The following is a 144,179-nucleotide window of genomic DNA, read 5'->3' on the forward strand; positions in this document are numbered from 1 at the left end:
AACGTTATGCCTTTGCCAGTTTTCCAGCCTCTGTGATTCAACAGCTCAGGCTTCAGTTCAGAATCCAAACTCGTATCAGTGAGTGACGGATTTTCACTACACCATCAGGCTCATCTTCTGGCTCATCTTCTGTTAGCGATCATACTATTTTATGATGTCTTCCAGCTTTTTTCACTGATCTGTTTAAAACTAAAGTGGGAATTACTAACTGACTGGATTAAGGATATTTAAAAACCTGGAAAAGGATTGAAGTCAAAAGAACATAACAGCATAGCTCCTGCATTTGCCACAGCACTTTTATTTTCATCTAAGTTGCACATATGTAGAAGTCATCATTTGTCATACATACTGAATGTATGACAGTGAAAGACAAATTCTTTATGGTCTGTTCAAACGTTACGTGAAAAGTAATCTATGCTATAGTTGCAGATGGAGTTGTGAGCTTTGTTTGGGATTCTTGTTATCTCTGCCTGGATAATACAGTAAGAAACTTACTATACATGAACTTTTATAGATTTCTCATAAATTTGTAAAGCTAATTTTAAAAAAGATAAAGTTGTGGACTCAACACGATCACTTCTTATATAAAAGAACTAAACTGCTTAGCAGGTATGACACATTGAAAGAATATTTTCAGCAGCTTTATTCTGGATAACAAAACAAACTTTAATATTTGCAAGAAATGTATTTAATGGTTTAACTAGAACATTTTCTATGACTTTTAATTATTAAAAACAGGACACATATGACAGCTTTTATCTTCCTGGGAAGTATTTACCCTATTTTAAATATGAGGAATGGAGGCATAGAAAGATTAAGTGATTTGCTAAAGGTTACAGAGGAAATTCTTAAAATAGACGAGAGAACTCTCCTCTCTCAAATTCTTGTTTAGGATGCTCAGTTTGTGTTTTAACTACAAGACTATATTTCATCTTCAAAACACTACATAATACAGAGCTACCTCTAAAAATACAGCATTTGGCAGTTTTTAAAATCTGTAAAATTGGGTATGGACAGATTGTACCAATCTGGAAGTCGTTTTAATGTTCAACTCTTATTCTGGGACTTTTTTTCTTTTTGTTGTGTTCATAGTTTTGAAAATGTTGTAAGTAGGCAGCAATAGAGAGACTGAATTATTGTTTGAACAAGCAGTTATGTGAATAACAGAATATGGTCCGTTTTCCTCATTGTTTGTCTGGAGAGTCTCACGTCTCCCGTGTGCCCTCTGTACCTTCCCAACTGGAGAACCTGGTCTCCTTGTCACAGCCTCTGCCCGTGTTTTTGATGATGGCAGGACAACGTTCTGTGGCCTGTGTGGACCCACCTGCATCTTCAGGCAGGCAGATTACTCCTGCCGACTGCCCAGGCTGGCTGCTCCCGGAGCCTCAGCCGATGCTTCGCCTGTTACCTGCTGGGTTGGCCAAAGGGCTTTGGGGACCGCATGCAGATCTTGAGCAGGTATTGCATGGACCAGACTGGTAGCAGCAGAATTTCTTGAAGACTGCTGCTGCTTTTGGTCAGATGTTAAAACTGACTTCCAAAAAACACGAAGACACAGACAGATACACACACGCACACAAAAGCACAGTGAGCATGATTGCTTTAAAAATGAGATTAAGATGAGATTAAAAATGAACTGGATCTCTCCTAAGACTAGATTGTACTCTTCTAGGTAGTATCAATTATTTAAATATTAATTCTTCAGCTCTAGAGACCAGTTCAAACCTGTTGACATCCATAGAGATTTGGCTTCCAAATCTCTAAAACTCCTTTTTTATTTATGCTGTTATAATTAAGGGTCAGACTTTGATAATAGAATAATAAATAAATGGATACTTAGCATTGATTTAAACAGGCTCACATTCGGTGTTCACAGAGTTTACATTCACTCTGGAGGCTCTGTTTAGCCAAAATTTGTCTTACTCTGTTTCTCCCTGCTTGAAATTGATATAAATAGACATTTCAGTTCAAGAAACAATTGTTTCTGTATTTCTAGATAAAGATCAATTTTTGCTGCTTACTTTAATATTCTGGCTAAGATTTGTCAAGGGTGTCTTGTACTGTCAAATAGACGGTTTGAGAAATGCAAAAGCAAATAGGCTCTTCTAAAAATGTACCCAAGTTATCTTATTTCAGTGCTTCCAAAAATATATTGAAACTTAAATCTTGATGGCTGGGTAATGGAACAATTGAATAATTAGAACAGTTTCTTCTTTTTACTGTATTTTTTTGGTCATAGTAACAAATTTTATTTTGAGAAATGGAGAGAGCATGGAAACTGGAAAACAGATATGTCAACGACGGGAAAAGACTGGAAAGAGACATCATTTTAAGACAAATTTCTACATATTACTAGAAACCAATCAAAAAAATATGTCTGTGCCTCTTTTTTACTGTTATCTAATAAAAAGAAACCCAATGAATTTTATAAAATTCTTCAAACAAAACTGAAGTGATTTCACCACATGGAAATGCAGTATAAAGATCTAATAGGGGAAAGCAAATTTGTGAGCTGCATATTGACACTAAATAAGGGTTGGTTTAAAAGACACGGAAACGTATTGCAGAATTTTGGCACTCTGTTCTCCGTGAGGAAGGGGAAGAGCCTTTCTACGTTTCTCAATGAATGTCTAACATATTTCTCAGCTATTTTGTGAGGTATTTCATGTTCGGAAATGGGGGAGGGAGAGAGAGGATGCGAAAGGAGTGGCTGGGGCAGCCGGGCTCTTCCTTTTCCCTCCTTTCTGAAAGGCTTTTCCTGTTCATGTCTGGCTGCTGGCGGCTGGTGCTGCACTGCCTGCTCTCACCCCAGGAGCAGACTCAGGAAAGGCAATCAGCTGCGGCGGGTGCAGCACCCGGGGGCTACTGCGAGGCGGCAGCGGGGCCCCAGCTGCCCTGACCGTGCCCCGGGGTGCAGCGAATACCCCAGAGATAATCCCCCCCCCCCCGCCAGTGTGTTAAAGATAGCGAGCTTATATGCAGTAGTAAAAGGGGCTGCTGTGGTGTTTGTTGCAGCTTTAGGATCCGGAATGAAAGGAGAGAGAGGGAAAGAAAAAAAAAAAAAATCCCGGTCACTGCTTGCCGACGCTTTCAGCACAAGGGCATACTTGTTACGGATTTCTGCGAATAATTTTGGAAGAGCTGTTTGTTGCAGTAAATAACCACAGTGGAATTAGAAATCTCCAGAATATGCGCTGAGCTCCTAATTGAGTGAAAAGATTTTTTTTTCCTGCGCATTTCATACTTAACTTTTTCAATACCTGAATAAAAAAGTTAATCCAAGGAAGATGATTTTGATCAAGCAGTAGAACTCTTGTTCTGTACTTTAAATCACTGTTAAAATGCCTCATCATGGTTTTCTTTAATCAGTCAGTATGACTACCAAATGACTACCATATAAACCAATAATGCTTTTGAGAAGCATTTTGGGACACTTGTATGTTCCAAGGACAACATAATAGTGCAACTAAATTCAGCAGACATTAACACAGCCAGGAGGAATCTGTGCTTGGAAGATGATGTGTGTCTTAGCTTCAGCACATTTTGTAGTACTACAGTCCCCGAACCAGTGATAAACACTGACTGGGGACCAGTCTTAAAATAATTACAGGGAAGACAGCAGTTTTCTTAGCAAACCAATTTTCTTCTGAGCCTGCATTTAGGCTCCAGAAGGGTCACAAGATTCTGTATATTGTCAGAAGTTAGCAACAGAAGGGTGCAGGAGGAGGACTTCAGGGGGCTATAAAGTAGGTTGTAACTGGGCCTGTATTTGCCTGTATTTCAAAATCAGTGTATCATTTTAGATGTTAAACTATTGGCATGTGGTAACAATTATTTCTACAGAATTGGCTTTATGGAGGACCATGATGCTTTGCCAAATGACATGGCTTTTGGCTGATGCCAGTTTGAACAAATTGTTTCTTTTGGGATCAGGACCAAAATAAACAGAATATTTAACAAAGGAGTTAAACCCCACAATTTGTACAAGACAAAGCATGCAACTAATTTCTGTGCTTTAATTGTTTTAAACAAATTTTAAAAAGCTGTATTATATTAAGAGACAAATTGGAATTTGACAGTCAGACAAAATATTGTTATAACCACATAATGATTTAGTAGGTATTTGATTGTTCATTTTATTCAACAGTTGCTTGTTCCATGAATGGTACATTCTGTAATTTTTGTCTGAATGCTCAGTTTAGGATAAACTTATGTTCTTCATGAGTCTGGTTATAAACAGTAAATCAGTACAAATATACTTTGAAAAAAAGCAACACTGTTTAATTTGCTATCTGTTCAGAATTATTTATTATCTAAACTTTTTTGATTGTATCTCTAGTGTCACAAGATTTTCTCTTTCCTACTTTTTTCTTTTTCTTTTTCTTTCTTTCTTTTTTTTTTTTTTTTTTAAGTGCTTCTGGGTTACAAAAACATAAGCTTTGCTTTGAAGCCTGATTCTGGTTCATTAATGTTGACATGAAGTTCTGATGGTGGAAAACTGGCATTGTTACAGCTTGTGAAGAAAGTTCCGGTTGCTTTCAATATTCACTTTCGTGGTAAAAAAGTTTGCTTCATAGTTTCCAACATAAAGACATATTTAGATGTTTAATTTTAGTTTCTGATACATTTAAGATATTCTGACCATCACCTCTTACCATAACAAGTTTTTAAAAACATACAATTAACTGATATAGATGGTAAAATCTATTGTTGGTTTTAATACCCCTCACCTATAACATACAGGCAGAAGAGCCCGTCTCCCACATTTGCTTCACTACCACAAATCACATGCTATGCACCATGTGGAAAGTGATTCTCCAAAGGAAGAGCTTGTGGAAAAAAGTGCTCTAACCTTGTGGAATATGATCTCCACAAACAGAAAGGGACTGTTGGCTATTTGGATATTTAAATGAAGTACATTTTCTTCTACTAACATTAGATTGTGTTTTTATTCAGCAGCTAAATCATGTAAGTCAATGAAAGGATGAAAGTGTTTCTGCATTTTTTGTTATTTTATAATTTGAAAGCTGGCGCAAGTTTTATTGAATCAAATAAAAGAAATGTCATTTTGATATATTTGTATAAATTTTGAAATTCAAACTTTTACCGTTAGATGTTTTTCTGCTAGTGATTATCTTGTTCCCTCTGCTTTTTCACAATATTCGTCATTCTTATATAGTTTTGTTCAATATGTTTTTTCCTGTTTTTGTTAATTACAGCCTATGGCTTAAAGCAAATGTAAATCCTTCTGATTAGGACTTCAATCTTTCCCTGAGAAAGCTGTTGTTTCTAATCTGTAATAAGGAAATCCTGGAAAAACTTTAAAGATTCAGTATCAGTCCATCCATATATTAGATGATGATATGGATAAAGGGTGATTAGAGGTATTAAAGCCGGTATTATTATTTAGGCGAGTATTTGGTATTTAGATCTGAAAATACAATTAATGGATGGAAATAGTAGATGTTTGCACTTTGCAACAATCTAGGTTAATAAAGATTTAAATAGAGGTTGGAAATCTTAGAAAGTTAAAGCCATCAAAGAGCTTACTGTCAGTGCGGTCTTCCTGAAAGAAGCAGGGACTAATGCCCAAGATGTCTTCTTGATAATCCTGTCACAGTTTTAAATGCAAACACTGGAGAAATGCTGCTTATAAAACTCATCCATACTTTGGGTTTTTGTTGAGCGAGGGGTTGAGATGCTAGCTTATACAGATAAACATCTTTCTTTTGTTTTACAAATAGTAGATATTTATGGAAGATTCTAGAGCATAAGGATAAGACAAAATGAAAGTACTGTTTTCAGAGAACAAAGACAGAATGATGAAATCTGTGCAGAGAAAAAAACAAACATCATCTTACATGATATGTATGATATAAATTTGTATGTTAGAAGCTTTACATTGTTTTCTAGTTTGTCAGATCTTTTCTAGTCTCTGCAGATAATTAAATTCTCCTTCAAAGGCTGTTCTTTCTTTTTTAAGTAAACTTGTTTTTATAAGAAGTAAGTATATCTCTGAGATTTATGGTCCATCTTTGCCTATTCAGATGCATTTTTTTCATTGAATAAAAGAGTTTATATAAATATTTATTTGTATTTTCCTAGGCCATGAGTAGATACAGTAATTGTCACAGTTATTCTAGTTGTGTTTTCAACTCAAGGCTAGTATTCTTATAGCTGTGCTATTCCAAACATTTTTTAAAATCTCAGTTCAGTTTTGTATTTTTACAAAGGAAAAGATAACTTTTTTTAGCAGCAGAAAGATGTATACAATGGAAAAAGTTATTGAATAAACAACTCTTCAGTGATCTAGATGTTTTGTTCACAAGCTCCAAACAGTTCAGTGAAGAGCATTCTCAGTTACATAAGCCTTAATTTTTTGTTCTGTTTTGGTAGAGTATACTGTAGATCTCTCAGAAAACTAGCTACAACCCAACGGAAATGAGTATATTCTCACTGCAAATTTAAGTCTCCTTGTCATTTTTATCCAGGCTGAAATTTTGCCCCTTTTTAGAAAATGCCAGGGCAAGATTATTAAATAAAAAATGTCTAGTAAATTTCTCTTTCCTCATTTCAGTCCAGACATCTAAAGAAAGAGATGGTTGCTGACATTGCTCAGGAAAACGTTCCAGTGAAAACAGGTCAGGGCTGTACATCCTGCTTGTGGTGGGACTGGGACATTCAAAGGCAGAGTTATTATGGGACAGAGACATTCTTTAAAGACTCAGTGCTGTATTAAGATTTTAGTAAGGATTAATGTTAGACACTTTAGCTTTTTATTTCCTTCATAATATTTCTTTAAAATATTTACTAGTTTCCTTAGTTCAGCATGAATTTACAGGTCATCTGTTCGGTCTAAAAGGAGGAGTTGTTAGAATTTAAGAAGTATGATCTCATGGTCATGCTCTAATATCCTGCTTAAGACTCTCAGGGACAAGGTAACTGCCCTGCTTTAAGGAACAACACCCACTGTCATAACGCATGGTTTGCTGCAGTCTCTCTCTGCAGACTCTGCAGAGTTACTCTGCAGTAACTCTTATCAAATGCCACAAAACCCTCAAGCCTTCTTAATTCAGGAGGCATTAGCAACCCAGTTTTGGTTTTGTAGCTAGTGGTTTCTTGAGCTTGTTTTCCCTTCTCAGACTATAAATATAAACAGCAAGACCATGTAGAAGGTACCAGTCCTGGAGTGATTTCCAAAACTTTCAGTTTTCAGTGATCACAGATCCTAGTTACAGAGGAAGTGGAACACATCTGGAGTTAAAGCATCTAGTTCCAGTGGGAGTGTATCTGATGCCAAATACTTTTTTTGAGTCTCTTTAGTCTTTCAAAATTGATTTTGAAGTTATCCTCTGTGAAAACATTGCCTGGAGCAACTAATACATACACAGATTATATGTGTCATTTTTCTGCTATGTATTGTGCTAGGGAGCATGATGCATATAACATTGTAAAGTTTGTAATTGCTTGGTTAAATCAACTGGCTTTATTAAGATGCTCTTGAGGGTTAGAGTAACATTGCAAATGCTTGACAAGCAAGTAATCCCTTCTCCCTCCCTTCTCAAATTCAATAGAATTTATGTAAACTGCCTAGGTTGACAAGGTATAAAGCACACACAGATAATGGATTCTAATATATTCTTAAGCAAAATAATACATGTAATCTCTCAGATCAGTGGACACAGCTCTGAAATGATGTTCAGAAATCTCTAGATAATGGAAATTGCTTCCTCATTTTCTCAATAGATACAATAGGTGCTAAATAGTAACTGAACTGATGGTTACAGTGGTTTTAACTTTATAGCTATTACACAGCTCAATGGAAGAGATCTCCAAGTCAGAGTCCACTGAACAATTTAAAAATAGCTGTTAAAACTAACTAAATTGAAGTGGGTAAGTCCTTCTTGAATACAGGCTGCATCAGAGGAGGCTGACAAACTTTTTCATTGAAGGAATAATTTTGCTGACCCTCACATAACCAACACTCTTCCAGTTTCACCAAGAAGGTAGATAAAGAGATAAAAAAGTATAAACCCAAGGAATCTCATAAAGCTCATTCAACTCAAATGCTCAAGCAAGCTTAGCACACTGCACACCCTTCCAAAGCCCCTCATCTGGTGGGCAGGTATTACCACCTGCAATGTGAGCATGAACAAATATGAATTGTACATACTGTTTTTGAAGATGTAAGTAACGGAGATTTTGCTCTTTTTTTCTGATAAAAACTTCTGTCTGCAGCAATTTGTAATGCTAAAATGACCAAGGTTGTACTTGAAAGTAGGAAGACTGTTTGTTTCCAGTGTCCTGCTACTGACAAATTGGTCTCCTTTTCTTCCTTTTTCACGTAATCCAAAATATAAAAAAAAGGAAAAAGAAAAAATGAATGTTACTTGGTTTTCTCAGCATGGGTAAGAAAGCAATAGTTTCTATATCTCTTTTGACCTTCTGGATAATATGAGAGTAGCTATCTCTGCAGAATTATTTTTCACGTGATCACTCATTCATCGTACCTGGCAGCCTGTGTCAGAGCTCTCACAGATCTAGAGGCAGATCCTGTTTACAGGATGTGCAACATGTCTTCAGAAATTCCAGGAAACAATCTGCTTGCTGCGACCTCAAAGCAGCCGTTTCAATTTACCACAGACTAACTGAACAGAATTGTATTTAAACATGATATAGACATTCACTAGGCTTTTTATTACTAGCCACTAGTCACAGATCATGAGACTATAATCTCCTACTCATTCAAGCTCTGCCCTCTGAATGAATGATTGCTTGTTCCACTTTTCAATCAATCAACAGCATTTGTTACAGCTACTAAAACTACCAGAACCATATTTGAAGTAAAAGCTCTGGTCTCTTCCTTCTTGCTTTCTCATGAGGAAAAACTGATTCTTTGTTCTCATCCCAAATATTTATTTAAAGAGGGAAATGGTTTCCGTCTTACATAATTAATCTGCCAGTATTTTTCTCAGACACCATGCTCATTCATGTAAAGAACAACACTATATGCAAATTAACAGGGCTGTAGCTCCTTACCTAGACAGAAACAAAATATTCTGAAAGTTACTACTCATTTTGTTTTTCAGTGTAAGTTATTTCACACACACTGAGTAGATTACAACTGATTCCTCAGAACACTCCTATCAAGACGAATAGGCATCCTCTCCTGAATAATTCCTGTTATGAGTAGCAACTTTTTTCTCCCAGTGAAAGCCTACCCAAACATGTACCAGGAAGAAGTCTTCATTGGCTGCTGCTAACATCTTTGTAGTGCCAAATTAATATGGCCAAATGATTTTGTATCTGTAATTTTTATTCTATTTTTTTGGTATAAAATGACAGCTAGTCACCTACAGTTTAGTGCATCTTGTCATTTATCCTGACTGTACTTTTTTCCTAGTAGGAAAGCAGAGGAATGAGCAGTCGCAAAGCCCTGGCCGGCTCTGCTCTAGGAAGGGTAGATTAAGAGATTTACTGAAATTCAGAAGTTAAAGGAGACATTATGTACATGCTGGCTTTTTTTTCCCCTATGACTATGAAAATTATCTGTACTCTCTTCCTCTGAGATGTCCTTTTTCAATGAGTCATCTCCATAGCTACCACTTCCATGTTGAAATGGGTTGAATTTTTACGTTACTTGAAAAGAGAAAATGAAAAATGGCAACAAATTACTTTCAGTGTATTGATTGGTTATGTAAGGCTGCTGTTTACTGAACATTAAGTATGGCTACAGTGATCCAATTTTTTAAATAAAAAATCTAAACTACAAGCAAACTGATTATGACTGCTGAGGATGCAAAATTGTTACAACCAAAGCTTAAGATTTAATAAAATGTCTGGACAGCTTTTGGGCTGTCTTTGGGCAACTTTTACAGTCTAGCAATGAATTTTGGCAAAACGTTACTGTGAGGTATGTTCTGAGAAGACCAGATGAGGAGAGGGACTCAGTATCTCTCACCATCTTTGACTGCTAAATGGCAGTTTTTAACATACTTTTAATCATCCTATTCTGTAATATATTAATTTATATATAATAAAATTGCTTTTTGTTACTCTTGAAAGTCCTTCCAAGAGTCAGAATATATAACAACCCATCACTCTTGCAATCTAACTGACATGCCAAATAGTAGTCCTACTCCTCCAACACTTGTCCTGGCAAGCTATTTGGCTCCTGTTACAGATTCCAGAAATCAAAGTGCTGCCTCATATATTTTAGCCGTTCATTCTGCCATTGTTTTCCTTTGGATTTCGTATCTCTGGATGTGCCTCTGGATACCGTGTGAACAAATTGAGTCTTTGTTTGCTTTTTAAATAAACAAAATTCAACTTCAACTTCAATCTGCCTAGCCAACATCTTCTAGCTGGAATGGAATCTTTCTCCCTATATGGAATTTAACAAATTGGAAAAAAAAAAAGCTTCCATAATAGTAAGAGAAATAGTTGCAATGAACAGCTGCAATGTTTGCTGAATATGCTGTGCTTTCAGACTTCTTAAAAATATTTGTGTTTTACTTTTTGTGTGTTATAGAAAAAAAATCTCTAAAATACTGGTTAATATTGTGACTAAAAACCCTAAAAAGTATTAAAAATCTAAAAGCAGGAGAGAGAAAAAAGTTCTCATAGGACTACAGCCCTCGTTTATAGTTAATGACTGCTCCTTCTTAATGAGTGAAAGAGATTTTGTCATTTTAGCAGTATTTTAGCCTATTATCAGGCTATTTTGCTGGTTTGAGAGATACCTGGGCTCTGGGTCATTGATAATAAGACTAAAAGGAGTAATAGTCTTGTTAGATGAGGAAAAGGCTTAGTTCACTTCTTTTCTCTCAGTCCCATTTCCATAACTGGATGTAGATAAGACCTATGGCCAATAATTTGTTACTTCATTGAGAACTGGGAATACAAGACCACTTTAAACACTTATTATAGTTTTTTCCTCCTCAAAACATAAACTTCCGTAACTTCAGAAACTGAGAGAGCTGAGCTTCTTCAGCCTGGAAAGAAAAGATTAAGGAGGAATTAAATTGATGTCTTCAACCACATTATGGGTGGTCAAAAGGAAGATAAAGCTAGACTTAGAGATGCACAGTAAAGGGACAAGAGGCAATGGTCTCAGCATGCAGTAAGAGAAATTCTAACTGGATCAAAGAAAAAATGCAGTGAGGACGGTTAAGCACTGGAAAAGGCTAGGGCTGTCCCGAGAGGCTGTGGAATCACCATCGAGATTTTCAAGTCAGCTGGGAAAGGTCCTGAACAACCCAACCTAATGTTGAACTTGGCCTTGACTTGAGTAGGGGAGCTAGACATGATGATCTCTGGAGGTCCTAAATTATTCTATGATTCCACGATCAAGTACTGCAGGACATTCAGCAGTAGTCGGGTCCTCCCATTGAAACTACTTTTTTTTTTTTTTTTTTTTTTTTTTTTAAGTTCCTGTGGATTCGTATGTCTTGCAGTCCAGGTTAGATACCTTCTCCGATTTGGAGCTTATGCAGCTGGATCTGCAAGATGTGATGTGGCAGTGCATGAGGAGGTCCTCATAAACATGACTGATAAGGGAACTCCAGTCTTTATCTTCTTCCCTGATAAATCTGTATTTGTACCCACACAGCGTTTTTGCTTATTACCTCATCAGTAGAGTATTTTCATTTAATGTGCTTCTATTGTGAGATCTTTTGCTAAGATGCCCTAACAAGTAGTGACCTCACTCTGCTCCAGGATATGCATATTACCTGAGAACAATCTTTTCCAGGACTCTTGATCTGAGGACTTTCTGGCTGAAATCAATAGGTGAAAATGAACAGACTTATCATGATTTTTAGCAAAACTCATTTTCTACTTTAGGCCCATAACCTAAAGTGCTTTCTTCAACTGTTCCCAACTCACAGCTATTCTTTGAGGTATGGCACTTCTCTGTGCATGAGAACTCATGCAACCCATATCCTTTGATTCCAGTGGCTCTCTCAATTAAAACAGTTCCCATTCATTCAGGAAATTTGCCTCTTTTGTGTACTCTTTACAAATACTTATCTCTTTGTATTTTAAAATTAACAAATTAAATTAACAGCTGGTTTCTTTGTTTCCATCTAGGGAATTTACTTTGCTCTAGCTCCCCTCCCTAAAGTTAAACACACTGAACAAGCTTTCAGTGGATGCATTTCATTGTTCTCTTTGAACAAGATCTACTCAGATACTGTTGGTCTTTAAAGAATGTTGCATTCAGCAACAGAAATGCTATGGCTATGAATAGAGTTCAAAATTCAGAAAGAATTCACTAAGTTTACACAGAGATTTCCCAAATCACTGTATAACAATTTTAAAGTTTTGTTTATTGCATGAAAATATACTTCAATTACAATGCAAGCTAGGTATGTCTCAAAAGAAATTACTTCCTGCTGCATTTAATAGTGCTACACTAATTTCATAAATGCCAATGTTTTTAGCACCATTAAATCAGGGTTTGATTTTGTTAGAGGTCACTTCATTTTTAATTTAAATTGTACGGGACTTTTTTTTTTAATCACTATTTTTACTGTAGAGTAGGTTAAATGTGCCTATCAGAATTTTCTTTCATGAAGTCTTTCTTTTAGAAATATCTCTGCAGGTGATAGCATTTGTTGCAGTGTTGATGTCAACAAGGCAAATTTAACCAACTCCAAGATCTCAGACTGTAAATAAAACAGGAGTAGCCCTAAGATGATGTGCCTTTCCTGAATTCAGCTCACTGATCTTCGCTTTAAAATACCCAGGACAACGACTTATCGTCCAACATGGGCTCACATTGGCGGCATATGTCAACTCTCTTGTGATTGCTACCAAGTAGAAATATCACCCTTGCCCCGAGCGGGGCAGCTCACACACCGCCGCAGGCCCCAGGCGGGCTCCGGAGGCGCCACCGCAGCACCGGCCCCGCCGCCGCCACGGCTACAAAGCCCGGCCGGAGCCCCAGTCACGAGCTCATCACACGGCAGAACTACCGGTCCTAACTCTTTTTCCACGGCGTCAGCCACACCTCACGGCGCTTCCTTCGCGCCGCGCCAGGACCCCCCCTCCCCCCCGCCGCTGCTGCTGCCCGTTACCCCCGCGCGCGCGCGGCACCTGCGGGAAACCCCGCGCCACCCGCCGCGCTGCAGGGGCCGCGCGCCGCTGCCCGCCCCGCCCTCGCTGACGTGGCCGCACCGCGCTCCGCCCCTGCCTCGCGGACGGCGCTTCCCGCCGCCGCTCTGCCCCGCCCCGCCGGCCCCGCCCCGCCACCGCCTTCCCCGCCCTCCGGGCCTCCTGGCGGCCCGCGGCGCCGCCCCCCGGTGACGTCGCGCGCGGTGACGTGTCGCCCTGGCGGCCCCCGGAAGCGGCGGGCGGCAGCGTGGGGCTGGCGCCGCGGCGGGGGGCGGGGGCGAGCGGACGGGCAGCGCCGCGGCGGAGCGCGGGCCCTTGCCCTTCCCCTGCGCCTCGCTGCCGCAGCGGCACCCATGAGCGGGCTCCGAGCGCCCGGCGGCGCCGCGGGCGGGCGGGCGGCGCCGGCCTGCCTGCTGGTGCTGGCGCTGCTCCTGGCCGCCGCCGCCGCCGCCGGCGGGAGATGCGGGCTGGAGGCGGGGGACGTGGCCGGCGGCAGGAGGGGAGCAAGAGGAGGCGCCGCCGCCGCGGCGGAGAGCGCGGCCGTTGTGGCAGGTAACGGCGCCGCGCGTGCCGCCGCCGCGCGGGTGGGGGGCGCCCGTGCCGCCCCGGCGGCGGCGGTGCTGGTGGCGGGGGCGGCCGGCGCGGAGCCGCCGCCGGCTGCGGTGCCGCCGCGCCGCCTGCCTTCCTCCTCCTCCTCCTCCTCCTCCCGCCGCTCCGCGGGGCGGCTCTGCGGCGGGGCGGCCGGCGGCGGCGGCAGCAGCAATGCGGTACTGAGCGCGGCGCGGCGCGGCCCGCCCCGCCCGGGAAGGGCCCGCGGCAGGATGCGCGCGGCGCCGGGGGGTGCGCTCCCGGCCGCGGCTTCCGCGGCGCCGGCCGCTCCCCAGCGGGGCGCGGGCAGCGGCGGCCCCGCGGTGGAGCGCGGCGGGCGGCGGGCGGGGCGAGCGCCGCCGCGCAGGTAGCGCCGCAGGGCAGCGCCGCCGGCTGCGGGGCTGCGCGGGAGCCTGATGCTGCGGGGAGAAGCGCGTCCCCCTCCTGCTGCCCTGCTCAGCTCGGCGCGGAAGGCTTTTGCTTTCAGTTAATATTAAAAAAAAATCTTTAAAAAAGAAAAAGGCAGTGAATACGTTCACGCTACTGTACTGTTGGTGGATGCTAATGCCGCGGTTGAAAACAGTATGTGCCCAGCAACATGTGAAATAATCTCAGCAGCAGGCTTTGACTGCCCCGAAGAAGTGCCTACGCACATTCTGAACCTAACTTACAATAAATAGTAGGAAATTTTACATCTTTCAGACGCTGCTCCGTTAGAGAGAGAGGATTTGTGTGTTAGGAAGTACTCAAAAGCGTTTAGGACTGTGTCATGTTATAATGTACATTTTCAAGAAGCATGTTATAGGTGAGGAGAAAAAATGCGTAACTGGAGGAAGAAGGCAGAAGAAAGAAGGGGGAAAAAAACACTTCCAAATCCGAGTAGCATGCACTTCTCATCAGAGTAAAATCTTCTGATGCTATTTGAAATAGCATGTACATCCTGAGCTAAAATTACTAGACTTCAGTGATAAGTGTGCACATACAAATATATATATATATTCACACACACACGTAGATATAGATATCTCACTTAAAATATATTTTTTAATTATAATAATTGAAACTTCAACTTTATTCCTGAAGTAAACTGGAGATGCAGGTGCAAGGCAACATTATCTTGTGATCTTGTTTGATGAGTGGGCATGTTTCTGAAATATAAATTGTCCAGTTTGTTGGCTTGCCGTATAAGCTGAGGAAGTTGGAACATCTGCAGTCTGTGAAGCAGGAGTCACATGTCAAACGGGGTTGTGAAAATGCTGTTTTGGAACAGCTTTTTCCATCAGATGTAATTAATCTGGTTGTAGGTGGTATTATATGGCTCTTGCCATGTATAGTGCTGATGCTGTCTATATTTCACACACAGTCAGTTTTGAAGTGTCAGTTTGTATGAAAAAGTCAAGATCTTTTTTCATATTTTATGGACTGTAAAATCACTGCGGTGGGAGGCTTGTCAATCCCCTATGTCCCAAAAGGGTGAATCTAGTGGAAAAAAATATTTAATTAAATGTAATGTCTTATGGATAGATTTTTATGTAGGTATGTAATTTCCACACAGAACTGTTGTTTATGTTTAAGAGACATCTTGGAATCAGTCTTTAGGAAATTTTGAACCATATACATCCGCTTGATAAAATACAGTTTTTCAGTTGATATCTTCAGTTGCATGTCTGGTTGGTAATTAACGCAGATAATTTGAGTGACTCTTTGCCAGGAGGACTCTTGAAGCTTGGGAGAAAATTTAGGACTGTTCAGGGATTGATTTGAGTCATATTGTCTAACATTCTTTCCTTAAAAGATAAAGCTTGTAGATGTGACATCAAGTTAGGATGGATTTCAAACACTTAGCTGGAGAAGAACAGTTGTTTTCCTCATTTGCACTTTTGTGTCTAGTCTTGAGTGCTAAACAAACCAAAAAGGACAGAGGGAGAGTGGCAGCAGGGACTGAAAGGCTCAGACAAAAAAAAAAAGTTGCTTTAGTTTGGAGGTGATGGTGGTGGAAAAAGGCTGTGGTAGGCTTGTGTTGCTAAATATGTGCAAATAGTTCACAGAAGGACATTGATTAAAAAAAAAATACCACCTTTTTTGTGGTTAAGAGGAAATAGCTTATATTGCAGTGGAGGAGATCTAGGTTAAATATTAGTTGTACAGTTTTTAACCTATAAGATTCAAGTTGTGTAGTTGATTTAACAGATTCCCATGACTGGAAGTTTTTGCTGGGTTAGAGGAGTTGGCAAAGGTAATCTAGAGATACATCGATAGGTAGTATGGGGCTGTGTGACTCATTTAGGACTAGGAAACAGCCCATGATTTTGCCCTTGCCATATTTCGTCAGATGTTCAGGACTCACTCAATTGTTTGTTTATTAGATTATCATTACTGCTGTCTTTTTGTGTATACCTTTTTAAATGACACTTGAAATGACAGCTGTATATGTAACATCTGACACAACTGAAGGCATTTATTCATGGTTATGAAAATCAGATCAACAAAACTGTTTCCACTGAGTGAAATATAGAAAAGCTGTTTTCTTTTTTATTTATCCTGAGTCTGTGCTTGCTCACTGTTGGATTTGGTAGGAAGTTTTAAGGAATCTTCTATTTCAAGCCCCGACACTGTGTTTTTTTGCATTCAGTTTAGCAATTGACTTTAAGTTGGTTTGTATTTCTGGAGAAATAGTTTCCTCCCCCCCCCCCATTTAAAAGTCTAATTTTAATTGCTCATCAGGAAATTAGTTTGTCTTTCAGGTGAGGCAGAGAATCAGGAACTATATTTGGCTAACAAAGTTCTTTCAGAATGGTTGATAGTATTTAGCTAGACCGTTCTGAAGGGTAGCACCACTGAAGAAACAACATAATGCAACCTTTTTCTGTAAGTCATTGGATGACCTGTGCTTTTTTCAGTTAATTTCCATTCTGGAATTTCTCCATCACTCACACGCAGAATTCTTCAAGTTAATGTGACTTGGAAGTATGGTTCTTGAGAAGCAGGAATTTCTAGCAAACTGTTTTTTAGCTGCAACTTCACAATTGTTTTAAGCCTCTCTAAAGTGGCTGGCTGCTCAAGGGTGGTTTTCCTCTTTGGGAGCTGACCCTCGCCTTGACCAGCAATGTGAGCAATAGTGTTAGGAGAAGAGAGGACCCGGCAGCAGGCGTGCTCATCCCAGCACTCACTGCTGTCAAGGAGGGAGGGCGTTTCCTCCCCCCCCCCCCTTGTATTTCATTTTCTGTACCTAGTGTCTGCTGCTTTAACTTACAGGAATGTGACAGGAAGTGGACAACAGAAAAACCAACAGAATTCTTATCAGACTCTTTCATGAGATGCTTTAACTAGCACCAGCTCAAGGAAGAGGGTGGGACTGTGTGGTTGAGACAGAAATGGGAGAACCGATGTCTGCCCCTGTGATGGCAGTGAGTTGTTAGCTGCTTCTGCATCCCTGAAGTGACTATGAAACTGCAGTATCGGGGATAGTGACCGTTTCTTAGCTGGAGTAACCCGTTTCAAAGTTGGTGCTTGTGTGTGAGGCTTTGTGTATGCTGGAGTAATACAAAGAGTGCAGTGATTCTGATCTTTGGAAATGATCTTTGTAAATGATGATGTAAAATGATCTTTGCATGAGTATTTTCACCAGCACAGATCTTAAAAAGGTTGTGAGCTATGAGATTTGTCACTTCTCTAGAAAACTGCTTTTTAAGGTTAGTAATTTGCTTAGTGGCAAAAGCTAAGCATCCTGAGCTTGTTTTGTTCTGTTACTTACAGAACAGTAGGGCTGCGGTTCATGATCTAGTCTTACCATTTCTTCTGGACTGACAGAAATTAGAGTCCTTCTATCATTCAGTTCATAAGAATGTCTCAGTGCATCAGTCCCTGAAATTTGGTTATTCATTTTTCCTCACTTCTCATTTTCCTCAGCTTTTATTTCTTAGTATATTCCTTACTCTTGATGATAAAAAATAGGAAAAATTCAACAAAGAAACCTTGTGCAACTAGGTTTTAGGCTTTTGATTGCTCAATCAGCAGTTGGTGTATTGGCATAACTGCCAGGTATAGACAAAGACAGCTGCAGGTGCCTGGATTTGTAGAAGTTTTTTAAACAGATAAAATCAATAACCAGCAAAAGGCTTATTTTTATGTTTATGTTTATGTTAATGTTGATTTCTGACCATTGACACAGGAATCCCACTTAGAGATACGATCTCAGGCACTCATCCTTTGCCTACAGCTGAGTATTTCTGCCTTGCAGGCTTTAGGGTGTTTTCACTGTAATTTTTCAGTGTTTCTGGAAGTATTATGCACGTTTGGTTTCCTGTGAACCTTTTTGTTTTCTTGACCATCAGCTTCATCTCTCCTGAGACATCTCTGGTCTTACTGTTAGGACTTTACCAGGTTATTTTGCTGCTGTTTTCTTTTTATTTGCTCACTGCAGTCTGAAGTAGACCCTCTTTTAAAACCCTTTGGTGTCACCTACCCAAGCATTCCTTGGCATAGTATCATCTCTCCATCAGCAGGTTCCTGTGTTGTTCTTTCAGCCATCAGCTATCTGAAGAAATTTTGGCTTTGCTGGAGACCTCCTACCAGGCCCTGGCTAGCTGTTCCTTACAGAACTTGGGCATGAATTATTCTTTTCTAACTAACCTCAGTGATAGTGATCTATCATAACTAGATTGTGCCGGCAGGTGTCTGTCACGGGAGGGCTGGATCCATGACAGAGGCGGCTGATCTTGTAATCTTGAAGATGTTATCACTGTGAAAAACACTCGAAATGTAGTTTTCTGGTTTTTTTTCAAATTTGTATAAAGTAAGCAATTTGTTGTCCTTTTAATTGATCATAGCTTTTGTGTTGTGTTGTTTTATGTGCTCTTTTGTATTTAGTATTTATTTTCTCAAACAGTACTAGGTAAGAAGAGCATACTGAAAAAAGCTGTTATGCTGTTGGGGGCAGGAAAAATTACTATGGTTTTCAGGTTTTTGTTCTTTATAATGCATTGTCTAAAACTCCGTCAAAAGAAGTGTATCTCCCATAAGAGTTGACTTTCTTATTTACTGCAGGAACAATGAGATATGAGAAGAGTCCTTTGGCATTAGACTATTTGTTACATTGTATCTGTGAAAGTAGCTTTTTAAAAGACAAGAATTTGAGATGTTTATCTTGACCATGTATGGCATGCGTTAAGAGTAAATGATCACTATGTATATTGTCCTAAAATAAGCATATATACATTTTACAGAGGTGAATTTCAAGTTATTACATAAGCTGCTGTTATTTTTCCTTTTGGATATATTACTAAGTCTCTCATGTTACTATGGAAACTGCCTTTGCATAGCTGAAAGGGGGGGTGGGTGAATAAAATGAAGCTGCATAGTTATAATATAGAAGTGGTGTAAACAACATGATTGTATGCTTATTATAAAATTTGAGTTTGTTTACTTCTGTGAAAACTTCAAACTTAACTGAGAAGAATCACTTACTTCTTTCTACATATTCTCTGTTTTTTCCTTCTGGACCTTGCTCCTTTTCTTTCAAATCCCAGAAGTACGGCATTTTTCAGAGGCCTATTCAAGGAATCCTTAAATCTGTTTAATGAAAAGTACTCTGGAGTTTTAACTGAAATCTTTATTTGAAATTGAAGATAATGTTCTTGGCAGAACAGTTAAGAATTCGAGTTAACAGAACCCATTAACAGAACTGTTGACTCATTTGAGTCAACAGAATTTGAGTTAACAGTTAAGAACCACTTTTCTTTGTAATCTCATTCTTGTGGTCTTTAGCAAGGAATTTTAAGTATATCAGGAGAATATTTCCTCTGTATGCAGATGGTATATCACTGCAAGGAATCTTTCTTGCTTCTCTTGTGATCCCTGGATGCAGAAGTGGAAGGGAATCTGCCACTGCCCATTGTGGCTGACATTGCAAACCACTAGTAGCACCCCAGAAACTTGTGTAAATTGGAGTGGTTGAGGCTGCTTGGGTTGCATGAAGCTTTTTCAACTTCTGTAGTAGCTCAGAATTTATAGACATGCAAAAACAGCTTTGATCCTTTCCCTCTAGGCCATGCTTTCTGTTTCCTGCCTTTCCTTTGCCACTTGACGCAGTAAAAAATGGGCAACAGCCAAACCCTCTGTACGGTTTCCAGTTACAATTTTAATTCTGAATTTTGTGTACAATTTGTTTCTGCAGTTATTGATTTGTAAGATGTTTTGTTGTTCACTTGCCCTCCAAAGATGGGGTGAACATTCAACAGTAGTATATCTGAAAATATTTAAAGCTGTACTTAAAAAATCATGTAAAATATTAATCTAAACAAGTTTTTGTCAAATGAAAAATTAGGGAAAATGTTTTGGAGTTCTAAACTCTGTGCAGCTTTTCCTTAAAACTGGAAACTTGCCATACATGAACGTGTGGTGCAGTAGCTTTCTGGCTTTGAGGCTTAGAATAAGGGAAGGAGCTAGCTGTATGTGAATTCCTCAGCACGCTTTCTACATGTAGTAGAACAGATAAAGGAATACATCTTTTTCGAATCCATGAGGTAACTACGTGAACTGAATTAATAAAAATTGATTCCTCTGCAAGTTAGATGTGTCATCTAGAAAGGAAACTTTCACACAAGCATTATTTTCTACTTATATTTAATAATTCTACTAAGCTGCCATTTAGATTTGTCTTCAATAACTTTGGAACATTTTTTTCTGTAGATATAGTAGTAGTTGATAGCTAAGTGGATGGCTATGTGATTTTTTAACTTTTACTTTACAGTCTCTGTTTATGTACAGAAATAGGTTCAGTAAGATTTGCTAGGAAATTATCAGTGTAACTTTTGTTCACATGCTGAAATTCTGTAGTCCCAGCTACAGGATTTTGCTCGAAACGACGTTTTAGTGAGTTTCTCCTCTTCTGCCTCCATTATTAAGCAGATGATTTTTTACATTTATATGTCTAAGCTTAAAACAATTAACAAGAAGGAACACACTTTGCTTTTTTTCTCTCTAAATATAGTGAATTGGTCTTAAAGTGACATACTTGATTAGCTTTTATTGAATTTGAAATGCCACTCAGTATTTTCGTTTGAAGAACATTTACTGCTAACGAATAAACAAAATCACGTAAATCACATGATGCAAAATTTGAAACAAATCTAAGCTTAATAATTCTGAGCAGGAGACTTCCTTCTACAGAAGGCTTGTTTTCAAGTTCTTGATTGCTACATATAGAAAGTTGCAAGATACTTTCTTACTGTAACATTTCATACCTATATGAAAGACTGGCTTAAGCTATTTTTCATTGCCTAAAGAGTTAAAAATTGTTCATTTTTATTTTTTTCCTAGTGCTTAGTATGGTTTGCTGTTTCATAATGTTGTGTAGCTCAGTACTTATACCATGATGTAGCAAGGTGAAAAAGTCTTTATCCTTTTCTATTTGCAGCTTTTAGTTGCAAATGGCTTTCTTCAGGACATCTGTCCTGTGTATATTAACCTTTTCTTTTTCTTTGAAAATCTTAATTTTACTGGTACTGTTTAGGAACATGGCAGTCTGGATCTCTTCTCTCCTACTCCGTTTGTATTCTCTGAATTCATCTACTCAAATACAGTTGGCATAGCCATAAAGGGTATTGTAGTTGCTCTTGGAACAGCTCAATAGTAGTAAAGTACAGATAAGAGACAGTGAAATGAATTCCATTGACTCTTAAACATATCTACTTGTGCTATGTGCTCTGGGACTTCATTCTAACACTTCAAGTAAATGAATATTTTGATTTTGGTCATATGCAACTGCAATGCCTGTAACTAGTCTTATTTGAGTTGTGTTGCAGGCAGAGTGGGTATGAGACCTGTAGTCTTTTAAGGATGCAGCTTTTCTATTGTAATAATCTAACTTCAGTGTAGCTGTTCCTGCAAAAAGGGATGCTCCTCCTTTGTGCTTGCTGCTTCCTCTTCCTCCCTGCTTGTTCTTCCTGTGTGTCGACTACTTCCTTAATGTTATTTTGGCTTAAGGTAAGCTGTTTTGGGGAACTGACTGAGCTGAAAGTTAATCTTCGTATTTTTCAGCAGGATTTGGTCCCCACTTCAGTTCACAGCACAGGTGCACAAGGGCTATCTGCAGGAAGATAACAGTTTTGGAGAAAGGTAGTGTTATCCTTTTTGGTAGAAGCCCATACATATCAAGTAAATAGTGAGTGATTGAGAAAGGTGGGTAAGTGAGATGTGGCTACCTGTGAGAGAGCAGTGTTTTACTTAAATTTATCATCTATGAAATTAAAAAATGGCATACAAAATTGATGAAGGAAATACTCAATTCCAGAATTTGCACAGGGATACTTTCAGATTATTAGTAGAGGCATAATTTTAGCAGGGATTTTTAAAGGGATTGGACATTATGGATGCTGCTACCCTAATTTAAAGAAAAATGTTTGTTTTTATAATGAAATCTTTGTTTCAGGAGATAAATCGGTGTTTACTAGTGCAAAGACATTTGTCTTTGATTTATTGTAAGATAGTATTAAAATTAAAATCACTTATCTGGCTAATTATTTTGTCGCATAAAGCAAAGCTGATGAAATATGGTTTTATTAATGCAGGATATAATAAAGACAGGTCCCATTCTGATTCCAATGTAGATACGTACCAGCTCAAAAGAGAGTCTATCTGAAATTCAAGTATATCTAACTTTTAAATAGCTTTATTTTAAAGGAATCCAAGTAAAACTGGTTTATTTACTTTATTAAGTCAACATCTTTCCTAAGAAGTTATGTGTCTGCAGTGCCTGTCCTTTTTGTTTTGTCACAAAAGCACTCAGACACTTGTTTTACATTGTCTCGTGTCTGTTTGTTTATAGTATCCTATGCACAGTAGTCAAGGCTCTAATTTTTCTTGATACTGACGAGTGGTAAGAGGCAAAATACAGCTTCCACCTTGTTGGAATGAGGAAGTTGCATACACAACCTTGGCTAAGATCAAGCCCACTGATTGAAAAAAATAATCACAGGTAAAATAATATCTTAATGAGAAGAAAAAGGATGATATACATAGTATAATTCTCCGTTTGTAACTTTCTACGCTGTGACAATACATTATTTGGCTAAATATGTAAATGATTGGAAGTTTGGTGAGTAACAGGATGATGATGCTACTTGGGACCCAATGTAAACTGCAGGTGCCTGCAGACATCTCTAAAGATAGTTCATATGTGATAGGATAATGAGAAGGCAGATGAAAAACCAATGGGAAAAAGAAGAGAAAGGAAGAGAGAAGCATATTTGATTGGATATTTTCATATCCTTAAACATATACTTAGACTTGATTTAATTGAATTGGGTTCTGGTTATCTGTTTATCATTCTGATTTTGGGAGTAATTGTGGATTGCTCTTTCTGAAGAGCTTGGTGGTTGGTCATGAAGAAATGCAATGAATTTGTGAGGACAGGAAAATAGCATGACATATATTGCTGTTGCTGTATAAACTCAGTTTTGTCCACACTGCTGGAAAGCAGTTTTGTCATCCTATCTTGAAATATGTAAAACTAGAAAAGATTTTAATAAAGCTGGCCAGAGTTTTTTATATATGTGAAGTGGATTTTTCTCTGTGAGAAGAAACTAGGTAAGAACATCTTGGTTTGCTAAAAACCTGACCCGAGCCTATAGTTCTTTGGATGCTGACGTCAGTACTTGGGAACGGTGGTCAGCCTGCATTTTTCCTCATACTGAGCTGTTTAAGCTTATTAAACCGATGGAATATTGTTGGGTTCATTTTCTACTGGAATAATTTGTTGAAAATGACTAAGCAAGAGTGGGATGAACCCTAGATTAATGCAGCAAAGGAAGCAAGGATGCATGGCAAAGAAAGCCAAGGTGGTGGAGGAAGAGAGGGAAGGGAACTATAGGAGCCAGCAATAAGATGAGTTTCAAGACTTATGAGATGATAGTGAGGATGTGATGGAGCACTTTGGAAAACATGAATATTATAAAGGAGACAACTACAGGAAGACTGCTAGTTATTTTCATGATGTGAGATCTGGAAGCGTTCATTGGAAATCAGGAGATGATTTAAAATAAGTTTCCAGCCCCCTCCTCCCCTTAGTTTCCATGAGGTCAAAGGGAGAGAATACTTTTGTGAACAGGTGGAGTTGAATGAGGAAACTTATTACAGCAGATGGTTTTGAAGACCAAAAATGAGTTTGATTATGGAAGAGTTGTTTTCCCTTCACCCTCAATGTGCTACACCATCTGATGCTGAACAAGGTTGTGCTAGATGGACATCTTTGGGTCAGTATGACCAGTTCTGCGTTCATAGTTGTATTCTAGTATTCTGTGTAGCCGTAAGGTACAGTTGTGTCATTTGAGATAAAGTAGTTCATCAGGTGCTTGCTGTTTTCCTTTCAAACTTTATTTTTGGTTTTGTGAAAAAGGTGTGTGATCAGTAATGCAGAAAGAATAAAGGTGCCTCAAGGAGAATATCATAATATTGTAGTACGTTCATCATAATTTATATAAGTTTCTGGGAATTGTTGTTACATGGGGGGTTTTTGACTTGAGTATTGGCAAAGTTCCTGCTAGCATTGATTCACCTTGTAAATTGAGCTTATTGAACTGTTTTTCTTGTATTTATTTCTATTGGCTTGCAATCTTTTAAATGATATCTGGAGGCTGAAATATTTTTTTCTGCCAAGTTTAGTAAAATTGCAATTACTTTCATATTCTTGTTTTCTTCACCCAAAATACTTGTCAGCAGCAAATCAATGTTCTTACAGAAGCCAAAGAACAAGACAACCATTTGTCATCTTGTCCAAATTATTGCTTTTATTCTTTAAATACAAAAGTAGTAGTTGATTATCCAAATGAATATAATTTGTTGGAGTTTTAATTATACAAATGTTATAAATAAATGGTTTAATTTTGATCATTGTTCTTGTATTTTTTGGTATATGACATGTTTGAGAAGTCTATTTTTGTTTAGTTTTTGGATACCTAGTAGATTTCCTGGATGTTTTCTTACTGTTAAGTATGTGAGAAACATGGTGTAGACTGTGTTACGTCATTCATACGGGTTGTAAGTATGGATGCTAACTCAAATAACAAAATTTTCCAAGTATTATAGATGTTAGTGCTAGTGCTGGGGGAAACATTGTAGCTGTCTAATAACTCATGTGCCCCAGTTATAAATACCCTGCTACATTTGCATCAATAATGATGGGCTTTTGGCATTGCCGTGTTCGCTTGTTTCATGAAATAAACCTGATGATATCAAACTTCTCATGAGCAAAAAGTGAAGCTTTCTTGCTCTTGGGCCTGTCTCAAGCTTCTATTAAACATAGATTACTTCAAAGTAAAAGTTCTAATTGATTGGTTGGTTAAATAGGTGAAAACCTTTATTTTACTGCTTGAGTGTTAGGCAGTTTCTGTTTTCTAATTGAAATGGATATGATGTTTATTTGCAATTAACAAAATCAGTGTCAATTATTTTTCCCTAACCTGAAAGATTTTAAAGATACTTGGATATACTTAGTAAAACTAATTCATATTCAGATACCTACTTTTTCTTTTTTTAAACTATCAGAGATAGCATTTATATTTGCTCAGGCATTATGGTCCAAAGGATGAGTTACAGCTATCCTCCAACTTTTGTTTGGATGTTATTTTCTCAGAGGAAGTCAGGAAATGCTGATTTGCATTTTGCAGAGCAGGCAGAAAGCCTTGCTGTTTATCTCGACGGTACTTCCCAAAGGGGTGGAAGCAAGTAGGATCGTTTCTGGTGGCGTACAGGGCTGGAACAGAAGGAAGCAGTCAGCCTCAGCAGCAGCTGCTGCTTCCCACGCTGGATGTTTCCAGCAGTAAGCTTGCCTGGCTGTCCTCGGCCTCTCTGGCTGCTGGTCATGCCAAGGCTATTGCTGTTACACTGCTCTTCGAGAATGCCATATTGTTGGGGACTAGTGTTTCTGACCACGCACTCGTCAACATGTGGTGGTGTCGTAACACAGAAACAACTGCTGTGCACCATTCCCTACATCACCTCTTCATTATTTTCATTTGCTGCTTAACACTATTGAGTTAGTGGGGCTCAGAATCGTTAAGGCACTTACCCGCAGTGTTACTTGATCAGAACTTCTAAGGGTAGGATTCATTTTGCATCTCTTGAGGTACCTGTATCAGAATGAGGAACCTAGGATACCTTTATAATGGTGTATGGAAAGCAAGCTTGTCTGACTGTGAGGTTGAGAGCTTTATTTGGACAGGTAGATCACACCATACACTCTGCCTGCTGTGTCAGATAGATTTTCCTTGCGTGTAAAGAGATCCTGGATGCTTATCTCAGATACAGGTAAAAAAAAGTTTCACTCTCAGCTTTATATGAAAATTCTAGGAAAAGTACGTAAACCTCTTCCTATATCTAACTCTAAATACTTTTTATCTGGATCAGAGGTTTTTATTGTTTCTTTACTGTGTTTAAGTTTCTGAATGCTCAAGAATGAATAATTACTGTTCAAGTTGGATATTCTGATATTAATTTGATATTTACATTCACAGGTCTTCTAAAAAGCACTTGCGTCTTGTTTTTTAGGTCATTTAACTTTAAAACAGATTAGGTTTCGGCCAATCAGTAATACAATCTAGGAAGCTATAATTAATTATGTTACTCACAGGAGAAGGGGAGGCGGTGTTAACTCCTTCTCCCCATCTTTGATATTCTTGTTAGCCATAATTTATTACTTCAGAAGGTGTGAGACTTCTTAGTAGATGACTTTTTTAAATAGACAAGATGGTCTATGCTAGAAGTCGTTTTAGCTTTTTACTCTGTTCTACACATTTGTCTTCATCTGAATGGTTGGATTGCAGTTTAAGGAAATGAATATTTTTAGGATGCAGTTTGACAATATATTTTTTCTTAAGTTTTTTTTTAAAAAAATCATTAAATGTTAGTTGGGAGATCCTGTTGCATTTTCCTTGCCTTGCTTCTCCCACCCCAACAGATCTTAGGTGTTTTGTGGTGTGTGCCACAAGCTGCTTAATGGGCCTTCTCACCTCATTTGATCCACTGCTTTAGATATACTTCATATGATTCATGTTAGCTGAACTGCTGCCTTTGTTCCAGTTTAAGAACAGTAAAGGAATACAGACAAGCTATGTCCCTTCACTTTTTATTGCCAGACTTTTCATGTCTGTCTTGTACAACATTGAGCCCACCAATGCATAATTGAAAATGTCATGTAGAACAATTTCCAGATTTTGTTGGAACTTTTCTTATGAATGAGGTGAACAGCTGGTTTTAGAGCTATTTGTGTGTGTTCATAAGGAGTACCTGAAGTAAAGGCTGGACTGCCATCAGTTAATATGGCTCTGAAATTCTTAACAGAAGTAGTCTAGATCTGTAGATAAGACTGAAGCATAGCTCTGAGAACAGGAAAGAACAATCCCACCTCTGCATTAATTGCATCTGGGAACTTCAAGTAACATTTTGTACTTCATGGCAGAATGTTGTGCTAAATTGGAAATTGTGATATTCTCGCCCACGATTGTTCGGTATCATGCAACCGTGATTGGTTTAGTCACAAGCAGAATACTGGTCTGCCCCCTCTGTTTTCGCAAGCTGATGCTGCACTGAAGTTGCTCTTAGTGGCTCAGTACTATTAATGTGTGTTTGGCAGTAGGAAGGATGAGAATTACCAGCAATCTTGATTTCTGTTCTGATGATGTGGGTTTGTCTTTGAAAGATCTCAGAGACCCAGAGAAAACTCTAAATCTTAACAGACTGCTGGTAGCATAAAATCTACAGCTTGCTAGGAGGCTACAGTTCTTTATTTAAGGATCTTTCAGTAGTCATTCAGAATATCTGATGGGATTCTTCTGAGTTTCCTTGCTGCTTTTGGGCTAATATTGGAATCTGCAGAGAACTTTTGACTGGAATATCTGTATCTGGCTGGTGCAAGTGCTGTTGCAAATGCAGCAGCATTTATTAAATTCTATACTTTTGAGCACAGCTGCGTGTGTTTCATGTAATTTGGACTTTCTAGAAATCTGCAGGCTAGCATTTTGTATGTAAATCTATTAAAACGTCTGTAAAGAAGAGGTGATTTGTCTAGTGCTGAATGGCTTAATATTCTGTCTTGTCGTTTTTTAAAAGTAATTTCTTCTGTGGGCAAAATTATGGCTTGGGATGCCTATCCAGTGTTACCTTCGCTTTTGGTTACTATTACTTATCTTCTCAGTTTAATGTCCAGTGGAACTTGCTAAGTGATGTCTTTAAAAAGGAATAAAAGTCATGCAGCATTTACTTTTGTTGTTCATAACCTGGTCCTGTTCAGATAAGGGGTGAATGATATTAAGGGGAGGATCTGAGAGATGTTTGGCAGTTATGTTCTTAATAAATATGATGCCAATCCATTTAGATTGATTAAGGCATTATTGTGGACTGTATTACTATCTGAATTTCCTTTTTGTGTGTGTGTGTGTGTGGTTTCTGCTCAGTTAATGACCACCTATGAAAATTGTGTGTATTTACTTAGCTGACTTACTGCATTTAGAGTTGATGGTTGATTCCACAGTCAATATTGGGAATGATCTAGTATTTAGTCTAATGCATTGAATATATGCAAAGGATTTTATATGTGATGATGTAGCAGTTGCATCTCTCAACTGGGATCTTGTGTGCAGTGATGCTAGTAAATAACTTGAGTGAGAAATTTTTCAGTAACAAAAGTAACATAGTGAGCTTTCAGCAAAAGGCAAGTCAAAGCTAACTCCTCCATTCTGTCCATGCACCTGCTTGGCATAATGTACGATGCTTTAATCACCTGTCGTTATTGCCCAACCAGATAACAGAAAGAGCAGTAGTAGTAGGAAAACTGGAGGAATTAAGGAGAGGTTGCTGGCAGTGTCTCATGAATATTCTGCAGAAGATGGATGCTGGGTGAACAAGAGTAGAGAAGTTAAATAGAGTTCACTGGTAAAACGTGGGATGGATCAGAGGAAAACTCTGTCAAGGGAGGGGTGACAGACTGCATCCTGGAATGGTGAACATACTGCATCTGTCTGGATTAAAAAAAAAAAAAAAAGCCTAGTGTTGTAAGATGGTGTACAAGTCGTTAGGATAGCGGTGGTGACATCTGTCTGTAGCATTTAGTGGGTTACACACACAGCTCCCAGCAATGAACAAGTTCAGAAAGCTGAGAGATGCTGCTTTAGATTATTCCTTGCCTCTCATTTTGTGCGTGTGTGTGCACGTATGTATGCAAGTATGTCATTTTTCATAGCTGCTTAAAAACCAATTATAAATCAAAACAGAAATGTTAAGACAAATCTGAAGTTGTGTTTTTTATACAAGAAACATGGTGATTCTGAAATTCTCCACTCGAGTTGTTTGATTTTATTCTTCAATTTGCTTGTTCATGGCACACTATCTTGCATGCTTTTATTATATGACTGCAAATTATTAGATAATTATTCATAGATTAAACATGTTTTGGATTTAGAGTTGCTAGGTAACTTTTTAAAAAAAAAAAAAAAAAAACCACTTTGGACTCTTCTTAGTTAAGTTTGTATGCCTGAGAACTATCCAGAAACTAGCATTACTGAAATTAAGTGGCAAGAAATCTAGGGGCTTTCTTTGCTTTTCTGTGAATTGTTTGGCCTTACAGATGAGCACTTGGTCTGCATTGAAGACTTGGATAACAGAAGGCATACATGCAATTCTCCTTTTCTGTTACTTGAAATTTTGTAAAAGGTATTGAATCAAATTTCAGATGTGACTGTACATCTTTGAGATTACTGGACTATTGTATTTGGAACAAAGTAGTCTCAGATAATGTTTTTACTGTTGTGTTTTATAAAAGAGTGTGCTTATTTGCATTTCTACAGAACATCTATCGTTGCCATCTGTTGTCTAGAACCGTTTTACTGAAATTTCACTTTGAAGTGAAATTAAGTGGAGATACGGAAATATGAAATAAGATACCCTAAGAATAAGAATATGAAATTCTTGTGGTGTAAACTTCTATTAAAACACTGTGCTTCTTTAAGAGAAAAATCATGTATGCCACTCACAATGCTGTAATGCAGAAATACATGGAAGCTCTTCAAAATTACTGGGATTTTAAGTTTTTGTTTTGGCTCTTCTGGGGGAAATTGATCCTATTATTCCTTACAAATACTATTTCCTTCCCCCCAGTTGATCCAAAAATAACTAATTAAAACCTTACTAAATGTAGACATTATCTTACAAAATCAGAGCAGCAACTTATCTAGTATCCTGAAGTAACCATCTACCTGAGGCTTGAGAAAGGGATTTTGCAAGAGGTTTAGCATGTAGTTACTGCACAGTGATTCAGGAAGACTCTTCCTAAAGGGAAGCGTTTACTGGTTGGCTCTGTGCCCTGAAGTGTGAATGTTCCAGACTGCCTGATTTTCATCTAACCTAATATAAACATGGTTTTATGTTCTCTCAGGTAGATCTCACTTTGAAAAAAGTTTGCTGTCGAGGATGTGGTGGTGATCAGCTGAAGCTGTTGTCATAACTGAATATTACACCACGTAAAGGAAGCTTGTTTTTAACTAGCAGCATTTCAAAATACTAGCTTTCTTTTTGGCTGGTGGTATTTGATTTATTTGACTTTTTCTACGACTTTCCCTTTCTCGTCTTCCCTTGGAACTCTGCTTGCTCTATTTTGAGATTAGCAGAACTGTGAACACAGTATTCAAGGAAAGGATATATAATTACTTCTGCTTTTTCTGATTAGTAACTTTAATGACTGCTCCTTAAGCAAATGACTTAAATTAACACCAATTAGCAATCTTTCTGGTAAGAAACTCTCTGCTAAAACGAATTCCGAATGTGAGTAATTACCTCAAATGACTTAGTGCACAGATCAGCAGTGGTCAGTACTCCACCGTGGTGTGCCATGCCCCTGCCCCGTGTGCTGGCTAGGATCTCCCTTGAAATTGTCACAGATGGCATTTGCTGTTGACATGCTTTGCTTTGTCAACAGCAAAATATGGCAGGAAGGAAGAAGATTGCTGTGCTTGGTATCAGTTCTACTATGAAACTTGTAGTTGTTAAGCATTGAGGGTGGGAGAGGAAGTCGCAATTTTTATTTTGGGTGCAAACTGAGAAATTCTTCCAGTATAAAAAATTTTTCTGTGCATGATGTTCAGTATTTCTCTGCTTTGTTTGTATTCTAGCTCTAAAAAGTTGTTTTGTCTGGCTGTACGAGTTACACCATCTTTTCCATTCAGTACAGCTGTCCATGGGTCTATAGAAGGATTTTATGTGACTTACTGGCTGTTAAGTTTGACTTCCAGTAAAAATATTGGGTAAGTTTTGAGAAATGAAGTCAGCATTTTCCAAACAAAACTGAATATAGCTGTTTGTCTCCCAGGAAATAGTTTTGATATTTACTGTATTGATAAGGAAAGAAAAATTAAGGCACACTGCTAGGCTGAGGAAAAGAAAGATATTAAGGGGAAGTGGTATTTTTCCCCCAATTTGGTAAATGAACACAAAAACATTCTGTCAGGAAGTGACCACCTGTGCATGATCAAGCATTTCTGTGGATCCAAACTGAAGTGGAAAAGGTGAAATTTTCTTGATTTCTATAAATAAAATGTTTTACCTACCAACTGATTAAAACTACCAGCTTTTCTGGAGTAACTTCTGTTAGTAAGAAACCTTTTATTTGTATATGTACTCATGCACAAGTATTCTTAGATAATACTGTTTAGAGTTTAGTGAATTACATTAATCAGTGTGTAATTATGGATATACAGCTTCCTTTAGGTCTATGCAATGTCCTAGCTGTCTTATACAGATCTGTCGTTAATCTCAGATGACATTTGTACTTAAGACATATATTATTTTAAATAAAATTTGTATGCAACTACAGTGATACAATTCACTCTTTCTGGAGTTCACTATTAGTATAGCTTTTCAAGCTGTAACTGTTAATGTATTCTCTAACTGCAGATTTGCTTTTTGGAGTAAATGGTTATTGGCTACAAAGATATATGTTCATATAAATGTATTATTTTTATAAAGCAGTCACAAATATCTGAGGAAACTAGTATTGATTTTTGTGCTTCTCATCTCTCCATGTCCTCTGCCAAATCCCACAGAAGTGCAAATATGAGTAATAAGGTTTTTTTTGCTAGCCATGTACAATGTTGGACTTCAATGATGATATTCTACTGAGTGTGTTTTGGTCTTTAGTTCTAGAAGGTAGTCAAATTTATGAGTTTTCATCACACTTTTTCTCTGTTGTCCTTCAAACAGAAGGGAAAAGAACATAATGCATTTGTAAGATTTTTTTTTAAAAAAATGCTGATTTTCATTTTGTGAATAAAATTATTGAATTACAGTTTTGGGGGGAAAAGAACAAATAGGAAGGACAAAACACAATTTTTCTTACTGTGATCTAGTTTAATGGAAGAAAGTTTCAAATGGGGTAAACCTGAGTGGTGAGATTTTGATGTACTTGTTTCTTTTTATGCACCTAACGTCTTTAACTAGAAATACTAATTTGGAAAGAGAAAAAACAACTATTGTATGAGTGAAATAAGTGCACAGTAGACCAAATTTTTAGTGTTTGATGGAGTACATTGCCAAGATCTCTGAGCTTGTGTGACCCTTATCCAGGAATCTGCACAGCGTTGGGCAGTTCTAACAGCCCTCATCGTGAAGAGCTTGAAAGATGGGGATTTTTAATTCATGTACTTCTCAAACACAGATAAACTAGCTATGAACCACAGCAAGAGGATTTGCAGTACTACTCATGGCATTCTGCCTTCACAGTGCCTCTACTTCTATATGGAATAAGGATGTTTCTGCATCAACAATACTGGTCTGCTTATACTGACTGAAGTTGATCCTCCTTGACAGCGAATGGCAATCCTCTTTGTACAGCTTAAAGACTTGTCTCTTTTTTTTTAACATTGCAACCTCTCTGGAAAATAAAGACAAAAGTTTACTTAAAGTTTAAACTCTGATGTGGCAGGGAAAGGGAAGAGAATATTTATGAATTTATTCCTTGAGAATTTTGACTGAAGCTGTTGCCTAGAAAACATTCATAGCTTGATAGTGCTAACAAAATGATCATATTTATAAATGGTTGCATAAACTAGAGGAAAATGCAAGTATGATTTTATGAAGAGCTCTTGCTTGTTCTGGAGCCATCTTTATTCTGCTGCAGCTCAACTAAGCTGAACTCCGAGATAGACAAACACTGAAGAGGCTAAAAATAAGGGAAGACAGTTAAAGTTTAGTGTTGTTATGCTGTTAATGGAAGCATGTAATGTATAAGTTGGCAACCCTAAAATCAATATTTGCCTTCAGTAGCATTTGAGATAGTATTTTTTCCTTGCATATAAAGTAACAATGCATCTTTATAAGATTGGTGTATGTTTTGTGCAGTTAGTCATGAATGAAATTCTGGGCAGAGGTTGCACCTTAATGTTTCCAGGCAATAGTGTTTCTGTGGAGCCCCTCTCCTCTGGATAGGAACAGTTTAATCTTATTAGGATTGATTTGTCCCTAGGTCCTTGCTTTTTTGGACTATATGGCCTTCATTACTCTCTGCAACGTGATCTTTGGTGTACTTTGAAAAAGATTTCAGCTCTTAACATTGTTTAGAGGAGAGTGTATGTGTGAAAATTACTTTGCCTGGTCTAGTGAAAAAAACAAACTTATCAGCAATGTCTGGTTATGCCAATCTGCCATTTTATTGTTGATTTTTTAAAAAATGGAGGCGCTAACCAGAATGAAATGCTATAATGCAAGAGTAAGACGAGTGAAGAGAAACATTGTCACTCCTTTAAAAAGAAAGAAGAAAAATTAAAAGTGAGGAACTGAATTTTGAGAGGGGGGGAAGTATCAGGTCATTGTAAACAAGTCATATATAGCACCCTATTTCTCTTAAACACATGATGTTCATGGTAGAAAAAGATTAGGAAGGTGTGGTGTGATAATGGATATTGTCAGAACAGAAAAACTAGCTGGAAATAAACCTTTTAAATAACCCTTTCCTGATAAAGGAGATAGAGAAACTGGGAAGAAAACCTTATGATTCTTGAACTGAAATATAGAAGAATTTGAGAGAAGACCTGAAACAGGAGGAAAGAAATATGAGGAAAGTATGTGTATGTGATGAGGTGGAGGGAGAAGTGACACAGAAATGAGAAAAGCGACAACCTGATTTATTGTAGGAACTGACTACATTGAAAGCATAATGTAACAGGTTAGAATTAGTTTTCTATTGATTCTTAAATATTAGGCTTGGTTGTAAGAGGTGAAAGTATTGCATGCTTTCTGGGTTGTCTTGATTTACTTTATATTATATAGTTGTAGGTGTCTGATAATGCTCATGGCATCTTGTAAACTTGCTTTTTGTGCTAGATAACAGGTTGAATGTTTGGACAACTAAATATTTTTGTAACCTATTCATATCACTGTTTTCCTGGCTGTGGATTGAGCATGCAAAACTAGCCATAGGCAGCTCAGTGATGTGCTAAAAGTGATCGCATTGCAAGTCATGCATGAGGCATATGCAAGCTGAGTTAAATATTTGCACTTATACAGAAAATCTCCAAGACAGATTTCAAAAATTCATAGTTTTCAATTGTCTTCTTGATTATTTAATGACATACAGAAGAGTCTGTGCCTTCAGCTGGTGTTGGGCTTGTACTGCAGTTTATTTTATCTAATAATATATTAAATTATTATTATGCAGATATATTATCTAATACTCATGCCAGGATCTTGGGCTTGTTGTGCAGTGGAGCTTTAATTGCAGAAGGAAAGCTAATGGGAAGACAAGTTTTGAGCCAGTTCATAGTCACAGGTGGCATGAAGACACAATGAAGCTAACATGGATGAATGTCTGGCCCCTATTTCCTTGTTTCTGTTTGAAACCTGTCTGAAGTGTGGCATTTACCGGCCACATCTTCATGGTGGATAATTAGCTTGACTGCAGAAATTGATTAATCAAGCCAGTTCACAGTGTGCAGCAGAACTGAGGTGACACGATAAGGTTTGAATTGAGAGGCTAAGGGTGACTGAACGAATTCTTCATGTTGGCATTACCTCGAAGAAAAATGTAACATGAAACCATTGCCTGGGTTTTGCTGTTGTTAATTTGTTATTAGACTTAATTTGCACGAGGTTGAAGATGATTTTTAAGGAGTTTAAAAACCTGTGTAGGTGACATTGCATATTATAAAAAGTGGGCAAGAATTACTGGTTCTTTGTTTTTAGAATGAATGGATTTTTTGCTTTTAGAATAAAAATATGAGAAAGTGCATGCGTATGCTCTGGAGTTGGATATATCAGTTTTCATCTTGCTGGTCTGAATTTGAAATTTCTTTACTCATTTGACCTCTCATATGAAAAGGCACACTGAAATGATAGTGAAAAAGAATACTCATTTTCAGTGTAGCAATGTAGGATTGTATTTTTAATAATGTTTTTTGTGGACCTTCTTTGCAGATATTTGCAACATCCTGTCATTTTAAAGGGTGAACTTGGCCCTTGACTTTCTGACATCGAAGATTTATTTAATTTATGTGGCAATTTTTGTAACTCTTTTCTTGGTGTTCTGTACTCGGAATAGTAGATACTGAAATTTTGCCATGTTATTACTATAACAAGTTTTGTAATCTTGTCTACAGTTTTAAAGTAGTGGTGCCATATTTACTTTAATTGCCAAGCTAAAAGAAGTCCATTGTATTAATCAGGCTTTACTGTAACAGATGGTCCTTTGTGAGGGGCCAATAAATCAATAGTCTGCTTGATCTTGGCTGATAAAAGGGAATTTAAAGAAACTCAGGGCTTTTAAGTTTGTTTAATAAAACTTGAGTTGAACTTGTTACTATTTAAACAAGAAAAACCCAAAACAAAGAATCTTTTATACAGCATAGAGATTAAGTATTACTAACTGTAACTTACATTGCCTAATAACTTCTGCGTTCTCAGAATTAGTAGATGTCTTAAAACAAACCCAAAACTCAATGAGACTTCCAGTCATTTATACCAAAAATATTTGGTAAACTTCTGATCAGTGTATCAAACCATATTTACATGACTATTTGCTGTTTGATGAAATATTCTTAAGACCATTAATAGCTTTGCTCTCATTACTAGGTAAGCTATTTCTGGCAAGCATGAGAAGGGTTTTTAGTGGTGTGTGTTGAAGACTACCTTTTAATAAATAATGCTGAGGCTCGCAGTTAATGCAGATACATGAAGCAGCTGATGCTGTTTAGAAAAGGTTAGAATGATTTCTTGGAGCGTTCTGCTTAAACTCTAAATTTGTTTTCTTCTCTCAGTTGCTGCGCCAGATATTAACACACAGATGAACTGTTTTCTTTCCTGTTGATGTAGATCTTTTTCTTTGTTGAAGAGCTAAGCTATTTTGGAATAGATGTGGACACTTTTCCCAAGCATTGGATGCATTAATTCTGCAGATCTCCCTAATTTCATTTCAATCTATCTGACTTCTGGTTGCTCCTCTGATTGTTCTAGTACTTTTTGTGTATGCAATATACATTGCAATGTATATGTGCTATACATATGCAATCTAAATTCTACAGCATTCAAATAAAAAGATGGTTATAGTCTAAGGTTACAAATACTTTTTTTATGTTTAATGTTCTTTATATAGATTTTCTTAAGAAATTGGAAGGTTTAGTTCCATCCTTGTGGAAGGTAAACAAGAATCTTTATCAGCTCTGTTCCTCTCTGAAATCTGTATGTTTGTGGTGAAGTGTTTTTCCTACTCTGCTTTCAGCATCTCAAGACAATTGACAGTTTGTCTAATCTCCTTTTCTATCATTTCCACACCCTTCTCTCCTGTCCCCCCACTCTACCCCACTGTTAACTGCAACTTAACCGACAACATCTTGAATTTTATTTTTGGTCAAGATTGCAGTTGTAATGCAGTGACTTACGTAACAGTTTGTTAAATTCTCTCTCTTTCTACTTTAACAGTCCTTTCAATGATTTTATAACAGCCCCTTTTCTTCTCTCTCCTTCTGCAAACAAAAATCATTAGCCCCTCCTCCCCCCAAAACTCTTCAGCTTTAAACCCATTGTGTGGATGTTAATAAAGCTATTAAACCTTCTGTTAGTCATCCCTAGAGAATCTTAAATGCCTTGATTTTTATATCAGTGAAAGGAAGGGTGAGGCTTCTTCCAGTGTTGTTTTGGTAGATGGTATGTATCTCATTGGAGAGCTTTAGAAAAGTAACAATGGGAGAAACTTTGCTTTAATCATTGCACAGAGCTGTAGACTTCTGCAATAGATGTTTCACTATTAAAACTACAGGATGACATTTATTTGGGGGTAGATGTGGTCATATTTAAGTAGAATTTTTGCTGCTCTGCCTCTATGAGATTGAATGTACAAAATGTTTCCTAATAAAAGGTATTTCTTACGGACCTACAGGATGCAAAGCAATGTTATATAACATTGTGACTTTAAAAAAAATGCTCATGAATGAACATGCTTACGATAGTCATGATGAATTCTCTCTTCTGAATGGTTATCAGCCTACTTTCAAGCTCCGGGCTTTTATAGGCATAGCTGTTCTTGACACCCTGTTCTCTGAGGCAAATGTCTGGCTTTTATCAGTCTTTACTGTCTTTCAGCATGCCTTTAAGTTTAGCTGAATCTCGTGTATATATAGTGTTCTGCTATGACCTGATACGACGATAAAAATGAACATATAAGTTTTGTAAAGGCATCTCTAAAAAGATGTTCATTTGTATGCATGAATACACATTCTTTACTCCTGACAGAAATACCCATGCTTATTGAAGGGCGTAAAACCTGTGGGCAGAAGTCACTGCTGTAGGGTCCAGTTGGGGACCTGATCAGAATTCTTCTGACTTAAGTTGTTCGTTCTTCTGTTTGACATCATTAGATATTTACTTAGTATTTTGGGTGGTAAATGTGGTAGTTCAGCAGCTTCACAATGGCTGCTTCTTAGCAGCATGCTGGCTTAGGAACATATTGAGAGAAGGGCAGAGCTGACAATGCATGGGTAAGAATGACTACTTCTGTTACTTTCTCATTTGTATTTGTGAGTCACCCCTCAATTTTAGGTACATTGTTCTAGCCTTTGCCTTTCAAAGGAAATCAGAGATTTGGTTGAAAAGAACCCATGGAGATCACCTTCAGCTGAATGGTCTAAGCAGGACTGTGACCAGCACAAGAGCGAGTCATCCAGAGCTCTTCCTGCCAAGTCCTGAAAGCCTCCCAGGACAGGTTCCACATCCTCTGGGTGGTCTGCCATTGGGCTCACTGCTTTCCAAGCACGAATGATCTCCCAGATGTCAAACCCCCAGTGCACAGACTGACTGACTGCCCCTTGTTTTATTGTCTCCTTCTCTTGCCTCTCCCTACTGAGGAGGGGGAGGCTTGGCTCTGCCGTTTTTGTAGCTCCTCTTCAAGTGTTGCAGGATTAGATACCCTTCCTCCCACTTTAGCCTCCCTCACATGACTAAATAAGCCCAGCTCCCTAAATACCAGTGGTCTCTTATAACTTACACAGAATTGAACTCTCCTGTTTTCTTTTAATTAAATAGAATAACTTTATTAAGCAAGATTAGGGAAGTAAATGTCATAAGAACACATTGTAATATTGGATTCAAAACAGGCCCCCAAAACCCAAAAGAAGGTTGTATCTAGCCACGTAATGAAAATATCTGTGCTTTTGTGTATATGTACAGTCAAACTATGTAGTGTTTTGCTTTAAAAGAATGTGAATTACTTAAATCTTGTAGTTTCATAGCAAGCCAACTGCCATTCTATCATCTGTGTTTCTGTATAGAAGAGACTTGATATTTTGCTTCAAGCTTTAAATATTTTAAAATAGGGCATTTTGAAGATTTTTTTTCTGCTCAGAGATTATTCATGTATTAGACCATTGCTTATGAGTAATAATAATAAAAATCAGCTGTGGATGGAAACCAGATGAAATCATGTGGATGTGGAAAGGTTTATTCATTCAATTGAGTTTAAGATCTTTGAGCAGAAGATGGAAACTTTTTACTACTCCAGTGAGAGAAAAGAAAGGTAGAGAGTGTAGCATTCAGATCATCCAAACAGCTTTGGACTGTTTCTCCTGAGTAGGTATATTTTGTATAAGCTAAGGAATTGCATGAGCTCAGAGAAATAAATTATTTGGTTTTTTTTGAAATAATTTTTTCAAGTTGAATTTCTGACGTGTCTAATTCACATTTGCTTCTTCTAATAAATCTTTTATGTTTTTAGGTACCGAAATAAATTAAAAAAAAATTGAGAGCTAGGATAATGGTTCCCTTACCGAGCTAATAGGATAATAGGTCAGTAGTGTAGTCTGTCTGGTGAAGACTATTTGTTGCCTTACCTTCGAGAGTGGAAATGAAAAAAGAGTTTTGGAAGATAACTCTCTACTTAGAAAGCTTAGTACACTCAGCATATTATATTTGTGATGCTACCACATTAAACTAAGAAATTAAAACGGTTCTTTTCAAACTTGTGTTCCCTTCTCTCTCCTCATGTAACAGCATGTCCCATCTTTGCCACACAAAAAATACTACCATTCTTTGGTCTCCTCAACCTTATATCCCAGATGTTTGGGATCATATAGTTGCCGGAGAGAATTTCTGAGTAAGAGAAGGGAGTAAGGAAGGAAGAGGAGAAAGAAAATACGGACACAGACCTCCTGGAATTTTTCTGAGTGTATCTTTTCAGTTTGAAAAATTCTGATTAATTTTTTGAAAATACTAACTAAACAAACTTAATGCTGGTTAAAATTTGTTTGTGGTTTTAACAGGCTGTGTCACCTGACTTTAATTCGGCTTGGAAGTAAAATTTTGCTTTTTACATGCAGAGAATCTCAGTAAAGAGTTTAAATGAGTGATTTTATGTCTATCTATTTCACGTTAAACTGAAACTTGTTCTTTTGGTGTTAATTTATATATTGCTAAAGAAATGAGGCTTAGTGCAAAGACGAAACTGTTTACTTTGCTTTTTAATAGCGTAAATAAGACTCTTTGGTTATGGAGAGTAATATGTAAATTACCTTACAGTTTTCTGATATCAGCCCTCTGTTGGTGTTCAGTAGTCTTCAGAAGTGAATAGACAAATGTTGTTTGTCATTCAGAATAGAGTGGATGGTTTGATACAACTTGTTTTAAAATAGTTAAAGAAAAATAAAGGTTTAAAGCAATGATTTATAACATATGAATCACTGTATAAGTATACCAAAGGCTGACATATTTCTGCTGGTTGATATATAATCTGTTTGATTGAAGTAGTTGGTTTTTGGAGACAAGCTTTTTTCAGGTGTTGCATTTAGGGCATAAGAATAGATTTTGGAGATAGTTTGTAGAACTTGCCTTCCATATAGTTGATTAAATTGTTGAGATTTGACTACAAGGTAGAACAGTATTACAAAACATACTTCTGAGACTTAAATGAGGAACTTCAGATCTGTTTTATTGTCTATGGAGGTCATGTGGAGATACAGTAGGGCACCTAGCAAAACAAGATAAGAACCTCAAAATATTTGGAAAAAAAACTTAATTTAGTCAAAAGTATCTTTTAAACATGTTTTTTATTTGCAACTGTGAAGGAAATAGATCTGTGAAATTCATTTCCCAGGCTTTTTGAAAATGGGGTCTAATTAAACATACTGAAGTAGAACTGCTCAGCTCATCTTTCATAATGTTGGTTTGCTTACTTTTGCTGATGTTTAATGAAGGACAGATGGCTTTTTTAACTTTTGAAAGTTGTGTTATTTCCTTTTTGAAAATGGAAATGACAGGCTGTCTGTACTTGTTGATACTTGATATATTAAAAGAAAGGTAATATAGCGGAAACATTTATGTCTCTGGAATTTGGCACTGTGCCTGTTTTCCTACTTCTGTGTATTGCATGGAGCATACAGCAACAGAAGCATTTATAATTGTGTGTATAAGATGTCTGATTCCATTTACAGTGCGTGTCCTGCAGAGTTTAAAAAGTAAAATCAACTATATAATTTGTCAGAGATAGGTCTTTTAAACTCTGACAAATACAAATCAATATGAGTGTTTAAAGTCTTATATGAGCCTTAATATTGAATTTTGTCTTTAAATGAGCTGTATGTGTGTATATAAGTCATAAAATACCTGTTAGAACTCTTGCAAGTAAAAGTAGTCATTACCTGGAACTTACTGTCCTTCATTTCATCTTGATCTTTTTCAGTTTGTCAGGAGCAAATGATATGACAAGCAAGGACTCAAGAGGATAGGTTATATGTCTCTTACTGTATTTAATGTCTTTTAAAGATATTTTATCCCTATGGATTCTGTGGAATCTGTGCGTTGTTGACTGACCTCCATTGTCTCGGTGTTAAATTTTAAACTGTCTTTATACTTTCTCCCATGATTTCTCTTGAGCGCTCCATAAATGTGTGGCAGGCTGTTTTACCTCCCTAGAGAACACTTATTTGATGGCTGAAAAAAATAAACCCACAATGACCAAATCTAGAAAAGTAGAGTGTGATGATTGCTAGTCTTACTGACTTATTTTGTATTTTTTTTTTCCTTTTACTCCATTAAGTGACTCTGTTAATTTTGTGTCATGGTTTGTCAACAGTGGAACATATCTTTTTTTATAGTCTAAAGTATTGAATTCCTTCTGTGTGTTCTGGCAGCTAGGTTTTGTAAAACAATGAAAAAGATGGAGCTTAAGGAATTATATAAATTATATTGATATGGGGACAGACATTTGCATTTAGTTAGTGGAAACCTTGAGCTTGTTGGTGTAAGCCTGTAGAGATGAGGTGTCTCTGAAGACATGTCCCTTATGATTGGGGTTGGCTGTGGCCAAAGTGGGTTATGTCTGAAGCTTGTAAGATTTCTTGAGACTGGTGGGGAGAGCTGGAAGATGAGACATGTTCTGAACTCACTGGCAGTGTTGTTAACAGCTGTTTTGTTCAATATTTTGTGAGCATTTGTGGTGTACACTTTTATTCCAACTTCTACTGTGACATTGTAAGATCTGTGCGATAGATTTTATAGGCTCAAACATGTACTTTGGAAAAGACAAATCTTTTCAAGTGGAGCAATGCATGTTTTATTTTGAGTCCAACCATGGCATGAACTTGTTGTAGTTAACTGAATTAACATGGAATTTTGTTTCCACTTTGTTTCCTGTCAATTGTAACAAGTCTTCCAGACACAACCTTGTTCTGTGCTTTGTAACAGGGAGGGCAAGGATTCCAAAAATGGTGCGGCGGCTTCCTGTTAAGTTAATTCTATTTTTCAGTTTACTGTACACCTACTGTATTGCTGGCTAGAATCATTTGTAGCATAGGACACTTCAGGCCTAGGTTTTTGGCAGCAGCACTGGCTTTAAAATGTTCTGCTTGCTGGCATCTTGCTCATTTTTGTAGTGCACCCTTCTCCCCCGCATTTGCTGTGTTTGTGCAGCATATAGAGAGACAGTTTGGGCTGAATGAGTTTCCTTTCTGCAGCGTGGCTGCACTAATGTGCTTAGGGTGGCATGCAGAAAGGGACAGATTCAGGGGCAGGAACAGATAGGGATTCTTGTTTTGGCAGTAGTATTGTCTTATCCTGACTTAGAACGTATGTAAAGTTATAGTCTTGGCTCTTCCTTGCATCCTGAATATGTTTGTGCTGTTGTGGAGCATCTGATGTTATTTGAAACTGTACAAATAATATTTGACAATGTATATTCAGGCAAATATAAGGTGTTCAGGAACCTTACAGTTTTTGTATGGGATCTCTAGATTAATCTACTACTTTTAACTTGTATGCAAATTGTATTTGACTCTCTTTGGTGGGAAGAACCATAAGTTTGTAGAATGAATTTGTTTTTTAAACAGATTGAGTTTGGGCTAATCCTCTCTAAAGTTACGTGACTCATTACAAATTTTGAAGTTCTTGTTTAATTGATTATTTGTTTAACTGAACATGAATTTGGTGTGTGTGTGTGTGTGTGTTCTTCAAGTGATTCCAGTGCATGATTTTATACACAAAATGGGAGTGCTCAGTGCATGCACCATTCACTGCTGGTTTTGTGGGCCCATAATGTTAGATATATCTTGGCTGATAAGTCTGATACATGCATCTATGATTCATTCTAATATTCTAAGAATTATAAAAATCAGTATCTCTTAAGTATGAGCAATAGCATAGTAGTGATGTTATTTCCAAAGGTGTGAACATCCCATTTTTTCATTCTGAAAAAATTAAATAATAGTGCAAGGGTAATTGGATCTTATTTACATCAGTTAAGCCAAGGTGAACTGGGACATGGTCAGTAGGTTTGTCAGCCCAGTTTATCACTTGGTGAGGTTTGTCATGAGAAAAATATTTAGCAGCATATTAGTAGGAGCAAAACTGCCAGTTGTGCAATTCACAGAGTTGGGTGTAAGTGCTAACTGCAGAGCAGTTCATGTGGCTCCTGGAAGAGGAAGGAAAGTCCTTTACTAGCTGACAACCTACACTGCCAAATCTTCACATAAGCTAGTAACAGTGTTTAAAGAAACTGGTATTTATACATCCTTAAAATTACTGATACGTCAAATGGTGCAAAAAAGGAAATAGTGCATTATAGTTTTATAAGTTAAATAAAATGAATCTATACAGTCAGTGCCTTTGTATTTCTGAAAGCAGAGACATTGCGTAGGCTGATAAACGTAACGTTCAAATGCTATAATCCTAACATATCATGAAAATTAAAAAATTAAAAAACTGCCTTCATGCTCAACTTTCTTTTAAAATTAAAGTTTTAATTTAGGTTTTAGTTGTGTAGTTCTGATATACCCTCTTAAAGTAAAAATACATTCTGACAACATGTTGTTACAGGAACTCTGATGGAATTGACGATGCTACAGATGGTGCTCATGGAGGATTAAATTTGATTCCCTGGTGTTAGGACAGTTAATAATATATGCACTAGATCTGCTGGTGTCGAAGACTGAAGTAATTCAGTAATGTCAGCAATGTCATGCTTACATACCTGATTCATGGATATAGGATATGATTGTGAATCACATGTGGAAACAAATATATCAGAGCAAAGTGATATGAGTATGTGCTTTAGGAGATGTGTGTGTGTATATATTATATATATTTACGTATAGTTTTACATTAAAATATTTAATGACTAATAAACTTCTAATTTATGATTGCAACACATTTTATTAATTTGTCTAAAAGTGTAAGGATTTAGGTGTTAAAGGATGCTTTTTGATCTTAAAACCAAATCTGCAGAACTTTCTATGTCTTTTGAGTAGCTTTGAAGTTTTTTAAACTTTTGTTCTAAAACACTTCGAGGTGGAAATCCTTTACAGGTGCTTTGCCTCCTCCCTTTTCGTCATGAAAAGTTTATTAACTTTTAACTTACCAACCGTAATATCATGGCCATTCAATTCTGTAGATCACTCCTCCAGAGAGATCCTTGCTCTGTTTAGCCTCTGAGCTGTACCTGAGTAGAAACTGGCACATTGGATGTTGAATGTATACTTTCATCCATTAGACTGAAGGTCAGACTTCCAGATTAATGCATAGCCTTTTGCCTTTCAGCAGTATTAATAAGTATAGAGCTGTAAGTAAGAAGCTGAGGTTTTATCTAGAAAGTAGTTACTAGGAAATTTGTTTTAGAAATTCGGTGGACATACTGTCATTCAAAGGGCATATGTTAATCACTTTTGTGATTTCCAGCCCGAATTAAGGAAGTGGGTTAAATGCTACTTCTTTCCTGAGTTGAAAGATTCTTGAGCGGATTCAAATATATAATAAGACATATACTGCATCTTTTCCAGCCACCTGTCCTTAGAAAAGGAATATATTTATGAGAACAGCAGAAAAGAACTATCAGACCTAAAATATAGAAAAAGCTGAGGCTTGCTTTAGCCACTTTTTAATGTGCTATGATGTAACATCAGCAGTTATTTTTAAGTGTATACACACCTGTAGTTCACTTTATCAGCTTAATTAATGTTCAATTGACAGAAACAATGGCTTAGTAAATCCGGAGTCATGGTTCTTCAATAGCTATAGTTCCTGGAAATGCAGGGCAGAAATACAGATGATCTTGTTCATTTTGTCTGAGTCAAGGGTGTATTTTATATTTTAGGTGAAACTATTTAGCTTGCAATTTGAACCGATGTGATTTTTTTTTTCCCTAGGAACTATTCAGATTTCACATTTCAGTGATTATGTACTGGGTGTATACAGGACTCTTTTTTTAAGGTATTTAAAATACTCTTCACTACTGAATTGAGCTACGTGGATGAGACACTAAATTTAAACAGCATTCAGTATTTCCTTTTTTGGTCTTGTGTGGTAACGCTCATTAGCAATGTGAGAAACACTTTCCTGTTACTAAGTGAAGGCATCAGATCAAAACACAGCATATCCTGTGAACATCCTTTTTTAACTGAATATTCATATCTGTATGTGTGTTTGCATTGTAAGTATTGTTAAGGGTATAAATAAGATTGGAGAGAAGAAAGGAATGGAGTTTTCCATGGATTGCCTAAGATGCATCTCCTGGTTTCCCTCATGCTACTTTGTTAGGGTTGGCAGGAGTTCCTCTTCTAAATGAGTCTGCTTTAACCATTGTATACAATAATTATCCAGCTTCCTCTTCCCTTCAAGCCATGCCAGTGGGAAGGGTGTGAGAAGGAGATGGAAGAGCCATGAATTCATCCTTTTGGTTTTTGTCCAGTCAAACAGAGTAGTGTGGTAATTCACTAATTAGATTTCCTAACAATCTAAACGAAGTGTTTATACAGATATTCTGCCTTGTCAGAATAATTCTTGACATGATTAATGTATTCAAAACCCTTTTCAAACTTCCTTTTTAAACAAGTATTGCTGATTTGGGATAGTTGGAAGATGCTTTGCTCCAATTCTGTTAAATTAAAGCAAAATTACATTAAATTAAAGCAAAATCTAGGGAATTCCTTTCCTTTGAGGAAAAGCTGTTATTTCTTTAAAAAAGATTCTTAGATTGTTTTCTAAAGTAGTGTGTAATGTTTTGAATGCCTTAACAGGTGATCAGAAAGTTAACCGTGGCTGCTGTTCTGGTAAAGTTTGTTTCAGTGCTTTTTAATCTAGGAAAGATTAGAAAAGCTCTAATCAAAACCTATCTTAACACTTGATTTTACTAATGAAATTATCTGTTTGAACTTCTTTAAATAACCGGCTGCAATTTCACAAATATCTTTGCTTATAGTAAGTGAAATTTAAGTTCACAGTTATGCAAAATTATTTGAGTGTGGGGAAAGCAGAATCCATGAGTTAGGGGTGACTTAAGGAAATAACAAATCCTTTTTTGCTTTGTTTCAAGTTTTTGTGTAAAAAAAAAAAAACTTATAATTGATCTGCATATATTAAAAGATAATAGAACAACCAGAATAAGTGAACACATCTCAATGTGGACAAAACTAGTTCTGAAACTTTCATGTAAAGATCACTTGTATACATGTGGTTTAAAGAAATATATTTGGTTTATCTTAAGGTAATTTGAAGTGCTCTTGTTTTTTACTGAAGGGTGTTCGATGGGTTTTAGAAGAATTACGGGAGCTTTTGTGCAGCTAAGCTTCAAGGAGGTGGTTTTCAGTGACACATTCAGTCACTAAGCACTACATGTGTATTCAGAAACAAGCATTTTAGATACAAGAGTTTCATCTTTCAGTCTCTTCTGATGCTGTTATATCAACTTGTAAACAATTCCAAAAACTATCTGAATTTCCAATGTGAAGTAGTGGAAAGATTTCATATAGCTATTAAAATTATGAAGAAGTAGGATAAAACAAGACACTGTTGTTGTCTGTCTGTCCATCTGCCCCCTTCCCCCCATTATAATTACTATTATTGCATTTTCCTTTGCAGGAAGCTCATTTGAGTAACATCAGTGTTTTGATTAGAAAATAAGTGTATTCTGCTTTTTTTTTGTCAAAATTGTCTGTTGCTTTAATGTTTCCAATGAAAAGATGTGCTTTAATACTGAACTTTATTTAAATGATGAGAGTGAAAAATAAATGTCACAAATGACATTGTCAGGTTGACTGTTATCCTTCTCAGCCTACTTGCCATATGGAGGAGTTTAATTATTATGAGTAGGAGTGATTTGCTTTGAGAGCTTTTAATTGAAAGATTAAATGAAGCTCACTTTGAGGGATGTCTCTTCAAGCATTTGAAGATTTTAATGACACCTTCATGTGTAAGGATTTAAGATAAAGGCAAAAGCTGTATTTTTATTTCTTCTAATGTCAGTGGCTGTTTTGAACATCTGGTAAAATCTCTGAAAACACTTGCTTTTCAGTAATTTCTATGATCCCTGTTGTACCTGTCAGTTTTGTACTTACCTGTCTTTAAAAATCATCATACTTGTGCACCTTTTTCTTTTCAAGCATTTTGCCTTGAAGTATCATTTTGAATTGAAGAAACTATATTGAAGTACAAAGTCAAATAAAGCAAAAAAGAAATAGAAGGTATAAGGAGATGGAAATTCTAGTTAGCTGAAGATGCAGGGGGGCTGGGGTGGGTATTGTGACCACCTGCTCTGGCTCTGGAGCATGCAAAGAAATCCTGCTTATCTGTCACCAGGGCTTGCTGAAACATAGCTGTTTTAAGCTGAGAATAGCTACTTAAGAATTTGACACTTGCGAACAGCTCTCTTCTGAGAGAACTCCCCTTATCCCAGATGGCCTCTTAGGAAACAAGCAGAACATGGTACACTCCAAATTCATCGGGGAAAAAAGGAAGTCACGGAAACATTGCAGGTTTCCATGGGGCCACCATCTGTTATGTAAAAAGTGCTCTTCCTTCTCGGCGAGCACTGAGCATCTGCACAGGACAAAAATCATGTGTAGTAGCCAGTCTCCCCAAATACTGCCAACAGTTAAATTGCCCTTTCAGCAAACTGACTGGGAATTTAAAGGCATGCCTTTGGTTCCAGGTACCTCTTACAGTCTTGAAAATCACGGAGCATTTTGTGTCTCTTAAAAAGACTCCTTGAGTCACTGGAAATAACTTAGTGCTTAGGTGTTTTGAGACTAGATTAGAGCTTGAAGCACGTGGCTGAGTCCTCCTCTGCCAGGCTTTGGCACAGGCACAGTTTTTGTGCTCCAGTGCCTGTATGCAGAAGGGGGATAACTGCAGGATTGTTACCAATTTGTTGGTCTGTCAGTCCTGTTCGTAAATCTTTTATGCTTACAACAGAGTTTAAGGAAAAGTGAGCGCAGGCTAGATGAAAGACTGGGAGGCGATCGTATACCCTCTTGCTTTGGAACTGTGTAAATTCCTTAAAATAATTTCCAGAGCTTTGTCAATGTGAGAAGTTTAACTCTCCTTGCCTTTAGGAAGGGGAGTGGGTGGGCAGCTGTGACTGTGCAGTTCAGGAGAATTTTTAACAAACTTATCTTGTAGCGTTGCCTTATTTAAGCTTTTTTTGTTGTTGTTGTTAATGAAGCCACAGGGAACTGATCCTAGCGTTCAAATGTTTGTTTCCTCTCATCTGTAAAAGCAAACCCGATGCTTTCTATATGCTAATTGGATAACTGCACTCGGTTCCTTATCAGGCTGTGTCTTGCAAGAGGGGGTCACTGACAGCTGCGTTGGCTCTCTGGGTGGATAGTGAAGACTGCTGTTCCCTACCCCTTCAGAGCTAGGGGGCAGCTAATGAGTGACTCGGGGCAGGAGGAAGGATTGTTTCAAAAGCCTCTGCCAAGCACGCTGAGCCATAAATATGACATTTAATCTTTCGGTGACAAATTCCCTCCTTATCGTGACCGTAAGTTCTAAAATTTCCTCACTTTGGACCGGCATTAAAGATAACTCTGTGTAGAGTGACACGTGGCACAATCGTGTGCCCCTCATCCACCTCTTGTAAAGAGCACTTTTTACTTTTGTTTGCTTGGTAATTCTTTAGAACTGTTTATTAAAGGAAGGAACAGATTCTAAGTTGTCAGGTTCGCTCCTGAACACTCCTCAGGTTTCTTGATATCATCTCTATTCTTTAATCTGATTGTGGTTTTGAACAACACCTCAAGCTAGGACAGCTCAACATGTAAAATTAGGTTTGCCCTTAATGCATGATAAAGTTTTTGAATCCCAGACCTTTGACAGGAAGGGCTCAATGTGAAAGATGAACCATCAAGTGGTTCTCTAACATGTTGCTCTGCCTCAGACCCTTATTTATGGCGCTTGCCATATCTTGAGACTTCTCTTGTCTTTCATCTTGACTAACTGTATGTTTTTAGAAGTTCCTAATAATGCTTCATCTAGTATTAATTTAAATTTTCTTTTTTGCCTTGCAAATGAGGCAAAATTCTGCAGAGCAGCAGACCATTCAAATTCCATCAGCTGTTTTTTCGGACTGACAGGATTTTATAAGTATTAGTCTTGCTCATTCTTTAGGCAGTGGGAGGTTTTTTTAGAGACTGTTCATTGAAGAGAGGGATGACAAGTGTTATCAATATGGGAATACTATTTAATTTTACCATATGAAGATGAGCTTGGAGATCAATCTGGATTCTCTTTAGAGTTGGTTAATTTTGTTGCAGTCTAGCTGTGGTCCTATTCTGTATTTCTCAGTCACAAGAGGAGCAATTCGAACTCTTATCTTCTCTTTGAGTGGTATCAAGTGTTGCTGGGACCAGGGCATGGGACATTTGAAGCATAGGCAGCCTGTTTACTTTTTTCTATCAAGAAGAGCCATTAGCTTTTTAAAGTGCCTTCATGTTTAAATAACCAAAGATGACAAATTCATGATAGATAAGTGTACTGATTAAGAAACTCATGAACCTCAATGCTGAGAAAGTATTGACTGAGAAAACATTTTAAAGTTGAAAAACAGGGTTTTCTTTTGCACATAATGGGAAAAGCGTTTGAGTAACTGCTCGCAAACAGTGAATGTTATTTATCTGATAATTTCTCTATGTAAGAATACAACTCAGTACAAATTAAAGATTAGGTGTATTTAAGGTACCAGTTTATCTGTTCTGATTATTGTGCTTTGTTCTAAGTTAAAGGTAATGTAGATCTAATCTTGCAGTAAAAAGTTGTTCCAATATATGATTATACTTAAGTAGCATCATACTTTGATTTGTTTAGGGCTATGGTATCGAAAATTTAATTCTTTTTTCCTTTTTGGAGTTACTTGCTTCTGTGTTAGATTACGTAAATGTTTTTGGAGGAGTTTGAAGAAGATATGAACACGAATTTAACTGTTAGTCGAACTTTGAGGTGATTCATTACTTTTGCAAATCCTGCTTACTCTGTAGTCTTTTTGCAAAGCTGTTCTTTTCAGCATCTAATTTTTTGATATTTCTTAAATTGTTTATAAATACAGAAAAGCAGAATCATGCCAACTTGTTTGTTTTGGAAATACTAACGTCTCTTTTTTTTTTTTGTGCAAACACTTGATCTTATCCATATGTATTTGTGCATCCTTTTTATTACATACATGAGCCTAACTTCTATGGTAACATGAAAGCTTAGTCCTTTGATAGACTGGCAGATACAAAAGTGCTTGCATGTTACTTCAGTCTTTAATTCCATTGATATGATTAAAGCAGAGTGTGCCTAATTGCACTTTGTGTGGCAGTAGCCAAGTTGTTATTACATTGGTGATTATAGTGGAAATTCACTATCTAACTCAAGTTGAACTTCCACAAAATAGCTTCTGTATTCTTCTGCACCTATCATTTAATGGTGTTTGATGCATTAGAATTAATGAAATAGTTAATACAAAGGTCTGTGAAAAATCTTCAACAATGGGGAAGTCTTCATATATTTTAGAATTTTGGAGCAGTTGTCACTTGTCTTGTGGAAGGGAAAGAACAAAAATATAATGACCTGATATATGGGGAGCCACAGCCTTCAGCTGTGCACAAATCTTATATAAGTCTTGAGACATGAATGAGAGTGAAAACAGTATGTGTTCCTGAGCTGGAATCCAACTCCACAGTAACTCTACTGTGTTTGATCAGAGCACACAAGACTATTGGGCATTATGCATCAGTTGAATGTTATCCATTGAGTTTTCTATATGATATGCTGCTTTTCTTGGACTACTGCTTATTGCAGGAAGCAGAGCTATCTCCACCTCTCTCCTAAGCTTTCCTACTGGATAAAAAAAGTGGGTTTTTTACACTTTTTATTTCTGTAAGAAATACTATTTTTCACCTAAATTTGACATCTATAACACTGTGGGTTTGTGCAGTGGAGTGTATGTACACCTGCAGAAGCTTGTTTTCTCTCTTGATTGGAAACTTTATATTTTGGAGCAACAGTAGTTAACATTTCTATTTTGACTCTTTCCCCTCTTTAGATCCCTGCAGTTCACTCAGCCCACCGTGCTTTACTGAGGAGGACCGATTCAGTTTAGAAGCTCTCCGCATGATACATAAGCAGATGGATGATGACAAAGATGGTGGTATTGAAGTAGATGAAAGTGATGAGGTAGGTGTGTAAAGCCTTCAACTGTTGCATACCTGTGGACTGTTTTTTCTGTTTTACAGAATCCCTTTGTTCCTGAATTTGAGTGGCTGTTGCTATGTGTGTGCTATTTAGCCCTTTCCACAGCCAAATGTTGAAGGAAGGTCTAGTTTCTAGAATTGTCAAAACCTGAATATTCCTTTATACTATAATAATGAACAAATTCTCTATATAAAAGCTACTATTTTTGTGATTAGTGTAAAAGATGGGGAAATGGTTTGGCTTGCAGTGAGGTAATTAAAAGTTGATGTGGTCTTCTAACTGGCATTTTATTTTCTTCGCTTTAAAGTTTTTCCTGCTTAAGGCATTACTGGACTTTTGTTTTCTTGTCAGATCTCTTCTAGCCACTTCATGGCACAAAACTACCTGTTACAGAAAAGAGTCTAGAAAGCTTTCTTATTTTTTTCTTTCATTTTTATGGGCAAGTAATAAGCACCTCCTGCTTTTGGTTAATGGAGTCCTACTGACCTAAGGAACGTTATTGACACCTGCCTGAAGCTTTTTGCAATTGTACTTTTAGTGATTGCACTTGAATGAAGTTAGTATGTAGGCTGCTGGTAGCCCTGGCAAAGGAGTTGCTGCTATGATTGTTTAGCTTTGCCATCTGATTCCCAAAGTGAATGGGGAGGAATGGAGAAATATCCATGTAGTTCCAATATCTTTGTCGCTTTTACTTTCTGGCAGTTGTCAGGTACTGACTTGAAGAAAGGAAGGAGAGTGAGGATGTCTGCTGTCCCCTAAAAATGAGGGTCTTGATAAGCCTGTCCCTGCTGATGGTGAGTGGGAAAAGAATCTAGGCCTGATTTCTCCTCCCATTTTTTTGTAACATCTCAGGGAAGTAAGATCATTCTCCCTGAATGAGTTAAGTTGTCAATTATCCTTGTCAAATTCACCATGATACTACTTAGACTTTCTTCCATGACAACTAAATCAGGTATAAGTGCTGTTTTGGTGTGTGGCAGAACTCTGATTTTTCTGAAGAACAGAGTACAATAGAGAATGATCTAGATTTTTTTTTTTTTTTTTTTTTTTTTTGAGGAAAAATCTGCTTGGTACCTTACAGAGCACCTTCATGAGCTCGTTCAGGCACTGGAAATAGCCTAACTGGAATTTCACCGAAATATACGCTATTTTAGCTAGTTGTCATGGTGCTTGTTTATTTGCTGTTAGTGTTTGGGACAGACACTTTCAGGTCTTTCCAGTCTACAAACCAAAACGTTAGTGACACACCGTAAGCTTTCTGAACAATTCCACAGTATTGTGCAATTTTCTTAATTTGCATGTACTAATTATAAAGGAAAATAAAGAAAAATAAGAAAATACTGAAATATTTATACATGGGAAACTTTGTAAGGATTAAACAGAACTGTCCTTGTTTCCAGTATATTTCTCCATCTTTATCTCTGAGCTTCAGTTTCATCCTCTTCCAGAGCAATGTCAAGAAAAGTTCAAGCAACAGAAGCTACTTTTAAACCTGTTAGAATGACTGAGATTAGAACAGTCATGAGGATATGCTGTTAGGAGAGACAAGTGAAGCTATATATTTGGAGTATTCTACTGTGCATAAAGCAAGAAGACTGAGAAGTAGCCTTTCTTCTACTAGTTCATTGAAGAAATAGTTAGTAAATGTGTTAAATCAACATTTTCATTCCTACCTGTAGTTTTCACACAGAGAGTGATGACTGTGTTTTTGCATAGGTGTATTTTCTTCCAGGGAGTTGAAAACAAAACTAAAATTAGAATCGCAACTTAATTGCGTCTTAAATTAGTAACCTGTGTTCTTGTTTATAACATTCTGGCCAGATTTTTTTATTTTACTTTTCAAAAATCTGACAAACCACATTGAACAATATAGTTATCAACTTATCTGATTTACGTGTCTGATTAATTTCAGTAGATCAGAATATACACTAAGTATGTACTAATATACACTAGTTAAAAACAAATTGTATGCAACGCAATAATGCTACTTGCTTTGATTAAGAATGATTGATATTTTAAGAACCACTGTACTAAAAGGCAAGCTTAGATGAAGTACAACTATTTTACTTTACAGCAGAGAAGTGGATTTCCTGCTCTTTCACACTGCATGGTTTTTGCTTGCAGTAAGACTCCTGGAAGGACAGTAAGAGTGTATTGATTAAATATTAAATAGCACAAAAATAGTGTTAACAGTTTACAAGTGTATATTGACTTGGAGGAAGGAAGTCTTTATAAATTACTTTGAGAGGAAAGGCAACAAGGGCTTAAATTGTTGAACTGTTTTAACTACATCAGTTTGCTAATCTAGCTGAGAATCCAGACAGCAATTTCAGGTGTTTCATTTGCACACCATCTTTTCTTTTTCTAATATTTCCCATGTCCTCTTTCCTATTGTAGTTTTTCTGTGCAAAACTAACTTCAATATGGAATCATTGTGTAGAGACTACATCCATTTTCAAGTAATGACTGTAATGCTAAAGGATAGTGAAAGAGTTTAATGTGGTGTCTGTTGCACATAGCTAAACTCTTCTCAGCATAATAAATGGAACTTCTCTAGGATATAAGAAAATCGATCCTTTACTAAATCCCTCAATATGTTTCAATGACTGAAAAATCCTGGGCTAAAAAATTGTGTGAGATTCTCCACATGAATTTCATCAGGTTTTACTAGTCTTCTCGTATATATATACAGGCTAAATTCAAAAGGTTTCCAGTATTTGAAGAAATAATGTCTTATGAAGTCTTCTAATAAAGAATGACTCTAGTTTGAGCACAGGGTAGTTATTTTTTTTCCCTTTGAGTGTTCATTCTGTTACCTAGACTAGGTGATATAACTTCAGAAACTTTAAAGCTAGAAAGCCTTGAATTTTTGCATTCACTGGAATATATTTTTCTAATTCTACTTACTAGGATAAAAAAGCTTTTTGTCTTAGTTATGTGTTTTGAGATATTTTTGCATTTGGAATTCACAACTTCCTAAAATTTGCTGAACTGGCTGTATAATGATATACTTCAAAGCAAGAAGTACAATTTAAAGATTGGTTTGGATAATTATGTTGTACTTTGAAGTAGTTTATGCTGTACTGTACAGCAATTGCTTTTCACAATGTGATATCTTTCTTCAGAAATTAAAGAGTACTACAGAAGGGAAGGTGGTAGGATGTAGACCCCCTCCCCTCACCCCCGTGCACACACTTATCATTGGGGCAGGCTAATATGCCTTTCCTAGTGAGTCAGATTTGCTGCTATTACTGTTTTACTGCCAACATACGGAAGGTAGCAGTTGTTTAAACTGGTTTTAAGATGTAGACTGTAAAAGGGTAACTGAAAGAGAGAATGTTATTGACTGAGGCTTTAGTCAGGTGGTGTGGGAGGCTCTCTGCCTCAGTAAGCATCTGTTACACCATGCATATATGATTTCCTTAATGATGAAGAGGCACCAGCAGTGAGACTTATATTCATTATTTACCTAGGCTTCTTATCTGTTTCCAAAGAAACTTTACATTTAGATCCTACACCCAAGTAATAGAATAGGCTGATGTTTTTGAAATAGTAATATCTTAGTGTGGATATTATGTGACTAAAAAGCTAATGGCATGAATTTACAGCTTTGTGTGGGATCTTTGGATAGATCACTTACTAGATTAGGCAGAGAGATTTCTTGTGGTTTTATTTTAACCAATTTACTTGCATGATTACTGAAAGGGAAAAAAGACTTTGCAAAAAGGAAGTGAGTGGATTAGTGAAAGCATGACATGACTGGAGCATAATCTTTTAGCAGTTTGGTGAAAGAAGGCAACTTGAACATCAGAGGCTAAATGTGTAAGTGCGTAACTTAAATTTGTCTGGAGGCAATAATCAAGAAACCAGCTTTAGTGATCTAAGCAACAGGAGAAGGATGATCTAAAGCAGAAAAAGTAGCTAGCTTGCTCTGATCAGGAATGATATTTATTATTTTGGCTATAGTAGGTTTAATTTGACAGCTTGACAGAGGCAGGCTGTCTGACAGGCCATGATCTTTCTTTAACTGGATTTAACTGGAAAAAATCAGCTCAGAATGGGTGGGTGCTGTGAAGCCATTTTTATGAGGACTCAAGGTCACATTTCCATCTGAGATGCAAATGATCAGAAAGATGGCACAAACATAACATCATGAGAGAGTATGCTGCATTTTTAAGGGAAAATGAAGGGGTGGAGACTAAAAAAGTCAAAGAAAAGGAAATAAAAATGGAGAAGATACTTTATTCATGAGTAAACAAAGCAGACTAAAAAAATCTAGAACTGGAATGAGTTCAGAATTGGTGCTAATTTGTAACTAAATGTTTTATTATAAAGGAGAAGCAGTTCATGCTCTCATTTCTTTTATTCTATAATTTATTTGCTAGTGATATCCTTGATTGTTTTTTTCTTTTAGCAATTAAGATGTTCTGTGCATGTGCACATCACAATCTGTATTGCAAGCTTTTTTTTGAAATATTATGAAATTGTATCAATATTTTGGCAGAATCTGAAAAAATGAATTTTGACATATAACTTCTAAAGATGAGATTTTTTTCTAAATTACCGTTGAAATAGGACTGCCTGTTCCATTTGCATGAAAATGAGTTGGAAAAATTCTATGGTTTTTTTCATTCTTTAATTTCTTAAGTAACAGATTAAAAAATTCAAAGAAACATAGTTAATTTACTAGATTGGACTAGAGACCTGTTGCTTTCGGTATACTCTTCTGGATGTGCTAAGTACTCAATGTTTCAGAGAAAACTGCAAGTATTTCCATGACAGGAAACCCTAAAGAATCAACTGTAAGATACTGTTTTTCACATTTTAAAATTGTATATTTTGGATGTCAGGAGCGGAAAGTACAAGATTAAAGATCGCTTTCAGAACTTGCTAATCTTATATAACCCTGGATGACTTTGCTTAATGGAAGAGCCCTTTTGTGTTCTTGAGCACAAGCAAATTTTTATGCAGAGTTTTTCTGATTGTTACATCTTGGAGTGGCTAATGATTTAGTGAAATATTTTTGAGGAGGGGGGAAATTCATCTGCTATATATGCAATGTTTAAATAAAATCACAGGTAGCTGTGGGCTAGCGCATGTGGGTGTGTGGAATTAGTGAAATACATACGGTGTGAGAGTGCTGTAACTTTTCCTTTTGAAGATGAGGAGTCTGAGAAGCAGTAACGTCTCTAGGCTTACCCAGAGACTGTTGAAGAAATCCAACTAAAAGTTATAGTGCAGTGTTTTTATTTATTTTTAACTTGAAGCTTGTGTGACCTAGTTTGAAAGCCTGATCTCTCTTTTTACACCATTTAGCATATCTTGGGCCCCTGTGAAATTTCAGGAACCTGAGTTGTTAGTATTTCAACTGGGATAGATTCTGCTATAAACTGAACTCTCACTTGCTTTTCTTGTCTGCAAACGCACATTCTCAGCAAGAAGCTACATGCCTCTAAAGTTCCCTTTTTTTTGTCCATTTTGGGTTTTGTCATAATCGTTCATATAATAAATATTCTTAGATTGGTGTTTGTGCTCATGTAAACTGACTTAAACTTCAGAGTGAGCCTGTTGAGCAAAATTGTGTGGTAAAGAAATACCTACTGGAATGGTTCAGAAACTGTAAGTGTGTAACTGTTTTGCATAATACTGGGATAGTTCCTGAGTCTGTTTTGCATCTCACTCTGCAAGAACATTCTGTTAAGAACACTTGATCTCTCAAACAAATCTTTTGAGCTGCCTAACCAATGTAACAAGTTTTTGCTCCCAAAGCTGGTAGATTACTTTAAGACTCTATTGTTTTCAGTAATAATCTTCATTTATGGTTCAGCTGTAGGTCTGTTTTGATACATTTGAATATAGAGGTGGAAGGTAGCTTTATTCAACATTGATCTTTTTTCTTTTGCTAGTGTTATAGCATATTCCAATAACTTGAAACTAAGACTTTTCTCTTTGACTTTAACAGAAGAGTTGTTTGCATTGAATTTTACTGTTGAGCTGTTAATTCGTTTACCTCTGGTTGTTTGAAAGGGTAAAAGGTTTTTTAGCCTCTTGAAGTTTTGTAGCAACTCTAACCAGCCTAAGCAGGAAACAGCTGTGGTCTGAAAACATTATGGCTCTGTTAGTCAATGACTATGTCCGTGCAAAGAAGTCTTGTAGAGAGGCATCATGTGTTATCATAGGTGCAGTTGCAGAAACCTGTTCTAACGGGTTTTGGATTGGACCTTCCTCATGCCTTACCCTCTTGGAAGTGCTGGAGCTAATATGCAGCTGCCTGCACCTATTTCTGCAGCACTGCAGGCATTTAAGTCTTGCTGCAATGAAAATGTCCTCTCAAATGCTGACTTGCACTTCAGAAATTGCAAAGTTACTCTACAGCAGAATAGCTACAGGTTTATTTTGTGCTGCAATTGTAATCTTTTTTAATAGACCTTGTGAACTATTTAGGATATAGCTGGTTCCACTTTCACAGCTGTGGACTGTGTTTTTCAAGTAAAGTTTTCTGTTATGTTTAAATGTTACTTTACTATGTAGCATCCTTAGAAACTGTTTCTATAATAGGAAAAATGAGAACATAATCATAGTAGGTTGTCAATTAAAAAGCACACTTGCCATAATGATAACCTAATAATTATGACTAATCTGATAGCAGTACATGGGGGATATTAAAGACTCTCTAACAGTGACTGCTTTAGGTAGAACTGGCCCTAACTGAGCATAGGGCTTCAGATTATAGGAAAAAGAAAGTTTTAACTTTCTTCTGTGGTGTTTTATTTTTGAAGAAACAGACCTAAAGGAAATAACCCTATTTAAGGAATAGCTGTTCCAGGAAGATGGTAATACTAAGCCAGGAAATGTTACTAATTGCTCTTAAAGTAAACTTGTCAGTTAGAGGGTCTATTTTAAGTTTGTAAAACTGAAAATCAAGCATGCAAGCCTTCACTCAGAAGAAAGTATAAACATAGAATATGAGTGTTTCCTTCTGCAATTAATGAGGTAATCTTACTCTTCCACTGAGGCTTGCAAAAGTATGCGGTTGTTCATTTGCTTCTCCAGTGGCAAGGAGCAAGGATCTCTTCTAACTTCCATGTTTCTACTGCCCTGCTTCTTTCTGCATTGTCACATACGGCTTTAGCTTTTAAGTTTTCTGTGTGTCAATCCCCTATTGGATTTTAGTCTTTCCCTGTTTCTGAAGGTTCTCTTTTTTACTTTGTTCTTCAATTTAGTTGTTGTTGCATTTACTGGATTTTGGTGCATATTACAACGCTAAAGACTTCCTGAAGAAGCTTGTGACTTACGTGATGTTTTATAATTCTCTTGCACAGCTCTACAGTTGCATTTGCTCCAGGGAGAATATTTCTGTCTATTGCATTGCTGCATCCTGGGCTTGGGGCTGTGAATTTTTGGAGTGGCACAGTTGTTATGGTACTTTTTTGGATTAAAACTAAGTTTTGAGTGCAAACCATTTTTGGTTGTTGCTGTTATTTGTTTTAAATAGTACTCTCTGCTTGGTTTTGCGGTACCTAGTTTGACAGTTGATTACTTTTTCATTGTTTCGCATAATCTTCATGTAACCTATCTGTTTCCTTGGTTTCAACTTCATAGTCTTAATAGGGCCTTCTCCCTGTTGAGCAATTATGTTAGCAAAGATAATCCTTAGATGCTTTCTGTCAGAGTTTATTCTTTTCATTTTCCTGTTTAGAGTTATTTTTCTAACTTCTACTGTGTGTACTTAATGACTAGGGCAACAGAAGAGAGATTAGCTGCCATGGCAAGGAACAAAAAAAATCTCGCTTTACCAGTGTGTGTGTGTGTGTGTACGTGGTGTGGGGTTTTTTATGACTTTTTTCAATTTAAAGCACAATTCCTTTTCTTAAGGAGAACTTCCATATTAGGCCAACTTTGAAAGAAAGATATTAAACAAGAAATGCTGGTTGATCATATCATATTTCTTCATTAGTGAATGCATTAATTTCTTTGAAAAGTGACATTCTTGTATATAACTACACACACTTTAAAATTTACTGTTGTGACAGTCCAGTGTTACAGAGCTTACGGAAGTCATTGGGTTTGTTCTCATAGGAAATGAGAGTAATGTAAATAAGATCAAAAAGAAGCGGGACTTTTTTTTCTTGAAGAAATTCTCATATAAATGCATCATAACTCCTTTTTGAGGAGTAGCTCTGTACTGATTTTCATATGCAAATGACTCAGGATTCTGTTTTGTGTGCATTGGTTTCCTCTTAAAAATAAATAAATAAATAAAGCAAATACTCTGAACAGTCTCTCAGCATAAACTAGATCTTTCCCACTCTTGTCCTGTCCTCCCAGCAAATTCTGTTCTGCACTACTTAAATTTATTTTCTATATTTCTGATGAAAGTTGAAATTAAGCTTGGCAGTTGTTTTTCCTCAACTTGTTAGCATAGCCTGTGTTCCTTTCAGTTTTGAGAACATCAGTTTATATGTTAACTCTTGCTCCCCCTCCTGGCTTTGTAGCAGAACAACATGAAAAATGGCAAAAAAAAAAAAAAAAAAAAAAAAAAAAAAAAAGTTCTTCTTTGCCTTGCTTATCTAGGTGTCGAGGTAACTTAGAATAGAGTAAATTCAGAACATGTTCTTCTAGTACCTTATGGTGCTAAGGGATGAGCCGTAACACCTTAAAGGTTTTCTACTTATCTGAATTCGTATTTTCCTTCTCTTCCTTATTCCTATCTCAATATGTAGCATTTTACATATTTCCTAACAGCAATGCATCTTTTCCTTGATGGCACCTGTAATTGTTCAAATGTTCTTGTCATAAAATATTTCATGACCTTTGCCGTCAAATAGCAGCAAAGAAAAAAGTGGGTTTGTTTCTTAGGAGCAAAACTGACTTGGTGGATATGTTTAACTAAAGAGATGCAATGTGTGCTGGAAGCCCCTTTAGATACAGCATGTACCATTCTGTTTGTCATTAGAAAAAGCATTAGCCTAGAAGACTTGATTTTTGAGACAATTAAATGCCCACATTGGCCATCTGGAGTCTCCAGAGTCAGTGAATCACCAGCCAGCAAGTTGAAGAATGAGTGTTAAATGTTCCTTAACCTTCTTATGAAGGGAGGTAGTCTTTAGAGGAAGGAAGCCACAACATACTTGATTTGTCTTTTTAGTACTTTAATTTTTTTCAAGCTCCCATAGGACATGTTGGAGATGGTAGGTGCTGGAGAGGAAAGCTAGATCAAGCAACATCATTTTTTTTTCCTGTTGCTTCAGCTGTGAGGCTATACTTGATATGGACAGGTTTAGAGGTAGTAGTAGGAACAGAAGATCTTTTGTTTTCTTACTGTCTAGTGCCTTTTCTTCAGCTCTGTCTTTCCTAATTGTGAGGTGTGGAAAAAATGAGATAGTTGATCTCTGTGTGCGGATTGCATGTTAGCTGTGAGAACTGCCCGCTTCAGAGTAGTTGTGCCAATTTGAGAAGTACTCAAAGCCCACATTTGGACTGTGGGGTGTGCAACAGATGTCGTGGGGCAGATATTTTTGTATATGTGTACAGACATATATGTATATAGTTGGTGCTTCAGAAATTCTGTGTTTGCCTTGCCCTAACAAGCTGCTATTTTCAGTTCTCATGTATTTTGTAAAGGGATTTTGCAAAATACTAAACTAGTCAGGGCAGTAGTTGAATTTCCTCTCTGAAATGTAGGACACTCCCTATGGTTAGGATTTTAACACTGAAGAAATGAAATGATTAAAGAGGGAATAAGGAAGAATGTGTCTTTGTACATAGAATTTTAAATTTGTAGAACAATTTAGGTTGCAAGGAACCTCCATCAGTTCTAATCCTCTGCTCAAAGCAGGTTCAACTTCAAAATCAAATCATGAATGTGGCCAGAAATTTTGCCTGTTTTTCATTTAAGTGCTAAAACATAATACTAAAGAGCGGCATAGGTATATGGAGACTGTGTTGCATAGTGCAGCAGGAATGTGTAAGCTGAGAGAATTCAAGCAGGTGACTGAATAGGTGCAATATGATTTACGAAACGCAGTATGAATATCAAAGTTCTCCTAACGAATTTTAACTGTTTTAATATGTAAAACTAACTAGTCCTAATTTGATAAGGAAATTGAAATGTCACCCTAACATGTAAATTCATAGTAACAGATATTATGGTTGATGTAAAATGAATTGCAAAGGGAACAGTGTCATCTGGTTTGAGCTGTTAGTGAACTACTTCAAAACCAACCAAATCACCAAGAAGAAATACTAATAAGTTACTTGCAGACCATGTAGAAAATGAAAGTGGTTTGTAGTTCGTATGTAATTAGATGTTTTTTGCTTGTATTGAGATATTAAATCCAAGTGAATCTTACGTCCATGCTTCCTTTCTTAGCATTATTGATCTGCAGTTTTGTTGCTCATAGTTTCAAGGTGTGGGGGGCACTGTACAATTCCATGTGCTCGTTTTGAGTTCTACTTCAACATCCATAATTCTAAACTTGAACTTTATTCTATCTCACCTTATGTGAAAGGTGAGATGGAATATCCAATGCTGACAGTGGGCTCTGCTTTATTCCACAAACCTGACTACTGTACATTATTCACTTTCACTAATTTCTTCCAATTACTTCTACATATCACTTAAATCGAGCCATGTAATCCTGTGATGCAGAATCCAGAAGTAAACAGTAACAAACTGGTTTGGAATACATGCTTGTATGAGTGATGTAATGTAAACTAAGGCCTGAGTTTTATCAACTGTCCTGTGAGTAGTGTGTACAGCAAAACTTATCTTCCTATTTGGAGCAGTGGACATTCAGAGCTCTCAGAGAAAAGACTGAATAGTCATCTTGATGAGAATAATGACTTAAAGAATCATCTCTTTCTACTGCTGTTTGGCTGAAATTAATGAGAATTAGATAATGTTGTGGATTCTAGTGTGTTGAAAGGCACAGGCTTGTATTCTGGCAAGGAGACTGAGTTTTAATTTGAACTTTGTCTGCCACGCACCCCTCCTTGTAGCTTATATATATTGCGATAGCTTTTTATTTGAACATGTATGTATACCTATTATACATTTATCTCTCTATATATTATATGTTTGCTTATGTGGAGGGAGAATTAATGTTTTTGCATGTCAATAAGTAATAGTCCTAGGTGAAGTTACTACTTTATTATTGATCTTATGATGCAAACTGTTACATATTGTGATCTTGTTCAAGTTTTTAATTTATCCATAGTTGTTTACAGTAAATAAAGAGAATGAGGTTGTTATAAAGGAATTTTCATGTGCTTTCTCCTATACATAGTTATAAAATTCTTCACAAGCGAAGAGAGATATGGTTCTTGGCAATATGAAGTTTCATCTCATTGCATGGTATAAGGACATGAAATACTTCAGCTATGTAGCCTTTCTTTGGATAATGACAAGTTTAAATTTTGGTATACCAACATTGGACTTGCTCAAAAACAAACTTAGGTGTCTCTACTTCCAATAGAACAAGACTTAAGGGGCCTATAGTCAGTGCTTCTCTACCCTTCCAGTACTACTTTCTGTTGTGTAGTTCAGCTAACTGCTATGTCATTTATTGTACTGCTGGAAGAGTAGCAAAGGTTCCAGTTCAGAAACAAACTGCAAAATATCTCTGAAGAATGTGTTAGAGAGCTGCAGGAGAGGCAGGGAAGCTGTAGTACTAGGTGACCAAGTCTTAACCTTAGATGAAATAAACAGCATAAGGGTGTCTCCAGGTATCCTTACCCTTCAGAGTAAAATTAATTTCTGTTCATCTAGTCTTTAGCATTTGGTCAGTGCTGTGATTATTCAATCTTCCCTCCAACCCCAGTTTCCTGCCAGTGATGTAATCTATGGATTTGGGACCAAGAGATTGGGAAGGAGCATAGCTGTGGGGAAAATACCTTCCTTGGCAAAAGGAACCTGAGACTCGGTAGCAGTTTAGCAGCCATTTTAGCGTAGTTCAGGCTGAAGATGGTATTCAATTCGGGTCTTCCATTCAAATGACAATTAAATTGGTATAAAACTATTTCTTTTTCTCAAAGCCCATTTTCTAAATTAAAAAAGATATCTAGGTTTTCCTCTGCTATATTTTTAGGGTTTTATCTGCAATATTGTTCTCTTGCATTTTTCAGTGGTGTGCTACTGACGCTCTTGTATTAAATGGATCTTTTGGAGTTTCAGCTATTGGCCTCGCAAAAAGCTTATCAATGGATATAGGCTTTGATTTTTTTTTTTTAATATAAGTGAGGTAACCTGTCTGTTGCAGAAATTGAACCTTATTTGCAACAAAGACGTCTCAAAGAAAAAGTTGATGCTATCTGTTCTACAGAGAATTGTATTTTCTAGCATTTTCCTCAAGTTCTGGAGCTCAGTGTTTGTGGCATCCATTTTTTGTGGCAGTGCCCCTAGCTAACATGATATTCTCTAGGGCTATGGCACTTCTCTGGCTTTTTGCTTGTATGTATGTGGAGAAAACCCTTGCTTATGGCATGTTTAATATTGGTACACCATTAATATATATGACATGATTACATGATCTCTTTTTTCGTCCTTTTGTTGAGATTTTGGATGAGACGTTTTGGTATTTTGGATGAGACTGTGAACTATAAGCTACTGTGAATGAGATAGCTTTGTGTAATGCTTCTGTGCTTGGAATGCAACTGTTCAGGCATTTTTAGTAAGAAGAAAATTAGGACTAAGAATACTTTTTTAATTTGATGGAATAACTCAAATTTGTTGTTTAATCAAAAGGTTTTAGTGATACTTAGTTAACCTTTCACAGATCTCAAGCAGTTGCATTTAGCTGGTGTAGCAGGATTCAAGGAGAAATTATTCATAAAGGACTAGCGTAGGACTATTCATAAAGCATGCAGTACGACCTGGTACATTCATGATAAATCACTATAAATATAAGATATACTTAGTGTTGTCAAATTTATTATGCTAACAATTGCAGCTTCAGTTTTCTTAGGATTTAGTTGCAAAATCAATTCTGGTAAGAATGCTTCATTTCATTTTTGAGTCTCTGAAGTGGTCAGCTTCCATGAATTGTGTGCTGCTTGTATAGAGAAGTTAGTAATGATTCTGCATAATTCACTTGTGGCTTCTGTTTAGAAATCAATTGTTATATTGGAATTTAAGATGATGTTTTCCTTTCTTTCAGTTTCTAAGGGAAGATATGCAATATAAGGATGCCTCTAATAAACATAGTCATCTACACAGAGAAGACAAACATATCACCATTGAGGATCTGTGGAAACGCTGGAAAACCTCTGAAGGTACGTAAAGTGGAGTAACTAGAATTAATAGTGATTATTTGAAAAAACATAATCAGCAATTTTCATCATTAACTTACAGTACACCTCTTTCAAACATCTTCAAAATCTCTATTGATTTATATAAGCCATGGTTTATAGGATAGTATGTAAACATAATGAAAACTCACTCAAGTTAGCTAGTGTTAATTTCCTCTTAATGTGCTGGGTAAATTGAGATAGCCTACATAGACATCAATATGAGGTGACTGTTGCAAGTATTGAATTGCAAATAAATAAGCTAAGCATGTTTTAATGTAAACAAGCTGTAAGGATTGCTCTCAAGTTTTCTTTTTTTTTTTACATATATAATATAGTGTGTTAAGTAAAAAGTCCAATGTGCTTTCATTTTTATGCAAACTTTTTTTGACTATTCTTAGTCTAAAGCATTTTGGAAAACCTTTTTCCTCTTAGAATAGCAGGCAATGGAATAACCCTCACTCACCCTCCATTTGAAAGAAACTAAGTAGGTTTAGTCAAATATTTCAAAGTTCACAGAAGTTATTCTTCATGAGCAGTATACTGTTCATTGCTGAATATGTTCCAGGACATAATGATTAAAAATGAATTCTTCAGATGTCAGAAATATTAGTCAGATTTGTTACAAATAATATAGGCGACTTCTTTTTTTTATTCAGATGTGCTAATGTGAACGCAGAAACCTAAAAGTTAGTATCAGTTAAGCAACTAAAAGTAGGAACCAGTGAGGAATAAAACTAGGAACATGCCATTGATTCAGCTAATGCAGGAAATCATTTAAATGCAGTCTGAAGGAATATACTGATTAACTTGAATCAAAAGTATTTGTGTAGTAAATGTACTGTCTAGTTTTTTACCAGTAATTTTTAGGCCAATCTCTTCAAATTTTCCATAGGTATTTATTTGCAGAAGACTTTGTGGAATGAATGTACTGCAAATAAATTATGACTACAAAAAAAGATAATTGCAGAGCAAATTATCTGACTACAACTGTTAGTCTGGCTTATGAGTTTATGGGTAACTCTTTAAAAAAACTCAGGCTTTAATAATGTCAGAAGTACCTAATCTGTCTGTGAACAGTAGGAATTGGACTGAGAAGGTTGAGAGCTGTCATTGGAGGACTATTGTGTTTTACTGTGTCTGCTTATAGTGACTTTGCTCTGCGTCCTGCTGAGTAAACTGAAGTAGCACCACCGGGAAGCCCTTAGTGAGACTCTCGAGTAGTATTAACAGTAGTCTGGGGTGTAAAGAATGCCTTTTTTTTTTTTCCCTTAAAAAAAAAAAAGTAATTTATGCTGAAGATATTTTACAGTTTTATGGTATCAAATAAAATATGACTGTTAAAGATACTTGATTACTATTTTATCCTATCCTTTCATTTTATTCTTTAAGTAGTTGTTGTTTATTTTTCTTTTCTTCCTTTCACATCTTCATTACTTAAATACTGTCTTAATTCTGTTTCCCAAATTTATGTTTTTGATTATAAGAACTTTTTTTTTTTAAGATTTGTGTCTGATGTTCTTTTAAACTACCTGAGATGGAAAGTGGTGACTGTTATAAATCATGAAGCCTCTCTTACATCATAAACTATTATTTTTAAATTCAACAGTAGGAAATATAGAAGATTGCTTTTCCTTTTTAGATGTTTTTGGAATTAGGATTCCTACAAGTGCTATAAGATTAAAATGTCAGTTTAATGCAGTTTGGAAAAATTAAGCAAGACAGTGGAAGGTAGTGTAAATGATGGTATCAATAATGCGAAACTTCGTAAGGAGTCTGTGTGAGGGATACAAGCCCTAAATAGTATTTGACAGTTCCTGTTAGTGTCAGACAGTGCCCAGAAGAGTCTTTTGGATCTACCACTCCTTAATTTGTGCTGAGTAGAATTGCTCTTTCCTTTCTGTAAAGATTGCTTTATGTGGATGGTTTTCTCAACTATGCCCGATAATGCGAAATTGCTTTCGCTTTAAGATACTAATCTTAAAAGATGGATAAGGTTTGAGGGAAGAAGTAAAGAGCACAATTTACGGAATAACAAGTACACTATTGTTGTTTCTCTTTCTGGTATTAAGAAAAGTGGAGGTTGTATTTAACTAATTGCTTAGGAAGGGGTATTTGAGGAACTGGCTGTTTATATGGAACTATGAAGACTGTATCCTTGTAAAAAGGGTGTGTTAAATTTTTTTTAAAGAATCCTTAAGGAATATTCTTTGCTAGTGCAAATTTCAAGGCTGCTGTAGTTTTTGCCTGAAAGGAAAGAATCAAGTTCATAGCTTAAATCAGCAGCCTGCAGCCTAATATTGCTGTGTTGCTGTGCACTTTGAGGCCTTTAGTGCAGAACAAAACTGTTGCTTAATTTAGTTGTTACTTTTTTTAATAGTAAGTAAGAATGATCTGTGACTTTTTAAAATTTCATATAAGGCCATAGAGAGAAGGAAAACTGTTTAGAGGAATGGCGAAGAATTAGCACAGTGTTTAAAGCACAGTAGAATACTATTTTCCCAAGGTCTTTCTACTGTATACTTGTTTTATGGTGTTTGTTTTGACTGTCTCGTTCCCTTTTTTTAACTAGACAGGATTTGTGTGTGTACTAAGTCTTTAAACAATTCAAGCTTAGTGATTGGTGGGTTAAATTTGAAGATGCATCTTGGGTATTTTTTTCCTACAGGAACCCTGAAGTGGTAGTAGTTGCAAAAGTAGCAAAGATGGTAGACAAGTGTTTTGTATGTCTGAATTTCGGTCTTCGTATAATTCCTTTGGAAATTTCTATTTCTCAGGGATGTCTGCCATCTTCTCCCCTCAAAAAAGGAGGCTAACACCATGTGAATTTGGGTACTATAAAAAGAGATGTTTAGGTATTTAGTCTCAGTAGCGAGGGAGTCTCAAATTAGTGCAGGAGCCTTCGATTGCTCTGTTCAAGAGGGAGCCAATTAAATTTGACAGTAAATCAAGGTGAGTCTTCTCTGACAACAGGAAAGATGCAGCAATGGGGGAAATGTGGCGTTGTCCCTTGGAACTTGATTTTGTAGCAATACAAAACTGTAGTAGTCAAACTTGGAGTTCACAGCTGATGCATTGTTGCTAGGCTAATGAGTCCTCTCAAAAATTAGTTTTAACAAACTGCTGAAAGTAGTTCTTTCTCATTATGGCTGTTTGATCTTTAATGTATGCCCAGTAAACTATGAACTATTCTGAACACATAAGCTACTCCCTGGCTGTGTGTGTTTTGTTTTTGCTTTAACTCTTCTCAAGTCCTTCAAGTTTGTATTTGTTATCACCTGTTTTAGTCAGAGGTAATGCTGCACAACAAGTGTTCTTGCAGCAACTGGGAATAAATTGCACACCGTAAAGATGTTATGGTTGCGTTGCATGTTCTTAATTTTTGGCCATTTTGGGTTTTAGGTATCCAGACGCTGGAAACGCATGCAAGCAAGGCATTGCTGTGGATGTGTTGCACAACACTGAATCCCATTCCAAACAGGACTAACACACTATTCCATCCTGTTTAAGAGGAAATAAGAGTTAGTTGTAATGTTAAACCTTTGAAAAGATAATCAGAGTCACTATTTAGCTGCTTCTGTCTCTTTTACTTTTCAATACTGTTTAAAAGTCTACTGGTGACAGCATATTCCATACTAATGCTGCTGCTGAAAGTCCTGCTAAAACAGAACTAGCTTTTGAATCCTCCTATATGTTCAGTACAGAACAACTTAATGTTTGTGTTTTTGCCTGTGATTTCTGCCTTGCCTGGTTAGGATGTTCTCGACTTTAAGCCTAGGATATGATTATCATTCACTCCTTGCCATAAAACACACGAATCCAGTGTAGTCTGATCTCGGAAAGGAAGTAGGAGCCCTGGAAGGAGTACTGGGGTACAGTAACATAGTTTTACTCTACCACCCCTCTTCCCCAAAGCGCTGTGCTAGGTGATAAATTTAACATGAATGAAGTGACAGGTAGCCCCACCTTCTGATCACTAAATATGGGTTAGCAAGGAGCAACTTTCATACAAGATCAGTTTGGAGCTGCTTGTATGTCCCTCACCTTCAGGCATGTTATTGTACATGAAAAACAAAAACAACAACAACAAAAAAAAAAAAAAAAAAACCAAACCCAAAGCAATTGATACAGGTTTAGAAACTAAGTGCTGCATTGGTGAGTAAACAGTGTGGTTTCTGCACTTGCCTCCCTGGGACATGTTGCTGACATCTTTTTTTTTTTTTTCCAAGCTGTCTGTGAAAATAGGTGTGAGGGAAGAATTTTGATTAATCCTTTTGCGATATGCATTTAACTCACAGTGGTTGTCAGCTGCTACTCCAGTATCTGAAGGACTGTACTCTTTGGTGCTTAAAATAAGGACCAAATTTATTACCTCAGCTAATTAATAGGAGCTGTCACATTCTAATTGGCAATACTGAACGAGATGAATTTCAGCGGGTTCACTTAACCTTCAGCACACCCAGGTTATATTGCTTCTCTAGTATCGTATTTCAGTAGGCCACAACTGCTTCTGCTGAATAAGAAGGCCAGTTTACTTCTCAATACTACATGCTGTGGTAGAATAAATGTATATATTTATCACAAGTATTGCTTGTTTTGTCTTCAGTAGTGTTGTAAGGACTGGAAGATTTCAATTAAGAATGGGGGTAGGGATTAACAGTGGTCACTGATATAAATCTCCTGGGGTTCCAGTGTGATATTGTAGAAGGGGTGGTGGTGATTTTTTTAGAATTTGGTCCCAGCTGGAAAAGCAAGGGATTTTGGAGGCCTGACTCTGGAATTCTACTGATGCAGAACTAATTTACAAATGCCACAGCAGATTTTCAGAAAAATTTTGCAGAAAACTAATTTTCTGCTGAATGAAACTGTCTGATAGATTAAGCCATGTTGTGCAACTTCATTTTGGTACCTGCAATACATTGCCTGGTGATGGCTGACTTTTATAACTTGACTAGGTTTTTCCTGCAGTTTGTGTATCTGGCTTGTGTGAGACCCCCAAACAGCACAGATATGTAAAGAAATTCTTTAAGTTGAAGGATGCTTCTATGGTGTAAGAAGAATGTGCAAAAAGAAAACTCCGCAATGGAACAGTTGTTTTCAGTTTCTCAAGGGAGCCTTTTGCGTGTCTCCTCCTGACTCCCTGGATCTGTGACCTAGTTGAAAAGTTGTTTTCTCTTAAGTGTATAGTTGAAAGAGCAGCTAACTTTGGGAGGAAAAAAATTAAAATTTTTTTTAATTTTTATTTTTTTATTTTTTAATTATTTAATTAATATGGATTTTAAAACAGTTCATACAAAGTAGTAGTATATTTTTAAACAGGGTTTTAAGTGTAGAAAATGTGCTTCGTGCTAATGCAAGCATACTTTGTTCAGCTGCTAGATGAGATCTCAGTCTATCTGGAAGCTTGGGGGTGTTAGTAGTACCTTGTAAGCCTTTCTGCTTGTGTTACACAAGACAGCCAGTTTGCTGTGCGTATTAAGGAAAGAGAATGTGATCAATGTTTTCACTTGTTCACTATAATGTTTTCTTACTTTCTGCCCTTATTATTTTGATCTCCTGTATGCCACATATCTTTAGTTCCTCCGATTTTGATTTTTCTTTCTACTCAATTTGTTGCTCAAAGCATTTTATTTTTAGGCTGTTACAAAAGGAAAAAGTCCTCTTGCCCACTTTGATAATGTGAATCTTTTTGTATTTTATTGTATTATATTTTTTGTAATTTGTATTTTTTGTAACTATTTTCTCGTGATTGAGCCCAACACGTGAACTTCCTGAATTGCTCAATCCATTGATGGTTATCACTACACTCTGTCCAGGTTATTACCCTACCCTGTTAGCTGACTAAAAATACCACATATGGTGTATTAGATTTGGAAGCAACACACTTGCATGTTTTCTTTCCACCTGTAAACTACTGCTTTTGCTCATTAGCTGTGCATCCTCTCTTAACCGCAGCTGTTCCCATTAGTCTGGGTAAATAGAGAGTCCCTTGGTAAAGCTCATCCTGAGTGACAGGAAGTGGTGACGGCTCTGGTAGGAAATAGGAGTATGTTCTGCAGCTGGCAAACAAGTGTGCTTTAGACAACAAAGATCAGGTGTGGGGGGATGTAATGGATTCAAGAGCAAGGAATAAGCAAAAGCTTTTGGACTGCTTTTGGACTGCTTTTCATGTAAAATGCAAAAAGTTTAGAGATGGGAAAAACATAAACATACCATCCCCATCTCTCTTTCTGAGAGATGAGGAAAATATGTTTACCTAGCTACTCTCTAGTGTCTACTTGGATGCAGGAATTTCTGTCTCTACAGAAATGGGAAGATAATTGTGCCTAGGACTTTGTATTCAGAGCTAGTTTATTCTAAAGCATATCTGATTCAGCCCCAACAGAATCTCTGTATTCTTAATCCTTTTAAAACAAAGCTGTAATTAGCAGGCTGACCCTTAAAACTGTTGTTGTAATTTTCTTTTGAATGCTGTTGGAGAGCTGTTGGTTCATATGGAAATCTAGAAGTCTTTTTTTTTCCTCTTTTTTTTTTTTTTTTTTTTTGTGAGAGAGGAAAGCAGAACATGGATTTTTATGACTTCATGACAAGGACTTTTTGTTGTGGTCAGGAAAAAGGTAGAAAAATTAGATATTCTCAGAGAGAGAAAAAAGCATTTGGTTATTGGATCAGAAGATCCAGGCCTAACTCTAACCAGGTCTTAGCTTTTAAAATTAATTTTGATTGAGAAATACTTACAGTAGAAATAGTTGTAAGACTTTCTCATGTACATGGAAACCGTGTGGTGCACTTTATAACTCAGTCTTCCTGAATCTTAAATTCTTGTTAGTTTGGGGATAAGATGGATTCGGTAGGGTATTATACTGTTAGTTTAACACTAGCATTAAATTGCTAAGCCTTCACAGCATGATTTGCAGTTTTTTAGTCAGACAGTTAGTCAGCCATGGAACTTGGTAAAACTGAAGCAAATATTCTGACCTGTTCAAAATATAAATACCACTGTTTCTTCATTTTTGAAGGGTTTAGAATGTCAGTGACTGATTCAGGTGTGTTATAGCATAATGTTGAAGGTTGAAGAGGGAAATACTTACAAAAAGAAGGAATAGTTCTTGCTTATGACCTTGTTTTACCCAGCAAATCTATATTTCTTGTCAAATATGTGTAGATAGTTTCAGAATGTAAAATCCCAGAATAAGGATTTATTCTCTATGCTAATACTATTTAGTTTAAATAGGGAGTAGCCATTTAAAAGGACAAAACATATATTAAAAACTAATTGGTATTAACTGTTCTGTAAATAGATAACTAAGAAGAATACAGCAAGTATGCGTTCTGATTTTTGTTTGTGAGACTTTGTAGTTGCTACTTTTCTCAGATTGTGTGCTAATGAAGGTATTCAGTACAGCTGGACAATGAATAGGAAAATGTTTTTTTCCTGAATGACTGATCTGTTTTGAGAAATTATCTTGAGTTTCCTACAAAGGAAACATCACACCAGTCTAAATAGCAGAGCAGATATGTAATTGTTACTCTACTGAAAGCAGCTTCAATATACACCTCACTTTTTACAACAAGTTGTGAAAGGTAAGAAGTTACTGAAATTATGGCAGTGTGACTGCAAAATAAATTCAGGAATAGAAGTGAAACTTTGCAATTTATCAACATATAAACTCAGTGAATTGTGCAGCTTCCAAAATCACAGTTTCTGTACTTTCAATATCTGAAGTGCATGGTAAAGCCTGTGTTGTATAGCAAATATATGTGGTGATTTTTGCTGTGTCAGATTAAACCAGTGTTCTTGCTGTGAAGTGCTCTGTTTGTGAAGACACTTCCAGAAGAGAAATTAGGCTGACATTTTTCTGGAGTCTTAACATTCTTTTGAGATGCTTAGAATAACTTGTAAATATACTACTTAATTGTTTCTCAAATATGAAATAATCTTTGATTGCAATTTGAAAATGACCTGTTTACAAATGGAGCAGAAATATCTTGCATCAAAGGTTGGAGTAATATGATGAAATAGTCTGTTGTAAGGTCAGTACCTGGAAAGCAGTTTGCAGTACAAAAGCAGAGAAGGAAATGGAACAGTGTCATGAAAAGGAGGTATAGCCATTCATGTAGGTATAATTCAAACTATTTTGTATTGTGGATTTTTTTTTGAGACATAATTGGGCCTGTGAGATGTGTTCTGTTTCTAGTCATTTGGAATGATGAACATCTGAAGTGTTTAGGCTTGACTTTACGCAATGCCAAGTAAAATGACTTGTCCTTATTTTGGTTTCAGCGTATGTGTTACTAGACTGTAATATGGATTTGAACTAATAAAAATTTCTGCTGTTTGTAACTTACCTGTCGAGTTTTAAGCAGCTCTTTCTAAAGAACGATTGTCAAAATTCACTGAGAATGTACCTGCAGGATAAGATTTCCAAAGAAATCTGTGCCCAACATTATCAGATTATCAGTTTTAGGGAGGGCAAATCTTTCTTGAAAAATCAGATGTTTCTTCTTGCACACATGCGTTTGTGCACGAGGAGGCAGTCACATGAATGTCTTTTGCAGTGTTGACAAACTTAAGAAGTGGAGAGAAAAGTTGTGCTTTGGTTTTGCCAGTGTAAAGCTGTAAGCAGAAGCAGCTAGAGACTTGTAATAGCCAGAAGCTCATCATTTTTAGTAAAAATCTTTGGATTTTTACTGATAGGTAGCGTTTCCTTATTTTCTTACAGCATCTGTAGCTCTGAAAGGCTATGTGGACTGTTGCTATTATGAGTAATGTACATGACAAAAATTTACTTAATTCTATGCACTTTAAAATAACTTTTTTTCTCAGTGGGAATATTATTGTATATAATGCAGGATGTCCTTGGCATATTTGGGATTAATTTAATGGTTTTATTATTGCATATGTGCTGCCATATTTTCTTTCAGTTTACTTTCTCTCCCTTTTGAAGGCATGAGCTGCTATGAAGATTCTAGTGAAAACAAGTGCTCAAGGCATTGTCCTGGGAGAGATCAAGAAAGAAAGAACTGGGGTTCAGATCTGTTTAAGTAGCTAAAAGTCACAAGATACTGTACTGTTTGAGAAGGGGGGGAGAGGAATCTAAATTATTCTCTGAAATTTTTAATAACAAAATGTTTCTGTTGGTTACACGCTTGTTTGTTTAAAACTTGCCTGAGCTGCTTTGAGGAACATATAATGAAAAGGCAAAATGCCATTTTTAGTGAATGTGAGTACTAATTTATCTATAATTATATTCAGATAAGTTTTTGTTCACTGTAGCATGTTTTTTTATCACTTGTCTTTTAAATCATGTTGCTGATATTTCTGATTATTAAAGTTACTAAGCAGATGCTTTTCTTCCAGTTCATAACTGGACTCAAGAGGAGACTCTTCAGTGGCTGTCAGAATTTGTTGAATTGCCCCAATATGAAAAGAATTTTAGAGACAGTAACGTGAAAGGAACAACACTTCCCAGGTGAATATTCCTTCTGTATTAGTTTCAAATGACTCCCTGTAGGTGGCTGTTTTTGTCCATATGTGGAACAACTGTCTGAACCTAATAGCTAAGCAGATGTGATCAAATGCAAGAAAAGAGAAGTGTACTTGCAGTTCTGAAGAGCTGGATGTTTTTTTTTTTTTTTTTTTTTTTTCCCTGCCAAATTATTTCCAGGTAACTTACTTCCTACCACTTCTTTCACCTTGTTTCTTTCTGCTGAAGCAGACAGTCACATAATTCTGTGTGGTACCTAACTCTTTTGCACGATTTCCAGTATATTGTTTGGGTAAGCATCAAAACTATCTGCAGAACCCCTTGAGCATAGCTACTAGATTTCAGTATTGCGTATATTTAGAAGAGTTGGTGTTACAAGACTGCAAATAAGCTCGTACCATTTATCTATGCCAAGTAGATTTATTTTGTGATTGTTTCAGAAAGAGAAGAATAAGAAATATAATTTGATACTTCTGCCACATGCTGAGATGCTTTTTGATAACAAAGCTATCACTGTATTATATATCCTATTCTAATTGTGTAAATGTAAAAGTGTATAATACTGTGTGGAAAATTTAATACACTGTATTTTTCCTCATTGACCAGTTCTGGTTAGAGCCTCTGAATAAGTAGGTAACATTGCTTTATTATTAACAGGATAGCAGTAAATGAGCATGCTTTCATGATCTCTCACCTGAAAATAATTGACCGGAGCCATAGACAAAAACTTCAACTGAAAGCCTTGGATGTTGTTCTGTTTGGACCGCTCACACGTTAGTATTTTTTTTTTCTTAGCATTAATTTTAAGAATTCAATAAAAATAGTTTCAATGACATTTCTAACTGTATGTAGGACAGCTTATTTTGTTTTGCAGATGTATTGATGGATTATTTGGAATGCATTGTGGAACTAGGAGGAAAAAAAAATACTTAAGTTGTTGGATTTGGGAAAATTATCCACTTATTCTGCAATAGTTTTAGTATATTCCCCCCTAGACTGGGTGTTGGCTTTTCTGTTACAATAAGTGCCCTCTGTATGTTTTTGACTGTGTTTAACTTAGACTTCTAGCTAATGTCAGTCCTCCAAAATAAAGATGTGATGGTGGTGCAGAATCAATCCCGGTGTCTTTTGCACAGACTGTGTTTAAATGCGTTTGGATTTAATGTTCAAGTTCAGCATTTGACTCACTTTAGCTGATGCAGATGTTTCCTCACCGTATCCGCAGTGGTCAACATGCTTGTTTGAACATAGTTACAGGTCTGTCCTGGTTCTGTGCATGTCAGGTATCCCTGAATTAGGAAGCCCTTTGAGAGCGTGGTGGTCGTCTAGGAGACTAGTGAGTGACTGCAAAAATCAGACCAGCTCTGGCAGTAAGATTTTTCTGAGGGGAAAAAATACATAGTCTTCCCATATACCTTTAATACTCACTATTCCACTGGAACAGTTTTGAGATGTTTAGTTTTCCATATAGGTGGCTTAGTTTTGCAGCATTTTCATAGCCGAGGTTCTTTTTTCTGTTCTTTTGAAGCAGTTAAACTGCTTGTGAAAATTAGATAGCCCTGAAATCGGTATAGTTCTTTCACAGTGCTTTACCTGAACTAATAAGCTGTGACACATTTTCCCCCATATCCGTTGTGATGTTGAGACACATCTAAACTGTCTGTGGAAGTTAGGATATGCAATTCTTAAGTTGTAACCATGATTGGAAACATGCTATGAAGTTTCATGCTATGCTGTTAGTTTAGTCAACTATTAGGACATTAAAATCAGTCCTAGAGACAAAAAGCCAAGGCCTGGTTAAGTCCAATCTTAAAGTGGCTATTCTTTGAAACCAAGCCCCAAATACTTGAAAAACTGATGTTAGCAGAGTGTGGACTACATGCTATACTGGTTATATTGTGACAATTTAACCAGGTCTTCAGATTGGGAAATGAAATGCCTGTTTTGTAGTTAAAATTAACAAAAACTGTTTTGCAAAAGTTCAAATGACTGTAAAAGTTACACTAACAAGTGGATCATCTTTGGATCAGAAGTGGTTCTGAATCTTGGATATAGCAGTTCTACAGATCAGATTTTGCTTTTTAAAAGTGTCACTGCTAGCAATATACTTCTTTTAAAATCTACTTTATTTTGGACAAATGCACTTTCATCTCGTCACAGGATACTCTAAAGGGCACAGATTAAGGTGAATTTACTCAAATCATAAAGCAGGACTTCAAGTTCTTCCTAGCCTTATAAAGTGTAATTGAGAAAACTATCACTAAATTCATTATATGGACTGTCATATAAAAGATTAGTAAGCTTAATTCTATGTAATGTAAAGTTTTAGTATAGATTGTATGAGTAGCAAGGTTGATTATTATATGGGAAATCCTCTGGGATGCATTTGAAAGGGGGTTGCTGGGGATCATTTGAGATAAATGAGCTGGAATTCTGTTTAGCATCAGGTCAGGCTATGAACAGAAAATAATTTCCATGGTGGCTTTCTGTATCAGCACAGCAGATAATCGTGTTGTTCTCTGTTCAGGTCCCCCTCACAACTGGATGAAGGATTTTGTATTAACAGTTTCTATAGTTATTGGTTTTGGAGGCTGCTGGTTTGCATATACTCAGAACAGAACCTCAAGAGAACATATCACAAAAATGATGAAGGACTTGGAAAGTCTCCAAACAGCAGAACAAAGTCTTCTTGACTTGCAGGAAAGGTATAAGAACTAAAATCCAACTCTTCAGTGAGTTGTCCTTGTTTTTGTTTTGAGGTGAAACACAAAAACAGGTTCTTTAAAGTCATGAGTGACTTGTTTTCAAGCTGACTTTGAATTTTGTTCATTTTTCACAGAAATGTTGATCTTAACAATGGGTTTTTTGGTTGAAATTGCTTCTGGATATTTTAGGATGTAAAATGAACTCAAGGAGAAAAGTAGGGAATAGAGTTTGAATTTTATTTTTATGTATTGATTTTTCCACTTGAACACAGAAAATGCTTCTTTACTGTGGGAGTAGCTGAGCATTGGAATGGATTGCCTAGAGAGGTTGTATAATCTCTGTCTTTGGAAAAATCTAAAACCTAATTGGACATGGTCCTGGGCAACTTGCTGTAGCTGACCGTGCTTGAGCAGGTGGCTTGGACTAGATGATCTCTAAAGGTCCCTTCAAACCCCAGCTATTCTGTGGTCCTGTGATTTAGAAGTATGTATTGCTGTTTTGATAAAATTATAATTTACTTTGAAATTTGTATTTGCTTTACATGCATAGAAATGAGATTCTCATATCTTTCTCCTGCTTTTTAAGCTCTTAAGAATGAAACAGAGCTTGACTAATTATTTTGTACTGCTTATTTAGCATTATATAAAATTGTTAGCTTCTCTGATATATCTGTAACTTGGTCTTGTAGGAGGATTGGTTATTTTGATCTCTTCGTACCTTTAATGAAGATTTATCTTAAAGTTGGTATATTTTGTCTGGCACTGTGGCCTGCGGTTTACTTACAGGCTTGCAAGTAATTGCTGCTGATTCATGCAGTTTACACATTCTTATTTATCCTTCTGTTGACTGTAACTTTTAGTAAATACACTGTGTATTTCCTCATATTCTTTTTGTTCAACTCTGAAGGCTTGAAAAGGCACAAGAAGAAAATAGAAATGTTGCTGTGGAAAAGCAAAATCTGGAGCGCAAAATGATGGATGAAATCAATGATGCAAAACGGGAAGCTCATCGACTACGGGAGTTGAGGGAAGGAGCTGAATGTGAGCTAAGCAGGCTCAAATATGCAGAGGAGGAGCTAGTACAGGTACCTGCAAACTGTAATTTTAGCATTGACTTTAAATTCATGGTTTTATTAGATGCTTAGTAGTGTTTGAAAGTAGCATTTCTCTGAGGCTAAATTTGAATGAAAAATAAAATCACTTAATGACTGTCCATCAGTCATGTGCATTATCTAGTAAAATACTCTTGAAGCTATGAAAAGCAGCACACTTTGTATATTAGCCTATGGCCATAATGCATTTGAATTCAGGGAACATAATATGCACTAGAAGAAAGCTTCTTATCTTGTAATGATATCAGAAATAAGTTTGTCATACTCTTCTTAGTAATTCGTCTAATTTATAGTACTAAATCAAAATGTATTGCCTTAGAAGTATATTGAAGCTTCAAGTTAGTGGCTATACTGATCGGAACAAAACCTGAGAGTAATACAGAATACAGAGATTCATATACTATGTTTCAGAAATGCCTGATCTGCCTTCTTGGCAGCCACTGGCACACATCCAAGTTCTGTAAACTTAAAGATACTGTTTGGGGGAGAGGGGAGTGAAAAGTATTTGTTTCCTCTGCTGTCAGTTCTAGTGTGATGGTCTTGATGAAAATTGTGTGGGGTTTTTTTTTTTTTTTTTTTTTTTGATAGGTTCGAATGGCTTTAAAAAAAGCTGAGAAGGAGTTTGAGCTGAGAAGTAATTGGTCTGTTCCTGAAGCTTTGCAGAAATGGCTTCAGTTAACACATGAAGTTGAAGTACAGTATTACAATATCAAAAGACAACATGCAGAAATGCAATTAGCAATTGCCAAAGATGAGGTACGGACTTTTATTATTTAGCTACTTAAAGACTCTCTGATCTGTTGCTTCAGTATATCGACTAGTAGGTACAAATTATTCAGATGAGAATTTGGATATATTTTCTGCTTTGAGGTCTATGCTACCTGTCAGTATTGCTCATGTTTTATCATCTGCGTTAAAGGGATAACTTCTAGTTTTATGCATTTCATTTTTCTTGCATTTTAGGCAGAAAAGATAAAAAAGAAGAGAAGCACTGTATTTGGAACACTGCACGTTGCACACAGCTCCTCTCTGGATGAAGTGGACCATAAAATACTTGAAGCAAAGTAAGAGTTACCAGGATATGTATTTTTTGTGATTTGTTTCTGGAACAATGGAATTTGCAAAGAGTTATGCCATGGAATTTAGCCTCTGAGGGTGGTGTGGTCTCTCTCCCTCTTTTTTTTAAATTTTTTTTTTATTTTAACATGAAATGAAACTGAATATTGTAGTGGGAATACTTACAGTCTTAAAGCTATCTGGTATGCTAAAATGATTGCTCTCGTGTTGCTTTGTTGTGTGACTAAGAATAGTATAGCAATTTTAATCTTGTATGCTTTTTTTCAGGAAGGCGCTGTCTGAGTTGACGACATGTTTACGAGAGCGTCTTTATCGATGGCAACAGATTGAAAAGATTTGTGGTTTTCAAATAGCGCACAATTCTGGACTACCAAGCTTGACATCCTCTCTCTACTCTGAACACAGCTGGGTAGTGATGCCTCGAGTTTCCATTCCCCCTTACCCAATTGCAGGGGGAGTTGATGACTTAGATGAAGATACTCCTCCAATAGTTTCACAGTTTCATGGTAAGTGATGTGTTCAGTAAAAAAGAAAGGGGAAAAGTTGTGGAGGTGAGGGAATTCAGAGGAAAATGTAAAGGCAGGGAGGAGGGGGAATGCTGGAATAAAACAGAAACGGATCAAAGTCAGATGGAGCAGAATGCTATTTAGCTTTCCAAATACATGCTTTGGGATTTGTAGAGAGTAAAAGCTAGGGTTTGCAATGAAGATAATATAGAGAAAAAGCCTTTATTCCCTTTCTTTTTTTGGGGGAGTGGGGTTTGGGAAGGAGGGAAGGGCCTTCAGAAGAAGGCAGCTGAAGTTTTGAAAGTGTGTTTGTTGTGCTTGGTTGCTCCTAAACAAAAGTTTTTAAACTGAAATGCAAAATTTCTTAGTGCCTGTTTTGTACCATATGGAAGGGAATGGAGGTTTTGTAGGATCCCTTGAGCTACTAGGAAGATCACACCCTTTGAGAGAGGCAGTGCTTTCAAAACATTCTTTAGTGACTGGAACAGAATCCTGTTTTTATCCAAGGGAAGCTTTCAGGCAGAATGTTTGTGTTGGGATACATGGGGTTGTTTGAGAGAGACTGAGAGGCCAAATGTCAGAGGGAGGGAAATCTAGTTTCAGTTAAACTATGATCAAAAGATATACACTGGGGATTCAGACCACCCTTGTGTCTTGAGTCATTGCGTCAATAAGAGAGCCTGTTTTATGGAATTTGTGATTAACTGGACTCTAGAGGCAAATTAAAAAGATGAGCTCCCACGTAGCTGTTGAGACAAGCAATATCAAGCTGAAGAATGAGTAGGGAAGAAACCTCTATCATATTTGTACATTTTTGCTTCCTGGACTGTCATTCTCAGAATAAATGAGAACTATATTTTAAAGGGAGCATAAGGAGAATGGTTGCTACTTTACTTGCTTATTTTAGTGTAATTGAGGCACATTTTATTCTGAATGTACCAACCTTTTCACAGTATCTTTACATGCTCTTTTGAAAAATCCATTAATCTCCTGGCAGTGCTATTTCTTTTAAATTTTAGTCACTTTTAAAGAATAGTATCACTTTAGCTTGACCTTCTTTACTATCAAGGCTTTGATTTAAACTTTTGCAACAAATCTCTTGGAAGAAACAGTAATTCGTGATGCCTAGAGTCAAAATTTTAAGTCCATATGGACAGACTTCATCTGTATGGTCTAATTTCAAAGTGAAGTACTCCATTTGTTGTCAGAGTTTTCCAGATTGTCTAAAATGTCAAACCATTTAGATAAATACATAAGATTCAGACCCCTAATCTTAGTCACAGTCTTTAAGAATACTCATTCTTCTTGTTTAGATATTTCAGGAGAATGAAGCTAGTGAGCAAAGTGCAGTTGGTTCAGAGAAACTAGGATCAGAGAAGGACTGTACAGTTCATAAGGGCATACTTAGATGAAATTTGACTATATACTTATGCATTTATGGCTTCACTTTTTTTTTTTATTTAACGTTTTGGCTGTTCTGGAAGTCTCTAGTTAATGAATACCATTTAAATTAGTGATTAAAGATGTCATAGTTTAATTACAAGAACTTCAAATGTATTTTCTGAATTTTGGCAAGGCATTGTAGCCTTCTCTTACGCGAGTGATCACATGAGAGATTTTTTTAATTTTTACTCAGTAAAAAACCTGGACTTGGGCATGGGGAAAGAGGGGAAAACATGCTAAATGCTCTGTTTGAGACCAGCAATTTAGGTGGAGTCAAGCCCATCCTTTAGCCAAAAATGACCAATGCATGCAAGGAAGGACAAAGGGGCTTATCTCACTCAGGAGGCTTCAGGCAAAATGCAGTGTGCAGACAGGTCAGTTGAGAGCAAGACTGTTTCAATGTCTGGACCTAAACTGAGCTATCTAGTCTGGACCATTACCTGGCCAGCATTCTTTGATTTCTTAAGATTAGCAGAGCTAGAAGTCTGTCAGACTTTTTTATGCTGCTGCAATCAATGTGATAGCCTAAAGCAGTATAAAGCAATAGATCTGTTTAATCAATCCTCAGCTAAAGAACAGAAGGGTCTCAGGAAATAAATAAACTAGATTTGGAATGAGATCATTAGGAAGAAGGGATAGTGAAACTTCTTGCTTTCCATTGACTGATTAGGATTCAGCTGATTCCTTGATATAATAAGTTTCATTTGTACTAAAAAAAATTCTAAGTGTTAAATTTTTTTAGCTGGAGTTTTCATAATCCTGCATGTATAACTTAAAAACACTCACAATGTTTGTAATTTCTCTCAAAATTCAGTAGTAAGGCACTTTTTATTTCAGCAAACAGGATGGCATCTGATTTACTTAGACGTGTAGTCCAGATTTCTTCAAGGGATTCTCTAGTCTTTTACCTCAGTTCACACTTTTTAAGAAATATTTTTTATAATAATATAAGCTTATTTTTGATCTGTAAGCACCTGTTTCTCAGATCAGTATAGAATACATCAAAAGTAAAATCAAAAGTTCGAGTTACGTGAAAACTGTCGTGTTCAGACTTATGAGCCATCCTTTTATATTCAGCCCAGCAGGAAAAAAAGTCTAGATGTTGGTGAGGTGCAGCTAAGTTGCAGCTGCTTGTCCTTAAGTGATGGTGACATTCTGCATTCAATGCAGAAATGCAGCTGAAACTTCTGAGATTCCAGGAATGATGATAAATTTAACTGAGGTGAAACTGGCATCTCAAAGGGAGATACGTTTTGTGTGAGGCCAGACATCCTTGTCAGCAAAAATGTTGTTGTTGTTGTTACTATTTAGTGTGCTCTTCTAGGTAAATATTTTGATCATAAGAGCATGGCCTATCTTGTCAAAGTAAAGTGATGCATTCTGTGGGATAGTTTGGGGAAGGGTATAAGCTAGCCTGAAAATAGGTCTATAAACATATTTCTGTAAGAGTATTGCTATCTGATCAGCTTCCGAAGGAGGTATTGGATTAGGAGGATTATAGCTCCTTGCTCTGTCAACTTGAATGTTGTTGTGTCCACCCATTGTTAGTAATTTTTGTCCTGAAATTCACAGTTAGTCTGCAAAAAGGAAATGTTATCAAATAAGAAATTTTCCTCCTTGAAGTGAGGTTGAACTAGATATTTCATATTTAACAATACATAAGAAATATAATTGATCCCTTGTCTAATGTAACTTTCAACTGAAGTAGTGTATTTCAAATGGCTGTTTGGTTACCTTGGTTACTTACCTTGCAAACTTTTTGAAGATTCTTTAAGCTACAAATAACTATAGAAGTAAAATGCAGGGTGTTGAGCAACATGCTAATCTCAGCACCCCTATTTTTAGTGTATAAGGGGATGGGAGTTTCAGTAGAGCCTTTGTCTCTCCTCTCAAGAGAGGATAGTGAGCCAGAAGTTTTGGTGCACATAGAATAATACTTGGCAGGCACAAAACTTTGCAAGTTGAGTGTTGGTTAGGTGCTTCAGCTAATTGTGGAGTATATAAGGCAATGCCAATCTTCCTTTTTTTGAAACAATTGAGCAGGGTCAAGGTTGTTGACAAGAATCATTGTGGTTGTAGCAGACACCTGCTATTAGGCTGCAGTGTAGGTTCCATTAACATCGATGTCATTTGGGGGTTTTGGGTTTTTTTTTCTTTACCTCAGGGTCCATTGTAAAACCTCCTAGCACACTGGCAAGAAGCAGTAGCTTGTGTCGTTCAAGACGCAATGTTGTGCCATCATCTCCACAGTCTCAACAGGCTTTGCACTCCCCTGACCCTGACATCCTTTCTGTGTCAAGCTGCCCTGCTCTTTATCGAACTGAAGAGGAGGAAGAAGCCATTTACTTCTCTGCTGACAAACAATGGTATGGAGACTAGCAAACAGCACTTGGAACACTGATAGGATTATTTGTGACTATCAGTGCAGAATTAAAAGCTGAATTGAATCAAAAGTTGAGTTCTTCTCTGCTGTGTGTTTGTAAATAGCTAGCATGTTGTATGAAATTAATGTTACAATCCAGGGTGCACTGAACTAACCCTGATTCTCCATTACAATATGTTACTGGCTTTTACATCTGAAACTAGGATCAAAAGCAATGTCAGCTACTGGGCGAAGAGAAGATGGATGGTAACACAATTCTTACAGCATGTTGAGCGTGTACCTACTCTTGTTACATGGCCTCATAGGAAAAGGTTAAATTCCTTTTGGAAGGAGCAAATGAGCTTGTTGAAAGGTAGGGACACTTGTCCTGAAGAAACTTCTTGCATAAGATAGGCTTAAATCTCTTTTGATTTCATACCTTCTCTGATTTCATGCACCAGCAAAATAGTTTTTGTTCCTTGAAGTGAGATACAAATGACTGATTCTGGGCAGATCCTGATGCCCACCAAAATGAGATCACAAAATTAATTATCTTAAGATTTGATAATCAGATGATTTAATGGTGCTTCATTGTATCTCTAATATTATGATTCAACTGTATCTCAGTAAAACTGTAAAAAAAATATATTGTAATTAAGACAGGTGAGGGAAAGAACCTACCTGCAAAAGCAAAGGACTATGCAATTATGTATATGGTTTTCTTTAAATACAGTAAATTCTAGATGTTGTGAATTAAAATATTCAACTTAATATTTTTCCTCAGCTCATTGGTGAGGAAAAGTGTGGGTAGTGCATCCAGGCTAATGGTATTGATTCTAAATTGTTTTCCTTTATTTGCATGAAGGAAATGGCTTGATGATGTTTCTCCTTTGTTTGCTCTGACTCAGGGAAGTACAGGAAACAGGTTCAGAATGTGACTCCTTCAGTTCATCTACTGGAAGGAAGCAGTCTCCTCCATCAAGTCTTGAGATGTACCAGACACTCTCTCCTCAGAAGGCATCCCGGGAAGAACTCTCACTGGAGGAATCGTCTACGGGAGACTCCACTTCTCTAACTGCAGATATTTCCAGGGGCTCTCCTGACTGCGTAGGCATGGCAGAAACTAAGAGCATGATCTTTAGTCCTGCAAGCAAAGTGTATAATGGAATACTCGAGAAGTCCTGCAGCATGAACCAGCTTTCAAGTGGGATCCCATTCCCAAAGCCTCGCCACACCTCATGTTCCTCAGCGAGCAGTGACAGTAAACCCAACCATGAAGCCTCTTCTGTCCCTAGGATAAGTAGTATACCACAGGACCTATATCAAAATGGTGAAAAAAACAAAAAGCCATCGAAAATAAAAAGCCTCTTTAAGAAGAAGTGTAAGTGAGGTGGGCAAAATAAACCTACAGTAATGTTACAAAAACTATCTTTTTAAAATGTTTGGAATGTAATTCCATTTAGGCATTCCAGACTGGATGCCCTAATGGAATGCTTTGTAGGTCAACTGTATTGACTCTACTGTCAAAGATCATGCCAGCTGTCAAGGAGAAATCATTAAAAAGTTCAGACAGTTTACAGTCATTTCTGCCTATTTATTTCTGGGTTTTTAGTTTATTCATAAACCTTTTTTTAAGCCACTTTGGACTTCTAAGCTTTAATGGACTAGTAAGCCTTCCTGGGCTTGCCAAAGTTTCTTGTTTACCAGAGCATCTTCTTATCTTTCCATAGAGCTAGGACATTTACCTACTGGACTTCAAGAAAATAAAAAGTAGAACTAATTGAATTGCACTACTGTTTTCCAGACTGGAAAGTCTCTCTGCAAGTGAAACTGAAAGACTTACAAGTGACTGAGAAGATGGATCTTTTCACTTTTAGATCTTTTGGCATTTTTAAGTAGAACCTGTAATTTCTAATTGACTTGATTTCTGGAAATGGAAATGCCACGCTTTTATTATGGGAAGCTTTAGAAGCATTTATTATTAGAATGGGTCAAGTCCTGCTGTAAAGATCATTTTTTCCCAGGACTTTCACTGTGATTTTACTTCACTGCAGGCTGTATGATAAAATATATAGATAATTTAACAAGAGAAGAGGCTCTTGATTCCTTATGCAAGTGATGGATATGAAACTTGACTGAGGACTGAAAATATTCACTCTCTTAAATGAAGGGGGGGGTAGTAGCTTTTGTTTACAGACTGACAGACAATGGACAATTGGTTTGTAAAAGTTTGTACTGTGGTAAAGATAATAAATTGGAAACATTATTGTGCTTGGGAATGTTCCAATTTTAGCTAATGCTTGTTTCAGACATGTTTCAGAGATCCTGTTTGTTGAAAGCTGTTGTAGGCTACATTGCTTATGCTTACTGCTGTGTGTAAGTTATTGTTATATTTTTTGGATTAGCTATTAATGTCTTAATGTCCTCCTTTTGTAAGATTTCATACACTTTATTTTTGTATAGTTTGAAAATTTAGCTGTCAGACATGTCTGAAGTAAATGGTATAATTTTATAATGCATACTGTTATACTAACTCATAATTTTAGATATAAAGATAGATATAAAGGTGAGACTCTAGACATGCTTTGGATAAGCAGTTTTTATGTTAAGTAAGCTTTTATAGGGAGAGATGAAATTACTATGGAGTAACAAAGAAGCCTTCTTAGGGATACAGTAGCTAGTTGTTCAAAAACTTTTTTTTTTTAACACTCGGAGACAGCAAATGTACTGCTTGAGTAACAGTGCCTTTTATTCAGTTTGTCTGAAAAATGTTAATACTGAGCAAGAATTTCTTTTGAGGTACATTCCAAAGAAATATTTCTTGCTCTAGTGAACACAAGCGATTTATCCAGTGATGACTAAATAGTTTCAGCCCTTCCATAGGGGTATGCTAGTTGCCTCAGTAACAGCTGCTGCTGCCAGTGACCTGTGATTAGGGGCTCACTCCTTGCTAATACGTACATACTGTACTGTATGAAAGAATTAATTCACTGACTGCCTAAACTGTTTGCTAGAGAGTAGTCTTCAACAAAACCTGTAGTTAATCAAAATTGATACATTATTTTCCTTTCATTTTCTATTTAGGTTCCAGTGTACATAATTGGTGTTAGTTGTGTCCTCGTGAAGTGGTGAAATTAATGGAAGCATTTACTGTGGCCAGTGAAACAGAAGAGGAGGACCATTAGGGATAGATTTCAAAGTGTTTGACAGTCTCTGGACCACAATCCAAAGGATGTGGTAGGCCCCTTATCTGTTTTAACAAGTGGGAGTGATAGCTTTGGAAATAAGGGACATGGACTAGCCAAACCCTAGGAAGAAATCCAAGGATGACCTTGCTTTAAACAGTGCTCCCCCAAGAGATGTGAAGTTCCACTGATCAGGAGTTATAGTTAATACAGGCCATTAAAGAGTGGATGGGGACGTTACACGTGCATGTGAATACTTCAAAGTCTTAAAACATCAATGTATTTAAGAAAACAGAAAAAACATCCAGAGTTTTACTGTCTAACAAAGAATGAATGTTGTGTGTATATAGAAAAGAAGCATAGAGGAAATCAAATGCTTGGTAAAATTTGGAGAAGAGATAAATGGGAATAGAAAATGAGAACGTGATATTCTTCTCCGAGTCATCAAACTGAACAACTATAGCTGCAAAAAAGTCATCACAAGGTAACATGTCTGTGAACAAAGATTGTACACTCTGTACATGTTAGACTGTCAAAAATCAGTGATGCAGAAAGATGTGCCACCAGAGATAACCACCTCAATGCTGAGTCTTTGGAGGTGCATCAGGCTTTTTAAACACAACAACTGAGCATGTACAAAGGGAAACTGTAAAAATAGGGAACTTATTTTGCCTCAAATAGCAGCATGAGGAAGACCGCTACCAGAAAAACATTCAGTTTTGATGTCTGCTCTTGAAAATGCTATAGCAATAATTGAATTCAAAGCAAAATCTGCAGCTGGAGAATAGATCTTCCAGTGTGAGGTTTGAGAAACTGAGTCTCTGTCACTACCAAAGATGATGAGGGAACATTCTGATGCTGAAGAGTAAATATTTATACATGAAAAGAAGTCTTGATACTTTGGAGTGGACAGAGAGCACTGCTTAATCCTGACGTTGAAGTTATGCAAGCTCCCATTCTGAGAAGCAAAAATGGGCAAATTCAGTTTTATATAGTAAGTATAAAAAAATTAGAGTAGTAAAAGTGGCTGACTTCTTACTGGCTTTGAATCCTTAAAAACAATGTTAAGTATCTTTTCAAACTGCACAATTCAGTGCAACTTAAGAAAAAAATGTCATGGTGTTGTATAAACAAATCAGATGAGATTATCATAGTGATTGGTTTTGGCTTCAAAATGGCTTCCCAAACCTTTAGAGCACAGACTCTCAACACTCAGTTTGTCACCAACTGTCCTGTAACTTTATAGTTGCTACTTCGAAAAACAATCTGCTTTTTGAGTATATAAAATAAATATAATAGAATTAAAAGCTCAAGTTGGTATGATCAGAGAAGTAGTGAGCATTGTATGTAGACTGTAAATGATTTGGAATTCATGGACATTTTTCATTATTTTAATACAACCCTTAAGCATCTTGCCACCTACATCTCTTCACATTCTGTATGACTTGCGTTGAGTCTAATGTGGCTGCTGTAGAAGGACACTTCATACCTTTGGCATCCTTTATTGCATTAACATTTTTATTCCATTAAAATCATTTGGTGTCTCATGAGGCAGAAGAAAGATTTCCTGAACCAGTGCTGTGAAGCTGTATATGAGAAGGAAATGTGTTGAAATGTTGTGTTGACTCTAAGGAGGATTTTTATTGGCAAATGCCAAATCCAGCCTTAAAGTTGAAGTACCTGGCATTTGTCAACATCTCATAGAAGTGAGGAGATGATGTGCTTTAAAAGATTCTCCAAGGTTTTCCTCTATATAACTAATGATGTAATTTATTTGAACTGGCTGGCAGTTGGTGAATGCAACTGCTAGGATTTCTGTAAGACATGCCAATCATCCTAGATGCAATCTTCTAGTGTCATCAGCCTTAAATGGCTCAGGACTTCCTAAACTCTCAACTCAGCCTGACTGTGATCAGTGTTCGAGATTTTATAGCTAAAATCCACATTCTGAAAACTATTGAAGAATCTAAAATAATTGAGGATTCTTGCTTACTTAAATATTGTATTGAAACTTCTGTCAGGAAAGGGCTGCTTTGTGGATGCTGCTCAAAAAGATTCTCCCTGAAGAGATTACTTTCATATATAATAGGAACTTCTTTCATATATAATAGGAACTGTCAAAGGTATAGTTCTTTTACATATCAGGAAGTCCACTGGCAATTTGGGATGGAGAGGAATGGGAAACCCAATCCTCCATAACTGAACAAAGACAGTCCTTTCCATAATCTGTTTGAAGCTGATGTGATTTTTCTAAGATTTTTTTTTCCCTTTTCTTTCAAAAACTTCAAGAAGGGCATTCTGGTTGCTTAGGCTCAACTTTGAAATGAAAATGATTAATTCTTTTTCTTTGGTCAATATTGGAAATTAAAATTAAACTTTCCAGTGTTCAGTCATATATTGGGATACTCTTATCTCCCTACTTCACTGGTACCTGGGTAACAGATTCCCCTTTACCTATGTTGGGCACTTTGCTGAAACAGGGAAAATGTATAGATTCCCCATCTTAGTCAAAGTTATAATGTCACATTAAGATATGCTCTCTTGTTTGGAGTGCAGTGAGATGGTAATAAACCTAAGGGAACTTGATTCCTCTTTGCTTCATGGTATTTATGATGCCATCCTGAGTTAGGCAGTTAATCTTACAACTGGTCGAAAGCCTGCAAAGATAAAATTAATTAGAAATTGAAACTTCCAGATTCTGGCCTTTTGCTTCTAAATATATGGGAAAACAGTTTGCACAGGACAAAGATAAGCTCTAATTAGTATTTCTTATGCAATCAGCTCTTAGAGTTTCAGGATAGTTTCATTCCATTTCCAAGATGCATTAGAGAAGGATTTATGGCCTTAATTTTATAATGTAGGCAAAGAAACATTTATTTTTCATTTAAACTTAAGAACAGGAGAGAAGATCATAAACCTGAATTCTTAACTTCAAAGCTTAAAAATTTTTAGCCAGATAAAGGAATTACTAGTTCATGGACCTTTTTACTATTTGCTTGTCTACATGTACAGCATGTTAAATAGGTTGAACTTGCTTTTCTTATCAGTTGCAGTTGCAATGACTGAAATGATGGATTGCTATCTTCTGTGTGAAACACTGCTTGGTTAGAATTGCTCCAGACATTTTAATCCTGAATGTTGCATCTTCACCGAATAGCCTGCTAAGCCTGCATTATTCTGAGGGCTGGCAAATTTTTCTGCTAGTGGCTGTTAAAACAAATTTTGGTCCTAACCAGAAGAGGTTTTTATCGATAGTTTGACTGCCTACGAGCCCATATGTTTCGGTCATAGCTCTTTGAACTTCGGTAGCCAGGTCAACAGTGTCATACGCATTTTCAATAGATATCTTTCCAGCAACTTTGAGATGATGCTGATCTGAAACTGCACTTAATTCTCTAAGTTTTACATAAGCAAAATGCATGATTCATAAATTTTAACAGTTACCTTTAAACTGTTGCTCCCAGTTGCCCTTGCATCTGACATTACTTAAGCAAGATGGCAGTACTTACCAGCCCACTTTTGTGTCTTGTAAATAAAAGATTTATGTGTTCACTTTACTACTGTGAATCCCAAGTTTACTGAATTTGGAGGATATGTGTGTCTGTTTTTACCATTTCTCTGAGTTGAGAAGTGGGAAGACTGGTCTCTGCTAGATGTTAAGGAAAGTACATCTGAGTAGGGTAAAAAGAAATTCCTCTTGTTTTTCCCCATAAGATGAAAAAGAGTGCAGAAGTCTTTGATTGTTTCTGAAGTCAGAAGGCTAAACAATGCTTACAACTTAGGTCACGGGAGATGCAAGGTACATTCCATTGTGAAATTTTCAGATCAGTGATTTTTTTCTTTGTCCAAACTTTCTTCTTTGGTTCTTCTTTGGAAGTACTCTGCAGGGCATTGCTTTTTTTTTTTTTTTTTTTCCATTTTATACTCATTTGGTAGTTACAGCATTGTTACATGGTTGCCAGACCTCAGAGTAGTTTTGAATTATGATTTCTGTAGTGTATCTTAAAGCTGATTTTTGGTTTAGTATGTGCTGAAGACATCTGAAATAGGGTTTTCTGCTCTCTACTTCATACATTCCTCTTATTTTAATTCTGCACAGTTCTTTGTGATCCCTCTACTGTTACAAAAATACAGAGGTACTGTTCATTCATGTTCACGTTTACAGGATGTTTTTTCAGCTGAGAATTGCTAGTAGATAAGTGGTAGAAATTTGCTTTTTAAAGAGTAGATAATGGTTGAATATCTCTATAATAAAGCTACTGTACTTCACTTGGACTAGATATGGCATTGAGTCTGCAATTTGTGCCTGAGTGGTCAGATTATCCTTAATTTCTGATTCATTTGTTTCTTATAACAAACAGGTTATTTACCAATCTGAATTAATCTAAAATTAAGGTCAGTATACCCAGTTCTACAAGTCAGTCTTCAGCTGTCAGTCTGTTCTTACTGAAATAAGTTAAAATTAGTCTTCTGCAGAAACATCTATCTACAGCATTAAAAGAAAAAAAGAAAACACAAACTTGTTAGATGGTAAAAATAGGTTCCTGGAAGTAGCAAAGCTACATACTGATTGAAACTTTGTAGTTAATTATATTTGGCTATTACAATAACTTGCATGTGTGTTTACTTCTCAATAGCTGACAAGAATTATGGGAGATCATCGGGGGTTGTTTAAAAAGTTGGTGTTTAAGAAACAACGTAACAAACAAACTCAGATGAGAAACATGCCAGGTTGTGGACTGACTTGAACCAACAAACAGCCCAGGTTTTGGTCTAAAATTTTTGGGTTGTTCTTAATGAAATTAGTTGGTTGGCTTGTGTATTTTCACACTGCTTTCCTGCAGGCAACAATAATTAAAAATTAAAACACCTTATATTTCAGCAAGGCTGTTTGGAATACGTAACTTGCCCTGTTCTTATTTGTTATTTAAATAAGATTGAATGGTAGTGAATATTCAGCATATTAACGTAGAAGTGAAAGAGTAGCAGAATGGAAATGATGTGCATTGCTTTTCAACTGCAGCTTTATTAAAATGTAGATATTTTCATAAAGCCAGTCATTGGTTCCAGATGCATTTCAATGATATAGCAAGAGAGGACCAAGACAAGTAAACATGCACAATTTAAATCTTAAAGTATTCTACTGTTTTGGGAAGGTATGTTGTCCTCCATGCAGATTCTGCTCTTCCTCTATTTGCTCTTAGCTGCTGTTTGTTTTCTTTAGCTGAACTAAAATAAGAAACAAAACCCTGAGACTGACTAGTTTCTCTAGTATATACACATTGTACTTGCTTTTAACTTCATCTACTGCATGTTGTTAATGCTGTACACAAATGCAGTTGGAGTATTTCTTTGGTGTTGTACAGCATGATGCATTTCATTCCCCTTTCTAGTTTACCTCCCATTAGTTATATATTGCTTATAACTGGAAGAAACTGAGTTTTGGGAATTAAGTCTTTGTTTGCATTAAAAAAATCATTTTTTTCTGTGAGTCTTATGAGAAATGTCCTGCTTGAAGAGTCTCAGACAGTATTTTCCTGTGTTTATTCATGTTGTTATTTTGCTTTGTTTCATAAATGGATATTGATTTCTGATGTGTTGTTACATTTAATGTTAAATAAATCTGACTTCCATTTTGAAAAGCAAAACTGCGTTAGTGAAAAATGTTATGTAATGTAATTTGTAGACTGTTTCCTAGAGTATATAAACTTCATTGATTTTTTTTAATTATTATTTATTTTCTTGAGATAAATTTTATTCTGCTTAGGAGTTTGGCTGGCATTTCTTTGCCTACCATGTTATATTTAAGTTTGACAATGGTCGTACTGGAAAAGGAAATATGGAGACAGTTTTAATAGTTAGGGTGCTACAATGAGGATGATAACACATACTGAAATTTATGGCCTTGTGATTTTGAGCACGAGGGAGCAGTTTGAGAACCTGTGGCTCTTTAGGAAAAAAGGTCATTATTCATTTTCTAATATTCCTTTTAACTTGAAGCAACTCTGAGAAGGAAGAAGCAGTAGCTGTATATAAAGAATTGTTTATTAAAAAGTGACTTCTCCTGCAACTGATACTGCAGACTTGACACTTCGCTTCTAAAGTTCCATCTAAGTGAATGTGACAAGACTGCAATGAGATAAGTTAGTGGATAACAGCACAGGAGAGGAACGTGGGGTCTTTCTAAATCATGGGTAGAGATCGTAAAGTGCAAAATAAACCAAGTTCTCTTTCCTGGGGAGAAAAAATCCCAGTCTTACTGGTAATTGCAAGCATATGTAGATTCTCCTCTCCCCCAAGACTGTGGTGATCTAAGATGGTCTACTTCAGAAGCAATAAATATTTGGTCTGTGTGAGATAGTTCCCTTGCTTCACTTGGGGTTGCTTTTAATATCCTTGCTTAAATATGCTTTGTTTTTCTATACTAATGGAAAAAGCACGTAGGCTGGCAGAGCCTAACTTAAGTTCAACTGGTTTTGCAAGTCCTACCTGTTATCTGGCTGCCTCTTCAGAGACGTAGATACCTTTCTCTATTGGAGGCCTGCTATTAATTTCTTGTGTGACTTGTGGATGAGCTATTATGGCATAGCTTATTTTTTTAAAAAAGTCTTATTTTACTGTAACACTTGACACTCAGGCAAGTGGAACAGAGCCTTCGAATCTTACAGGATATTACTGAACTGTTAATTAACAGTTTAAGCAAACTGGGATTCAGTCACTGCGCTTAGAATTTTTCTTTCTAGATGAACTGCTTCTGATTGCTCTTGAATTAAATTTATTTTCCTTAACTTGTCTAATTTAGTCTTTTAAACTGATAGTTTTAGCAATTCCATTGGGTCATGGCATTACTTGTTCTGCAGCATTCTACAGCATCCTGCTTGCCAGGTTAAATGGAAAACATGGAATAGAGTTGAAATGGGGCAGGTAGTCTCTTCTAAGGTCCTTCTGGGAGTTGGAGTTGTTCCTAGGGGACAGAATCCTTCCAGTTAAGCCACTTCTGCTTTAGAAGCAGCCTCTCTGAGGCTGCCCTTCTGAGTGCCTTGTAAGAATGCTGTAGCTGTATGGTGGAAAGCATGTCTTTATTCAGGGAATTTGTCTGCATTAAAGGTAAAGTTTGGAGGAATTACCTATCAACTTGATACTGCAGTACTTGTCTGCTGCAGTCTCACTGTTTCTCCCCTACTCTTGTACTTAGAGAATTATCAATTTTTTCCAGTGTTTCCAAGAGGAAGTTAAATGGCTAACAAATTAATCCAAAACAGAAATATAGTTGCTTGAGTTCAGGAGGCCTGAGTTTTCCTTTATTCTAGGAGAGGTCTTATCTTCCAGCTAGTGTCTTGCTACTCTTAATTTCTGCTTCTCACACTGGATTTCTATAGGTTTCCTTATGCTCCATGTACTTGCATATATTTAAAAGTACTCACTCTACAGTAATTCTCATCAGTTCTGTACAGGGTTGGCTTATTAAAATCGCTAAGAAATTGTAACTCAAGTGCAGCATGTGGGTGAAGGTGTGTGGATATGTGTGGGTGGAGAAAGGCAGAGGACAAGTGCGCAGTAGAAAGTATATCACTATTTGTATTTTGAAATGCAGGAGCCTAGAGGAATGACTGGGAAGATGAGGTACATACGAGGGAAGCTGGAGGACAGACTTTAATTGTTGAAGAACTTTAATTTTTCTTACCACTTCTGTTCACATTAAAAATACCATGCTTTTAAGGTGCAGAGTCCTAAAGAGGATTGTGAATGAAAATACTACTTCAGAGGAAAAAACTTATTTTCTATCAAACTATATTATGTGTTAATCTTTTTTCTTGTAGTAATTTTAGAGAAAATGAAATAATTTGAGAAAGAACGGTATTGGAAATGCTGGAATTGGAATGGTATTCAGTGGAAATGCTCTCAGATAAATGACTACCCATGATCTATACTCTACGTGATCTATACTATAAGCAATTTGATTAATTGCTGTCTGGGGTAGAAGAAGCAGCAGAGACAAGAAAGGAGCACCTTGACTTTTGGTGAAAGTTAAAGAAAAATGAAAGTTAATGTAAAGCTAATGCATCCCCAGTAAGTGGCAAGCAAAAGTCTTCTGAATATTGACTTTTTCTAATAAGGTTCACTGCGCGCTTTAAAAGAACTTGCATTTATAAGTCTAGGCATTGCTGAATTGTTCAGTCAATAAGGTTTGCTGCAACTATGTAGCACTTCTGCCTTGATTTTTTTTTTGTTTTGTTTTAAAGCTGCATTTGAGAAACTTCAAATACAAAAGAGTGGGTCCTTTAAAGACAATTTCCTGGTAAGATACTCAACTCATCATTCCCAGCATCCACCTTGACACGAAGCTTTGCTTCATAGTAAATTTAACTCTTTTTTGTCTTCTGTAATGTGGAGAAGAATTTTTGCAGTCCGGTTTACCGTAAGTGTTGCCTCTGCAGTCTCCATTGGCTAAATCAGGCCTGAGATACCTCTGTTACTCTGCTGCTGTCAGCGTATCTCCATTGTGTTGCAGGCCAACAGAGTTCAAAGTTCTTGTTGAAATTTCATTTTGTTGAGTGTAGACTACTTCATAGCAAGAAACTCTTGGCAGTAACTACAATCTCTAATCAGGTTGTTTTCTTGAGAAGGAGAATTAATAATGTTACTCAATCTTCCAGTACCCTGAGGTAGTGAATAAAGGTATTTGCCTCTTTCAAAGAGCTACAAAATATAATGCTCATGACAACAACCAAGAGTTAAAAAACTAAAAATAGTAATATACAAACCACTTCTGTAACTGATGGAAACAGTGAAGGTGCTTCAAGGTTCCATGTTAGATTTATCGATCTTAATTTCATTGATGATGGGGAAGATAGGATGTACAGTAAAGGAAGCTAGTAACTCTAAACTGGATGAACAAGTGCAAATGAACAATTAGATGATTAGTTTCATGAGTATATATTAAAAATTTCAACTTCTTGGTCCACAGTGTGTTCCAAATGGAATTCAGAACTCAAAGAGACTTGGCAGCCCAAACTGGAATTCAGTGTTAAGCTGTTGTCAATAACTCAAACATGCCAGATGCCAGGGTTGGAGTTAGGTGCATAGTAAATACAGTATGATATAACTGGTTGTTCTTCAAAATAATCATTAGCTGTCATGAAAGTAATTTCTCTCAAGAGAGCTAATTTGCTCTTCTAACATCTTGAATCAATCATATTGAGACGGATAATGTATCTTTCAGTAACATTTGGCCCCGTTTTTATCCCTGTTTGTTGAACAGCATTAGAACAAGCCAAAGAGAAAGCCAAACTGGGTTCCTTGGCATGTCTAAAGAGGTGTATCCGTACTACGTGATGCTTGGTGGGAATGGTCCGTGTTTTAACTTTTGTATCTATACTACCTGGTACTTGGTGAGAATGGTCTAGTGTTGTAACTTTTTAGTGCCTAGAACAATACCGCTGTGTTAAGCAGCATACAAATAAGTAACAAGGTCTTGGAAATCTGTGAGAAAGAACAGCGGTTGGTTACATATAGATTCTGTGGCTGGAAGCCACAGAATCACTGTGAGAAACAGTCAACATGAAGGTCAGAAGTTGAAGAGTAATGAAATAGCAACCCCCAAAGTCAATGTGGCCCCCAAAATAAGTCTGCACGCGTGCGCAGTATCATAGCCCGGTTATGCAACCGGGGCGGAGTTGGGCTAGACTCCCTGCACTTGTTGGCCCCATGTGCTGGGACTCCCGCCTACCGCAAATAATCATAAATACCAGAAATTTTCTGAAGGAGAGTGAGACTGCTACACAACATAGGACCACGTTGCCTCCTTGGGGACGCCCGCAAAGATTGTGCCTGCCGACTCTCTCTCTCTCATCGTGCAGACGATCGGGATAAGCATTGGAGTGGTCCTTCTCGAGATTACCATCGAGCTGGTCTGTTTGTAAGTATCTACTAATAAACTGCTTGCTACTGAAGAGAGAGAGAGAGAGAGAGAGAGAGAGAGGGAGAGAGAGAGAGAGAGGGAGAGTGTGTGTGTTTGTGCTGGCTTGCCAAACTGGATGTTTGGCCCCTGGGAATCTAACTAGAACAAGAGGCACTTGAGGTTCAGAGCCCTCATTAACAGCATTGAATGATAATAACTTGAGGAGATTTTGGAGATCCTTTTATTTAAAAATAAAGGTGATTTTCTGTCTTGCAGCCCTCCTACGGGAACCCTGTAAAGGGGAGCTGCACAAAAGCAGAAACTCCTGCTGGCATTTTTTCTAAACATAGTCATAGACCGTGTATTTCCCTGGTTGTTGTTCTTAGTGTATAGTAGAGAATAGAGTTCTGCTGTTGCTTATAATCCCTCTCTGTTTCTATCTAAAGCTATTGAGATTTTATTTTCCCTTCATAGCGTTCCCCACATAGTTACTTCCAGTCACATGTGCTCATTCATTACTTTCTGTAGACTCTTTCAGATACCCACTTCCAAACTGGGAAAGAATATTTGCCCCAGGCTGCTTACCTGCCAGACACATTTGTTGCTAAAAGATGGTTTACTTTGGTTCAGACAGTCACCTGCCTTTTTGTCTTCTGCCAGACCTTTCAGTATTCCTGTGGCACCAAACTGTTCTGCTGAGATTTGTATGGAAATAATTCAGCTTTACTTGACACTGATTTGCTGCAACTGCAAAGGCTATTTTGGACTTGCATCTACTGTAGTTAAGAATACTCAAGTGTCTTAGTTTCCAGGGGAGCTCAGACAAACCCATTATCAAAGAACTGTGATTGATTTTGTTGCATTACAACCAAACGTTAATTTTCTTTTGTTCCAGAGGAAGAAGGGGACTTATGTTTCCCATCACTTTAAAGATGTTCTTCATCTCCAAGCATTGTGTAAGCTGGCATATGTTAAATTCGAACATCAGTGGTGAAGGCAGCACAGTAATTCACACATTTTGGTTTGATGGCTAGGTTGTGAATATGCTAGCGTTCAACCTGGTGATTATTGCGCCATTTCTCAAGGGAAAATTAGCATGCACATTTGAGGATGGCTGCTTTACAAAGAATAATATAAACTAGGAAGGTGACTCAGTTTCTTAGTTCATGAAAAAGCTGTTTAATACTTGCTGTATTCCCTGTCTGGGAAAAGTCAAACATTCATTTGAATGGAGACTTGGAAATTAAACAAATGATTTCTTCACTTATGTGCAGCCTGGACTCTTTTGAAAGACTAGTTGTTTCCTTTTTTTCTTGAGAATCTTGCACTGGTGAATTATTTTTTCAGTGCTGCACTCCTGATATATCACATCCATAAGCTGCTTAATGGAAGCCTTAGGAAAATCTATCTTCTAACAGCAGATGCTTTTCCATGAGAGAGTTTCACTTGTTACAGTTTAAATGTTGTAGTTCGCAGGTGTCGTAGCTATGTTGGAAGGCTTGAGCTGGTTATTCATTATATGAGTCTTCTCTGAGTTTGAAGTAGAACCAGAAATGCTAGATGTAACCCAGAGAAAAGCCTCAGGAAATGATAAATCTCTAAAAATATGAAAAATGAAAAAAGCTTTTCCCTGTACTTTAGTTCCTAGAAAGCAACAGTCTGTAGACTCTGCTACTTAAGTTGGTGAACTAACTGACCTCAGTGGAATGATTTCAGATTAGTTTGGCTTGAACTTGGGAAGCCATATGGTGAATGGGCATTCTTTACCTATTTGCTTTATCTCTTTATACTGTCATTTTGAAAAATCTTTGCACAATTTGTGTATTTCTTGCAGCAACTTTACTCTAACTAGTGTTAAAGCTCCTGGTAACTGCATTGTTAGGAACTTCTGCTCAACAAATCTGGATGGTGTTGTTCATTGCTTTGAGGGGATCAGTAAATTTTTAGTAAGCTGCTCTTGTCCCTGAAGTTTTAGTGTTTCTGGTGGCCAAGCAGCAAAGGATACCTGCTTTGATCAATACTCTGCCAGAGGTTGTAGTTAGTTGGACCAATGAGAAATTGAGAGATATGGAAGAATCAAGAATTCAAGTATTGGATCTGTATCACTTTTGAGGAAAAGATTGTTAGAATGAGAATTTAAAAACAGAAATCTCTTTGAATTTTTATAGTTTAAGAGTATGGACACTGGAAGATTTTGTCGGCATCTGTCTTTAAGCTGATTTAAAATAAGGTATTTCTATTAACTTGAAACACTTAAATGGTGGCCACATCAACTTGCCAGCTATGAATCATAACTCATGCCAATTACTTTGGAAGAAGATACTCAAGTGTCTTTCAATAAAATCGTTTCATGTTACATAATTCTCTATTACACACCTATATCCAGTGGTACAATATCAGGGCCAGCTGAAACTACCTCTTGCAAAATCATGCTGGAAGTGCAACAAAAACTTACAATTTTTGAGTTTTTTATAGATGCCTTCAACAGCACCATAAAATTGAATTCTAGAAATGCATAGTAAATGGCTTTTGTGTATGAAACTGCACTTTCTTAATAGTACAGGAATATGACTTTCTTATTGCTTTATATGCTTTGGCCCATTGCAAATCATTTATCTGTCATCTTCAGTAAAAACAAGGTGATATGTTTTTCTTTATTTCTGTTTCTTTCAGTGATAAAACACAGCAACAGTGTCTCACTCAACTGTTGGCAACAAATTTGCTTCAAGAACCTTACACAGCCCTCTTTATGTGATAATGACTCTTTTCCTGCTCTGGAAATACTTGACAAAACTGAAGACCTTTCAAAGCTGCTTTTAATGAACCACTAGGAGTTGGTTCTTTTCTGTTTCAGCAGCCAGCCCCAGCTGGGCTTTGCCAGTCACTCCAAGTCAGTATTTGATCACTCTGCCTAGATCCTTACCGATTATGCTTTGCTTGTTTTGAGGCCCTGATAGGATCCACCCCAGAGCCAACTCAGCTGAGTTCAGTCTAATGAGATAGCTACTACCTAGCATGGCAAGTTTCACAGGAATAAGACAGGGGGGAATACTTCCTTAAAAGAAACTCACATTGCTCTGAACTCAACTTCAGCTAACTTGTGTATACATTTATACATATAGTTTCTACAGTTAAGTGTCCCACTAAAACCTTAGAGTAGTGATTTTTTCAAGCAAAATGATTTTTCCCATTGTTTCTTGACTCTTCAAAGGAGATTATCAACAAAGGTAGTACGTTTGCATCTGTATTTCAATGGATACCAATAGCACGTTTAATCTAAACTTCAGAGAGGAAGTTAAGATCTGGTTCTGATTCGTGTACCCTGACTTTTAATTAGATACCTCAGTTTTTCTGTAAAATGAGGATAGTAGTGACCTGCTTTCTACAGTGGGCTGAAGGAATGTAAAGCTTCTGTTGATTAAAAGTACTATTCTGAGTTCTAGATATTAGCAATTTCAGCAGATTAAGAGATGAAACTATTTGGAGAGCTAGGCATTTTCTCTTGCAGAGAGAAGAGTTGGTGTTCAAAGCTATGTGTAACTTTGTCTTTCAGGAAACTAATCTATCCATTTGAAGGGGGGGGAAAAAGTAGAAGGAAAGACCAGGAAAAGAGTATAAAATAAAAAACATTTTTGACCTTCCTTGATCTTAAATGGAGTGTAGCAAAATCGCAAATGGGGAAGGAGGAAGAGAAGGAGGAAATGTACTGAATATGTGAAGTAGACTGAGGTTTTTGAGCAGTGTGCTGTATGTATTTCACAGCTGTGTTGATATTTACTCTGAAAACCCATTTAAATTAATGGAATACAAAAGCAGAAATGACTGTCCAGGCTTTTCTTGTCATTGCTACTGATAAGCTTACAACATGAACATATACGTACTATGCTAAAGCATAGTCTCCATTTTTAGAGTTTGTGTTGCCTTTCTTAGAAAAGAGCCTTGAAGTTTGACTTCCTTAATATGCAACTTGTGCAATAGGCTCATAAAGACTTTCAAAAGTATTTTGAGATTTTATTTTAGGGTAGATGTCTGATGGCTTAACCTTTAAGTTAAAAAAACAACCAACCAACCAAACCAACCAACCAAACAAACAAACAAAAAAAACCCCTTATGTTTAAATGGAGATTCCTATATTTGAATTCATGGCCATTTCCTTGTCTCTTTTCACTGGAACCACTGAGAATAATCTGGCTACCTCTCTACACCCTCCCATCGGGTAATTATACACATTGATAAGATCCCCCCTGAGCCTTCTCTTCTGAAGGCTAAACAACCGCAACTCTCCCACCTTCTGTTCATATGTCAGGTGCTTCAGCCCCTCGTTCACCTTTGGAGCCCTTCACTGAGCTGGCTCCAGTCTGTCCGTCACACTCTCATACTGCTGATCCTAGAACTGAACACATCATTACAAGTGTAGCTTTATTAGGGCAGAGTAGATGGGAAGGATCACCTCCCTTGGCCTGCTGGCACTGCTGTTCTTAATGCAGTCCAGAATATTGTTGGCCTGTCTTTGTTTCAATGGTGCAGGACCCCCAGATGGACAACCAGCTGGTTGGCCCCCAGCATGTACTGATGCGTGGGGTTTTTTCCTACCCATATGCAGGCATGTGACATTTCCCTTTGCTCAGTTTTGAGATGCCTGTCAGCTCAATTCTCCAGCTTGTTGAGGTCCCTCTGAATGGCAGTCCAGCCATCTGGTGTATCAGCTACTCCTCCCAGCTTTGTATCATCGACAAACTTGCTCAGGGTGCACTCTGCCCCATCATCTAGGTATGTTAAACAGTGTTGATCCCAGAGTGACATTTTCTATGTTCCAGATGTCAGGAGCCTTCCCTGATTGCCATGACCTTTCAAAGATGATCAAGTGTGTCCTGAAAATGGCATTGGCCAGCTCCCTCAGCACCTGTGAGTGCATCCCATCAGGTCTATAGGCCATGCATATGTCGTATGTGTTTAAATGTTCCCTCACCTGATTGTTCTCTACTGAGAGGAAGTCTTCCTTGCTCCAGACTTCTCCATGGGTTTCAAAGACCTGGAGCTGCTGAAGGCTGGTCTTAGCAGTAAGGACTGAGGGCGAAGAAGGCATTGATTACCTTGGCCTTCTCCATGTGCTGGCTCCATGTTCTGTGTGCCTGATTCAGCAGGAACCCACATTTTCCCTAGTCTTCCTTTTGCTGCTGCTATACCTTTAGAAGCCCTTCTTGTTCTCCTTCATGCCCTTTGTTGCCAGATTCAGCCCCAGGTGGGCTTTGGCTCTCCTAACTTGATTCCTACACACTCGAAGGGTGTCTCTAGATTCCCCTGGGCCACTCTGTCCCTGCTTGCACTTCCTGCATGATTCTTCTTGATGTCTGAGTTTTGTCAAGAGCTCTTTGTTCGTCTGTGCAGGCCTGCTGATGCCTTGGCTTGACTTGCTGCTCCTTGGTGTGGACCGTTCTTGGAGCTTGGAGGAGGTGTGCCTTGACCATCAAGCCGCTCTCCTGGATTCCTCTTCTCTCCAGAGCCGTCTCCCACAGGATTAATTGAAGCAGGTCCCTGAACTGGCTGAAATCTGCTCTCCTGAAGCCCAGGGCTGTGGTCCTGCTTCTTGCCGCGTTCCCTCCTCTTCGGATCCTGAACTCCGCCGCCTCGTAGTTGCTGGAGCCAAGGCTGCCCCTGACCTTCACAGTCCTCACCAGTTCTTCCTTCTTTGTAAGTCTGCGGTCCTGGATGGTGCCTCCCCTCCTTGGTTCCTCAGTCACCTGTGTTTAAGGAAGTTATTGTCAATGCTTTCCAGGAACCTCCTGGACTGCTTGTGCCCCCTGGTGTTGCCCCTCCAGCAGACTTTGGGGTGGTAAAAGGACCATCTGTACCAAGTCCTGGAAATGTGAGGCTTCTGCCAGTTGTCTGAAGAAGGCCTCATCTACTTCTTCCTGATCAGGTAATGGGTGTTAGACACCCACTACACCACCACTGACACTGGTCTGCTCATTGGTCCTGACCTGTAAGCTCTGAAGGCATGGCTCATCATCCAATCCCTAGGCAGAGCTCCATGCATCTCTGCTGCTCTCTCATGTCAATGTCTACTCCTCCTTGTCATTGTCCTGGATAGTTCTTCCTAAAGTGCCTGAATCTATCCATTGCAGCACTCCAGTGACGTGAGCTATCTTATCACATCTCTACTATTCTGATGAAATCATATCCCTGCAACTGCATGCAGACTTCTAACTCTTCCTGCTTTTCCCCCATGCTGCATCAGTGTACATGCATTTCAGAAAGGCACACAGTCATACTGATTTTCCCTGGATATCTTGGCCAATATTGTAAAGGGTTATCACAATACAAAACAATCAAATTACTGAAGCTTTGACTATGTGTCCTTCTTTGTTCTCTCTTAGCTCTCCTGGAGATGAGAAGAAAGGAGGTAGTAGAGGGCAATGAAAGTTGGTTGCTGCTTTCTGTTTCTGAGCCATTCCCAGCAATAGAAAATGATCCCCAGGGAGCCAGAAATGATCAGTGCAGTACTGAGAAATGTGGCAAAGGCTGAGAGAGGAAAATATGTTCTCTGACTTCTGGGAAAAAAGCCATATGAAAGAACTTGAGGGGTAGTATGTTTGGAGGAAATGTGATACCCGAAGGACAAATGATTGGGAGTAGGTCAAGACTAACAGATTTAAAAAGAAAGTATGCACTCGGGACCAAGAAGAGAAGAAATCAGATTAAACAGGAGTGCTAATAGGACTGGGAAATGTTAATATATGATCTCACAAATAGCAAGAAAAGAAACAATTGTCAGAAGAAATTAATACTTGTTAAAGTAAATCATAAATGCTTCTTAAATGTAAAAATGGAGTGCTTGACTTTTGAGTAATTGTTAATTTTATCTCCTTTGTCCTGGGATGCATGTAGGCTAATTTCATACGAAGTGGGACCAGAGTCAGTGTTCTTCCAAAGGTTGCTCATTGCTTTGTTTTGATGCCTTTTATTCCTAGCTCCCTTGGGTGTGATGATGGCATTCTGTGAATCACAGTGGTAGCGCAGAGCTTAATCAACATTTGCAAAACACTTCGATCCTCAGGTGAAGTGTGTTATATACATCCAGTGCAACATATTATTGCTAATAAGCATGGGGTAGTTCTTCCAGCAACAGCTTATTCTCAATGCTTTTTTCCTATCACAGAGACCTATAGTATTGTCACATTCATGATTTCATATGACATACTAGATCATACCAAAGTTCAGCTATGTCACTGTCTAGTCTCCAGGAATAGCAGATGTTTAAGGATGAGAAATATGAAAAAAACAGACTCTTTATCTGGCAAACCCTCTGGATTAGGCAGCAAATGCTTTAAAGACTTTGATCTAAAGGTTACATCCAGAACCTCTGAAAAGAATTCTTGGTCATGCCTGCTGCCCAGCCAGGTGAGTGAGAGGGGTTAGCCTGCTTCTCCTCTGCAGAGCTCCCTCCCACATCTGAAATGGGGATCTGAGGAAGGGAGTCATTTTCTATGTTTAGTTGGAAGTATATCTTCATCTAGCATCAATAACAAATATATTTCAATTACCAGAGAGAGAAACATTATGTGCTGATTTGGTACTTTGATATAACAGTTCATGGAAAAGCTAAATGTATGTCCTTTCAGCCCTTGGAAAAAGATGACTACTTGGAAAAGGATGACTTGTTGCTTGAATCTTTAAAACCCAAGATTTGGATACCAACAGACTTATGAGTTGAAGAACTGAAGCTGGATGTATTATTCCATACTTATAACATGTTAAAATCCCAGCTTTTCTATAGATCAAAACTGAAAATAATCAGCTCTTTGTAAGGAATTGCTTTACTTTGCCATTACTTTACTTCCTTCTTCCCCTCCAGCTGATGGAATGTTTTACGTATCTGCTGGCAGCAGCATTTTGCTTCAGAAATAGTGATATTTGATTGGAAGTGAGATATGTGTATGAACTGGAACGCTTATTCTGTCAAATTTGCACAAATAGACTAATTTCTCTTCTAAAAACTTAAGGGAATTCTTTCTTGTTTATATAGGTAAACAGATAACTACTCTGTGAAGCTTTGGAAATATTAGATGATGTTTGTGATGAGAGGGCCAATAAAAACGTAAATGTTCTCAACTTTGTTTGTCATATGTTTCACCTAGTTCTCTGGCAGTGTTGCTGATTTTGATGGATGCAGCCTACTAAGTATTGTGTAGCATAAGTTTTTTGAAAAAATTGCATTTAATTATCTATCATGGAAGATGGTACTTCCATTCCAAATTAGTCAAATAGAGTATGTGTATGCTCACTGGATTTTTTTCACCTTGTCCTGGATTTTACTCTAGGTGGCAGGATTGTACTACCTAAAGTATGTGAAGAACAGATTGAGAAAGAAAAAATGGTTAATGATCTATACTTCCTGGTGTGACTAATTCTTGTTTCCTAAATCAGCTGCCTTATTTTTCCAATAGTGTCAAATTTGTCAGTAAGCAGCCAGAATTCATAAGCTGTGTTTTTAGAAGAGAATAAGAAAAATCTTTTCTTTATAAGAGCTGCCTGACTTGATCAGAAGCTGCAGAATATTTTGTAAAATATAATTGCTGTGATAATGCTGATACTCGGAACATCTTGGGAATGTGAACAAATTGCCACGTATGTAGTTTCCTAGGAGTGGTCAAGATTGACAGAAGAGTAATCTTTCAAACAGTTTTATGTCAAATTCTTTGCATCTGGAAGAGCTTCTTAATTTTCATTCACCGAATGCATGTCAAACAGCGAACTGAAGCACTTTATACACGTTTGTAAGAAAAGAGCTCTTTTAGGCTAAAATACGTAAGCATGTGCTAATCAAATGTGGATGCATCTATTAGTTTCAGTATAACAACATGGAAGTATTGAGCTGATGTGAAGGTTAGATGATTATTCAGATTAACACTTTGACAACAATTTCTGAAGTTCCTTGATCCTGTAATTCAAATATTTTTGTTTTGGATCATTGAATGTGATTTCTTTGTTAACCAATGTGCACAGCTATTAAGCGTAATCCCTTGGTTGTGTTCTCATGCTTGTGTTTCTGATCTTTGGGTTATAGAAAAACAAATACTTTCAGGAGAAGGCAGAATGTCTATTGGACACCTAAATTAGATTCTTTAGAACAGAAAATTAAAATCTAGAAATTCTTTCTAGAGCTGGGGGAGGGAGGTAGAGAAGTCTGAAGAAACCATTTTTTCCTCTTCCTTCAACTTTAATGATGCCAGTTCTTCAGTTTAGTACCTCTTTTCATTGTGCACATTGCTGCACCCCATATTCGACTTGGCCTACATTTTTGCCATACTTAAATGAAAACTACTTAGGAAAAATCTTGTCACCATGCCTACCATTTGTTCTAAATTTTGCAGTCATATTGGTGGTGTAGGAATCCTGAGCACTATTATTTAGGGTTTCCCCAGGGTCCAGGGCTGCCTTTGCCTGCAAGGCGCTGAGGGCTGGCTTGGCACACAGCTGGCACTGTTTGGAACCTGGGGGACTAGGAATTTTCTTTCCAAATTATGCTGTGTTTTACTGAAGCTTTGTATGTTTTGGAGGTTTTGGAAAAGAATGAAGCAGCTATGTAATTAGCTTAAAAACATCCTCTTGAAGCTGGAAAAGGTATAATTCATGTTTTGTTTTCTTCCTCAGAGAAAGTAGAATGGTTGCACTATGTAGACTTTTTTTTTTTTCTCTAACTAGGTTGGCTTATTGCGGTATAATCTGCCTCATATTTTGAGATGAAGTCACCTTTTGCTCCTACAGAGTATAATCTTTCTCCCTGAGGGATTTTGTGAAACAAGATGGAGCCTGTAAACATAGGCAGGATAAACTCTATATGAGTATGAATATCGTCCCTGTTGGAACTCCCCTGAAGTAACAACAGAAGACTCCCATTGTAATTTATCAGTTCATAGTTTTGAAGTATGTTTTACTTGTAATCACTTACCTTCAGTCAGAAGGTTTTTTGCACTAGAAAAAAGTAGATAGTAGAGACGTCATGTTGCTAAGGCTTTTTTTTTTTTTTTTTTTTTTTTTAACTGAAAAGCAAAAGGAAGTTCACATAAGTATAATTCTTTATGTAAAATATTACTGGAAAATGTGAATATTTGATGCATTTGAGAAGACTACCAGTCAGCTTAGTGAAGTTGAACTTGGTTCAAAGATTCTTAAATACTTTTAAACAAGAACAGAGCTGTAGTTTGCCTATTTTTGAGCTTCAACTTTATTTACATATAAATCCTTGAAGCCTACAAGTTTAACATTTCTATAGACTGTAAAAGCAGTTTTTTATGGACTAAAAACTGTATGAATTTAGCCTTACAGCTTATAGAAATAATAAATCAACCCTAATTGCTGAATAAAATTGAAGACTGCCTTTAATTGTTCCAATTTGTTTGAAAGAAATACCTTTGCTTTATGAAACTATAATCAGTGATGTATATTTGTGGGGATATTTTGACTCTCAAGAGGTTCTAACACTCTGCATGCTAACTAGTGCTGTGCAATGCAACCATTTATCATTATGGAACCTTGAAGGTCTACAGTGTTAATGCTGCTATGCACTGCTTAATATGACAAGACTAGTGTTTCTATAGATTACTCATACTGAGTTGTCAATGGGAAAGGTCATAGAGGACTGATAGTATTTCTTAATTTGTAATTTCTTAATTTTAATCAAAATTTCTTTGTGCTATAGAACAATTGAACTAATCCTTTTCTGCTTGTTACAGCAGTCCTTGTGTCTTTCTATTTTGGGAGAATAGGTTTATATTATCACTTCTCCTTAAAATTATTTAAAGGTCACCTTTTGCAACATCATTTTTCTTCTTGCTTGCTCTAGTCACCATAAGAAGATTCTATTCTCTGTGAAGTTGGATGCTCTATACTAATATTGTTTAATGCGTTTTCCAGAGGGGGTTGCTATCAAGTAACATGAAGTGGTGTTCTGCTTCAGGAGGTGAGGGTTACTACCTTTGTAGTTGCTCTCCCTGCTAGATGAATTTTGTATTTTATGTCTTATTAGTGTTATAATAAGTTTCTATAAAAGATTTTGACTTTGAATGATTTTTTTTACTGGAGAAAGCATAAGTGAATCCTTTGCTCCCACCATTTTACCGGATATTACACACAATTTTATTTATATAAGCCATAAATGGTATTGGTTTCCCGTGGTATTCCACCATTATCAATGCGGTATTTAAAAAAGGGGCAATAGACTTGTCTTATTTTACCCTTGCTTCTCAAAGAAATGTAACTGTGTTTGTCTTGATCTTCCTCTGAATCAATGTTTCTCTCATTTTTCTCTAGGGATAGTGTTTCAGTATTTTACTCCTCAAACATGCTGACTCAAAGCCTTGCCCCTTGAAACCAGCTTGATGTGCTTGTGAGTCCCCCTTCCATCGGCAGCCCAGTGCGAGTTGGCCCGTAGCTCAGCTGTCTCGTGTGTGCTGCCCTACTACTACTGGGAAAGCCTCACTGCAACTTAGGAAGAAGCATTTGCTCAAGTAATTTTCCTTGGAAAGCACAGTTTTTAACAGAAGCACAGACCTTTTGGAGCGATGGCTCTGACAGTGCGTGAGATACAACCTGCAAAGGAAAGAAAGATGCTCGAAACCTGTGATTCTCTAAAAAATACTTTAGGTTGTGCATATAATGATTTGTACATCTGATGACTTTAGACCTTTAAGTAGACTTTGAAGGAAGTCCTATTACTGATAGGTAGAAAAAATAATTTAAAATTTACTTCTCAAAACTTTATCTGGGGATAAGATGTATAGTTGATGCTGCATGACTATAGAGGTGGCAAGGGCCAGGAGAATGTTGAGTCATTTTAAAAAAAGAAACTGCTGGAGATATTCTCATCCAAGTAGAGATGAATGAAAACACATTTCTCATAGGTGTATTATAGCATTTATTACACATGTAGGACAACTTGCGTGTATACGCATCACATACAAATGGAAACACTTTCATTACGTCTCTAGAATAGTGCAAATAAGCTTGATTTCTGTTTCTCTTTTCACAGTTTTCTAAAATTCTTTGGAAGTTTTGTTTCAATGTAACACAGTGAGGTTTGTCTCTGTTCTGATGCCCAATACCATTCTGTAGCCCCTATTCAACTGGCAGTCTGCTGAGGTCGAGCTAAACTTACAGGGATCATTCCCTTCATTTGTTTTTTATACACCTTGATTTTAAATGTGGGGTTAATTAAGGTGTGTGGGGGGGAACTAGAGAGAATAAGGATAAATGTTTTGGGTTTAAAGGGTTTTTCAACGGAACTTGATACATGCTGGAATATTATTTAGTCAATAACATTTAATCATTGTTGTCTTGCTTAAAACATGCCCCTAACTAAAGTTACCTGATAGCCTTCTCCCTGCAATGTGACATTCACGGGAAATTAATTTTCCTTGTGTTTCAAGGAAGGAGAGGGTCTTGTCTTCCCCTGGCAGCCACTGACAATCTGGCTGGCTTCTGACAAATGTCTTCTCCATTTAAAGCACTCAAGAATCAGACAGCGACTCTGCTACCTTGCCTGACCCTTCTTTCATGTCACAGGGGTACTGACACACAGCGTTTCCTGTGCCCAAGCATCTGATCAGACTAGGTACTTTTTACCTGAAATTTTCGTTTGTTCTATCTGGGAGAAAAATGAGCAGGTGACCACGTCCCTGCTTGCGTTGTAAGGGCCAATTTTGCTCAAAAGGAATGAGAGTAGGATTGGTTTCAGGTTGCAGAGTTATGATTTTTATCTCAATTTACAACTGATGTAGGGAAGGCAAATTTGAGCAGATCATCTTCCAGGGGTAAATAAGGAACAAAGAAGCAAACAAAGCTATTAGGGATAGCTGGAGTATCTTTTCCCTCATAAGGATGAGAGGAGTCAAAGGACATTTGATTAAAGATGGCCAACTGTGATTCCTTGATGGATGTAGGAAGTTATTTGACTTCAACTTAGACCCAACAAGATATCAGATACTGGGAGAGGAGGATCACCTCCCAGGTAATAAGATTTTGTCCTTCTACTTCAAAATCCATGCATATGCACCATTCACCCATCTTCAAAGAATGATTTATGCTATAGTATTAATGATTGAAAACAGCAAAGTAGAGACTGGCTGAGCAGTGTGGATCAAGAGCTGAAGGGTCATGAATGAAGGAGGATTACTGTATGAACGGGGAACTGGTTGTCCTTAAACTTGTAATTTCTAGACTTTGTTTGGATTTTTTGAAGTTACAGAATTTTCATTAAAAAAGGGCAGTTTAAGTGGTGGTGCTACTTGATAACTAAACTCTTTAATTCTTCCACCAGCTTTTTCCTGAGAGATGCGTCTGTGCAAGCATTAATCAGGCAGTCATTTCTTTTATCCAGTTCAAGGGAAAACTACTTCTCTAGATTCACTTAAAAATGAAAACTTGAGGTGGAGGGAGAATGGCAAGAAACAGCAAATAATATGGGAAAATACTATTCCATCTTAAATCATGCTTAGCCATGTAAAACTCTTATCAGAGCTGACTCTCTGGCTGCAGAGAGTAATTTGTATTTTTTTTTTCCTGCAAGCAGCACAAGAATGGGACTTTAAAAGTTTGTTCAATAAGCTAAAATTCTTTCCATAACAAGTCAAAACAGGATTTTAAGCTACTCTTGAGATGGTTCAGTGCCAATTTGCCTGGATTTCAGTATGGTGTTGATTTTAGCATTTCAAATGTCTTGCTGGATAATACATGTGGATATCTTATGTTTTACACAAAAAGACCTATTTTTTTCCCCAAGAACTGACTTGGGAAAAAATACAAGAGATGATTAGGAAAATGATTTGCATGCCCTTCCTTAAAATATGATATTTATTTATTGTGATTGAAGTGAAAGGATTTTAGATGCTAAAGAGGCCCATCCTTCCCAATATTTAGGGTGGCTGAGCTTATCTTGGGCTCCTCCCCTTCTGCCAGCCGGATTCCGTCTGCTCTTAAAGAGACCCGAATCTTGCCATCTTCTTGTTCGTTCTTCTCTAAGCTTCAGAGATTTTCTCCTTCTAAGTTTCTTTCCACCCTCTAAAGGTTATGGACCTGAATGGAGAAGGTAAAACTTCAAGGGGACCCAATCAGCCCAGATAAGCCCCCAAACCAGCCTCTCCAGCACTGTTAACTCTAGTTGCTCTGCATCTACATATATCTGAGTGTCATAAATTAAACTTGTGAAGCCGTATGAGTGGTCACACAGCACAAGTACATGTGAAGAACTTGGAAGAGCTTACTTTAGTCAGGGAGGTGGATTTTTTGGTAGACTATACAAATCATATACAGAGAACACAGCAAATAGGGTGAAAACTGATTATCTAGAGAAGCTGGGTGCTTGTAGTCAGGGAGAGTGTTTTCAGTGTCTCACACAGTTTTTTGAAACGCTGTTTCACGTCTAAGGATGAGCGCTTATTACTTTTGAAAGTTTGTTGATGATCAGGTGTTGCCTTCCCTCTCTGTGTTCCCTTCCTGCGTATGAGAATATGCTTGCGTATGTTCTCATAGCTTCTAGGTATTACCTTTGAAAATTTTTTGGCTACAAATCTGTATGTACTCATTGCCTAAATCCCTGTTTTTGAAAGGTCATTTCTACAATATGGAACACTGTTTAACAGGTAATTTTTTAGTTTTATCAGATACAATAACCAGGAAAAAAAAAAAAAAAAAAAAAAAAAGAAAAGGAATAGAGGTAACAGAGTCTGTTGGTAAAATGAGGAACTAATATATTTGAACTCTTACAAAGGTCAAACAATCCTCAGGAAAGACTCCTACCTTCTATATACTGATAATTTGGACCCTAACACTCGTGAGGAGATTGTACCCTCATCACGAATGGCCTGTACAAATCTCTGAAACATGCTTTAGAGCTATTATATCCTACTTGTGGTTTGAAAAGACTGCTTTGTGACACTATACAGAGCGTAAATAATCAACGACGAGGCAGGCTAGAGGGAATAGAGAAATCTGTATTTCCTGTTTTTACACACTAAAACCTTGCTAAATTTTTTTCTTTCCAATTAGTAAAGAAAATATGATTTTTATGTAATTAGTCTTACCTAAGTTGGAAATCTCTTTACTTGTGGGAAGGCGAGGAATATCTAAGTGGCCTCTAAAGAGAACTGTAATGCTGACTTCTGTGTACTCTGTTCTCCGATGCGGCAGCTCAGAAACAGCTGGTTTGAAAGCAGGGCAGGGAAGCAATAATTTCTAGTTTTGACCTAATCTGAGTAGGATTGCTGGCCAGGGGGTGAGAAGTGCTGCAGGCGTGTTGTACTTTGTTCCTCCCTTCAGCCCGAGTTCGGCGTTGTGGTTGCCTGAGCCTCTGCATGGTGTTGGACGGTATTGTGGACGTACAACGCTCAGGAGCAGCAGGGGATGGAGCAGTGGCCTACGGTAAACGGACTTGTGCTGCCTTATATCTATTTTATTTGTGCTACTCGTTGTGAAATTCTTCCTAGAGTTAAGTCAGTTCCATGACAAGTTTCATAACCTGAAAACTAAGCTGGCAGAAAAACACGCAGTGTTTTTGAGACATCATATGATGGTCTCACCTATGAGCACAAGGGGGCACAGTTATGCTTTCACATGCAGTTTTTAAGGGCTTAGAATCCTTGGTACAGATTAAGCAAACATTCCCGTGTTCTCTGAAAATGGGATGTTTAATAGAATGATTTAGTCAGATGTACAAATTCTGAGCCAGCACTTCTAGGATGTTAAACCTAGACCCTATCTCTCTAAACAATAGCTACCCCAAATAATTGTTCAGATCTTCAAAGTTTATTAATAGTGCCCATCTCATGTGGATATTACAGCTAACGAAGCTACAAGATCCATTCAGAATCGTTTTTTCATCTGCTTCAAAGAATTACAGCTGAATTTGATAGTGTTGCTTTCTTTTCTTACGGACAGTTGAGAAATTCAGATTAATTTAATGATTTGTATCACCTTAATTGTTTCATCACCAATTTGTGAAGTTTTAGATTTGCATAGATCAAAACATTCACTTTTTGTCAGATTCTTTGCTTTTAAAGACAGAACTAAAACATTGCTACTCTTTTTACTTTTTCTGATGAAGAGCACAAGAAGTAATTAGTTGTGATACTACTAGAAATGAATTTGAAACACTAATGCATGAATGCTGAGATGTTTCTATCTTGAACTGTTTGGAAAGCTTGTGTCACATTAATGTGTATCATTTTTATACAAAATAGCGAGTGGAATCAGACCTCCTAATGTTTTTTTTTTTTTTTTTTTTACCTATTTTTCATGTAAAAATCTGCTCTGTTAGAAAAATATTAGGAGGAGTATGTTAAATTCCTCTCTGAAATGCCTGTACACCAATGCATGCAGCATGGGGAATAAACAGGAGGAGCTGGAGATCCCTGTGCAGTCGCAGGGCCATGATCTCATTGCAGTCACGGAGACGTGGTGGGATAGTTCACGTGACTGGGGCACTGTCATGGATGGCTGTGTGCTTCTCAGGAAAAATGGGCCAGGAAGGCGAGGCGGTGGAGTTGCTCTTTATGTGAGAAAGCAATTGAAATTGAAGTCTGCCTAGGGGTGGGTGAAGAGCGAGTTGAGAGCTTATGGGTAAGGAGTAAAGGGCAGGCTAACATGGGTGACACTGTTGCGGGTGTTTACTACAGGCCACCTGATCAGGAAGAGGAAGCTGATGAGTCTTTCTGGGCAACCTGTTCCACTGCCCAGAAAGAGGATGTGGAGTCCCCTTCTCTGGAGATATTCAAAACTCACCTGGACACGATCCTGCCTAACATGCTCTAGGTGACCCTGTTTGAGCAGGAGGGTTGGACTAGATGATCTCCAGAGGTCCCTTCCAACCTCAACCACTCCATGATTCTGTGAAATTTATGATATTTCAAACTTAATTGTGTTTGTGATATTTGACGCCAGATCAGGAACAGATTCTTGTTTAGATTTGATGACATCCCTATCTTGCAAATATTAGGACAATTTAAACCCACATAGTGAAAAATACTAACCCATTTTCTTAATTATTAATTTCATGATTAACTTCAACCAAAAATTCAAGAATTCAAGCATGGGTATTGCATGAGCTACATTTAATTGTTCTCTGCCTTACTGGAGATTTGGTTCAGATAAGAACAGGTATAAAAATTTGAATGAAGATCCTGAAATTTTTAGGGACTTCAGTGGTTTTTTTTTTTTTTTTTTTTGTTGTAGATCACGGCAGGAATTAGCACCAATGCGGTATCTGGTTTTCCAAATAATAGCAAAGTCCATTTGCATATGCTGAAGAAAAGTATTTATATCTGAATTGTTGCTCTGGTAATTTATACAAGTGTGCAATTATTTTAAATGCTTATAAGTAGGGCTCAATCATGTTACAGAGCAAACACAAAGAAATAATTAGTTCTCATCTCAGGGATGCTACAAGTTAAATGGACTAAGTAGAGATGCAAGCAGAGTAAGCAATAGGGTGGTAGCAAGTGTTCATGTTAAAGTCGTGATTACTTAAACGATAGTTGAAAGATTTGTTGAATGGAAAGATAAGAGAGGGCCGCAGGTGAGGGAAGGGGGTAGTGTTCTTCCACAGCGATCAGGGAGAATCCTGAGTGTGATACTGTCATCACGATGAACCCTTCCACAAAACAGATAAGCACTTAAATGGAAAAGGTCTGTGGTGAAGGAAGGCAAAGCGAGCTCAGCGCATCCCGCTGTACTGGGCGCTCTAATGTTTCCAGCCGTTCTGCGCTCAGACGAGAGCATACCGCACACCGCTGCCTGGGGGCTGCCTCCCCCTCTGGAGAGGCAGGGATGAACACGTTCTGGCCACCTGCGTCAGAGGGAGACTCACGCTGTAAAGCCAGCTGGGCTGCTGAAACTAGTAGAAAATTTTATGCAAGATAGGACCCATGCGGCCTGTTGGAGCGATGTATCACTTGCTCTTTGTACTTTTTGAAGGCAGTCTTGAGCACGTCCTGTGGCCCTACCTAGCCAGTTATGTAGCTTCACCTTGTAGCCACCTTTCCTTTGAAGGCCAGCAGTCACAGCTTGCCTGGTGGTGATGTTGCACTGCTTTGCTTGGGAAAGTAGGTTTGCATTTGCTTGGAAATGAACTGGAATGCCTTTCACCCTACTGTGAACCAGCTACAGAAAGGGCTATTTCTGCCTGCCTTAGAAGATGTGACTGAAGCCAACACTATACCAGAAAGTTTTGTTGCTCTAGAGGTGTCAAGACTTTGTTTTAAAAGCAAAACACTTTTGTCAAGATAACTGGTGTAAAACATGCTTGGATTCACAAAGATGTTTGAGAACGTGGGACCTTCTGGCTCCCAAACGCTTTGATGAGACAAGGCTGTAGTGCTGACTTAGTATAAAAGCACTTACCTGCACTTGGGTACAAGCTTTAGTGTACGTGAGGTCTAACTGGAAACCATGATCACAGCAGAAAGTTCTTTAATAAATTACTTCTTTATATTGTATGCGACTATTATGTGTAATATATATTTTATAGCTGTAACTTTAATATATACACACGTGCATACGCTTGTCAGTGCAGTGGTATTAATTACAGGCCAACTGTGCCAGTCTGATCTTACAACCTTACAGCATTCTCAAGTGTTAACATTTCATGTATTCTGATGAAGGGAATTTCAGCAACAACATCTCTATTTCCTTCGAGAATACCTCTACAGAACTCTGTAAGAAAATCTATAGATACTGATGTTATACTAGCCTACCGCATAAGGTTACTTTTAATTTTTAGAGAATAATTACTATAACCATTTAAAGAACTTAGATATACCTGAGCTTTTATGACTACACAGCTTAAAAAAAGAAGAAAAAAAAAAAAGCAACAGATATCAATATTTTTAGTAGAAGATAGACATTTCTAATTCGTTTGAATGCTGTTTTGAATATTGTTTGTGGTAAAATGGAGCTGCATAATTTTCAGGACTTGAAGCTAAAGCTTGTTCTTTTCTGTTGCTGAGCAAGTAACTTTTATATCACAAGGATGCTTGCAGTTTCATGGTAAGAATCTTTGTGAGTGGAAAATGGTTAACTGATTTCTATCTCCAATCAATATGAAGCTGACATAAAGTCTTTGCTTTAGTGGCTTCAGTGTAGGTGATGAGCTGTTGGGTGAAGGGTTTATACTTGTTTTTTTTCCTGTTTTTTTTTTCTTTCACTTGTATATTGTGTGGATGTGATGTAGAAGGGTCTTGAATATTATTTTTTGTTTCTTTTTCTCTGCCTAGAGGAGCTGACAAGATTAATTTTTGGTGCATGACTGTGTCTCAGGTTCTGAAGACTCTTTACTTGGAGAAAATCAGAGCAATGTCTTCTAAAGAAAGTGTGTAAGTGGATAATGTTGTATGAACAATACCTGTTGGAGATTTTTTCATGAAATGAATGCCTGTACTTTTTGCCTGTATATTTTTCTAATGAATCCAAGGTTATCTCTGAAATTATCTTTGTGTATCATGACTGTGTAACTAAACTCATAGCATGGGAAAATGCAGAGGAAAATTCTTGTTAGCCATAATAACAGTAGTCAGATATGGAAAAAAGTCATACCCAGATGGATTGTGATTTTAAAGCTACTGTCAAGCAATAAACGTGAGTTCCAAAAATTAACTCTGATGGGTTTTAACTGTCTAGGGAAGCACAACTAGGAAGAAGCTGTGAAGTACAAGATTTAGAGGAAAGAGAATATACAGGTATCTCCAAGCTATAATTGAGGAGGCAAAATACATCTCTTAGGCACAATAGATATATCTTGCCTCCAAAAAGGTTTTTCTTCTAGTCAAATGCTTTATGAAAAAGATGATACAGCCTCACCACGAAAAAATGTGTTACAGTGCATCCTAGTGGGAAGTAATTGTAGGAAGCTATAAGCCAGCTTCTCTGGATGGAGTTGGGGGAAGGTGCTGTGGCTGATCAAGAAATGATCGAAAATAAATGATTTCCAGAGATGTAAGCTTTTCTTTTCTTTGCTACTAAGCTAAGAATTTCTACATTTTCTGGTTTCTGAGAAAGATAGTTCTAGCTTTGTTGTTAGAACTGATTTTTGCTGGTGTGCACTGATCTTGTTAATCTTCTTGTTAGAAAGCTACTGTCTTTCTGGACAGCTTCACTCAGACTGTGCTGAGTAATGCCGGCTTCAGCAAAAGCTGCCAGATACCATCTGAAATGGTGGAGGGAGTGGAAAAGGAAGGGGAAGTTTTACTTGCAGCTACTGGAAATCTTTTCTTCTTGCTGAAGTCATGTGTACGTGACTGCTGGCTGCAGTAGCCGAGTGTCTCGTAGCCTTTACTCAGCTGTCTTCAGAGAACCTTTGAATAATGCTTGATCTGTTTATAGATTTGGAGGGGAGGGGGACAAGTTGCTACATAGATTTGAGCATCTGCTTTAGGATCAGCGCTCAGAGCACTAGAAATGAACATCTCTAGCGAGGAATGGGCCTCCCAAGTTTCATGAAATACTTGACGTATGTGAATGGAGGAGCTGGAATTACTAAGCTCAATTTCTTTTTGTGTCCCAACCAGAACAGCTTACAAGAAATCAGCAAGACTGGAGTAAGCACCTTGTGTGGATGGTTTTCTGGGCAGCTGTGTTATGAATGTACAAGTGGTAGCTTTCAGAAGGTTTAAATCCAGCCAAATGAGTGAGACTTCTAGGTGAGCTTTCAGAGGAAGAGATGAAGCTTTCTTTTCTTATCTTTTGTATTTAACAAATATACCCCTTGTCCTCTGAATCTTGTATTTGGAAACAAGTCATCTGAAACTGTTCTTTCAGAATCCTTTCAAAAGCTTTCTAATGAAGTCAGAAAGCATTGTGGAAATCTTAAAGTATTTAAATTACTTTAATATTAATTTAACAATAATTTAAAGCTGATGCTGATATTGAAATGAGTCTGGCAAATGTTTTAAAAATATTTCCTTTAGTGGTAAAAAGAATATCCACTGCTGCTGTGAACAGGGAATTTGGGAAATTAGCCCCATAGCTTTGTCCTTAAATTTCAGTCTTATTTTGCCATCTAGTATAGCCTATTTTTCACTCATAGTCACTATCTTTAAAATGGCTTTAATATTTCCCTTAAAGGATGTTGTGAGGATTGGTGTGTATATACTGCCCCGAGGCTTTCAGATGAACAGCAGAGTGGAATTGCAAAGGTTACTCGTTTCACTATTTGCTGGCAGTCTAGAAAGTGCTTGTTTTCCTAAGGGTTAATATAAAAATAAATTTAGCTTAGCGCAGTTGTCAGCCAATTTAAGGTGAAGATTTTAAAGATTAGTTCTGACAATCCCGTGGAACACACCATATGTCATCTTTTGAAAACCAAAGACAGTATTCCTTCTGGTCTTTGTTATGAACTTAATGAGGTCGGAGAAATGTTCTGTCTTTTACTACAAGACACAAGGTGAAAATACTTGATTTAAAAAAAATACTAATCAACAATGGATCTTTGAGAAAACAAATTGACTTACGCCTCTCAATAAAAGTTTCATCACAAAATGATTTAATTGTAATTGCTCATAAAAACAGCAATGTATTACAAATCAGAGTAGACTCCGGTAGGGATAGATGACTGCTTGTTTTGGGTTTACTTACTGTGTTTTAGGACATCTAAGTCTGATGTAACAGGCTAATAGACACCGCACGGGTGTCAGAGCTCTGGGGCGCCGAGCTGCCTCCGGGTGGGGGTCGCCAGTTGCAGCGTGATGTTTTCAGTGTTTCACTGCTCCAAGTATAATGAATGTTCCTGCTACGGCAGCGAAACAGCCTGTGATATGAGAAAAGAGGCTGGAAATGTATTGTGCATCCAACTGTCTTGCTGGGTGTATTTTTATTTTATTTTATTTTTATTTTTTTGTTATCTGGATCTCCTAAATAACAACCTGATGGCTACCTAGACGTCTATGCATCTCTTTGATCTAGCAAATATTTAGCCACAATGCTTCTAAGGGAAGTTTTCAATATTAGAAAATCCTAAAACCCAAAAACCTAAAATTTTTGATTGTTGCTCTTCTGTAGTTGTTATTACTGAGTACACCAAGCAGGAGTCAACTGTTTGTATTTTATATCTATCTATCTTTAGCAAGTTACAGGTAGACAGCTGAGAAATACTCTTAGAGACTTTCCTTCCACTTTTAATAAAAACTGCCTCTCATTTTAAAGAAAAATCTTGCACAACTTCTCCTATCCATTTGATCTCCTGTTTTTATCAAACCTAAATTTTGAAATATAGGGTTTAGGGATCATGCTAGGTTCTTCTTTCAAATTAAAAACTAAACCAGGAAAAGTACAGGAAACTTCATCAAGTTTTTTTCTGTTTTCACTGATGAAAGTGTTTCAAGCAACTGAAGTGAAAAAAATGTCATAAATCAAACTTAGGTAATGTTAGAAATCAAGTATTTTTGTGAAACTGTCTAGGATTTAGACCAAGAGATGGGGAGTTTATTTCTCACTTTCCTGTTGATTTGCTATATGATGGTGTTTAACTTCTCCATATGTTTCTGCAGTTTCTCTTATCTCAGATAAGATTTTCCTACACTTTGCATCCACACTTTTTATTAACTGATATATGGAGGGAGGGGAAAAGTAAATAAGTGCTAAGAAAGACAGCAACTCCCCACTTATCAGAATATTATCCATCCATAAGAAATCTTACCTTTTGCAAGGAGCAATAACGTGCAGAATACCGCCCTGATAAACCTAAATGGACTGAAGCCTGCGCATGTTTAAGGCGAATGATGAGAAGAGCCCAGTGGCACGACGCGCAAGGGGGATATGGGGCACGGCAGTAGTAACGAGGGCGATGGGTTTAGTTCCTCTGGGAGGACGAGCAGTTTGGCAGCCGAGGACAGCCCCGGGGGCCGGACGGAGCGGGCTCGGGCAGCAGTGGTCCCTCTGCCCCCTGGAGAGGTGGCGCGGGGGCCGGGCAGGCGGGAGGAAGGCTCCCTGCTGGCCCCCTCGCTCCACCACTTGCCGGAGGCGGTTCTTGAACGGAGGTTCCCCTAGAAGCGCCTTCAGCCCCGGGGGGCAGATCAGCGCTTCCTTCAAAGCTGCAATAGCAAGATGTCTTTAAGTCAGACGAGTTGCGTTTTTGGCGTGGTGAATGAGAAAGGGAGGGGTGGCGAGGAGAGATGGACGTCTTCTAGAAGATGAGATCGATGTCTGATTTCTGTACTGAAAGTGTAGTTTGGGCTGATGGCAAAGTCTCCTATGATTTGAAACAAAAAGAGAGAGCGCACATTTTTTTTTCTTTCCTTTTTCTTTTTCTTTTTTTTTTTTTTTTTTTTTTTAAGAAAGAAAGCGATGATATACCTGCTGAACTAACTGCCAGAAATGGTGCACTATGTCTGTTGGCCTGTAGGAACTGATTATTAATAATTGAATATCAGTAGAATTTAAAATATCTGTGACAAAATTGTCCTTGGGCAATTTTGTAGGAAATACATTTAGGTTTTAAAAGACAGCTAACCTAGAATAAGTCATCCTCTCATGCTCCAGGGAGTTAGCCTGTGGTGGGGACTAATTCACACTGAGGAAACTACTATAAACAGCAGCTTTATTTTTGCTGGTAGTAAAATGTGAGCGTAAGGTATATTTAAAAAGAAAGAAAGAAAAAAAAAAGAAGCATTTACTATACATTTATGGTGAACTTATTCACTGTGGTTTTGGATTTGGAGCCTCCTGAGCTTGGTGTTAGGAGTTGGATGTAAATGAAATGCGCATGGCCTATGACTTCCCGTGGAAACGTTTTACTATGTGAAATTACTATCCAAATTAAAAATGCATCTTTACACATTTTATACAGAAAAAGCAGGGACAGAGAGAGGAGCCCCTGCCCTCACAGCGTGCATATGATTTACCAGGCACTGTCGCCTTCCCTGGGGGAAGGGGGCCAGCAGATGCATGCAGCAGCGGATGACGTAAAGTTCTTTATTGCCTCTTTTCTGTTACCTGCAAAAGATATGTTGTGCACACTTACGAAGCCAAGGACTTTGATCAGGGTTGCTTTAGAATTAGCAAACTATAGGATTTACGATCTGTATGTTGCAGGGATGAGTTCTCTTCTGTATTTTAGAAAAAACATTTTCCACAGTAAAGAAAAATGCATGGAAATAGTTGGTACAGTGAGAGACGACTGTTCTGTGTGGTATTATATTTCGAAAAGCTGCCAGAAAAATATTGCATGAGTAGCTAGCGATGCTCTGAAATGTCTAGTGCTGTGCCTGCAAATTGGTCCTTGGCGTGAAATGTGTTTTGCAGCTGTTATAAAGGTACATCAAAGCCTGGGCTGGGGGGAAATTCAAACTGGCGGGCAATGAGAAAGTCCTGGGTGCAAATAGTCGATCTGCCCGGAGTGAGATGAATATTGTTTGCTGTGCATTGTTTGACAGAAGCATTGAGCAAAAAGTACAAGCAGGCCAAATTTGCTGCTTGCATAAACAAGCTGAATGTCACTGAAGTCAGCTGTTTGCACCGACAGTGAATTTGCCTTCCAGGTTTTAAATGACTCTTACATCCTTTAATGTCAGAACATAAAACAGCTTTCATTACAGGGTCTAAATTAACTAATTATACAAGTTTCCTGTCTCTTGCTGCAGAGAGGAAGAAAGCTCCTCCTTGTTCTGCTGCTGAGTTTTGCTAGGACTTTGGGTGGTTTCCCCAGCCTGCAGGTGGGCGAAGGTGCCTGCTGCTTTCCCCTCTGCGCTTTGGGGGCAGCAGCTTGCGTGGGGGGGGGGGGGGGGGGCCGGGGGCTGCGGGACCCTCCGCGTCGTGCCAGTCCTGGAGATCTTTTGGATTTCCTGCCGGAAGGCCAGCCCTGCCTTCGCTTGCCTTTCAGCCCCAGGTCCCTTTTCTTGGGGGGGTGGGGGTGTTTGGGGCTCGGCGTGGGGGCCCGTGCGCAGCAGAGCCGCTGCCTCCCCACCCTCCGCGCTGCTTCTCGCTCTGCGGCTCCCTGATGGCAGCTCTCTCGCACTGTTGTTGGCTTTGATTATTCCCCCTCTAAAAAAGGCAGAAATAAGCCCTTTACTCTTACTGCTCCTGTTCTAAGCAAATTCAGGTTCTTGGAGAACTGCTTGTTTAATATAAACGCCCCCCCCCAAAAAAAAAACAAAAAAAATCACCCTTCTCCAAACAAGAAAACTATTTAGCATGGATAAGCAGCATTTAAAAGCCTGTTTATTTCTTTTCCATCTGGTCTTGGGCAGAAAGATCTGATCCTTATTAGTTTTTGAAGTTTGCCAGTTTCCCACAGGAGAATTTTATAGTTTGCAGTGGCAAAACGAAACTTTGCTGATACAAAATTTCTAAATGAAGTATTTTGGGATAATTCCACCGGTTCTTCCTCTCAGCTGCTTCACAGGAATTATTAGCTTGCCTGGGAGCTCGGTTCCTTTACTTTGCCATGCCCTTCACATTGCCGCATCTTCCAGGAGGCAAAACCAATATTGAAATTTTGGAAATTCCCAGGAGCTTCAGGAAACTTCTTACTTCTTCTGACTCTGCCTCCTAAACTTTTATTGCTGTTTTTACTGAATATGAGTATACTCTCTGCTTTCAAGGCAAATGGCAAAAACTGTGCTTTTCATGAGGCTCTTGCAAAATATCTGATTAAGAAAAATAGAAGCATGAAACTTAGGAAGAATTTATGAACTTTGGGTCCCATAATCATGTTTTTTAAGAAAGTTGTTGAATTTTTAGGAAGCACCTGAGTGTGCAGTAGCAGTCTGATAGCTCTGGAGTACTAACAAGGGGAACAGCAGGTTCTGATATACCTGACAACAAAAATTGAAGCTCCTGAGTGAAAACTTGACATTAGGGCAGGAGAAATCACATATTTGGAACTGATTCTGTTTATAGTTAGGTTTATCACGAGGATTTAGCTTCAGCAAAGGGTATAAATCATGTGGCAGTTGAGGAACTTTGACAACGTTAAATAGTGAGGGTTACTGTTTATACGGTGCTTCCATCCCTGTGGCACCACAGGCGTTACTGTGCTCTCACATTAACGTGTCAAAACAGATTCTGCTTTCAGTGCTGCCCGAGAAACATTAATAAAAGCCACATCTGGAACCAGCACGAAAGGTGCTGGTTTTACTGGTCTGAATTCGCGGTGCTTCACTGAAGGGAGTTTTAGCTGTTTGACGAGGAACGGTGCAAAGACAAATCCCCCAGCAGCACCTGCTCGAGCAAAAGGCTGTTAAGAGGTGAGTACGGAGAAGTCAGTTACGTGAATTTAGTGTTCTGGCTTAGCCTCAACTTCCTTTATTCCTGAGGAATTTCTGTTTATGGGCCTATTCCAACACCTCAGTTCTTCCAGACCTCACATGCAGAGACTGTGAGAACAACTACTGTAAAGAATGAGGAGTTTCTATAATTCAGTGGAAGTGTTGGCTATTAGAAATTTCTAATGGCTGTGCTTATTATGATCAAGAAACCAGACAAAAAAAAACTTAAAAAGTGCTAGTCTATTTATGCCCGGTTTTTACTGATTGCACATACGTCGTGTAAAGATAGTCATACCATTGATTACTAAATGCCACTTTATATAATGCGTGTTGAGACTTCCAGGCTTAGCTTTCTGGTCCAAAGGTAACTAACGACAATGGAAAAGCTGCTGTTGAGTCTGGATCAGGCCCTGCTTCATGAGAACGAAGATATTAATCTACCTTGAACATCAGGATTTTAGAAACCCCTCTGTCTGTCAGTGATTCACTTCTGGAGCTTATACGGCATGATATTCAGACATTCACAGTCAATGTGTTTATTTTTGTACAGGCTACCATTAAATATAGCAAAATTCTCTACTGTTATTTACTGCAAAGTCGTATGAGAGAGATTTTGTTTTTGCTGTGGGAATGTGAGTGGCAGAACAGCTGGGAAAATGGCAGGAAGGCAACCAACAGAATTTCATATATGTGGGGAATTAATATGAAAAGGAAAACTCTGGGACTTTGAACACTGTTCTGTGAACTGAGTCTTTCCAGAATATGCATATTTTGTTTGGCGTTGTTTTAAAAGTAATGTTGTAAATGTTAGGAGAAACGGGTGGTGTAATTTCTAGGTTAGTGGTGTTTATTACGTAGCAACATTTCATGCTACTTAATGTGTAGTTGTTGCTCTAAGCCAATTCAATCTAAATCCTTCATAGATCTAGGCCTTAAAGTTTCATTTCCATTCATACTGGCTAGATCTTAAGTAGATCTTTGGAAAAATGTCTGAAGAATTTGGAACATAGAGTAATTATTTGATCCACTGAAATCTTTAGCTTTCTGAGAAAGATCAAGTTATGAGCAAACACTATTTTTATTGCTGCTTTCACATGTGTGAATATTACTGAAAATACATCTATGATAATGTTCAAGGAGAAAGGATGTCACATCTATTATGCAAGTATTGCAATGTTTCTAAACCAGATAAAAATAATGTAGTTAATAGACACTACAAAATGAACTCCAATCTAATTGCTCTCAACACTGTATTATATCACTCCCATTTACACCTTGCTAATGATTTCAAATGTTCAAACAAGCCGTTTTTAAACTGATCAAAGTCTATTGCAGTTCTAACACTGATTCATTTCACCATTTAATCAGGTCTCTGACAAATTCCTAAGTACTCATTTCCTTGGAAGTAATTTGCAAGTGGTACTACTCAGGGTATTATGAACGGGTATTATATCGAGCCACTTGCTAGGAGATGCAGCAGGAGGTCTGTGTTTAGATAAGCACAAGGATGTGCTCGCTTGGTCAAACGCAGTGTGCACATCATGGCATTGCAGTGGACTGTGTGGGTGTCCTAGAAGGTCCCTTAGCTCCTCTTCTTTTGTGTCCCTTGTCTTGTAGAAGTACAGCTTTTGCAGCAGTGCAGGACAGGAGCACTTACAGCAAGCGGTCTTACCCTCCACCGTGACCAGCCAACCTGAGGCTTTTCTGGGCAGGGCTTGCTCAGAGGAGGATGGTGATGAGGCCAGCGTTTCCTCGGCACTGTCCCATTTATATGCAGATGACATAGGAATGTCCTATTTCCCTGGATAGGAAGCAGTTTCTTCGTTCACACGTTTCCAAGCCTTCCAAGACCAGTGCTAACTAAAATTCTCTTGGCTTCCACTGTTTTGTGCCAGGACCTCACGACTCCTGTTTATTGCTCCAAATACTGCCCTTGCAACTGGGTGACAGAGCCTCTTCTGCTCGTGTCTGCAGAGGTGTGCTCAGGCTGCCTTGTGCGGGGCAGTATCTTGGACAAGCGCTCTGCTTTTTGCAATGTTTTCCTAACGGTGCTTTCCTTTGCTCCCTCATCCAAATAGAGTGTCTAGTGGCCAGCCTGCCTTTTAGCTCGGAGTGATTCCTGTGCATCACATATTTATCTTCCTTGTAGACATGAGACTAGTTTGTATACAGTATAAACCTATAAATTGGACCATGGGCTTTAAATAAATTGGATGCGACTAGAATGGTAAGACTCGCTAACCTTCAGTTTGTACTAATGTTATTTCATGGCCTATTCTTTGTATTTTACATTGTATTTCTCAGCACAGTAGGCTGTTTAGTTATGTGTGTTGAAGAATATGTGATGTTAAGGCTGGGCCATGTTGTGGAGATTAATCTAGTAAACGGGGTTTCCAAGAATTTGATGTTTAATTTGCTCCTTTTCCAAGGTAGCATCAAGAACTCTTTTAGTTTAATTTATATTTTGTCATTGAAATACTTAAAAGTTAGAAATCACACTGCTTTTCGTATCCATTCTGTTGTTTTAGTTTGGCAAATGCAATCTCCAGCATTTTAATGGGGCTGAAATCCAAATCTGTACATCGTGCTCCTCCACCCTCCGTGCGCTAGCAATAGCGTCGCGCTGATGTCGGAGCCGAGCTGGCACCAGAGAAGCAGCGTTTGCTGGTCTGCCGCTTCTGCTCAGGAAGCAATAATCAATTAGAGTAGAACTGTTTGGAGTCCTACATGTAAGAACACTTGCTGCTGTTTATCACTGGTTAATTTAAGAGACAAAATTTCATCCATAGATAAGGTTAACTCCTGTGCTAGCTAATGGCTTGTATGTGTTTGTTTATTACACTGCAGAATTTTTCTCTTAGTGAATTTTTAAAAATATACTTACAATTGAGAGGAGATTGCTAATTAGATAATAATGGCCTTTACACAACAAATTAAGTCCAAATATGTCAGTGTTTAATTTGATTTAGGAATGCCTTAAACATTTAGCTTAATTAAGAAAAAAACACACTGTTTGAATCTGAAGGTCTTGAAGAGTTTTGCGAATAGAAATGATTTAAATAGAAATTATTTTTGTCGAGGAATGATCTCGATTAGAAAATGTTGTTAAGTAGGAAACAAAGAAATTTAAGCATAACTACAAAAGGGCTGTAATTTTGGTTGTTTGGTAGAGAAGGTTAATAGAAAATCCCATGAAGAGTACTGAGAATTGCAAGGAAAACTGGGGACACTGTAGGAGATTTTGCATCTCTGTGATGCAGGGTTCCTACTTGCCTTCGTCCTGGGTCCTAAATGCTTACGCACATTGGCAAACGTTCAGGTGTTCAACCTAAGTGAGCAGCACAACCTGAGCAGGGCAGAGAGATGTAATTAACCCAGGATCTTCTGATATTTACCCTGCTGTACTAGAAAGGGCACTTCCATGCTCTTGTGAGATGCTATTGGATTTTGGATTATCCGCCTGTTATTGCGTAGGGTTTGTTAGTCTCGCTGCATCACACCCGGACACGCACAGCGTTGGACTGTAGCCTGCTTGAAGAGGTTGTGTCTGAAGAAGTGAATTTTGCTGGCAAAGTCTGAACTGATCTTAACCATCAGCTGTAGGGGCTAGATTGGAAGTTCCTGCTCACAGCCGCCTTAAAAGGAGGTTTCCTGCAGAGGGAGAAATAGGAGCTTTTTTGCATTTTGATTTGTCCTGTGGGGAAAAGCAGGATTTCAATTCCCCTTCAGGAGAGAAAACTCTAGAGTTTTTTTTTTTTCTTTTTTTAAAATCTTCATCTTTCTCCTCTCCTTTAGTAAAGAAGCTGCCTAGAAAAGCTGGAAGGTTTGAGAGTTGTGATAGCTGAGCATCTTTCTCCAATGGGCTCAGCTGGAAACTCCAAAACACTGGCTAAACTGGAGGCACCTTTTCCACATACATGGAGGCACTGTAGCACATTTTGCATCTCTGTAATGCATGTATCTTGAAAAGATTTCATAATTTCCTTAAAGAATTATTAGAGCTCCAAATATCCAAAAAATATTTTGAGGCTCTTCCTTCCAACTCTAGGACTTTGACATCAAGCGCTGTCTTGACTTTCGCTTAAACATTGCATGTCAAAATTAGATTGAAGAAAATTGGTATTTAATAACAAGTTACATGAGAGAATCTCTGCATTGTGCAATGGAGGCCAACAGAATATTCTAGCACCAGTGGCAGGCTTTCAACTTGCTTTACCCAAAGGGTTTTGGCAGATTTCACAATCTCCATAGCTATTTTGTTCACCATAGTTCTTCCTCAAAGATAGGGAGAAAAGCTATCTGACTGAATTGTTACATAACGCAGGTTTAAATAACTGATTTAATTTTTAAATACAGAAATGACTATAGATTCGAAGTAATTTTTTTTGTGAGATTCACATAAATATTTAAAGTACTACTAATTTCCTATTATGAGCATAGAAAAATACTGCAGTGTTTAATGAGCACAAGTGTGGTAAACACTGATTTTTAATGATGACTCCTGTGCTACATTTAGTGCTGAAAGTAATGTGAATGCTAACATTTCTTGTAGCCTGACTTTTCTAGCCATGCAATTTCAAAATATTATGAGTTAAATTTACACTTAAAATGAAATAGATTTGACTCTTGGCAACAAAGAGGCTGCACGGATGTGAAATAGTATATTAACAGAAGTTATGGTCGCAAAATGGCTTTGTGGACAAGCTACCCTAAGCCTATTATGAAAAGAGCTACAGCAAGTTGTTATGGTAACTGCAACTGTACGGAAAGAGGGTAGGATTAAATAGTCGCTTTTTGCCTGTATGGTGGTTTGTGAAGCATTGTTTCCCATGTACAAAGAGGAGAAACATTGCAGAAGGGAATTAATGAGGAAATGCCTGTGCAAACCGGCTGTTGTCCTTCCAGGGAACGCCGTGCCCCTCCTGAACGGCGGCCCTTGGCCCCGTCCAGGCAGAGATGAGTGTATCCATCGCGCTGAAAGTCAGTGTTTGCCTTGGCTGGATGTTTCCTCAGTTCTTCGTGCGTCCGTGCTTGTTTGCTCCTCCAGTCTCGTTTCTTCCTGGTGCGGTGCCTCTCTCATCGTTTCCGTACTTTGGCTGGCGGGTGCCGGTGGCGTGAAATCGCGCACCTGCGAGAAACGCTCGCGCTGCGACGCCCCTGCGAGGGGAGGGCTGAGCGCTGGGAGGGCTCGGCGAAGCGGAGCGCCCGGCTGGCGGGCAGGGGCTGCTCCCGCCCGCTGCGTCGTGGAGCTCTCCGCCGCTGCCTTGCTCTTCCTGCGATGATAACCTGCCGCGGCAGCTGAAAACATTCCTCAGTCGTGTTTAGGTGCCATAAGCGTATTTTTCTATGATCATTTTCTGTACCATTCAGTTGTTTGACTTATTCTTGTGTCCCTAAATGTACTTAGAGTAATGACTGCTAGCTAGCACCACTGTTGTCCCTATTGCATCACTTTTCCCACCTCCCTCAAAAACAATGCATAAAAAGTGTAACAACTTCCTTCAGCACTGTATCACAGCATTTGACTAAGTTTATTATACATCTTTGTCTTATGAGAATTCTAGTTGCTTTAGTTTCATGAGGCATCCTATTTTTAAAATTTATTTTGCAGAATAGATAGGCTGATAAACTGGATGGTATCTTACTAGGGTTCTGACCCTGGCTATCCAGAGCTCTTTTGCATCTAAAATGCTCACTAATATATTGCTACAAATGCTAAAGTTATAAAGTTTAAGTAGCTAATCAGGCTCCACAGATTGCCTCAAATCCACTGGTTAGCAACTCAGTTGGATTAGAACTGTTTTTTCCAAAGCACTTTACTCTTCGTATTTTCAGTCTACTTGAATTATAACACTGCTCAGAAGTAAGAAGAGTCAAACTGCTTTATAATGGCCACCAAAGCAGTCTGCTGATACCCTGGTAGATTCTCTTCTCTTTGCAGTTAAAAGCTGTAGCTATATGAAAAGCTGCCTTTCAAAGGCTGAGACAAAACCTTGCAAAAATAAAGGGGTTCTCTATTATGTCAGCATTTCTTGTGCTTATTTGCTTTAACGAATTCCCCTCTTCAGTTGCATAAATTTAAACATGTGCCGCTTAAAAAAGGAAGGCTTGCTGATTAGGGAACATAAAGCAGACTGTGTGTATATAATAAGCCAAGAAATAAGAAAAGAATAACAACGCAGATTGCAAGATCTCATCCTGATAGAGAACAATAAAATATGCATAGTTCAGAAGACTCTAACACAAATAAAATGCAATATTTTACAGAAGAAGTGAACCACAGCTACTGACATAGCTCTGACACTAACATGCAAAGGGTGATTATTCAAATGTCTCTGTGATTAATTCAGTTTGTATTGATGCAAATAATCTTAGAGGATACCTGTGAGAGCTAATGCATTTTCGTTCTGTGGTTTTCCATTGATAGCACAAAACAGCACAGAGGAAAGTCATTTTCATGATATTAATAATGGGATTACAGAATCAGGTCATTTAAAAGAATGGTGCTGACTCAGCTGTAGTAGTGCAGGGTTGAATGTAGAGATTAATTCCTGAGCATGCTACATACAAATCTACCGCTGGATATCTCATTGCGCTAAAGCATATTTTCTCTTTTGTAGGAGATATTTAAAATGACAGCAATTGATTTGATGCCTTCTTCCCTGCTGTTAGGAATTCTTTTATAACATCAGAGTGCTTTCTGCTAGAAGTATTTACCTCTACCCTGTGTGAGGGGGCTTGCCTTTCTCCCTCCCTCACCCCTGGAACTGAAACCAGTTTCTTCTTTTATCATTCCCTGAAGGTCAATGAAAGTCTGAGGGGATCGTAAGTGCTCTGCACGGATAGCTGTCTTGGCCAATGAATTTATTAAAATCAGTGATGAGAATGAGCAAACGTTTCCTTTTTGTGAAAGGACATTTTCATAGATGCTACTGGAGGCAGGCTCCTGGCTGGCTCCTGCCACCTTAGGCAGTTCCAGTGTGAGACACCTGTACTTTTGTTCAGCTTTTTCTTACGACCAGTCCAACAAGATTAGCACATATATTGAAATGTGATTCTTGCTCAAGTTCCTTTGTGACAGTGAGAAGAAAAAGCACAAGTTGCCATTGATTTTTTTGTTTTTTAAGGTGCAAGTTACAAATGCATCCCATGGCCGTTTTGTTCCCTTTGCCTAAAAACACCAGGAAAGAACAGAATCATTTAAGTCAAAAAAAACCAAAAACAAAACAAAACAAAACAAAAACAAACAAAAAAAAAAAAAACAAAAAAAAGGGGGGGGAGGGGGAGCCAAAAAAGGAAGCTTCTATTTGCTTTTTTAATGTGGAATTCTTGGAGACAGCTTAAAGAAATAGGGAAATAAGATTTTTGGTGCCTTTGCAATGTACTGTTTCTGTATTAGTCATAATTTTACTTGTTTTGATGGCATGCAAATTAAAATTCTGCATGTGGGGGTAAGTCTATCTATCTTTTGTGGAGTTGCACAATTAAAATTGTTAAACACATTTACATTTGTCCCTTTATTTCTTCCTAACATCAGATTTTTCTAAGCCAAACTTGTTGGTATATAAATAGCATATTGCCTATTTCCAAAGTAAGAAAGACAATTATTTAATGTAGTATAGACAAAAACGTTACTGTATTAAACAGGGCCATTGCATGAGATTTGTAGTATGAGCTTCCTGATGACCAAGACAAAAATGAGGAGAAAAGGAGATGAGAGCAACAATGGAGACTGTTAGGAACATCATCTAATAGTTATAGACTTGAATATTTTTGAGCTTTTATAATAATTCTGGAAGCTGAGAGACTTATCCTTTATATCATCTTGTGTGGCAAATTATTGGGCTACTTTGGCTTGCCTGAACTTCAAAGTAAACTATCATATTTTCTTGCTGAGAGTTGTTCTCTCAGTTTATATTTTAAAATAGGTCAGATTCATGCCATCCCTTTAGGCTCTGTATTAAGTCATATCACATATCTGCAAACTCACCTTCTTCTCTGAGACGGTTCCAGTTTGCCGTGTCTGGAATACAGGCTGTGGCGGGGAGGATTAATCCTTCCCGTGAACGCACTATGACAGACTCACTCCCACAGGGAGCTGTTCCGTGTGCAGTGTTTTTTTTTTTTTTTTTTTTTTTTCCCAACTATCTAAATAGTTTGTGGGTAGGTTTTGAATAGGGGGATTGTGGCAAGGCTTTTGATGTTGATTCAGATCAGTTGACCTCTTTGCTCTTTCCAGGCTGGCTTGCACCGCAGCGTGGCTGTAAGTGCGCCCTGCGTCCTGCTGACGCTCACCACCGATGACCCTGCAGGTCCCTCTGTCCAGCTTCACTGGCCTTGTTGCCTGGCGGTGCTCATCCTTCTTTGTGCACGTCTTACCTGCTCCTCTAGCTGTATCAAGTGGGTTTAACGGCATTATCTGCCTAGCTGACCAGCTCCTGCAGTCTAAGAGGAGCAAAATGCAGCCACGCTCGGAAGGCTTCTACTCTGTGTGGTTCAGGTCCAGATCACAACCACGGTGCTGCTGCTCGGCTGCCTGAGGGCTGTGGCAGGTCTGTACATGTGGCCAAGCCTCGAGGATCTGTACCCACCCTTCCTGGTTAGATTTTTTTAGAGCACTGAGATTCATTCACAAATTGATTGTATTTTTATGGCAAACACAGCAGTGGATTACTGTGTTAGCCAGTCTTGTCTTGCAGTGGGCTTCTGTTGAATTAAATGGAGGTTGTGCATTAAATGGAGGTTGTGTGCTCTTGAGAAACTCGCATCAATTTGAAATGGGAAAGGAGGATAAAGACTGTTTTTTTTTTTGTTTTGTTTGTTTTTTCTTCTTCCTGTTGATGTGACTCTATTGTTAACCGGTTTATTCCACTATGGTTATTTTTGCAAAGACACTTGCCAAAGATTTTTTTTGTTTGGTTGCAAATAACGTATTGCAGCTGGAAGCCTCTTTATGTGGCTTTCAAAAGCTGAGAAATTTTTTGTCAGTGTGTGAAAGGTTCTGTGCCGATACAGTAAACTGCATTTGATTAGGATGTTGTATATTTAATGATTGCTAGCCCAATGGGGCATGTAAAATTTCCTGCTGTGGTCTTCTGTACAAATTTATTGGAGCAAAACATTGGAAAACATTGCTAGTGTGCAACAATGCATGGAAAACATTCATATTCGTGTAAAAGTGATGGAAATTCTCAGGAACAGTTGCTAGATTAAAACAAAGCCAAAACTTTTGTGGTTCTAAATGAGTTAACTGCACACAAATATTGGCAGGTAGGGTAGATGTTAGGTTTTATCGCTGCCTTTAGGCAGCCAGAAAACTTTCAAATCCAGGATTAAGCTGTTTTTCTTTTGGAAAAGTAAAATATTGTTTTCTCATTTGTTTGTATGCATATACAAAATTATGAGGCAACAACAACAAATTGAAATGTACAATTACAGATTGAAGTCCGTCTCCTAGCTCTTCTCTGAAATTTGAGATGTGTTGTCTCTCATAAATCGTGTCCCAGCTTCTCTGTGTTTTGACAAATTTACTACTTGTTAGAGTGTGTAGATTTTTTTTTTTTTTTGGGTTATGATCACAGAACCGTACTGGAAAGACACTGTTCTCTGGACTGAACGCAGATGTCAAAACCAGCAGGGAACTGGATGTATTGGATCAAATTTTCAAGTCTGGCTGAGGAGAACATGATACAGCTCAGGCTAGAGGAAGCCTGACACAGTTGTAAACTAAAGCTACTTGAATGCTTTTCTGAAGTCAAGATGTCCAGGGATAAAGGATAATTTTTACACCAGTGGCTGGAAAGGAAGTGACTGATGCAGGAGTTATTATGCTGCGAGTGAGAAGTCCTGTGCCAGCCTCAGCTTTAGGTAGTGTCTGAGGACCGCTGTGCAGGCCAGATACTGCTGCACTTGCATGGGTTTGAGCATAAACAGTGGAATATATTTTTATCCATCAGGTACCTCACATGGCACACCCTGTGGTCTGTTTCTGATACAACTCCCATCAAAATGGTTCAGAGACAGGCATTGAAAGCAAAACTGTGGCTGAATGTAAACAAAAATGTATGTGAGAGCTTTAGTGCAGACCTAAACTGTGCTTTGAGGTGTTTGCAGCATAGTATGGTGTCTGCTGGGGAAGGATAAGCTAATTCAGTGAGTTCTTGCATAATGAATTTGAAAGACTCTCTACCATTTTTCATCGTGTTCAGTATGATGTCCTGCCCTCAGCTTTGGGGTTTGCAGCAGTCCAGTATTTTTGCACATGAAATCCAGTAATTTAGGAAGTGTTAACTTAAAATGCAGCCATGTTTCAATTAAATAAACATATATTTTGTTTCTTCTGTTATATTTTGCACTCTTCTTTCCTCCCCCTTCAAGTTCAAGGGAGATACTGAGAAACTGGAGAAGGTCCATCAAAGGGCAATCAAGATTGCTGGGGTATAGTGTGCAAAAAACTGTGAGGGAGCTTGGCTTGTTAGAATTGTAAAGAGGAGGCTAAAGTGTGGCCTAAGAGCAGCCTATGACTGCTTTCAGGTGACTTACAAAGACGAGAGCGTCAAACCCTCCTCAGTAGGTACAGATGATATAACATGAGATAATGGTCACAAATTTTGGACAGGGAAGGTCCAGCTGTCCATTTTTTCTTGCTAGGATGGCAGTGTAAAACTCCAAGCACTAGGGCAGACTTTGGCTGTTTTCAGGACTTGGCCGGACAGATGGCCTAACTTAGTGCTGCTGATAATCCTGCTCTGAGGGTGCTAGGGAGCTTCAGAGGTCTCCTTCAAACAGTGTTTCAGTGACCCCGTGCCCAGTCTCCTTGACCCAATTTGAAACCTCAAGACCCTGAAGGTGCTTAATGGCTGGGTCTCCACCATACGTGAGATACCGAAGAAGCCTTCAAACAGACATGCTTTTGCTCTGCAGCTAAGTGTTGCTCTTCAGTGTGAAAGCAAGTTCTGTTTCTGCAGGAATTGTTTAATAAGCTCCTGTAGGAACCACAGTGGGAGCTGCTGCTTCAAATAGAAGGTGTGCTTTTTTGACCTTGACTTCTCTAATATAAGCACACAGCAGCATGTATGTATTTATGCAGGGAAAAACAATCCTACCAGATCCTACTTTGCATATATAATATGGTTACAGGGAAGAGAATGAGAGAACAAGCTGCCTGTGGCAAATGTAAATAAATTAATCCATTGCTGCGTAACACTTCTTGCTGTGGTATGATAGGACGTTTTCAAATCCTGTAGTATGAAGTCTTATTGTCTTAGTTTGACCAGACGGACTAATGACCTTTTGAGTCCTATAATCTATGGTCTGATGACTTATTATAATATTTGGAATCTGCACTGGACAAATTCTAAATAAACTGGAAGACACATAGCTGCATATAAGAATTTATTTATTTTCTCTGCAGGTTTTTGTAATTAGAACTGTACAAATATAAAATGTGAATACTAAGAAGTCTTTGTGAAGGTGGTCCTGATGCAGAAACCCAAGCAGAGAGATGAAGCAACTTGCCATGGACCACACAGCAAGTCAGGTGATTCCTTCTCTTCATTAATTTCAATGATAAAACTGTTGTAAAATCGATTCTTACACAGATCTGGAACAGCTGTTGAAGATCTTCTAATGGAACCCAAGTAAGAATAATGTCAAGCCAAAATAGCTTTCTAAGTAATTAGACACATTAATAAAACTGCAAAATTTAGGGCCATTGTATGAACACTGACTTAATCCCAAAGAGAACAGAAACGTGAGAGGAATTATAATAGCCTTGATGTGTATGTGGAGTGTTTTCTATCTAGAAATTTATTCTCCTTATCAGTGTAAATACTCAACATGTAAACGGGCAGCCCTGAAGTGACTTGCATGGGGGAGGGATGGAGGAAAGCAGTTAAAAGCCATGCCACAGAGAATGCTGCCATAATTACCAAGAGATCTTATCACTATGACTCACCAGCTGGATACAGTCCCCAGTTGTTGGGGGTTTGTATGATGACTAGAAGATCCTTTTCAACTTTTTTTATTGTGCAGCTGGAAAGATGGTGACAGTTTATTTCCAATTGACTTCCATACCGCAATACTGCAGATTCCTTTCCAGGAAGGCTCTGCAGAAGAAATTAGTTTATCATAACACATCACAGCAGACAGAGCTAGAGCCCTGTGTATCGGGAGCAATATCAAGTATCTGAGAAACAAGCTCTTTCACACCACTGCAGTGTTAAGATTATCAGGGAGTGAAGAGCAGAGCTCACCTGGGATGTACCTTGTTTTGGAAGTGAGGGAGAAGTCTGTGGTCTGAGCAATAGTCTGGTAACCAAAGCATCTTGTAATTCCAGATCTTTCATGTAATCCTTGACAGGCTTTTGGGTAAGTCAAATATCTCTTTCTTTTTGTGATTCAAATACAGATAATCCCTCTTTTCTCCTCCCTTCACTGTGTCACAGCATACTGGTGATTTGTTCACCCCTTAGGAAATATGAAGTGATCTAATAATGCGGAGTGCTATGTCTGTGTGCAGCTTAAATAATTGTAGTTTTCTGCAATATCGGTTGCTTTTAGCCCATTATTTTGACAGAGCCAGCTGTAATTTTAGGGATTGGTATCGGGCTCTAAATCTTTGCTGAAAAAAAATCTCTGCAGAGGTAAATCTGTTTATTAAGCTTTCTCTTCCTAAATGCAGGCACAGTCATGGGGTCTCATCCTTCCTTGCCGCGTAGAGGAAACAAGGGCTGGAGGCCGGGTATCCTCCGATCACCCCGAGGCAGAGTCCAGGGCTGTTTCGTCAGACCGAGAGCACCACAAGTGCCCTCGCGGGGAGCTGGGCAAGCGGGAGCCTCTTGGCCTGTGCCAAGAGCTGGCACCAGTGTGCTCCAGTCTGCGAAGTAAGACTTGGTGTTTTGCAGATGTAGAAAGAACTACTTTTACTTATTACATTACCCGATCAAGTGAAATCCTGCACTGGTGTACTAATTCACATTTCCAGAGATGCAGAATCCTCTTTAGCCGCTATTTTGAGGAGGTCAGCTGGAGAGAGATAATGAAATATTTTCACGAGAAATGAAATCTGTTAGAATTTTCTTTGTATTCTACTCTGGAAAAGTCGTTTTACACGGGAATATTTCCTTAAACTTGCACTAGGGGGCACTTTAAGACTGACGAAGGGAAATGCATAACTTAGCAACACTAATTCCACATCATCATGAGCTGGGTAAACAGTCTGGTACAAAACAAAATATAAAAAAAACATAAGCAATTAAATATGTATTTAGCAGCAAGTGTGATTCGATTCCTGTTTTTCCCCCAGCAACTGCACTTCCTGAAACTGGACATGCAACTGAAAATTACATTCTTGTTCTAAACAGATTGTATCGTTGTCCTCTTATTCTTCTAAATAAATGGACTTTGGTTTTCAGCATCTAGCCAAACACAGGGTCAGATGCTATATTTTTTTGCTAATCAGTCTCTGACTCTGCAGCTATCTGTGATAGCGGGTTGGCAGTTTTTTCTCTTCTTCATAGGAACTGCTGAAACTTATGTTCTCTAACATCGTTTTTTGTTTCTTTCAGCTGTTTTTGTCTGACTTAAATCCATCCAGAACTAAAGTTGTGTTCCAGGACAGTCCTTTAGGGCATCTCCTGAGTATGAGAAACTGGTTTTGCTGCCATGTTAATGTGTCCATTCACCTGCCAGAAATGTGTTTGCCAAAATGTTGGGATTCTGTAATGATTTGTCTTGTTAAGCACATTAGAAGGACATAATAATCAGAAATCCTAATTCTAACAGAGTTTTTTCTCCTGCATAGTTTAGGAAAGGTTAGAAGTAATCAGATTAATCTGATAAATGCAGATAAACTGACCGAAGCAAAGCTTTGTTACACATCGCTTTCCACAACATGACAGACCATCCTTTTGATATAAATTTGCTTTCATGATATCAGTAAGCTATATTAACTGTAAAAAGGTAGATAAGAATGACCCATTTAGCTCTTTGGAACAGAAAAATGTACAATACATAGCGGAGATGACTTGATGTCTTGCAACAACAATAGGCTTGTAGTGATTAGCACAGGGAACAGCTAGACAATAAATGCAAACTTTCTCTGAGTTTCAGTTATGGACTAGATTGTTACTATTTGCTTTCGTTCCCCCTCTTCCTTACTCTGCATCTGACTACAGTTCACTGTTTCAGATACTGGTGGTTCTGCTTTTTTTTCAGAATCTGGTAGCACCACTCAGTATTATTGGATGCACTATTTTTTTTTGTCAGAAAATGCTATTTTGTTGAAGCTGTAACTTCTTGTGGAAACAATGATTTTGATAAAAAAAAAAAAAAAAAAAAAAAAAAATTGCCAGGAAGATGTTGCAGCGTCAGGAGTACTGAGATAGTGCTGAAAATATGCTTACCTCAGAACAGCTAATACCCAGTCACTGAGGATGAGCACTGGTTTTATTTTGGTGTTTACATTGTATGGAGGTCAGTGCTCAGCCTCTGTAACAATATATAGAGATATATGACTATACCAAGCTATACCTAGCAGAAGTGCATCTCAACCTGTTATGCAAGATTATTCTAAGAAAGGTATGATTTTTTTTCTTTTTTTAACACTCTAATCTGAGCAAAGAGCTCTACAGGCACGACCCAAGGGCTGCTTGCAACTCTAGTACCTGCAGTCAGGTGCTTGCTCAGAGTCAGATCCAGCCTGCAGTTTTTAGACCTGTTGGTGTGCAGCCATGTCTGCGCTAACTTGTCCTGCCACTCAGGCGGGCACCTAGACGGGGCAGAGCTGTGTGCATTGGACCTGCAGCCAGCTGGCCTGGAGCACTGGTGCCTTAGATGTGGTTGCTTTTTCTGAGCAGAGAGAAGGCATATCTTTAAAGTAAACAAGAGTGTGTGTGACTGGAAATCAATAGGTTGAACTTAGCAGATGAGAAATGAGGTCTAATTGGTGATTAAACAACACTGGTGGTGAAAACAATTAGATAGCGGGCCTTTTGCATTGCTCCTTTCTGGAGGGAAACCAGATTGAAGAGATCAAACTTCGCAGCTCCTACCTCATCCTGGGGTCCCTCGAGATACTTCTGGGCTTTGAGATACCCTGGACTTGAGAGGGAGAGAGACTGATCGATAGTTAGAGTTGAAGGAAGGGAGTAGGAAGGATGTTTTGGTTAACTGGCCTCGGCTGAGGCTGAGTGAATGTCTTGTGCCTGCTCCTGCAGTCTTCTCTGTCTCCCAGACCACTCGTTAGCCAGATAGGAGCTCGTCTTACATTGCATTGTGATGTGAACCTCTTAGCAAAGATGCAGATACAAATTTCTTAGATAGATGGAGCTTTGGTAGCTCCATAGGCTGTTCCTTTCCTTTGTCTGCCCTTGGAGGAGTTGCATATAAGAATATTTTTACAGCAGTATTGCATAACTACAGTTTGAATCAATATACAAGGTTAGTTCCAAACTTCTTAGTTCAGATATACTGTTGCTTTGGAAGTGTAGGTCGCAGTAGAGGTTACCAAAAGGGTATTAAGTAAGCTTCTGAAGTAGGTTTTCTGATCTGCACTCAATTCTGAGCTGCTGTGATTACACTAATAGCAACAACTGTCTACTTAGTTTAAAGATAGACTTGTATGTCTATGAAAACTACTGTGATAATGCATGAGGGTGTGTGTATATAATTATACATACACATGTATGTATTTGTATATATACATGTACATAGGTGTGTCTGTATGTATGTTTATACACACACAGCAAAACTGTAATGAATACTGATATAATGCACGATTCACAAAGAGAAGTTGCATGTTCTGACTCTAATTTTGCAGGTGCTTCTCTTATTTTGTCTTTTGTTTGTTGTTATTAACACTTCCCTAATTCATCCCATGTACTACCTTGCTTTCTCAAAAAAGACTGTTATTAACATTTTAGTATCTTGTGCAATCTGACCTTGGAGTAGAAAAGACCCCCTTAAAACCAAACAAACTAAAATAGCCCTATCTAGAAATACCTTGCTTTAGATTTCATATTCTTTACCACTTTTCTTCTTATACTCTGTTTTTCATAAGATGTTAAAAAATGTTAATTGCAATTGTCTGCCAAGAAATTAAAGCCTGTGTGCCTTAAATCCCAGATATATCTTACTGCCTGACATTGCAGGGGTATCTGAGTTATTTTAACTCTATTGATATTATTGCTTGATATATTACGTTGAATTAGCTCACACAGCAGTGACCGGGGATTCTGAAGGCCAGGTTTCAAGTCTCTGCCTTGTCTCATTCAGAGCAGGAGAGTGAACTTCCATCTCCCTTTTCCTGTGGAGATGCTAGACTCAATACATTGTTCTGCAGTGAGGTTGTTCTTTCTTTTCACAGGGCTTTTTTTGAAATGATTTCTAATTCCAACTAGTGTGGAATAAAAATTCTGAAAACTAGAACTGTTTTGCAGACTGGACAGCTACTTTTGTTCATCCTCAAGATGTTTTTGTCCTTTTTGATTACTTTGTTAGCAAGTACATTCTTGTATGTAATCAGAGTCGGGGAGAGAAGCTAACGTATTCCAACACAGAAAACCTTCCGGGAGAGTTTTGTCATTTCTGCTGTTGTATTGTGAATTCGTTAGACTTCAAAGTGTTTGAAAACTTCAGTGGTAAATCATTGTAAATCAGTATCTTTCCTGTGCATTCCACTGGCAGCAAATATAGCTTTGAATCCATAGATATTTATAATGTCTTTGTTATTGCTCAGACTTTTTAACAAAAAGAATGTGTTTTGCTAGTGGTTCCCAGTGCTTTGATGGAGTGCAGTGTATGCACGTTCCTGCAGTATTCCCGGGTTGTTCAGTTACAGATCTTCAGTTACAGAGATGGATACACTCCTATGATGCACATGAGTGTTCCTCTTGAGTGACCACAAGTGTACATATGACATGATGGGAAATTCTTTCGGTTCTGCCATGGGATAGGAAAGGTGACTGGGTGACTGCAGAATCACAGCATAGTTGAAGGAGGAAGGGACCCCTGGAGACTATCTAGTCCAATGCCCCTGCTCAAAGCAGGGTCAACTAGGGCATGTTGCTAAGAGCTATGTCCAGTTGGATTTTGAATATCTCCAAAGGTGGAGACTCCACCACCTCTCTGGGCAATATCTTCCAGTGTTTTATCACCCTCACAGTAAAATAAGTTTTTTATTGGTTTAAATGGAATTTCCTGTATTTGAATTTGTAGTCATTTTGTCTCATCCCATAGCTGGACACCTTTGAGAACAGTCTGGATACCTCTTTACGCCTTCCCATCAGGTAATTATACACATTGACAAGGTCCCCCCTGAAACTTCTCTTCTCAAGGCTAAATCTGGAGCTGCTGAAGGCTGGTCTTAGCAGTAAGGACTGAGGGCGAAGAAGGCATTGATTACCTTGGCCTTCTCCATGTGCCCTGGCCCCATGTTCTGTGTGCCTGATTCAGCAGGAACCCACATTTTCCCTAGTCTTCATTTTGCTGCTGCTATACCTTTAGAAGCCCTTCTTGTTCTCCTTCATGCCCTTTGTTGCCAGATTCAGCCCCAGGTGGGCTTTGGCTCTCCTAACCCAATTCCTACACACTCGAAGGGTGTCTCTAGATTCCCCTGGGCCACTCTGTCCCTGCTTGCACTTCCTGCATGATTCTTCTTGATGTCTGAGTTTTGTCAAGAGCTCTTTGTTCGTCTGTGCAGGCCTGCTGATGCCTTGGCTTGACTTGCTGCTCCTTGGTGTGGACCGTTCTTGGAGCTTGGAGGAGGTGTGCCTTGACCATCAAGCCGCTCTCCTGGATTCCTCTTCTCTCCAGAGCCATCTCCCACAGGATTAATTGAAGCAGGTCCCTGAACTGGCTGAAATCTGCTCTCCTGAAGCCCAGGGCTGTGGTCCTGCTTCTTGCCGCGTTCCCTCCTATTCGGATCCTGAACTCCGCCGCCTCGTAGTTGCTGGAGCCAAGGCTGCCCCTGACCTTCACAGTCCTCACCAGTTCTTCCTTCTTTGTAAGTCTGCGGTCCTGGATGGTGCCTCCCCTCCTTGGTTCCTCAGTCACCTGTGTTTAAGGAAGTTATTGTCAATGCTTTCCAGGAACCTCCTGGATTGCTTGTGCCCCCTGGTGTTGCCCCTCCAGCAGACTTTGGGGTGGTAAAAGGACCATCTGTACCAAGTCCTGGAAATGTGAGGCTTCTGCCAGTTGTCTGAAGAAGGCCTCATCTACTTCTTCCTGATCAGGTAATGGGTGTTAGACACCCACTACACCACCACTGACACTGGTCTGCTCATTGGTCCTGACCCGTAAGCTCTGAAGGCATGGCTCATCATCCAATCCCTAGGCAGAGCTCCATGCATCTCTGCTGCTCTCTCATGTCAATGTCTACTCCTCCTTGTCATTGTCCTGGATAGTTCTTCCTAAAGTGCCTGAATCTATCCATTGCAGTACTCCAGTGATGTAAGCTAAGTTATCACATCTCTACGATTCTGATGAAATCGTATCCCTGCAACTCCATGCAGACTTCTAATTCCTCCACGTTGTTCCCCATGCTGCATGAGTTTAGTGTGTGGGCACTTCAGAGAGACATCCAGTCATGTTGATTTCATGTTGATTTCTCAGGAAAGGTATGAGGACATCCTCCATACTGCTGTCCTCATGTCCAAAGGCAGGACAAACCTTGGCAATCTCTCCACAATATCCTGGATGCAAGCTCCTGGCAAGTAGCAAGCCTCCCTACATGTTGGGGCAGGTTGACAGACAGGAGTGTCCATCCCCTGCAGCAAGGAGTTTTCTGATACTATCACTCACTGCTTGCTTCTGGTGCTGCTATGTGGCTCACACTCAGCTGGCTCAGGTGCTTTGCTGGATGCAGCTCCCAGCCTGTTACCAGGCACTGAATGTGTTCTGTATCCATAGATCTGCAGGTGGAGCAGGACCTGTCCTCCAGGTGCCAGAAGCCACAAGCTCCCAGCCTTTGCCATCATGTGAGTTTCCATTTTCAATCCTGACAAGCACAGACTTCACCTGCCCCTTGTTCGATACAGCTGGGAGTTTGGGCTCTCTCACTCCGGCCCTACAGGGTCTCAGAGAAAGTCTAGTCAATTTTGTTTTCAGCATCTCTGATGTGCAATCTGCTGACCTCATCCCACAGCTCCTTTACTTGGTGACACACATCCACTACCAGTGCTCATCTCCTGCAGGTAGGGAGCCTTGTCTCCCTCTGCCCTGCCAGAGGGCATCCCTATAGCCCCAAACCTGGAGAGCGGTGTCCTCCATTGGGAGCTTGGTCTGATTTGAGGCCCCTGACATTACAAGGACAGCTATTCTGGTCGGTGCTGGGGATCATGATGTGTCAGCACAACTACATAGCATGTGTACAGAGTTTCTAGTCCCATTCTGTGCAGATGGCTGGGTTTGTTGTTTATGTTCTTGGAGCTGCACTGTGGCTGCCTCTCCCTGACACCTGCTGAAAGGTTGCTTGACCCTGCCTAGCAAGAGTCAGCTGGAACAAAAGCACAAAAGACCATATGATTAAGAACAGCTGACAAAGCTCATTAGAAGTTGCCAGAGCTTGCTAGAAGCTGCTGCTTCCTGTAGTTATCCTTTCCCAGCAGCAGCAGGCATCCCAAAGTTCCTCAAAGAGTTCCCAGGGGTGCCCTGGTATCCTAAAAGTACTTCCCAGATGCTCAAGAAGATCAGGAAGCAGGGCCTGGAAGCTGCTGTGCTGTGTCTGAGTGAAATGATGAGGTCAGCTAGAAGTGACTTGCAGTTGCCAGTTTGGCATATTCTTCTCTCCTCCTGCCTGTGTCTAACGTGCCCTTGGCAGAAAAGAGCGAGTGGAGAGCTGTGAGGTAGGTGAGCTGTACTTGCATGCTGCTTCTGAACCACAGGCCATAGGCCGTATGTTGGCTGCTCCTTTTACATTTATTATATGCAAAAGAATATAATGTGGAACTAACTTCCTTTGTGTTTTGTCCTCAATTTACTGGTTCCTTAATCTTTTCTATGTGTGTTTCAAGTTGCTCAGAAACAGCCTACTCTGGATTTAGGAAAATCAGCAATATACCTAGTGTTGTAGATGGCAGCAGATTCTGCCTACTGCTGACCCTTTGTACTATTTTGTCATCCTAAGTACAATGGAAGAGCACTCTTGTTGTTAAAACTTTTCTTTCCATCTGCTCATTCTGACTTTAAACATAAGCCTGCTTAACACAAAGGGAAGGCATTTTATCTAGCAAAGAGAGGTTCAGGAGGGTTCACTGTAAACAAACTGATGAGATGAATGTAAACAGGAGTAGTGTGTTCTGCTACAGATGGCTACCCCTCCCTCTTGCCTTGCAAATTCCTATGTTCATAAAGAAATAGTTTTATTGCTTCGAATCCTGTAATGAAGTATGAGATGGTAAGAAATGGATTTTTTTGAAATTAAGGTTTGAATTCTTCACCTGTGACTGATTATAATGGTGGACTGAAGAATTAAAGCTCTAACTTTGTGGCTGACTCTGCTTTGGGCAGGAGGTCTAGATGACCTCCTTCCAGCTCCTATAATCTTATGGATTATCTCGGATATGAGATTCTAGAATAATATTTGTCAACATGGCAGTTTTTTTGACAGTACCAATATAGATCATAGCATTGCTGTCATAGGGAATATCTTACCTAATTTTTTCACCTTTTCATTATATGTTTTTCATAATTGCCAATGGAGAGGTAAAGGAAATTGTGATGTATTCTTATTTAGAAATTAAAGTTGGATTTTAAAGGTGGTGAGGGGGCTAAAGCACTTGCTCTGTGGGAAAAAGCTGAGGCAGCTGAGCTCTTATTCAGCCTGGAGAAGAGATGACTTCAAAGGACACTTACAGCAGCCCCCAGAACCTGCAGGCAGGTCGTTAAGAAGACAGAGACAATTTCTTCGCAGTGGTGCATGGTGGAAGGATGAGAAACAGTGGGCGTAGGTTGAAACAAGAGAAGTTCAGGCTGGATGTAAGGATAAATGTTTTCCCCATGAAGATAGTTAAGCACAGGAACAGGGCTGTCCAGAGAGGTTGTGCTGTCTCCATTCTTGGAGGTTTTCAGGATGCAGTTGGATCAAACCCTGAGCAGATTGGTCTGACCTCACAGCTGATCCTGATTTGAGCAGGAGATTGAACTAGAGACCCAAGGTTCTCAGATCCCTTCTGAACTGAATTATGTTATGATCTTGTGATTGCTCTCCTAACAGACTGTACATATGTTCACAGATGCTGTTATAAAATCCCCAAGCTTAGCTCCCTGCTTTGAGAAGAGGGGCCAGCTCCACTCCTTGTCCTCTACTATGCTGCATGCATTTATTTACATAAAGTGGCGGGTTTCTGTGATAGTTACTGCTGTACAGGGTCTAAGAGAAATTGTTGCTCTTGTGGCTAGGGGAAATGTCTTGTGCTCCAGAGCAGATTTCCCTGCTGTATCCAAGCACAGATGGTGAGAAGACTGGCAGATCTTCTGCGCTGTCTGTTCATGTTACTGAAGTCGAATTCTCTGCCTTGCTGGTTTCATTTCTAGGTGAAGGTTATTGATGTTGCAGTGTTGGAATTGCCACCGTTTGTTTGGAGATTTGGACACAGCCAGGGCTTTGTTATCATGGTGCTGGTTCATCTTTGCTTATGATCCCTGTTGTGACGAAGAGAAAAGGAAGAATGTCTGCTCCTTCTTGAAAGCCTTTACTTTGAA

General features: G+C 38.1%; 1 protein-coding gene across 2 annotated transcripts; it reads left to right on the forward strand.

Moving 5' to 3' along the window:
* Positions 1-13,598: 13,598 nt before the first annotated feature.
* Positions 13,599-85,661, forward strand: STIM2 (stromal interaction molecule 2). Of its 2 annotated transcripts, XM_062575422.1 has the most exons (12): positions 13,599-13,668; positions 51,014-51,144; positions 64,320-64,434; positions 73,811-73,922; positions 74,595-74,710; positions 76,465-76,642; positions 77,550-77,727; positions 78,343-78,510; positions 78,718-78,818; positions 79,099-79,337; positions 82,945-83,146; positions 84,051-85,661. In XM_062575422.1, the coding sequence occupies exons 2-12, from the start codon at positions 51,082-51,084 to the stop codon at positions 84,529-84,531; spliced, it is 1,953 nt and encodes a 650-aa protein (XP_062431406.1). In that variant the 5' UTR covers positions 13,599-13,668; positions 51,014-51,081; the 3' UTR covers positions 84,532-85,661. The 2 variants fall into 2 exon arrangements, with proteins under 2 accessions (XP_062431406.1, XP_062431407.1); XM_062575423.1 differs by lacking the exon at positions 51,014-51,144 and having other exon boundaries at positions 13,635-13,668.
* The last annotated feature ends 58,518 nt before the right edge of the window (positions 85,662-144,179 follow it).

The sequence above is a fragment of the Rhea pennata genome, chromosome 4 (assembly GCF_028389875.1).
Source record: "Rhea pennata isolate bPtePen1 chromosome 4, bPtePen1.pri, whole genome shotgun sequence".
NCBI classification, from domain to species: domain Eukaryota; kingdom Metazoa; phylum Chordata; class Aves; order Rheiformes; family Rheidae; genus Rhea; species Rhea pennata.

What these genes read in the sequence shown, in the direction of transcription:
- STIM2 (XM_062575422.1), top strand. Translation starts at nt 51,082, where the DNA reads ATGATACATAAGCAGATGGATGATGACAAAGATGGTGGTATTGAAGTA. An exon ending in TAGCAATTGCCAAAGATGAG is followed by an intron (nt 78,511 to 78,717) that starts GTACGGACTTTT and finishes CTTGCATTTTAG; the next exon opens with GCAGAAAAGATAAAAAAGAA. An exon ending in TTCTCTGCTGACAAACAATG is followed by an intron (nt 83,147 to 84,050) that starts GTATGGAGACTA and finishes GCTCTGACTCAG; the next exon opens with GGAAGTACAGGAAACAGGTT.